Genomic DNA, 122,919 nt, shown 5'->3' on the forward strand with positions numbered 1-122,919 from the left:
CCATTTTAGACCTTTAGTCTTGACTGCCCTCTCCCACTCAGAACTACTGAATCCCTCTCAACATTCAAGAAGGCTCTCAAAACACATCTCTTTTGGACTCATTTCTCCCATGATATACTATGTGCTCAGTAAGTATGAACTATGTAATCCATCCATCAAATTTCAATAACTGCTTATCCTGAGTAGAGTTACAGTGATCCAGAGTAAATCCCAGAAGCACTGGGTGCAATGCTGGGGGGTACACCCCTGGACGGGCTGCCAGTCCATCGCAGGACTATACATCTATTTTGAGAAAAAAAAAAGAAGCTGAGATGTATGTCGCTTTGGAGAAAAGTGTCTAATTAATTAATTAATTAATTAATGTGAGTGTCGTGTAGTGATTTCACAGCTTTGATCACAATCTAGGGTTAATCACCCCACAAATACTGTCAGCCCTTTGCCAGCCCCTTAATATTCATAACATCGTTGTCAGGTGCAGTTTTTAATACAAAAAGATTAGATGCTCAAATGTTAATTGTTGTTTAAGCATTTATAAATCCTAAGCGATGACTAATATTTTTCTCTTTTATTTTTAATACAGTCTTGGCAGCCCTTTGTTTATACTGATTTCGTTTATGATGGTTTCACTGCAGCTGATGTGTGAACTGATGTGGTCTTGTTGCAGTATTCATTTAATGAATTGTTTAATTTCAGTCATGGCCAAATGAGTAATCTGAGGAAGTATTCAGACATATTTAATGGTGCTGGTGTTGAGGAATACCTGTTATAATGAAGACATCAGAAAATTGTCGCAGATGGCTAATTATCTAGCTTCCTTTAATTTAATAATTTGTGCTATTAAAATGAATTAATATTGACATGTGAGGGACTGAGAATAATTAATACATGACTAAGAATGATGACATACATATGATAAATTACTAAGAATGATGTCATACACATTTATTGGGGTTTATTGTAATTATTGATTGACTGGAGTCAGGCAATATACTTTTTTTGCATTCTAGGTATGGGGAAAAAATGACATTTTTGCTTATTTGCAATGATTACTTAATATTTTGCTGCTACCACACTTACAACGTATACTAATTGTATGCAAGGTCTGTTGGAGCGAAAACCAGTGCACACGCACAGAGGGCTTTTGGGGCCAGGAATCGGAACTGCTGCCCTAAGACATTAAAGTGATTTGCTGCTTGGAGACGTCCCAGTTTTCGCCAGACTGCATTTTACACTATTTCACCATGTTCTATCTGATCTGCCTTTGTTCTAGGACAGCCCGGTTTCTCCCAATGGACCCTGTATTTCCTCCGAGTCCCCCACACAGGAGACCCAGAGGAACTTCTTGAGGGAGATGAAGTACCCAATGTTACGCCAGGGTTACATCCCCATCCCCGTTACACACGAAAATGTGGAACACCGGCAACAGCAGCAGCAGGCACAGCCGCAGCACCCCTGCTACACGTATGGCCAGCCAGCGGCCATGCAGAGGGGCCGACCCGAGGTTCACACCCCCTCCATGAGCGCCACCCACCCCTGTCGGCCACGGTCCCCCGTCCGGATCCCCGTGGAAGCATGTATGAGCGATCCGCACTGCAGCCCAGGTTTATCCTGCTCCCAGGTCACGCAGGGGCCTGAGGTGAGGAAGTTCAGCCACAGGAAATGGACAAGAAGGAGGATTGCTTTTCATTCGGTCTTTTCTCTAATTTGTCTTTAACGATGTTTTTTTTCCTCCTCCAAAAGACCCACCATCAAGGCCATCAGCAGCACCCCTCCCAAGGTGCGGGCGTTCACTCGGCCCCATCCAGCCAGCCTCCGCGACCCAGCAGCACGGGCCTCCAGCCGGGCTACATCTCCATCCCCGTCATCCACGAGGGGGGAGGAGGACACTCTCAGCCCCAGGCCCACCACAGCCAGCGCTTCCCTCACGCGGAGTACCAGCCTGCCTTCCACCGCATGCAGCCAGACGAATGGGTGTCCCACGGCGCCCCCGTGCAGCCCCCACGTGAGCGGCCCACCCGAGAGGCCTCGCCCATCCCCTCCCACATTCGCCCGCAGTCGCCAGTCAGGGCACAGGTCATGGTAGACCGGCACCCCGCACCCCAGGTGAGCAGTGCTCTTCTCTTTAGAGGCTGAAATACATAAATAGTTCACGAATATAACAGCACTCCGGTGATTTTGAATGTACAAACTCGGCTTTTTGCTTGTCATTAATGAAAGATTTCATATTCCATGTAATTGTTGCTCTTGGTAAAAATCAATGCTTAAGAATCTCAGCCGATTTCATTCACACCGGTGCGATTCAATAACGGGCAGGGGGTCGTTTTTTTGAATTTTTTTTTTTTTTTTCCCTAACTCATTTTTCTTTGCAAATGTATTGCAGCACAGAGCACTGAAATAGCTGTGCTTCATCCGTTCAGGTTCAACACCATGTTGTCCACCAGGAGCCGTGTCCCAGAATGCAACAGGAGGAGCTCGTCAGCCCCACGTCCCTTCAGATGCCCACGTTTCCTCAGGCTTTGCACAGAGATGCTGATATGCAACAGCAGCAGCAGCAGCCCGAGAGACAGGAGAAGACGGAGGTCAAAGTGCAGGTCCCCGCAAAACCCGAAGCCCAGGACACGACGGTGACCCAAGAAGGGCTTTCGCCCCAAAAGTTAGAAGAGCCGCCGCCACCACCACCAGCACCAACGTGCCCAAGCCATCCAGGACTGGCCATGGTGCAGCGCATCGTGGAGAGGGTGGACAGACTGGAGCATGAGGTTAAGTTCTTCACCGGGAAGAAGAATGACAAGAGGTACCTGATGCTGGAAGAGTTCCTCACGAAAGAGCTGCTAGCGCTCGACTCTGTGGACCCGGAGGGCCGGGCAGACGTGCGGCAGGCCAGGCGAGACGGCGTGCGCAAGGTCCAAAACATCCTGGAGGAACTGGAGCTGAGGGGAGAAGAGGCCGCTCAGCTCTCCGCGGAGAACGGCGCGGGAGACGGCACACATCCCGAAAAAGGAGATTACAGGAGCGTCGGGCAAGGAGAGATGACGGCGGAGAAGGAGGTTTCCTAACAACGCACAAGTGATGTTCTGCCAAAGGAGAAGAGGACAGGAATCCTAGGCGGGGAAAATGCTGCTCCATATTTCCTCTCACCTCCGAATTTCTGCACTTTCGAATAAACGTACAAACTGCATGCGATAAGGACTTTCAAAACGTTGTGTCGAGCCATCTTAGTCGGATTTGAATAAACTGTCCGTTTATTGTGGGGGGCGGGGGGTGGTGCGAGTTGCCATTTTTACCATGAAGTGTCTTGTAGCAGGATCATTGTGATGACAAAAAAGGGTTCTCTTTTCCAAAAAGATTAAAAAAAAGAGGTTGTTAATCGAAAGCCAATATTTTTAATTTTGGTTTAATTTTTATGGTTGTATTTTTTTAAATATTATATTATAATGAAGATGACAGTCTGCCCTTAATTGCATATTTCACTATGAACTTTGTGGAGTGATTATTGTGAACAGATGACTATATTATGTTTTGTTTCTTTGACATTAGAGAGAAGAGCATCCGCAATGATATGGTTATTTACATTTTAGTTCTGCCAAAGTGCTTTTATGGTTTTTTGTTTTTATTTCCTGTTTGAGAGCGTTTGCTTTGGTTATTACACGTATTTCCGTCCAATTAAAGATCCTGTATGCCTTGCTTGCCTCCGACTCAACAGTTTCCTGCATTGAGTTTTATTATTAGTGTGTGTGTGTGTGTGTGTGTGTGTGTGTGTGTGTGTGTGTGTGTGTGTGTGAGAGAGAGAGAGAGCGAGAGACTTGGGACTTTGCCTTTTACTGTTATGATAGGCTAGTATTTGTTGTGTTGTTTCTGCAGAGATTAAAAATACTCTACCTTAACCTCTTCTTGCAAGTGTGTATAAATAGTTCCAGAAAGATGCCTTTACATCATAATATTTGCGCACTACATAATTAATCATCCATTCTGAAAAAAGTAAATTAAAATATATGGTGTGCTTGTGTAGGAACAGTTGCCCTCCTCTTACTGTTGTTAAAACATAGAGCAAAATCATTGAGAGACATTACCAGGTAATTTGGTGGGAAAATTGTATCCTGATATCATGGATATGCAGTAATAGGTAGTTCTCTACTTATTACCGCTATGTTAACTCAAGATGTACATATCAGGTTCATACAGCCGTGAACCATTTCGTCACGGAGAAGTTTCGAGTTTAATACCAGATCTGAGCACTAGCTAGAGGTGATGAAGACTGATTTGTCCTACGTCAAATCTGTAATTCCTCCGAGGGCTGAAGATTCATCATTCAGTCACCAGTTCGGTGTCATGGTGAGGGGTTGGGTTTGCTATATATATATGTGTGTGTGTGTGTGTGTGTGTGTGTGTGTGTATAATATATATATATATATTATACTGTATATGTAAAATATCGGTCAGCTGTCTGATGGGGGAACTGGTCCTCTGCAAAAAGTCCAGGACTAAGAAACAGGCAGTAAACGTGGGACAATGAATCACTATATTTTTTAAAATGATTTTTTTTCTTTTTCTTTGGTGAATGAGTGTTTCTTCAGTCATCATTGCTTCACTTTTGTCTGAGAAGCAGACACTCCTAAGGTAGTTTTTTTTTTTTTCGTTTTGTTTTTCATTTCGTTCTCTTTCTGCACACCGCTCCTGTCCGTCACCCTAAAGACCACACTTATTTATGTCCCGGAGTGGTATCCAACCCCCTGCCACCTTACTATAAATACTCCTCCCTGTCAACATACCCATAACATGGAGAACATTTATGCAAATGAAAGCAATGTCAATATTACTGTAACTACTCTATATTGTTTATTATTCAAATGTTTATTTATTGGTATGATGTGTATATACAGAGAACTATATAATAAAGGATATGTTATATGGTAGAATACTGCAGTAGTTTGCTTTGTTTTACTAATATGACGATACTATGTTGTATGGACAAAATCTGGAAGCACACAGTTCGTAGTAAGTTGTTTCTCATATTTATTTTGGAAATATGTTCGCACAATTAAATATCAATTTAAACTGCTATGCTCCGTTTTCAGAGCTACACAGGAAAAAAATGGACTGAATATTATATTTGGTTTAGTAGAGTGTACATAATATGTTCTGGAGTACAGCATATCACTGCGGTTTGCTGAAGGAAGTCTTCATGCAGAGTGGTTGCCAGGAATGAATAGATTTTCTCCACTGAGTGAAAAGGACCTGTGAATGATCCCCTTAAATGTCATCGTCTTACTCCGGCAGCAAATGGAAAACAGACGTCTTTCCCGTCAATTTTAAAAAGAAATGTGAAAAGTGTTGTGTTATTGTTCTATTTAAGGAGGAAGCCTGGTGACAACATTCACGGTCCTACTTAGGCATTATTACATCAGGAAAGCTGAGTCACGGGGCAAAGTAGGGTGATGACTAATAGGTGTTTATGTTAACCGGAGCGGATAAAGTGAACACATGCCATTTGTGCAAAGAGAGGCAGAAACACAGCATTGAATGCTTATAATAAGTGTGATAATGCAACATAAAAGCTGTGTATTTGCTGAATTATTTTTCTGTTCCGTGTTTCGGGTTTCCTGGAGACCCCAGCGATGATCAAGGTACATGTTGCGACTTCATGCCAGAGTACGTGAGTCAGTCTTCTTGCTGCCGCTTAAACAATTATTTGCTCCTTGCCGTTTTCCCCGCTGCCTCAGTGACCGAGACGTGCCATCTCGCTGCTCTTCACCTGCCCTTTTTTTGTTGTTATTTCATAAATAGCTGTGAGTAACACCTGCTTCCAGCTGATGGAGCCATTTGGTGGAGGTTTGGCTGCTCCCCAAATCAGAATCAGACTCAGATGGTCTCCCTCAGCCCACTTTTGCGTGCTCCTCTTGACTTGATTCGCACCATACCGTCCCCACATACTCATTTGTGGGCTCTGAGTTTTATTTACAGAACAGCTGACTACAAAATACTTGGAAAGGCCTTTAAAACCCTCCTCTGACTCATAGTCATCAACAGCCTTTCTTCTAAGGCCATCGTGGAGCTCTTCTGACCTTACCATGATGTCAGCACACCCCTCACTGGCTAAGACCAAAGCAGACCACCTCTTTCTCATACATTTATATAAGGGAGTGCCCTCCGGGTTCCTCTAATAATGTTTTAGTCATTTGCACCTTTTTTGGTGCACCTGATTCTAATTCTAGGACTCTAGAAATAGGATTTGATTTGATCTAAGATTTGATTCAACGATAAATGTAGAGGTATACTAACTTTTTTTGCATCAGAGATGTGCATTACTGTTGATTTAAACGGCACAACTGAGTGCAAAATATGATTTAAGAAGAAAAAAATCCTTTATCTAGCAGTAATGTTCAAATGATGATCAAATATCCAAATATGCAGATATATTGAAAAACATATTTTCAGAGGATGTACTTACTTTTTCACACTACAGTAGTTAAATTTATTACTGTACTTACATTTAATTCACTGCTTATTATGGATTATGGTCTCCCAACAAGAAACAACCATTACTATGTAGGTAGTTGCTTAATATCATTGCTTGATATGTGTAAAAGTGGTGTAGCTACCAAGAAAGTGTTGAGCAAATGATCTCTGCTGTTTTCAGTTCTTTCCATATACTGTAGAAGGGCTAACTATAGATTTCACTGTGCACTTACATTTACATTTACATATTTAGCAGACGCTTTTCTCCAAAGCGACTTCCAACGAACTCTCTGTAGTGTTATCAGCCCACACACCTCATTCACCATGACTTACACTGATAGATACACTACTTACAATGGGTCACTCATTCATACATCAGTGGAACACACTCTCTCTCTCTCTCACTCACACACTATGGGGGAACATGATCAACATGTCTCTGGACTGTGGGAGGAAACCAGAGCACCCGGAGGAAACCCACACAGACAAACGGAGAACACGCAAACTCCACACACTTGAAATTTACTGCTTTTTATTTACTTTTGTTCTCTCTAAAATACAATCATTCACGTATGTAAATGTCTTTTAATCGATTTCCCTTTTCACCGAAAAGAATTGAACATTACTTACTTCAAACCCGAGAAAAGTCACCTACGATGACCACCGAGAATGTGTCAGCATCATCTCCACTGAGTCACTGCATTAGGCAAATTCCCTCTAAGACACAAAGCTTGCGCATCTCATCAGAATATGGTGAATCTTGTGAAGGCATATTATTCATAACTGCATCTTTTCTCCATAGTCCATGAAAATTTTGGCAGCAGCTCAATAAGCCCGCCTGTGCAAAGTGGAGGGTAAAGCGGAAGGGAAGCAAGTGAAGGTGGACTTCAATGACAGGCTGTAGGCTGATTTCATGCCGTGCGTTGTGTGGTACATGCAGTAGCTGCTAACATTCACACAATGCTGTTAATTAAGCCATTTTGCTTGTTCGGGAGGCGTGGGGGTGGCAGCCCGGGTGGATGTTCAACTTAACGGATGCTCATCAGAATGAGCCCATTGTGCTCCTGCTCCGACAGAGCAGAAGTGGAAATGACATGCTTTCAGTTTCAGGAGAAGGCAATGGATCGCTGTCATTAGCCTCCTGAGATCTAGGCCCATATTTGGAAACCTGCTGCAAAATCCTGAGGGTTGACAAGTCTTACTGAACTTGATATGTAGCCAGAGCAGGTTTTGTTTTTCACTCGACCGATAGAAAAGACCCAACAGAAGTTGAAGAAACGATGACTCATTGGATGCCTAAACCACACCGATCAAGGGGAATACCTGGAACAATATTTCTGAGGGACAGAATTCGTACAGAATAATGTTTTTTTTTAATAATTAATATTGCTCCAAGGACAAATATTATACGTGATAATGATAAAGCTGGGCCATTTTGTTAATACTATGTTCAACAACAATCTTGGCAGCAACCTCAACCTCGACTTTGAGTACGACCTCCATCAACAACCCTGACCTCAGCGACGATGACGATTCTGTCCACATCTCCTTGTCCTGTTCCTGTCAGTGGAGCATTTTGACCTGCTCCACTCTGCTAAATAAAACCTGCACTTGGACCCACGCAAATTCTGTGTGTTCTAAAAGCAGGGGGCCTCACCTTAGCCAGGTGTGCCTCTGGTTCGAGTACTTTGTATTATACTATAAAGCTAAAAAATGTTACTGTGATGATTCTACAAATATTTTTTACATGCCATTTTTTACCTTTCTTCCCAAACTGTGAGAACGTGAAATGGACTGGGGCTCATTTGTGCTCTCAGAAAGTCTGATGACATTCGGGGGTTTTTGGTAACGCTGATACTTTCAGAGCAGATAAAAAAAAAAAAAAAAATATATATAAATGTAAATAAACAGATTGTTCAATATTGTACACTTCCCATCCTTCTCCAGTTCTTCATTGTTCTACCTTATTCCGAATACCTATGAAATTAAATAAAGCAGGAATAAATCAGGTGACTTATCTCTAAATTGTACTGCTCCTATGCAGACATGTATGCCGTAGTTCCTTGTAGTTCCAAGGATGATGTAAAAGGGTGTGTTTGTTATCTTTCACTGAATGCCTAGGGGAGGCACCAATCATGCATTCCATAAGGATTATTTCATTCAAACACACTCATGTTTCTCCGTTTAATTTTGATATTTAAAATTTTATGCCAATGCTAAATGTGTAGCCTCTGGTGAATAATGTATTTGTTCACAAAGGTATGTAAATTACTATGCAAACTACTGTGAAGATTATAGAGTACCCAGCTGCTCAAATATATGCAAACTGAGGTTTAGAAGTGTTAAAGAAATATCCGTTTTCGTATATCATCATGGAAATTAATTTACACTCATCCTCAATTATTCTGTCTCTCAATATGTCTTTTCACATTTCCACTCTGAGATTATTAATACCAATTGTCATTAATAGGTCTGGTTTGTCATTTGGAAACTGTGCCAAGCGCTGTGTGGCGCATTCTTGTGCTTTAATTTTCTTACTATTTATTTATGTGACATATAGCGTATACTTTCTCAAGTCAGTCCATGCACAGTACCACTTACGTCACTAATTAATTAACGCGCAAAAAACCATTAATTGTAATTAATTAATTATACACGATAGAATTGAATGAATACCAGGGAGAATGTGCTTATGGGGATCCTGACATCATCATTATTTTATCTTATTAATTTATTTTTTTGTACTAGTATAAAATTCACAGTTTTTACATCCGAAATGTGAATGTACAACTCAAAGGTAAAATGAGGAGCCTCGTGCTCAGTGGACGACTTTCTTACATACAGGCTCGTGTTTCATTTACAAACACGCGCCCGATTCAGGGAAACATTTTCCTACACAGAACCCCGAACATCATGCGTTTACACCGTTTTCATTTCTGCCGTTTGTCAGCGTCGGACGCTCTCCCCTTCAGCATCATTAGGGGTCACGGCAAATTGCGTAACCTTTCTGTCGTGTGACGTCACCGAAGTCACGTGACCTCACCTGACGCTTGACTTTAAAACGAAGACGAGGTTCAGGGACTGTGACGTCACAGTCGTCACACGATCACAGTCGCCCGAAAATCAATTTGTAAAAACAGAGGAGTAAAAAGACGTATTGCATATAGAGAACGTCACGTCTTTAACTTTGTTCCTTTTTCTCGGATTGTCATCACAGGACACTCTTCCCTGCAGCGTCTCGTGGGTCAACTCGAGCGGCGATCGCTTTAAAGACCATGACGTCACTACGTGTCACGTGACGCTCACCACCACGCCCCTCCTTCCTCCCTCCCTCCTCCTGCCCGGACCTGCAGGAAATGGGTTCTGCGTGTCTGTAGCGAAGGGCTGTCAGGAAATCGACGGCGCGGCATCTCAGCACGAGTCGGAGCGCATAGTCTGTTCTTCTCGGTCCTTTAAAATGTGCGGAACGCTTTTCGAACGTGTTCGTCGCTCGCTCTGTGCGAGGTGGCCACCCCGCTGCTGAAAACTGACAGAGAGTAGTGCTTACATTTCTGTATATATAAATTACCGATAGAGATCGCATAGGTAGGTGGCTAGCGGCATGGAGGGCTGAGACGGAGCCTCCGGGTCCCGTTCTCACATGCGGACTCGTGTGCGCTCGGAATGGAGCTCTTTCAAGCCAAAGACCACTACATCCTCCAGAGCGGGGACAAGGCTCTGTGGTGGAGCCGCAGGGATGGAGCCGTGGAGGTCCGACCCGGTAAGACCGGTTCGAGGAGCCTGTTTTTTCCTCAGTGTTTGTCGTGGCACGAAAGCTGCAGCCTGCAGCGTCGCGGCTGGGAACGAACGGAACGGGGATGAGTGACACGGATCAACTTTACTTTGTCGCCCTGTTTCTGCTGGTGGGCTTACTTGGGGGGCTTGACAACTCCGTGCTGTGTGTTTGTGTATCGTGTGTGTGTGTGTGTGTGTGTGTGTGAGAGAGAGAGAGAGAGAGAGAGAGTGTGTGTGTGATGCGCCGCTGTCGCTCGCTGTCCTACTTTCGCGGGCTACTGTCCTGCGCGCGTGGTCGGGCGCGCGCGCGTCCCCGTCTCTCGACGGAACGGTGACGGGAGGCGGCGAGAGACGCCGAGAGAATGAAACATTCATTGTGACACTGAAACACTTGAGAAACTGAATTGGCGAAACACATATTGGGACACAGCGACAGCGAAGCGCTGAAAATTGAGAGAAATACATTCAAATATTGGAGCGCTGAGGCTGACGCCGGAAAACTGACAGGAACATTCAAACATTCATTGAACGCAAAAAAAGAAGGGAAAAAAAAACTGACAGCAACTTCACAGTCGTCAAACGATAAACACACACCCAAGTACTGAAACAATAACAAACACTGGAAAAAAAGAAACGACTGAAACGCTGAAATATTAACAAAGATTCAAATATTCATTGAATGAAGCACTGAAGGAGCAGTATTAAAACAATGTTTAAAATATTACAGGAGGAGAATGAAACACTGAGGAAAAGAAACACGCAGACTAAGCTGTGCCAGTTACTTTCCTCAGAGACGTGTTCATGCTATATATTATGTATTATTGTTTTGGGGCCTAATATCTCTATTTTTCTTCTTTTATTAGCCTGTGAGTGAGGAGGAGTGCCGAGTGGCAGCTTAGTGGAATTTGTCAGACTTTTCCAGAAAGTGGGATGAAGTAGCGAATTCATCCTCTTTCTATATTGTTTGTATAAACAACTGTGTGTGTACAGTTCCATCCTTAACGTCTGAAATGACTTTTGTTTTTGAGTTGGGAAAGCAATATTACAGCATTCTTCAGTACTGCACTCTACACCCTGCTTTCTTTTCCCTTGTTGCCTTAACAGTATTCCTCTCCTTCTTACCTGAAGGAAATAAATTAATACCATTAATACTCATGAACTGCTTTTCAAATTTGTTTTTTGTGAAGCACATTTCCTGTAAATGTAATCGCCAGTATTTCCTCTGTGATTCGCATCTCTTGAATGAATAACTGAACATGCCAAATATGTAGTATTTAAGTGAAAATATTTTGTTCTGTAAGAACCGTATAGCTTTATTTCGTATTCGTAATTTGAACCATATGTTAGTCTGGGCCAAAAAAATGATTTTCACATAGAGGCCATGGATTCTTGTGGAAGGAGGTACCGCGCTGGCAGGAGGAAACAAATTCAATGTCGATTGTGACCGGGTGAAGGTTATTAAAATATACATATATAAATATATAAATGCTATGTCACCCCAGGGACCAGTCATCATTGTTATTGACCGCCCTTCAAAGCCGCACAGTTCATTTTGTTGCTCCAGTTTTTCTGAGGCTTTGGAACGGCTCTTCACTCAAAATCTTCCCCTTAGTCATTGCGCTGATGTGAATTTGCAGTGATGGGATGTAAAATGCACGTTAAACATTTTTCCTAAGCCTTTACATTCCTGTGCAGTGAATACTACTTTCCCAACAGATGGGTGGGGGGGGGTGGGGGTGGGAATTTGCTGTTCTTTTTATATGCATTTAATTTGTTTTGGCCGCAGCACTGGGGTACAATCATCCATAACTGCCCGCGTAATGAATTTTGGCACGATCAGACATGAACAATAGATTACTTTTCACACTTGGATGTGTGGGTGGGTCATATTACCTCTGTGCCTGTGAAATGTGTCATGGGGACCCAGGAAACAAAAGTCAACCACTTCTCAATAACTGAGCAAGTAAGAGACTGTTTCTCCCCCTCCCTGAAATGTCAGAATAAATGCCATGTAATCTCCTGGTATTAATTCCTCCTCCTCCAGCTCATAGTTTCAGTTGGTGCTGCTCCGTCTGGGTGGTCTGTGCTGCTTAAAGTCTGTTTTCACTCTTATTTTTCACTTGGTACAAAGTAGAGGACTTGTGGACACCCACTTATTATTATTTATTAATTTAGCTGATGCTTTCCGCCAAATCATCTTACGGTGCTAGGTTTGAACACTAAGGTGCCGTAAGTATTTTGGGTTAGGATTAGTTATTAATAACTAAACACACACACACATTTTCTGAACCGCCTGTCCCATACGGGGTCGCGGGGAACCGGAGCCTACCCGGCAACACAGGGCGTAAGGCCGGAGGGGGAGGGGACACACCGAGGATGGGACGCCAGTCCGTCGCAAGGCCCCCCAAGCGGGACTCGAACCCCAGACCTACTGGAGAGCAGGATCCGGTCCAACCCACCGCGCCACCGCACCCCCCCCAACTAAACTCTCATTATTTGTTAATTTTTCCCATACTGGAGCAGCTGGTAGTGTAGTGGTTAAAGCTACTGGCTTTGGACTCAAAGGTTGCAGGTTTGAGCCTCACCTCCAGCTGTAGTACCCTTGAGCAAGATACTTACCCTGAATTGCTCCTGTAAAATAGCCCAGCTGTGTAAATGGGTAAATAACTAAGTAGCTTAACAGTGTAAGTCGCTTTGGAGAAAAGCATCATCTAAATGAATAAACTTGATGTAATTGAAGTACCTTGATCAAGGGTACTACAGCAGCGTTTTGTATTTACTTTCAAGGCCATCATTACCAATGTGTTTCAGCTTTGTAGCACATTGCTGTGGTTCTCTTTTACCTTTCAGCACTTTACTGTTATTGCAAGGCACATCTGTGAGGTTTTTTTTAAAACATGGCAGGTGTAAGCTTAAATGTGTGTGTACAGTTGTATTAGTTATTAGCGAAATGAAACCGCTTCCTTGGTTTTCTGTTCCTCTTTGTGGTTTGTGTGACATTGGTGTCCTTGGTGTAGGCAGTACCGTAGGCAGTCCCTTCGCTTCCTTGTGATGGAACCCGGGCCCTTCACCCTCCGTCCCCTGGAAGACACGATGGGGTTTGCATTTCACGGTCCCCATTGTGCTTTCTGCTGCTCAGCCCATGCCGACGTGGACGAAACACTGCCTGCTTTTAATAATTGATTCGCGATTGTGGTGGGAAGGCGGCTTCTTCCCCGGTGACATATGTCACTGTCCTCAGTCTGTCCTACTCGTACCTGTGCAGGTGACTGGTCATACCGTCAATTGACAGCAGCACATTGCTGACAGCCGGTGAGCCAGAATCTGTTTGACATGTCAGTCAGGTGGAAAATATAAATATTTGTATTCTCTATAAGCTGAAATGGTGATTTTTATTTTTTTTAATCCCCCCCTCAACCATAAACCTTTTCATAATCATCAGTGGTGTGAAGCATTTTAACTGAAATGACTTGGATGTTTGAAATGCTGCAGAAGAGCTGCTCAGACATGTCTGAGAATGTTTGTCAATGGGGGCAGCTGGTAGCGTAGTAGTTAGTTGCTTTCTTTGGACCCAGGGGTTACAGGTTTGAATCCCACTTCCAGCTGTAGTACCTTAAACAAGGTACTTACTGTAGTATTGTTGCAGTAAAATTACCCAGCTGTATAAATGGGTAAATAATTGTAAGTAGCTCATCGTTGAGTCGCTTCGGAGAAAAGCGTCGGTTGCGTGAATGAAATGTAAACGTTTGCTCATTTCCTGATCACACTTGTAAAAATAAAACACATAGTCAAAAAAAAATAGTTTCCAGCAAGATGTACTTAAACTTTTGACTGGAGCAGTACAGCAGCAGCAGGAGGGGTTTGAACTTACAGCCTTCGGGTTTTGGTCCCTTTTCCATAACGGCCGCATCACCTGCCGCCTCTTAAATCAGTTGTATACGTTGACGTTGAGTTTGCGTTCTCTTTTTTTGGGTTGGAACTGGTGACTTTTGGCTCATGCATTTATTTACTTGCTCTCAGTGTACAAAATTGTCTCTGGAATTACTTTGAGTCTTAGGTCATTTTGGGATTAAAACTGTATTTAATCCGCTTCTAATATTTCATTTATTTAGGACACAGTATTTCCCACAATGAAGTTTTTGTACTTTTTTTCAACTTTTTTGGGCTTTTTTTTTCCTCCCACAGCTCAAACCAATTAGTGCTGCTGATACATAAAGTAAGTTATTTATAAGGCTGTTATACAACATCTTCAGCTGCTCCAGACTCCAGCTGCTTTTGAGTCGTACGCTATCGGGCACAGTTTTATTTCAACTTTAAGTATAAAGTCAGACAAACTTTCAATATGGAGTAATTTTTTAACGAATTCTGTAGTCCCGATGGGGGCCAAACGGGTGGATAACGTGTGTATGGAGTGTTTTATGTGAAGCATGCGTTTTAGACAATTGTCGAGAACTGGGAAAAATAAAATTCACTGTAGTAAAGGGGAGAAAAAATGATGCGAGAAGTACGGTGTAACAAGGAACAAAGCAGTATGGCAATAATGTTATTCGAAAAGTTATTTGCAAAAAGCTTACAGATAACCATTAACTGCCGTGTCGCCAGTATTTGCAGATAGCAGACACTCCCAAACTCTCCACGACCGCTGAACTGTATGTTTATATTATTAATATTTATGTTATATAAAGCTCATTTATATGTCACTCGCAGAGTAGTTTTTATGCATTTGTCTGTAAGCCTGAACCACTTTTATAAGAAAGGGCTCTGTGTTTTCAGGTCTGGGGGGAAGGTCACCGTTGCACATAATCAGATTAGTAAAGTGTGGCGAGGGCTTTCATTTCGGCGTGGGGCCGAACTCCCAAGGAAGGCTTCACTGAAGGAAAGAAGGGAATTTGAATGTGAAAAGCCCAGCTCGCTCGGAACGACAGTAATGGCTGCTGGGAAAACTGCCTCGTGTAGCTGAGGGGTTATGGGTTCACATCTTGCCTGCTGAAAATAGATGAGTTGGCTTTAAACGGTTGTTACGTGTGGTGGAGCGGGGTGCCTGAACAGGTAGTTGGTGCGCAGTTCCCATCTTATTCCATGTGGGCTTCTTCCAGCCGCTCTGGTTTCCTCCCACAGTCCAAAGACACGTTTCGGTTGAACTGGTGGCTCCGAACGGCCCTTGGCGTCTGGTGTATAAGCAGGTGTGAGTGGTTGTCGGCCGTTTAATGTAGCGTATCCAATATTGTGGGTCACCCTGGAGAAAGGTTTCGAAGACTGAATAATTATGATAATAATAATACTTATACGTTGGTTTGGGGAAAGGTGTCTTAAATGATTCGATCTAAATGTAGAGTGGAAAAGTTCATGGTGTATGGTTCCAGGGAATGTCATTTTGTGTCCTGGAGGAGGATACGTGTGTGAGATATCGGTCTTGGATGGTAAAGGGGTGGTAGATGAGGTACCAGGATATCGATGTAAAGTTTTGATCCCATTATTTCAGATGTTCTCTACAGCCACGTGGAAAATACATTGTACAATTGCATTCAATTCAGCCCGAACAGTCAGCTGGCATACCTTATGTGTCCTCTTGGAGTCCATCGATGTCTTTCTCAGAGGCGTCTCGGGCAAGGTGTACCCTGCTTCTCAGCCTGCGCTTCCAGGATAGGCTCTGCACCACGGGCACCCTGCGTTGCACAACTTTGGATGGCTGGATTGTAGTGCAAACTACAGCTATCTTCCTGTCTGCTGTCCAGCGCAAGTGTGGCATAGCTTGACTTTTTAATTCGCAACCTTCCTGTGTTTGTCTGTTGTCCCCCTGCTGCTGTAACCAGAGTGGGGCGGGACGGGTGTGGAAGCGAATGAGCGATTCCTCGGCCTGGACTGGCCCGGCCCGGCCGTCCCCATGCAGGAGCGCAACGGGCCTGAACTGGGTTGGGTTTCGCCGCTGCTCCATTATTTATTCGCGGAAGTTTTCCGCTCTGCGCCGCTGCACCGGCGGGGTCCTCCCATCGGTTCGTTAGAGCCTCTGAAAAAGGAACGGTTTCCATTATTTGGAAGGCTGCCTTAAGATCTTTACGGGGTTCATTAACCATCAATAGCCAGTTTTCCTTCATGTTAGCCTATGGTGTGATACGCTTCTGAGACATTTTCATCCGCTATCAGTAATTGTTTGTCCCATGCAGGGTCGTGCTGGTCCGGAGCCAATCCTGAAGCGTAGGGTGTGAGGAAAGGTACACCGCGAATGGCATGCCAGTTCATCACAGGGTTCCTTTGACACCTTTTAAAATATTTTGATTGAAATGTGTAGTACAGTATCCAGCGACCACTTCCAAAGTCTTTGTTTGGTTGCCGTGACGATTATTCAGCCGCCAGGTACTCCTCTAAGCCGTTCTTTGGACAAGCTTCACACACACAGGAGGTGCAGCTCTTTGATTTTTTTTTCCCCGCTGCTTCCTGCTACGACGACATCATACCTTCCGCTGTTTGTCTGCTGTAGGGCTGTAGTGCGAAAGTGCCTGGGGTCAGGACACCGTGGAAGCCAGGCTGAGAATACGCACACCTAGCCGAGGCCAAAATAACAAATCGATCTGCGCCCCGTGGGTTTTATTTAAGGTCGTTCGTCTTGCAGTGCGAGGTGGGAAGGGGCCGCGAGCAGGAGCGACAGCAATGCCGAACCTGCATTAAGATGCGCCGCATCTCATCTCGTCCTTTGGGTTTGGGAGCGGGAATGATGTCGAAGCAGATGCTAAACTGCGATTCGAAGTGACGGCCCTCTCTCTGTCTTCCTGTATTGTAGCCACAGACCTGCTGCTGGCCTGGAATCCAATATGCTTGGGTCTGGCGGAAGGCGTTATTGGAAAGATGCAGCTTCATGCTGGTAAGTTGTGTTCAGCATTAACCTTATTATTTATTTCTTTGTTTTTTCTTGTTGCAAGTTCTGCTTCCTGGCATATTGTAATGTGTTGTTTCATTTCCGAAATGTACACACGCGCACGTTTGCTGAAGCCGCTTATCCCAAGTGGGGTCCCGGTGAGCCAGAGCCTAACCTGGCAACACAGGGCGTAAGGCTGGAGGGGGAGGGGGCACACCCAGGATGGGACGCCAGTCCATCACAGGGCATCCCAAGTGGGATTCGAACCCTAGACCCGCCAGAGAGCAGGACCCAGTCAAGCCCGCCGCGCAACCGCGCCCCTTCTGAAATGTAATTTTGCTGAAATATGTGCTCGGCGAAAACACTAATAAAAATACAAGAGTCAAATAGGTGCTTCCCAGCAGTTCTCTTTAGGACATAATGGTCTTTATTGGCTGGACCCTGTCCCTCCTGCCATTTGGACATTTCATGTTCTTTGGTTGTTTAGGCTTTTAAATAAAGTGATGTTGTTATCGACATTGATTCATTTAGCTGATACTTTTCTCCAAAGTGGCTCATACGTTACTTAGAATTATTTACCCATTTATAGAGCTGGGTAATTTTACTGGAGCAATTTTAGGCTAAGTACCTTGCTCAGGGGAACTACAGCCAGAGCTGAGATTTGAACCTGTGACCTTTGTGTCCAAAGGCTCCAGCTGTAACCAGTACACTACCAGCTGTCTGTTAATACTCATTAATTCATATTTAGCAGATACCCTATGTCCAAAATGCCTTACAATGCTAGATACACTATACCACGAAACTTAAAATCGTTTGCCTGTTTCTGCGGCAGAGCAGTGTAACACATGCACTCACGCAGATTACGGGCAGTTCGGGGTGCCCAGTTCACTTGAAAGGCACGTCTTTGGACTGTGGGAGGAAACAAGAGCCCCTGGAGGAAACCATGTGAACATGGGGCAAAGGTGCAAATTCTGTGCAGAGTGAGCTAGATTCACACTCCCATCTCACCCGACAGCCCGGTAGCTGTGAGGCCCCAGCACTACCTGCTGTGCCACCATGCTGCCCATTTTATACACTGGAAATTGTACTGGAGCGGTTGGAGATGTTCTCAAGCCACGCGTACCCCGAGGAACTCGAACCAGCAGCGTTCCTTCCTGACCTGCTGATGAGATGTAGGTCTTTGGAAGGGAACCAGAGACAGTTTTTGTGTCTTTAAGGCTCTCGGAGAGGCAGTGCCCATGTCAGCCATGATTAGCAGCTGCTCTTAATTTAGCCCGATGACTCGCCTGTGGTTGTATGAAATGTGTTTTCACACTTCAGCATCTCTGCATCGGAGAAATGCTGAGATGGGTGAGGGCGCATGCGTGACTCCCTGGTAGCGGCGGTAACAGCTCGCCGATGAACTTGCGTCCGGATGGAAACGATAGCCCCGGCAGGCGCACGTGCCATTGCGTGAAAGCGTCCTTATCGCTACAGGTCAATATTTGTTCCGCTTAACAGCAGGCGCCACCCGTGCGTGCTTCCAAGATGCTGCTGCAGAATTGCAAATTTATTCTACCGCTGCCGATTAGTAACTTCCAGAAGCTGCTGGGTAGGATGGAAAACAATTGTTGGGTCTGTCTGTAAATGCTCGGGAGGGGGCAGCTGTAGTCTTGGAGTACAGTTCAGCAGGTTTTGTAGGAAGCCTTTTAATGACTTTCTGATGTATATCTCACTTGCTATTTATTATCAGTGAAGGTGTTAAAAGTTTAGAGCAGAGACATATAGAAACTAGCAGAGACTGTGACCCTCAGGATTTTCCCACATTGCTTTACAGCTTTTTTTTTTGTGTGTTGTGGAGCAGCTGGGAGGTCATAGGTTGAAATCCCACCTGCAGCTGTGGAATCCGTGAGTAAGGTACTTACCCTAAATTGCTCTAGTAAAATTACCCAGCCGGAGCCTAACCTGGCAACACAGGGCGCAGGGCTGGAGGGGGAGGGGACGCACCCAGGACGGGACGCCAGTCCACCGCAAGGCACCCCAAGCAGGACTCGAACCCCAGACCCACCAGAGAGCAGGCCCTGGCCAAACCCGCTGTGTCACCACAACCCCCGTCCGATAAATAAATAAATGCCAATGAAATCTGTTGGTTATTATTATTATTATTATTATTATTATTATTACTATTATAGAGCATCCCTGTGGTTATGAGCTAAGTGTACTGTTTTTCATGTTCTTTCGTTGCTTAACTTTTAATCTAAATTGATATTATTACCATAATCATCAGCAAGAAAAATATTTTTTCAGACAATTCAGTTAGCCCTCCCCAAAACTGAATCAGATGTAGATTTGCTATGATTTCAGTGCACCTTACACTTTTATTTTTAAATAAAAATACTGTCCAATGCAACGCATGCTTTGACGTGTGGTTATGAGATCTTAGTCTAGTTTTACTGAGGTAGTTGTTTCTGCGGTGTTTGCTGGGACGAGTGTGCTCTCCTTTCACTGGGGAAGACCTTTTTTGTCTGGCTAGGGGATGTGAAGTGTTGACACGAAAACCTTAATCGGAGTATAACGAAAGCTTGTCCATTTATTGGTAATTGATCGTTCGCCTCCGGTGTTTTGTTGAGCTTATCTAATGGAAACGCATGTTTGACCTGTTGCACGTTAGGTTTTACTCATGTCTTACCACAGAGAGGTTGTTTCTGAACAGCTGGAGTATTAAATGACTGCGTTCTTGCCTTGACGAATGCATGGAGCTCTGCGTCTGACTCCTCTCACCCTGGACAGATCTCCCGTTGGACCTGGTGCTGATCCGGCAGAAGGCGCTGGTCGGCAAGCTTCCGGGGGGGCATGAGGTCTACAAGATCACCAAGATCGCCGTGATCCCCCTCTCGGAGGATGAGCCGCAGGACCTGGAGCTGGAGGTGAGCGTGCTGCGGTACGGGTGGGTTGGGACCCGTGGGAAAAGGCCAGCTTGTTCCCTTCCACTCCACCTCCACAGCCTGTTCAAAGCGCTTTTTTTTTTTTTTTAAAATTTATTCCATCGTGCTCTTTGTGTACCGCATGACTGTAATTAATAGGTGCTGAACATTCCGAGCTTGACCCGGGCTTCTCAGGGTTTGAGTTTAGTGAATATAGGCAATGAGCAGTTTGTGCAGGATTCGTAGACGGGCTTCCGGGGCTCCGAGAATTGCAGGATTACTTTGAAAATGAGTCTGTTTAACTGAATGAAAGTGAACATAACAGGCATGAGTAACATGTTGATATCAGGCAACTTTTGCTGTGATTATATATTTGAAGTTGAATACTTTTTCTTCTCAGCCAACGCACGGGTTCCGTACGTCTCGAGATAATCAGCTGCGTTTCTATCAGTGACCTTTACCTATCTTTCACTTTAGTTAGTAAAGTGGCTCAAAAGTGTAACTTGCTGTCCTTCCTGGGCGCTTGGTGTCGATCTGCTTTAATTTTCCCCACAGCAGTGAGATGCACTTTCGATTTCCACTGCCTCTCTGAATACTGGAAGTATCTCGGCGATGCTCTGAAATTTTCAATGACATTTGGTGCCTTCATTGCAGGATGCCATTAGTAAATTAAACATCTTCGAGGCATGGTAAGCGTGTTATGCTGAGAATAGCAGTTTGCTATAAATTAATGTTCTCGTTAGCGTAATTGTTAATATTAATGATGACAGAAGAAATGGGTGAGTTGCATATTGATGTTTTTGATGCTATTAATCGTAGATGTAGTCTAGAACAACACACTGCGTGCTTTTTCATTATTATATACGTCACCCTATATAAATATTCATGATGCAATTTCTATGTTTCAGACATATGTTGCAGTGCTTCTCAAATTAAAATGCAATTGACGATTCAAAGCACAAACTGGCATGCTATTGCAGCACATTGGTTTTGAATAGGCAGTTAACAGCACACATCAGATAACCATATACTTTTGCACACCATGGTATTCCTGGTTGACCTCAAACCTTACTATCTCTTCATGCTCTTTTCACACTCATATACGGCCATCGTAAGCTCCTCTGCAGGAAGGGAGTGTGTCCTGCTCGAAAAAGCGAATGTGGCCGAGACGCCGTGGCCCTCGACGTGTTTGGGAAATGGGCGTATGGAATATGTCCAGGTTGCATTGCACCCTGGGAGAATGACATCTCCCTTGGGTCCTTTGCAGGCAGCGTACGTGACGTGAGACAAAAAGGGGAAGTTCACAAGGAAAGCCGCCGGGACCCGGCTTCTGTGCTACCAGCACTCGACACCTGTTTGAAATGCTTTGCGTACCACAGCAGTGTGAGGAAGATAAGCAAAATAGGCAGCGCAGCAGTACAATGTCCCTAAATGTTCTTTGTCGTGATCCGGGCCTCCGTTGTACTTCTTCCCAAGTTCCAGCAATAAAGTGGAGCCACGTCATTTGAGGAGCGCAACGACAAATCGAAAATGATTTCACTTTTGTCGCCTTTAAAATCGCCACGTCTCAACTTGCCCAGGTGGCGTAGTGGTTAGAGCTGCCGCCTCACGATCGAAACACCCAGGTTCGAATCCCTGCTACGACCGTGGAGCAAGGGTTCTTACCCTTTAATTGATACAGTAAGAATTAGCCTTTGGTAAATGATCATGAGTTCCTTAGTACCCAACGTTGTAAATCGCTTTAGAGAAAAGCATCAGAAGAATGAAGAAAAAAAGTAATAATGGTGATTTCATGGACTTTGTGGAGAGAAACCTGTGACCATGGTGTTTGTCTCCATCCTGGCTGGATGTACCTGCATCGATTGCCAGCGCTAAATGGTTGCAGGCCTGACCAGCTACGCAAGCGAAAAATTGCAGAAGCCACAGCTTAAAACCCTCTTAAGAGACAAAGGTCTTGTCCAGGATTCGAACACACTCCTTGGCAGACGTCCCAGTTGTCTTGTAGAGGTATTTTCCAAGCGGAGGGAAATGGTCCTCTCTCTCACGGCCCAACGGGCAACACTTTCCCTCACGAACGAAAGAGCAGCTCCGCTCCGTTTCCGGAGCGCTTTGCGTCCGTTTCGTAACGTCACCTTTTATGCAGATGGGATTATTTACCTCGGAGGACATACCGGCCCACGTTGGCTCGAAACGGAGGACGCTTCACCGTAAACCGGCGGGTGGCTTCACCCTGCGTGAAATTGGCGTCGTGCCTCGCCAACTGTGGCACAACATCGAGAAGGTTCCCTTGTCAGAGTGGCCCCGTGCGTCACGGGGTGGAGAGCTGTTATGGAAAAGTTTCTTCCTGGCGTGTCGGCGGCGGCGGCGCTCCACTCTTACTTCCTGCGGCACTGAATGAGCGTTTGCATATCTGCCCACGAATGCATTTACGTGTGTGTGTGTGTGTGTGTGTGTGTGTGTGTGTGTGTGTGTACAGAAATGCATTAGTTCATTTATCAGATGCTTTTCTCTAATGTATATCTATATACATATATATACACACATGCAGTTCTTCTATATATATATATATATAATGAACAATTTTGTTGATAGTTAAAGAAAATGTTGTGATGTTACAACAGTATACGTAAAATACAGTAGCGAACGGAGAAACTAATACAGGAGTGAACAAATGTCACATATAGACAGATGTAAACAGTACACACACACACACACACACACACACTGTCTGCAACTGTTTGTTCCAAGTGGGGTCGCGGCGAACCGGAGCCTAACCCGGCAACACAGGGTGGAAGGCCGGAAGGGGAGGGAACACACCCAGGATGGGATGCCAGTCTGTCACAAGGCACCCCAAGCGGGATTCAAACCCCAGACCCACCGGAGAGCAGAACCCAGTCAAGCCCACTGCGCCCCCTAACAGTACAGATAGAACATTTGAAATAAATAAAATAAATGCATAATAAATAAAAGACTCGGTAGCACTTGGACAGTAAGAGCTCGGTACTGATCAGACACAGTGGGGACTCATTCTGGAGCCCAATGGACAGTGTCAGAAATGACATTGCTGTCCGTGATGGATAGGGTTTGTTCAGAGTCCTCCTCTCTACTACTTCATGCAGAGCGTCCAGCCCAACCTGTATCGAATCGTCAGACTCAGGAAATCACCCCCCGCCCCCAGTCCTTGGTATCAGTTCCTCTTCCTCCTGCTATATTGTCCAGGGAGAGGAAGGGAAGGCCTGGGGCCTGTCAGTCTGCGTCGCCACATCATTAGATGTCATCTGGAGGTCTGCACTGGCGTGACAGCAATGCACAAGTGGCCTGGGACTATTTTGGGCCTCGTCAGAGCGCCGCTCAGTGTATTTGGTCTAATATTGTCATTGCTCTGATAGGCAGCCGCTAATTGGAAACGACAAGGAGGCGACGCAAAGCAACTGTAGAAACCGATGCCTTGAACATGAAGCACTGCTGTGTCCCGCCTTGTGGACTGTAATGTAAATGAAGGAGGCAGGAAGAGGGGAGGGTCATAACTTCTGGGGGGGGTTTGAACCATTAAATCTCATTTTGTTTCAGGCCTGAACAATTTTTAGAATTCCTAGACTATATATCGACTTGGAATAAAGATCATGTGTTTTATCACGATCATAAACCTTTTAGGTACCCCAGCTGTAATTATTTTCATTGTCCAAAACCAAAGGGTGTGTACTGTCGGTCAGACACTGACTCAGTAATATATAATGTTGCAATTTTGAAACGTTTCTCTGCTCGGCAGTTGCTCGACAGTTTTGCGGTACAAAATGCCATTTAATATTTGTGTGTTTCATACCTAGGCAATGCGTGGCAAGGTCAAATCGTGAGTACCTGTTATGTTATTAAATAGGAGACGGTGCAGCGCTCTGTGCCAGTAAGATTTGTGACAAAAACTATAAATGGACTCTGATATAGTGCTTGTCCTTTTTGCAGCACTGTGACAGGTCTAGGCTGGATATAGGCACTTTGTTGAGTACACAAGGATACAGTTAGTTATAAAATGAAGCAAGGCCTCACGTTCTGCAAGTATACTCCTTCTAAAATATGAACATTATTCACGTTTATCAGACACTGAATACAATTTTTAAAAATGAAAAATAATTAAAAAATAAAAAAATCCTGGAGGCTGGGAAGGGTACACACTGGACTGGACTGCAGTCCATCGCAAGGCAGTCACACATGTACACCGACACACACACACACAAAGGACAATTTAAAGTTGTCACTTAACCCCCTGAACCCACAGGAACACAAGAAGATCTGCGGACACACAGACTAAGCCAGGGCTGGATGGGCTGGATTTGAACCCACAACCCTGCACCTTTCGTTCCGAGGCACCGGTTTTACCCACTGTGTCACTGCCCTGGATTTTCTCACATTTACATATTTATATTTTTCAGCCGTTTATACGAGGATAATCCCGAAACATCTGCCGTTAAAATACCTTTTTATTCCCACCCTACGTGTAGTTTGTGCCCTTTTCCGAACACGATCTGTGCCGTTCTCACAAAGTGCGCTGTTTTTCAGCTGTGCAAGAAGCATCACTTCGGGATCAACAAGCCGGAGAAAATTTCTCAGTCTCCGGACGATTCCAAGTTCTTGCTGAAGACTCTGAGTCAGATCAAGTCAAACGTTGCTGTACCGATCAAGAAAAAGGTAACTCCCTCTTAACGATCTGCACCATTTAGCATTTTCTTAAATTCTCTGAATTTGTTCTGTATCCAAACTATATACATATTTATTAATGAATATATTTCTTAGTATATTTCCATGCAGAGCATAAAACTAATATTTGTATTCATGTTACTAAATAATTTACTGTATTCATGCAATATTAAATAATGAAAATATTTCCAAATCCCTTAGAAACCCTACACACCCATCCCTCATTTTACAAAGTTATCTACAGTATTTTGATTTAAGGTGAAAATTCTTGCCCCGGGCGCTCCATAATTTTAAAAGAGGAAAGTTGGTTCCTGATCCAAAGAAGCAGTTCAGTTTTTTTTTTTTTTTTTTTTTCTTTTTTTTTTTCTCCCCCCCCCCATGTGAAAATGTTGACATCAGTGAGGGTTTGACGAGAACTCATGTAGTTAAGGCTGTACAGAAACTTCTGTCTCACCTTACATACCCTTGTCACAGTTTTCCTGGGAGATGTGTGTTTCATGAATAGTCACACTGTTATTATCTGAAAATCACGTTACGATCTGTTTGTTTTAGTTCGCCAACAAAAGCAGTGTGGGTTTGCTGTGCTCCTCTTCCAGCGATCTTTTATATTTTAATAAATATTATAGTATTCCCTTATCTGACCAGGACTATTACATGTTTTTTTTTTTAATGTCTCTTTTGATAGGCTTATCTTGAGTATTTTTAGTTTTTTTTAAACGTGGTAGCGTTTTTTTGGTTAATGCATGTTTGGTGGTGGCGCACGCAGCTCCGTGGCACAGGAAACGGGCAAGGGCACATCCTGCCACGCCCCCAGCAGAGGGCCTCTCCCGAGTTAGTCAGCGCGGGCTCCGCTTACCCGAACAAGACGGAGGAATGCGAGAGCGAGCAGAGGAGCCGAAGCCCTTTCTTCACGGCTCCCCTTTGTTTTCCTTTTACAGGGCCGCCCACTGGAAACAACAGCATTCTTGTTTAATGTGTTTATTGTGAGCCCCCCCCACCCATTCTGGCACAAAATCAATAATCGCCAGTTGCCTTGTAAACTCTGTCGTGAAACCCCATCCCAACCACGGTGAGAAGCACCGATGGTACATTGCATGTGTAATACACTCCTGTTATCTGTGAGCCAGTGGCGGTGGTTCGCTGTGCCTTCCGTTCCCTCTAACTCCCTCTGAACCTGCGAGACGTCTCGGACCCATCGGAGGCGCGTCTCGGTTTCGGGTGCATGGGGCATCGGTTACATGCCACGTTTTACAACGATACATATGTGTGCGCGCTGCCCCTTGTCTTTTTTTTTTTTTTTTTTTTTTTCTCCTTTTATTGGCGCAGCAACAGGGGGGCGCGGTGGCGCAGTGGGTTAAACCGGGTCCTGCTCTCCGGTGGGTCCAGGGTTCGAGTCCCGCTTGGGGTGCCTTGCGGCGGACTGGCATCCCGTCCTGGGTGTGTCCCCTCCCCCTCCAGCCTTACGCCCAGTGTTGCCGGGTTGGGCTCTGGCTCCCTGGGACCCCGTATGGGATAAGCGGTTCAGACAATGTGTGGAGCAGCAACAGCGCTGGGTCACGGTGGCACAGAGAGAGAGACGAAGGTGCCGACGGAGTCATACGGGGAAACAAAATCGAGGATGGAGAAGTACGGTGTTTCTCAGAGCTGACATTGTCCAAATGTGTTGTGCGAAAGGGCGACAGACCTCCGAGTTGTCATCCAGCTCAAGTTATGGTTTTATCATAAAGAGAATTTGGAGAAACACAACTATAGAGCATAACTGCAACATGCTGACAGGAGTTATAAACACGTAGCAAAATAAGCCTGATGCTGGACGTAGAAAAATTTAAGTGCAATTATGAGTAGACTAATTTTCCATTTGGTACAATATTTCAGCATATTAATATCCTCTACCCTGTAATTGCATTAAGATCCCAAGTAATCATTTTAACTGGGAGCTGTTTTGCTTTACAACAGTTAGGTCTGTGCTGTTGTCACACAACGAGGACATGCGGCCCAGTGAGGTAGGAAGCGGAGAGAGATAAATGAGGGAAAGATGGACAGAGAGGAAGGGAGAGACATGAGAACGAGAGCCAGACTATAGACAAACGCCACGACAGCAACATCCCTGGAGGACCAGTCGGCCACTTACTATGTTTGCATTTCGTTGTTTTCAGTCTTAACAGGCAGCTCTACGTTTGGTGTCACAACACGACCGTTCCTGGAAATGCCAAAGCAGCAGCATCACGTTGTTATCATATCGCAAACTGTCATGGGGGTGATAGAATGCTGTGGGAGATGGTGTTTGTGCCTCGGAGCTCCTGGCTGCGGGTTCGGTTGTGGGTTTGAGTCCAGCTCAATACGCGGAGGTGGGGTTGCGTGGGTTTCCTCCATGCTGGTTTACTCCCAAAGTCCAAAGACATGTTTGGGGTGGACTGGTGACTGGGGAAACGTGGGTTCGTGGAGTTTGCATGCTCTCCCCACGTCTGCGTGGGTTTCCTCCGGGTGCTCTGGTTTCCTCCCACAGTCCAAAGACATGCTGTTCAGATTCACCCATAGTATGAGAGTGACAGAGAGAGTGTGTCTTCCACTGATGTATGGATGAGTGACCCATTGTAAGTAGTGTATCTAGCAGTGTAAGTCACTGCGGTGAATAAGGTGTGTGGGCTGATGGCACTACATAAGAGTTCATTGGAAGTCGCTTTGGATAAAAACATCTGCTAAATAAATAAATGTAAGTGTGATTGCCCCGTGACAGACTGACATCTCTTCTAGGGTGGACCCTGTCTCACACCCTGTGTTTTTAGGATTGGCTCCAGTCCACCCTGACTCTGTAGCAGACAAACGGTTCTTGATGATGGACGGGTAGAAGATGACATGTTGTTAAGGCTCTGTTGGACAGGTCTCCCTTCAGGGGACGCTATACTCTCTGAAGTGTGCTCAGCTCGATCCCGGAGAGGTCAACATGAAGGGTTCCCTCATTTTGCAGGTAAAGGAAAATAAAGAGAAGGAGCGCCTGGAGAAGCGACTGCTGGATGAGCTCTTCAAGATATTCGTGGACTCGGACTCCTTCTACTACAGCTTGACCTACGACCTCACCAACACCGTTCAGCGGCAGTGTGACACCGAGAAATCCGGCCTCCCCCTGTGGCAACGGGTATGAAAGCCTATGCCCCCAGATAAATGTCGCATTAGTATTCATACATTTATCTGGCTGAAACCGCTTTTTGCCACTCAAGCGGCGAGTAGAGGTTCAGAGGTGTGTTCACCACCAGCTTTTCTCCGCTTCCTTAAGGTGGACGATCGTTTCTTCTGGAACAAACACATGATCCAGGAGGTCATTGACCTTCAGGTAAGTTTGAGAGAAACTTTGATTGTTCTTTTAATAGAAATCCCACTCGTATATCTTTTACATTGTGTGTATTTTCTGCACTTGAGCTTTTAAAACAGAGGGCTCTTATAACACCGGTCATTGGCTGTTATCAGTCACATTCTGTCATTGTAATTATTATTAATTCCCATAAGATCTTGCGCTTTAGAAGAGCTTTTCTTAAGTGCGTTGAAAGTGTTGCGGCACGTTGGCGCGATTTGTCTCAGCGTTTTTATTTTTAAAGCCCACAATTGGTTCAGCGGCGCAGAAGATAAAATGCTAATTATAGCTGAGATGAATATACAGAGGCAAATTATATTCATTTACTATCCCACTCACATCTGATCCTCATTTTCAGAATTGTTCTGTCGCGCACGGGGGTCTGTGAGCTGGAGCTTGTCCCAGTGCAGGGCATGAACGAGTCTAATTATATAACGCTGATTTCCATCCAGAAAAAGTCACCTAATCGTGACAGTCCCCCCCACCTCCCCTCCTCAGTCCTCCAAAGTCACCTAATCTCGTCATCAGTCCTGACCCACTCATCACTCACAGATCCTCAGTATTATGCATTTATCACTCTGCCTACATACATATGGTAATTTTACTTCTTTGAAGGCCGCAGGCTGCAGTACAGTTTCAGATATACTTGAAAAGGCAATAAATGCAGGCACACGATAGTTTTATGAATCCGATCATTTTAAATAGATTAGTTATTATTCATTTGATGTGAGTGTAACCCCGCCCCCGCGCCAAGGGGATGACTAAAAACCAGTAGCAGCTTTTTATGATAACTTAATGCTCCCATATCAAATCTCATTTAACGTCAGGACTCATTGCCGTTCTTCTGAACATATAAACCCCAGGTGGTACCGTTATTTTGTTAGGTGGATAGCTTCTTGTTTGTTTCAAATCTCCACTCTGGTTCTAGTTCTTGTTTTTCTTTTTGTCTTTGTGTTTCTTCTAAACGCCTTCTGTGTTGGACTGTGGGTTCCGCAGACGCCCTTGACCGTGTGCTAAATGACGCCCTCCCCAGAAGGCCAGGTCGCTCGCCGGCCAGATCGTTCGGCTGTCGGAACACGGGGTTCATCCTTTGAGCTTTCCGGAAGGACGGTTTAAAGACAACCCGTGTCCGTGTCCTGCTCTTCTGGGCCACGGGCCCCTTTAACACAATGATTTTCTTGGCTGTGACCCTTGAGGTGCCTTCCTGCAGTATCCTAGAGCAGGTTGTTCAGTTGGAATTACGGATCTAAAACACCCACCTAGTGTAGTGTAAACAGATGTATGGTACCACTGAAAAAATTTGAGCACGCTTGCTGGGAACTATTTATTATTTATCTATTTAATAAATAATTACAATATTTTACATCCAGGTCATTAGAGTTCTCCTTAACTTCCTTCTTTGTGAGATCATTGACATCTTTGAGGTGTTTTTTTGGTGATATCTTGCTGAAGAACGAAGGCCTGCTAATTACCTGTAACCCTGATGGAGCGACACACCTCCGAAGTGTGCAATGACTGCCACGCTCTTGGAGATTGCCATGGACTTGGTAAAGAGCACCAGCTCTATGACCAACAAAGCTCAAACTCAAGACCATGACACTGCTCCTCCATGCTGGACAGCTGGAACCAGAGAGACACATCTCATGTACCCTCTCCCTTTGTGTCCCACTAGTATAGTCGCCTGTTGGGCACGGATATTTCGCATGTTGGCGTGTTCTTCCATAACAGCAGCTCCCGCTCCACAAAGGTCCAGTTTCTGTGTTTTCTTGGCTGGTTTTTAGCAGGTGTGCTCAGACTTTTGAGTAGTACTGTACTGGTACTGCAAAAGCGATGTAGTTGTAAACGAATGAGCCATGAGAAGCGCACATGATGCAGTGTAAATGATACTGGTCGTCTTAGCAGTTCTTGCATGTGAAACAAATTCAGTGGGTCATGGTAAAAATTCATTCCTGGAGAAAACAATTATGCAAAAGGCAATTTCGCTCATCTGAACAAGGACTTCTTATTTTTTCATAAGGAATTGTAGAATAATGCACGCACACACACACTGTCTGAACCGCTTGTCCCATACGGGGTCGTGGCGAGTTGGAGCCTAACCCGGCAACACAGGGCGTAGGACCGGAGGGGGAGAGGACACACCCAGGACGGGACGCCAGTCCGTCGCAAGACACCCCAAGCAGGGCTTGAACCCCAGACCCACCGGAGAGCAGGACCCGGTCCAACCCACTGCGCCACCGTGCCCCCCTATAGAATAATGTATAGACCTTTATGCAGATACTCGTGTGATGTTTACTGGTTCATATGGGGGTAAGTGGCAAATGGGCTGTACTCTAGGATCATGTGTCTGCATCCAAAGCTCTCCTTCTGTTGGTGTAACGCACTGTTGGTATTGTTCTCTGACACGTGCGTCGCTTTGGAGAGAAGCGGCTGCTAAATTAATAAATGTCAATGAAATTGTGGGCCCCTGACATGGATGAACGGTCGACTTGTACATCTCAGTATCATTTGGGGGTTAATGGACGCCACGGTGGCACAGCGAGTAGAGCTGCTGTCTCGCAGCGCCTGGGTGGTGTCAGAGAACGTGGGTTCGATCCCTGCTCGCTCTGTCTGGAATCTGCATGTTCTCCCTTTGTCTGTGTGGGTTTCCTCTGGATGCTCTGGTTTCCTCCCACAGTCCAAAGACATGCTGTTCAGGTTCCCCCATTGTGTGTGTGTGTGTGTGTGTGCGCGTGCGCGTGGCCCAGTGTAAGTAGTGTATCTAGCAGTGTAAGTCACCTTGGTGAATAAGGTGTGTGGGGTCATAACACCACATAGAGTTCATTGGAAGTCACTTTGGAGAAAAGTGTTGGCTAAATAAATAAGTGTAAAATGTAATGGAAACCAGCACAGTGTCCAAACATGAGCCGTAGTCTTTAAATATTGTTCGTCTGTGCTGTTTTTGGGTTCTGCTCGTGAGCCGCCTTTCCAGCGCAGGTCAGAGCCGGTTTAGCTCACAAATGAAAGTCTTGCCCTTTTCGCTGGCGAACTAAGTGTTCCTCTTTCAGCTCGAAAGAAGCTTTTTCATGCCTTCATGGGTAAATGGGTACATTTATTAGTCTGAATGAGTTTAATGATCTTTACTTGCTCATACGTTGGAATTTGGCTACGTCTCATTGACCAAGATTCAAACCAGTGGGACACCAGTTTTATTTTATTACCATGGAACAATTTTTTGTTACTGTGGGGTTTCTGTTTTCTGAAGAATTATTTCAGAGTAAAAGATATTGAAACTCTCTGTTGGACAAAAAAAAAAGAAAAACAGGAAAGAAAGTGTTGCACATACACTTCAGCGTAAAGGAAGTGAGACCTACTTTATATTCTGCGGTTCTACTTAAGGATGAGTGATGTCACCGGACACCGATGCTGAAGCAGTGTGGTTAGGAGGGGTGGACCAGGTTCCCTCTAAGCAACGTGAGACACTGATAAACTCTTAACTTAATATTTTGTGTAAGGCCATCACTTTTGAAGGGGGTCCCCCTTGTGGTGGTTTGTTTTTCCCTCTACAAAACATCTGAGTGCTTGCTGTTGTTTCTGTGTGTGGGTTTAATAAATAACAGTAAAATATGTGTTTTACCTGTCAGGTGAGGTTCAGTTTCTTTACCGTTAGGACTTGTTGCCACGATGGCACAGGATAGTGGTGGCGGCTCCCAGCTCTGAGGCTGCGGTTTCAGATGTGGATTTGAATCTTCATCAGCCTATACGGAGTTAACGTATCACCCCCCTCCGTTCGTGGTCTGGTTTCCTCCCACATTCCAAAGAGGTGGGAAGAAGACAATAGTACACTACTTTTGTACCTTCCCTTACCTTGAAAACCTTGCAAGTGGTCGCCAGGTGTTGACTTTGACGCAGTGACGCTTACCTTTAGCATTTGGTGGGCATTGGCTGTTGGTCAGATGTGTAAAGCTGTAGACTCTTGTGGAGGTGCTATTTTAAACCACAGTGCTGAGAACCTATTGCCTTCTGCTACTTGTGTTGCGGACGTTTGGCGAGTCGCAGAAAGGTGTTTAGGAAGGTGCACTTGCCGGCAGACTGTGAATGGCACACACTCCTGCCTTGCTCTGGCTCTCCATTTCTTCCCCGGCATTTTGTGTAGAAAGCTGTTTCGGGACCGACCTGTTCGTTTGTTGTTCCCATCCAGGTGCCACAGGTGGACTTCTGGGTGATTCCCATCGTCCAGGGTTTCGTTCAGGTGGAGGAGCTCATAGTGAACTACAATGAGGCCTCTGATGAGGAGAGGAGCAGCCCGGACACACCCCCGCACGAGGTCACGTGCGTCGACGACATTCACCCCCGCTTCACCGTGGCCCTCATCTCCCGCCGTAGCCGGCATCGGCCAGGTACGTTGTGGAGGTCACCAACGGGGGTCGTGACACGTGCTCTTAGACTTGCGAAGTGCTAATGACTCAAGTAACTGCAATCCTAAGAGGGTTAAATAAAAATAACCGAAAATAATGACTCAAAATACCCTTCGTTTTAATAGCTCAAAGTAAAGATAGAGACCCAAAAATACGGTTCGATCTCGACAAATTGGAAAGGATTTGTGTTGTATTGATAGCCTATTTTATTTATTTCTTTCCTAGCAATCTGCCATTTTTGTCCTTTTCCCTTGTCCAAGGTATGCGGTACAAGCGGCGTGGGGTGGACAAAAGCGGCCACGTAGCCAACTACGTGGAGACGGAACAACTGATCCACGTTCACAACCACACGCTGTCTTTTGTTCAAGCCCGCGGTTCAGTGCCCGTCTTCTGGAGCCAGGCCGGTTACCGCTACAATCCGCGGCCTCGCCTCGACAAAGGCAAGCGCTGGACTTACAACGATTTACCTTTTTACACAGCAGGGTAATATGTCCTGGAACGCATTGGGGTAAAAATCCTACAGCAATAGGTGATTAGAACCTGTGATTTCTCAGCTGCAGGTTGTGGCTCTAACCGACGCGCTACTGGCAGCCTGTTTTGAAAAACTACAAATGCAGGAAGAAACAAACAGACCATTGGCTGAGTTATCATTCTTTATACCCTGCTAAGAACTAGAGCTGTGTGAGATGCCATCGTTTTCTGGGTTGGAGGTTTGGACATGGGTTCAAAACCCACAGTCCAAAGACATGTTTCAGGTGAATTGGTGACTCTTATTAGCCCACAGGGTGACAGTGAGTGAGTGAATTAGACTGGAACCCCATCCAGGCTGTACCCTGCCTCCTACCCTGTGGTTCTGGAATATCCTCCACAGCCCCCCAACCCTGCATTTTGACAAGCAGTTATTGATAATGGGTGTATGGATGAATTAAAAAACAGCTTTACTGGTGATACTGTAACTGTTTATTCATGCTAAATACCCTCATTTGCCGACGTTCGGTAACCAATGTAACCTTGTATGCTTTTTTTTTTTGCCCTTTCCATAAGAAAACATACAGGTGATTAATATATGTTGGTGACTAATATACGTATAAGTTATTACAGTTACTTACTTTCGCTTTTTGTCTGGACGAAATGTGTCGTCGTAGCCTTTGAGCATTTGGAGGGCTAGTGTGTAGCGATGCGGTACAGAGACATCCTCCAATATTCTGTCACACTTTCTGCGGCAGGTGAGAAAGAAACGGTCCCGTACTTCACAGCACACTTTGAAGAGCAGCTCAGGATTTACAAGAAGCAGGTGAGAAAGGCCAAACTGGATGCTTTATTCCTCCAAAGTACTTGGAGCCTTTCCTGGAAGTGTGTGATGTACAGCGTGTACGTTCCTCTCAGACCGTTCGGCACGTAGGAGACGCAGTCTGTCGACATGTGCCCATATTTACGGAGAGGTGATTTTTGGTGTAAAGGTCGTTTTCGATGCGATAACTCCAAAGCCTTGGCTCTTTAGTGGCCGCTGGTCACAGTGACGGGGGCTTCGCCATCAAATGCGCGCAGTTTAAAGAAAAATGTGCCAAGTTGAAGGGTTTCCTCGTTTTGTTTCTCTAGAGATGTCAGCATTCAGACCCAATTTGTGTTTCCTTGAAGGTGATCATTAACCTGGTGGACCAAACGGGAAGGGAGAAGTTGATTGGGGACGCCTATCTCAAGCAAGTCCTGCTGTTCAACAATCCCAGCTTGACTTACGTTTCTTTCGACTTCCACGAGCACTGGTAAGGACGGCATCGAAAACTATGTGTTCGAGCAAGATTTGCGTAAGCAGCGAACTGTAGACGTCTGTGTTCGGTGTTTCCACCCCCCTATTAACCCCTGTTATTGTGCAGTATTGTGATTTATGTGCGGTTTCATAAGTTACATTAGTCTCCCGCTCATTTTATTGTATTAACCGCTAATCTGATAATGTTGATCCGTAATCATTGCTGATCACCCGTGACTGGCGCTTTGGAACACGAACCCCTGCAGTCGTGGGATGAAGTTTGAGAATGTACAGACTCTCACGGATGCCATCAGCGACATCATCATGGACATGAAGTGGGCCTGGTGAGTGTGTGACTCTCTGTACCAGGGCTCAAACACAACACTAGGGTTCACCAGTCTTATGATATTAATCTTAGTCGGGGTTGTACATTAATATCGCTGAGCCTGCCTTTAGGTGTCTGTCAGTGTGAGAGCTTGGTGAATGTGATCAGTGTTGTTGCTTGAAGTGCTGTGTTAAAACGAAAAGTCTGAGGTGCTAAATGAATCTTATGCTCACAGCACTCTTAGCTGTAATGGTTTTATTTATTTACATATAAATGATTTAGCTGACGTGGGGGTGCGGTGGCGCAGTGGGTTGGACCGGCTCCTGCTCTCTGGTGGGTCTGGGGTTCGAGTCCCGCTTGGGGTGCCTTGTGACGGACTGCCATCCCGTCCTGGGTGTGTCCCCTCCCCCTCCAGCCTTATGCCCTGAGTTGCCGGGTTAGGCTGCGGTTCCCCGCGACCCCGTATGGGACAGGCGGTTCAGAAAGTGTGTGTGTGTGTGTGTGTGTGTGTGTGTGTGTGTGATTTAGGTGACACAATTTATCCTTATACATTATCTTATTCCCATACATACTTTTCTTCATAATGTAGAAGGTTGAGGTGCTTAATTGTAACAAGGATGTATTTTTATAGCTAGGTCATTTTTATTTGAGGAATGTAGGGTTAAGTACCACGCTTAAGGGTGTAACAGCAGGCGGTGGGATCTGGGCCTGCGCTATTGAAGTGCAAGGTGGCAGCTTGAAATGCTACACTGCTGTTGTATCATGTTTTACCGGTAATGAGACTTTCACTTATTAATAGAATTATTTATAGGTGTATTTGCATAGGGAAGAAGACGTGAGAAAATAATCTTTTGGGATGTACCACAGGTGGGCTGGGCTGTACCATACGTTAAGGTTTTTGGCCTTTGTACAAAGTATGTTGTATGCAGACGGTATTGGATTTACATGGTGTACTATTCATGTACCTTCTGACAGGGTGGACCAGGCAGGAGTCATCTGCCAGCAGCAGGGCATCTTCAGAGTCAACTGCATGGACTGCCTGGACAGGACGAACGTGGTTCAGGCTGCCATCGCCCGTGTCGTCATGGAACAACAAGTCAGTTTATCATCCAGCTCTTCTACATCAGCGCTGGATAACAAAAGACTAATGAGGATGATCCGTTTCAGCTCATTATTTCCCCACATTCTCTGAGCTTAATTCATTTTGGCATTTTGGGGGGGCGGTAAGACTGGAAAGAGATTCAATTAAAGGTGACTAGAGGCAAAATAAATTTTTCCCCCCTAAGTTTAGTAAATTGAGTTTCCTCCCAAAATGATAATTACTGTTAACTGTTGGTTCACACTGATGGGAGGACCAGTCGTCCGTCCCCTCCCCCGCTCTGTGTATTCCCAACTGAGACAGTTTTCTCTACACGACCACAACGCTTCTGTTTGACTCTTGTTTATGCTTCTCTTCTCCTCCAACCCAGCTGAAGAAACTGGGTGTGATGCCCCCCGAGCAGCCCCTGCCGCTTAAGTGCTACAGGATGTACCAGGTCATGTGGGCCAACAACGGGGACACCATCAGCCGGCAATATGCGGGCACTGCTGCCTTGAAGGTGACCGCCACAACCTCTCCTTTTACCCCTCACTGGCCATCCCGCTTCTCCATTTTAAGGTGTTCTGCTGATGGGGTGAAAGCTAACACAGATGTACCATTATTTTCAGTATAGGTATTGAAGTATGTACAATAAAATTGTGGATTTTTTGGGGGAGCGAAAAATAAAACCGTTATTATTTGAGTTTTCAAGCTACTCAGAAATACAAGTCCATTTTACGCTCACCTGCAGCATTTGATTTTATGTTTCCTACAAATTAAAATGAAAATTACCATTTGACCATAAGCCATACCAAATCTTGTTTGTCTTTCTGTACCGAGAGCAGCACATCGTTGGCTGTCTGGGGGGGGCAGAAATTTAATACGTTTCAATATGATTGTGATGACATACTGTATGTAAGAACTTGCTGTGCATCATTTATTGTAATAACGTAACATTACACAAGTATTATTTCACATTCCAAAATATACCAAATATATGTACTGCATCCTGAAGACAAGTCTTTTACTATATTTGTAATATAATGTACAATACCTGTGTTACTTGGAATCAGATCGCAACAGGAGCCACATGACCCTGTGGACAGCGTCAGCACTTACTTCAGCTTATGTGAATGGGCAAGAGCTGATCTTAATGTTTTTGTTTCAGATTTGTAAACAATAGAATTTTTTTAAAAATATTAAACCAGCATCATTACCTAGGGTTTTAATTGTGAACACTGTTATGGGATTTCACGGTTTTTCATATTTAGCAAGAATTTACCAAAAAACTAAACTAAAAAGCTTTTTTTTTTTTTCCTAATACATTCCTTTTTTTTTTTTTTTTTAAGGGGGATTTTACCAGAACAGGGGAGAGAAAACTAGCTGGGGTGATGAAAGATGGCGTGAACTCGGCCAATCGATACTATCTGAACCGCTTCCGGGATGCATACAGGCAAGCGGTTATAGGTGAGGATTCCTCTGCTCTACCTGGAGGCCACACCTGTCCATCTGTGGGTCTCTAAGCTCAGCGCCAGCATCTAAACTCTCCTGTGGGTCTGTATTTAGTCCCGGCCTCCAGCGTGGAGCGACATGTATCGTCTTAGACGGAGACTGATGTAATCTGTGTTTATTCCCACTGGGCTCTTTGTCCTGCTGTACAGATACAGGCATCAGATCAACAGTATCTTTTGCTGGTACAGCTGTACTGTAGTAGTATAGTATATGCATCAAATCTCAGACTTCTCAACTAACAGTAATAATTTCTCAATTACATAAAGTATTGTGAATTCATGTTCAAAAACGAACTGTGAATGAAAGCCTTCTTGTTATTTATTGCTGTTGCTTAACAGGCAGTGTGTTTATCCAGAGCTTGATAAGTTAGTTATCCTGTGTTCTTAACCACTATGCTATGTGATACCACGCTTTTACTGTGCTCTGTTGTGTGTGTCCCTGTGCAGACCTGATGATGGGCATCCCGGTGACGGAAGACCTCTACTCCATCTTCACCAAGGAGAAGGAGCACGAAGAGAAGGAGAAGGAGAGGCAGCGGGGCCAGCAGGAGCAGGTCAGCCTCCTGCTCCAGACGTACATGCAGCTGTTGCTGCCGGACGATGAGAAGTTTCATGGGGGTTGGGCTCTCATCGACTGCGACCCCAGGTGAGCACACAGCTCCGCTAGGTCCCTCATTGTGTAAGGCAGGTCCTTGCTGTATAACTGGGTAAGTAATTGTAAGCAGCTGAATGCTGCAAGTTACTTGAGAGAAAAATGTCAAGTAAATGTTGCTGAATCTGTTAGTTTAGTGTTGCTTGTAACTAAATGCTCTATGTAAACCTAGATACCATGCATAATGTCTTTAAAACTTTGTTTTCCCTTGTTATTGCATAGTTATTGGATGTCTGTGTGCATAAATAGAATGGATGAAAGGCATGATGAATATCAACTCTTTTGCCCCGTCTTGCCTTGTAGCCTGATTGATGCCACCCACAAAGATGTCGACGTTCTCTTGCTGCTGTCTAACTGCGCTTATTATGTGGCCTAGTAAGTGCTTTGGAAACGAGGAAACTTGAACTGTATCATGTTACTTGCAGTAAATGTGGTTCCAGCTTTGTATTTTTACCATGGTGTAAAATTTTGTTGCAGGAGTTAAATGTGCTAAGACAATATATTTATATATTGAGTTTTAATATATAACAATATGTCTTTATAACTGTACAAACTCAGTGTTTTTCCTTCTGAACAAATAGTCACTTCAGTGTTTGTTGAGTATTTTGAAACTTAAAGCTTCAACATTGTGAACAACTGGAGCATTCGGTTGAAGGCTGCATTGATTTCTAATTTATTTCCAATTCAGAAGATACTAAAACCAACTTTGCCATTAGTAATGTTTTTATTTTCTAACAGCTATGACGATGAGGCTGATAAGGTGAACCAGTACCAGCGACTCAGTTTGGAGGGGTTGGAAAAGATCGAAATAGGTGAGGTTTTTTTTGTGTATAAATCATTGAAGGGTCTTGATGACTGAAGGGGCAGAAAGTGAAATTCAGAGACAATATTATATTGCCTTGGCTTCTTAGTCTTTTTAGTAGCTACTGTTTGCATCAGTGTGTTTTTTTCTTAATTGATAGGAAGTAGAAAATACACAACTACTGTAAAACTTTACAAATGTAAAGGATTACTTTTGCTCTAAAGTCGTTTATTGATGCAGATTCTTACCTGAGTGATCCTGCTCTCTTTTGCTCTCTTTTGTACCTTCTGTACCCTTTTTTAGCTCGTTCACTCGTTGAATTAGGAAGCCACATTATGCCTAATCAGATGCAGCCAGTTTTTACTGCCAGATCTTATGAATATTATAATTATTTTTAAACATGAGCTTGTCTTCTGGTATAGAGTTTCTGCTAAGAGGGGTGCGATTTGCTATTTTTAGGGCCAGAGCCGACTCTTTTTGGGAAGCCCAAGTTCTGCTGCATGAGGCTTCACTACAGGAACGGTGAGACGAGTGGCTATTTCCACACGCTGCGAGCGCTCACACGAAACCCTGAGGATGATGGCAAAGGTATGCAGTCCAAAATAACTTTGCAGAAAGTACAGAACCTGCAAGAAATTCTGATGTGTTTTGGCACTTCTGGTACAGGTGCAATGTGGGGAGAGAAAAAAAACAATATATATATATATATATATATATAAAACTTAACCACTAATATTTAATAAAAGGAACAGAACTAACATTTCATAAAAATCAACTACTTCTTACGAGAGAACTTAACCTAATGTGCTGCGTAACTAACCAGTACAGTTGTGCAAAGATGAAAACTGTAAAGACGAATCCTGAGTGCTGGTTTTGTTTTTCCGCTTAGATACTTTACAGTGCATTGCTGAGATGCTTCGCATTACCAAACAGGCCATGGGCCTTGACCTGCAGGTGTTAGAGAAGAAACTGGAGAGGTAGGTCGTTAAGATTTGTTTGCCATCAGTATGGGTTTTGGGCAATGCTGTCAATGTCTTTCTGTGAACTTATATACACACACAGACATTTACATACACACACAATTTTTTTTTTTTATGTAACATGGGACCTGTCATATTGTTTTCTAAGGATTCACAGAGCTGAAATAACACGTGTACCATTTCATTTGTATTTCATTTCCAAAGGAAGTATGAAATTGTTGCAAGTGTACTGCACTGATATTGAAAAAATTTCTGCATTTCAGGAAGCACAGTAAACCTCATGAGGATATCATCGGCATAGGGAGTAGGACCTCAGACCAGGTGCTAGGCAGCTCTGGTCTTACTCAAGGCAAAAACTTCCTCATGAACAAGTTCTCCTCGCTAAACCAGAAGGTGAAGCAGACCAAAACCACCGTTAACATCGCTAACTTCAAACCCCTTGGGCGCTTAGGGACCTTCTCCAAGCCAGATGTGAAGGTCAACTTCTTGAAGCCAAACATGAAGGTCAATTTATGGAAGTCTGATAGTAGCCTGGAGACCACCGATGGCAACCCTGCAACTGGGGGTCTCAAGGAGCACACAGACACTTCTGACCTAGAGATCTCTTCAGACTCTGATTCCTGCCATTCCGATGACCACCCTCATTCCGGGTCTCTGGAGAACGTGGACTACGTCCTCCCCAGTTGTGGCATTGTAGCCTCTGCCCCTCGCCTGGCCAGCCGCTCCCAGTCCATTGGCAGCGTGGAGCTCACCATTCCTTCCGTCATCCGGGTCACCAACTGTGACGCCAAGAAAGGGGACCAGGCCAAGGCTGCTGAGGATGACCAGTCTCCGGAACTGGCTTCCGAAGCAGAGGAGGCCATCCTCATTGACTTTGGGACGCCTATAGAAGCATACTGCCATCAGTTTGTCCAAGATGCACAGTGTAAAGTCCCAAAGATACCAGAGGAGGTGGTTGGTGTTTCTCAGCCTGTCTCCCAGGAAACCTGTAGCAATAAAGCCCCTGTGGATGCAGGGGAACAGCTGGGTACCAGGGAGCAGCAGCAGCTCTCCAGGCCGTCCCAACTAGACGTTCAGCCTCCCACCTCCAATGCAAACCTCCTCGCTGTCCAGGCACCTTCCTCAGCGGCCTCTTGCTCTTCGTTGAAGAGCCTGGGTTCTCAGGGGGAGGGGAGCACCGGGCCATCCCCGGCCGATGGTGCCGCCAGCCGCGTGGTGTCTCCTTTTGCCAAGATCAAAAGTTCCATGGTTCAGGTGGCCAGCCTGACTCAAGCAGGACTGACTCAAGGGATCAACTTTGCGGTGGCGAAGGTGCAGAAGAGCCCCGAGCCAGAGGCCGTGAACGAAACTCAGCAAAACGAACTGAAAGCAATGTTTACACAGTGCCAGACCAGGATCATCCAGATCTAGCGGTCTCAGTTTGGCCTCTCGAAAGACTTCTAGTAGTTTGCAACTTCTAGCTACGTAGCAGTAGGAAAAAAAGCTTGCACAAGAGTCACGTTGACACAACCTGTAGCTAATGATTCTGAAATTCCCTTGTTGGTTACCCGATGTTTACAGCCAGTGTCGTGCAGCATATACCCAAGCTTGACGTAACAGTGCCCTTAATCTCAATGATATTTTGTCTCTTGACTCGTGAAATACTCCATTTGTGTTGCATGTCAAGATATTGGTAGAAACATTAGGCAGGTCAAAGCAAGTAAGTTTTAAAGTGCATGTTGGTAACATTTAATGTGAGAAAGCTCTAACTTAGTAACCTTAAATGTGCATTATACCTATTGGCGTCCACTAATTTTAGTTATAGCTCTGTTTACCAATAGTAGACATTAGGGAAACCCCACCAAATCTTCTGTAGCCTTCACCAGGTGGTAACTCCAGCTCTTAGAGATTAAAAATGTACAGAATGGCATTAAGCAACTAGAATGTTGTCAGTGTCATGCTTATTGTTATTAAAGCAGTTAGTAAGCATTAGTTATGACAAGTTGACGGAAATAATTGAATCAGTCAGCAGTTTGCCTCTTAATTTCGACAATACATTCCCCAACTGTTTGCCCTTTGGTGGATTGATGTTTACATTATGTACTGTTTAGAGGGTGTCATCCTGCTGGTATTGAGGTTACTGTATGTTGTCTTGTTCAATCTCCACTTTAAGAACTCAGTTTCTGTCTTTTGACTCAGGATTTCTGAGCTGTAGAAGCAGGTTGTCGGTCCGATTTCCAGAAGAGCAGCCTTTGTTGTATGCTTGACAAAGGTGCTTAAACCGAATTTCTCCAGCGAGTACCCATAAGTTACGCTTGTATCTACCGTCACCTTGGATAAAGACTATTGGATAGACAGATAATGTAACAAAGCTGGAGATGAAAAGTTATGGAGAGCAATTGTGACTAAATTCCATAAATCTGTTACATCTTTTCTGACATTCTAGATGGTCCATGTTCTTAAGGGAGGGTAATCCATTGATAATTTAAACTGTTTTCTCCCATCTTGTAGAAGTTAAATGGAAATGTACTGTTGTATTCTATGGAAATTTACCATCTATTTGGTAGAATACCATGCTGCTCATGGATCACAAGAATGTCGTCTTCATGCTCAGTTATCACGTACGCATATTTACGGCATCATACAGCTTCTGAAGTCTTACATGTTCTTCAGGTCTCGCAAGTGGAGTCATTCAATAGGAAAATATTAGAACTTATCCAAGGAGCATATGCTCACTGTATAAATGCACTGTGTTGTGTAGTAAATATATTCCAGATGCTCAAGTCAAAGCCTTAAAAAAAAAAAATGCTTCAGAAATACAGTATATATCGGTCAGAGAAGCTGTTGTTCATATTTCTTTTGTGTGGACACATCTTGTGTACAAGTGTCTTGGTATAAACTGACATTTTTATTTAAGCTTCACTAAAATTCCCGGTTGTGGGACAGTGAAAAAAGTATAAACTGACGGTCAACAGGTGACGCTTTTAGTGACACGGTAGTGGCTCAGCTAAATTAAGTGCTAAAATGCTTGTAACTGGGTACTTCATGCTCATATCATGTGGCACTGCCAAATTTCTACAGCAGCGGCTGGAAGTGCAATAAAGAGGCAAGCTGCTTGGATTTCCGGTTCCCAGTGGTAGGTTGAATTCTGTGCTGGCAGGGAGTGCAAGCCCTGGACTAGGGTAGCTTTCCGTCTTGAAATGAAATTATCTTGAACAGAACGAGGTACGTAATAAAGACAAAATGAACTGAAAGATGTTTTAAGTGCTCTCTCTCCAGATTTTAATGTACAGAGTTTTTCCACTTCTTGGGTTTTCTTCTTCCTTGTTGTTCTCTGTAATTGCACTTTTTTTGTTTACTCCATTTGTTACACCATTGGGCGGGACAAAAAAGGTCTCAGATTCGGCACCGAGCGCTTTTGAAACCCTCGTCTCTATGTTGAATCTGTTGACTGAAAGCTGGGATTTGTAACGGTGACCAACCGTGTGCTGAAGAGAACGCCGAACTGTCGTTGCGCTGGACCATTCTGCTCTACATGAGTGTACAGCTACCTTACTTGGACAGTTGGCTCGTGTCTCTTGCGGCACACAGCTGTTGCAGAATTTGAGCGTCTTATCCATTGCCTTTCCTCTTTCCACCTCTTGTTGATACTTTCTCCTTCATGGCAGAATTTGACAAGAAACCTCATGTCTCAAACTTCCATTTTTATGAAACATTCTATTTATTCTTTTATCACTGTACCATGCTCTCACGGAGTATTCAATGTTAACGGCAACTAAATATTGACGATAAGTGTGAACTGCTGTATTTTAAGATGTGAGGGATGTATATGGGATATTTTATTAGTAAAACTAAGATTCTCTTGTTTGCTGTGGCTTATTTTCTTGTATTGCTTTTGCTTGTTGTAGGATTTTGCTGCCTTCATAACATCTTATTGCATTCTTAAGAACCAAACTTCAGATTTTGGTCAGTTAAGCATTCCTTCACACTGCCTGAACGTAATACCTTCTCAGCTGTTTATGCTGAAGATTAACTGCATTTGGTATACTGGTGGTCACTTTCATGTTAAACTGAACATGTTGTAGGAAAGAAAAACCAATGTAAGCTGTAACAATCCAGTTAAGGGTTTGGGTGCTCAGAACTGCCTGGCATGTACGAAAATTAACAAGCTTACCAAAATAGTTATTTCTTGTAATTTGACAGATGCATGGCTTCATCAATGTCATGCAGTTGTTAATAAAGAATCCAGATGTCGACACAAGTCAAGTGGACATCAAGCTGACTCATAAGTCACATCCAAACCACTCAAATATATGCATGTTCATTATGGACTTGTATGATTTTAAACATGCCATGCTTGCATTCTCAATCGACAAGCAGATGGTGTTGGTAAGTTGTATGAATTAAGATGGTTTTCTATTAAAGCATTAACATTTTACTCTACAAGGACCCTTGTTTGAAGAAAAAGTTATCCCTTTACTTAGAAAATGATGTAGACATTGTAGAAATTATTTGGACTTTATTCATGAAAATCATGTATTCAAATGAATAAATTTCCAGTGTAAAGAACAGCAGGTCAATAAGCCACAAACACTTGGTCACATTGCCCTTAGTGGAAAGTAAGTTTGGTACCAAACTAAAACCTGCAAATTGTCTTTCAGTAACATTTTAAAAAGTTATTTACTTAGAATTCTGTGGAATACAAAAAAAAAATGTAAATGACTAGGATGAATCATCTGTATTATCAAAAAGCTGTGCACGTATTCAAGACATTTCAGTGGAGTATAAGGCACGAACATGGTAAAGTATCAATATAATTAAGATTATCATTTGTCTTTGAGTATGTGGCAGTTAATTTGTCAAAATGGAATGCCGAAAAGCTCAACCACCTGAAAAATCAATACATTAAAGTACCAGTACAATTTTAATATGAAATACAATTTATTGGTTAAGCAGAAAATTCCATTGCTTGATTTTGTGAAAGTATGAAAAGTGGTTCACTAATTTTACGAGCCCCCCCAATATTGGATCTGTTGAGATGTTACAAAGAGCTACGGCTCGTTGCCGTTAACGCATTTCTGCTGCTCTGTCCTATTGGTCCGCAGTGTCTCTAGGTGTTTGGCTCTCATCCAGCGGTCTCGTGACAGTGTGGTGTGTCCCACGCTGAGTGACAGCAGCCTGCAAGAGACAGTCACTTTGCAGCAAAGCGGGAACAGCATGGTGTGCAGTTTGCTTGAGGCCTACGATTGGCTTTAGTCCACACACTTCGCAGCAGAGATAAGCTAAATACTCTGTACTGTGGCATACAGTATATCACGATCACCTGTGTACTTCTATCAGTTCCCGAGGCAGTCACTCATGTAATGTGTGCCAGCAGGAACTGTGGTACTGGGGATACTGGTTGTTCTTTGACCTTCATCATATCTCCATCTATAACTCTGTTACAAAATGCACATTTGTTTGTGCTAAATTAATGTAAATGCATTAGTTTTTCAACAGCTCTCCCCACACCAATTCTTAAATGTCATTTCACATTTAATAGCAGTAGAAAGTGGCCTGTGACAGACTGGTGTTCCTTCCAGGGTGTACCCTGCCTTACAAAATCTAGGAAAGGCTCCAAACCATTGTGACCCTGCCCTAGAGAAGTGATTAATGGATGAATAGATAATGAACACAACCCACCTGGCAACTACCAGCAATCTGTGAAGGTCCTCTGCTGAGATGCTTTGGGGGTCATCCTTGCGCATTTCAACAAAGTCATCTTCAACAGCCTAGAAGGACATTTTTATTAAAACCCATTATAAAGCCTTTTAACCTGTGCTAGTGAGATTTTTACACCAATACTTTAACTGTGAACTATGAAAGGACAAACTGATATCTAGAGCTTCATAGAAAGCATGGTTCATGAATTGGGGGTGTCAAGAATTTGGTGTCTAGCCCTGACCTTGGTGACCTCCTCTGAGATGCTGTAGTCTAGGGTACGAAGGAGGCTCAAGTAGATGCGGAACTTATTGAGGAGAGAAGGTGACAGTGACACCTGGATGGTGCTGATATATTGCTCCAAGTTGGGTGGGGCCAGCTGGGGCTGGAGGCGCACGTGGCAGTCACACTGTGGGGGGGAGTGGGGGGTGCAGGGCAGACAGGGTGTTAAGAACTTCAGGTTAAAATATGGAAGAGAAAAAAAAAAAAAATTCAAATCAATATGATTTGCCATGACAGCTTTGCACATTAATGACTGTGACCAACTTTTTTAAAAAAAAATATATTAAAAAACAGGGTAGCAGGTGGTATAGCAGTTACAGTTTTATTACCTTTGAGCAAGATACCCTCGATTTCTTCAGTCAAAAAACCCAGCTGTACATAGGTAAAATTCTAAGGAGCTTAGTTTACAAACCTAATGCTGTAAGTAGCTTTGGAGAAGCATCAGATAGGTGAATAAATAAGAGCTTTATCCACTCTTGATCCCTGAAACCCAGCTTAGGCAAGAGCAAAATGACTATCCAACCAGCAGATAGCTTTATCTCACATCAATCAGTGGCTACAGGCAAATCTGGGTCGCCATGTATTGGACGCATCCAGCATGTTTTAACGAGAATTGGCAGCCGAAACGCCACCCGCGAAATGGAAAGAGGTGTCCCTGTGCCTTCTCCATTTCCCACGTCACCCAAAGCCTTTGTCCTCACCGGCAGGAGTGACTTTCCTTCTGACGCAATCAGCACGTTAATATTGCACGGGAATTCCATCTGGTGGTAGTTGAAGTCGTAATCAACCTTCTGCCAAGATATCAGGTTCCCCAACGCGGTGATGTTCCGCACTCCTGTAGCGGGGAAAAGAGTGCCGCATCGTTCAGCCATGCATTCCGAGCTGTCAGATGGTCCATTTAAGGCAAGACTGACGCCAGCAAAAAGTACAGCTGCTGGCTTACTGTCTGGTGGGTACTGGTGGGCGTGCAGCTGAGAGATGGGAAGGAGAACTACATCTGACTGTGACAAAGCAGAAGCACTGAAAGGGACATGTACCAGCTGACAGGTGTTTAAGGGTCCCCTTCTGCTCGGTCACACAAATGACGACGCAAAATAAGAGAGCTGTAGATCAGCTACATCTCTCACAAACTCATTTGACTCATTTTGGGAAGCAGGGGATGAATTTATGACTGCTGGCACCTGGAAGCAGTAGAGGCTTTGGCTTTCACTCCCTGAGGGGCCGCCGTGTTAGCGCTCACCTGTGGAGTCCAGCTGGCCTTGCTCCAGCTGTGTCTCGTCCAGGAAGAGGGAGGTGTTGGGTGCCAGCTGCAGGACACCACTCAGTAGCCGGTTGGCCGTGTAGTCCTTTCGTGGTACCAGCCGCAAGTTGTTCATGTTGTGGAGGCTCATACCAAGGCGAAACGACTATAAGGAGGTAAAACAGGGAAAATCTTGTAGATTACAACAAAACCCCATGTATGTACGTGGGCGGCATGTAGTGTATAGATTAGAAAAAACTGGGCTCAAATCCCAACTCCTGCTCTTGTACCCTTCATTACTTACCCTGAGCTGAAAAAGTAAAGTTTACCCAGCTGTATAAAAGAGTAAATCACTGTATGTCACTTGTACACAATTCTAACACTAAGTCACTGCACAGAAAGATATCACCTCAATGAATAAGTCTAATGTGTATGTATCTTATTACCCTTTAATCCTTCTTAAATTTTCCATTTGCTCACTACTCTCTAATAAAAATCCTACAACGGAAAGATGCATTTGCTTTGCTTGCCACAAGTATTCTGAATTTAACTGTATGATTCATGCATTTAATTGTAGAAATTAATGTGTGCAGTTTCGCTCACCGAGGGAATGAGCTGTTGGATGACTCTGTAGAGCTGCTCTGTGTAGGTGGAGTTGTGAGGACAGCCACTCAAGTTTAGAGTGAACTTTCCCAAGGGCAGAACATCTCGTCTTGCGTACCTTCAGGAAACAAGCTCCTCATCAATATTCTGTGCTGCTGTTCGCAGGCTCATTTGTATACAATGAGGTATCTGCTAACAAATATGCTTTTACTTAAGATTACTTGTTTTTATTTACTTATTTAGTGAAGGAGCCCATTTAAAAAGGTGGATTTTTTTGTACTTTTGTACTCGGTCATTTGAGAGCAGATGTGAAGTGACCACACACCACGTCGGCCAGGACTTACACAGTGGAAATTAGATGCAAGATAAGGTACTCTGCTGCTAGAGCATCACCCAGCAGCACGTGTGTGAGATACCCCAGGAGCTCTCCCCTCACAGACACCACATCATTCAGGAAGCCGGAGGACGCTGGGGAAGGAGGGGAGATGGTCGTTCAGACCAGGTAAGAGGACAAAGCACGGTATCCATTTACCATAAGCTGATCGACACCATTACTGTTGACTTGCTAAGTTGCTGGGTTTTTATTTCTTTTAAATCTTGGCAGTGCTGTGCCTGGGACGCCAGTGCTTGGTGCAAATGTCTTATGGAGATAAGCATGTCCTTTTAGGTACACTGACCTTCAGAGGCGGCAGGGGGCAGTAAGGGGTTGTTGTGTTGTAGTCTGTGGGCGTAAAGCATGTGGAGGCGGGGTACGAGGGAGGCGGGTGGACAGTGGACCCTCTGCTCCTCTACGCTTTCTGTGCAGTCCATGGGATCCACCAGCGAGCTGTCTCTAGACACACAACGCACAAACATTTTTAATGCCATTACTTTTGCATGTTAACATAAAAAATATGAGCACGTTGAAAAACAGTCTTACTTGTCTTCGCTGATTACACTTAAGACCGGGTCTACAGACAGGATGCCGTACACCTCCAGGATGTCGTTGACTTTAAACAACTCCCACTCTTCGTAGACCTGTCGATGAGAGGCCTTGTTACTGGGGGAGAGCAAGTCAAAGCCGGAGATTCTCTTTCTGTCCACCAGCTACTCAGGACAGTGTTCATTAAACAGCTTACCAATCACTGTAGATAAACAGAGATGTGCTTCAAGTAACAAACAGCACAAAGGTGGCCTCGACTGACGACGACCTGTACTTAAGATGACCATCTTCTTAATCGTATTACATTATTTTCCAGTCCTGACATTTGTCTAACATCTAACAACAACTGCTCAACAAGAACTTTGACTGGCCATGCTGCTGCAAAGCACCACATTTCTAGTTTACTCGATGTACACATCAGCCGTTGTATTTTATTTGCAAAAACATTGTTTTATTTACAGAAAGTTTTACATTTAGCAGATGTTTTCCTCCAAAGTGACATCATCATGTTTCTGATTTCATTCCATTTAGTTTTTTTTTTTTTTAAAAATAGGCTTACAAAGCAAAAATGTGAGGATTCTGGTGGTGCAAAACAGGAAAAAGCAAAAGACAGAGGTAGAAATTTAAGTAAAAACAATAACACAACATGAAAATATAATACTGTGCATTAATCCATTTTAGTATTATTTTAACATGAATGTGTGACATTATGAAGCAGCCCCTTGGCACACACGGAGTCTGAACTTTTCGCGGGATGATGTACCTTTACGAGACAGGCGGGGCCCTTCTCCCCAGGCAGGGGAAAGTTGAGGTCAAGGGGGGAAGAACAGCCTGAGGCAGCATTTGAGAGGCTGGAGGGGGCCTCTGTTTCCAGGCGCTTGGGGTCTCCACTGCCATGGATGTCTGTTGTACCCTGTGGTCCTTGGGATCAAAAAGAAGCGGCTGCCTTCAGTGAAAACGTTTTTCAGAGAAATGCCTTCTAACATTTTACAGTGAACCGCAGCAGCAGGTGGTGTAGTGGTCACTCCTTCTGTAGTAAATCATTAGGGTTTATACACTAAGCTACTCACAAGCAGTGCAAGTTGCCTTGGAACTAAATCATCATCATAAATACATGTAATTGTTTACGATTTTCTCTAATTCTGTTTATCCACAATAGCTGGATATTTTACTGAAGCAGTTCAGTTAAAATACCTCCTCAAAGGTACAACAGGAGGGTCCCTAGGGAGACAATGTGACAACCATGCAGTGTCACCCCTGTGCCATTGCGGAGGAGAGCCGTGGATCCGTACCTGCCAGCTGTTCCTTCTGCTTGTGTGGCTGCGTCTCCATATCCTCGTCTTCCTCGTAGCTTCGCTTGTGGCGACATGGTGCGTACGAGGTAGAGGGCACCACGCGGGCTGGGTTGGAGCAAGAATAGCTGTGAACCACCACTGTCAAGGACAAAAACCATGCAGCACACCTGAAGACACAAGGATGAGCTTTGGCCACGTGGCAAAAAACACAAATATTCTGCCGTTTCCCTGTCTCGCACTAAACAGCGGAGTGCAGGGAATCTACGCGACCGTGACTAGACACTTTTGCTGAGCGAAAGCATAACCGCCAGAGCGCTCAAAAGCAAACACGCAGAATGAGACCCGATTCCCTGTACCTACACTTTACAACTACAGCAATTAGCATCGGTCACATTCTGTGGTTTGTCTGCACAGCTGCTGCTTTTGGGTAAAACCAGTACTGGATATGCAATTCCAGTTGATCTGATGCGATTATGGAGAGCTGCACTTCAACATGAGGTCATTGGTAGAGGTGTTTCATTAACGAAAAGGATATTTCTTTGACCCAAGGGGACTCTCCAGGGATAGGCACACAGTAGAAGGTCTGTCTCTCCAGAGTCACAGCGTTTTTGGTGTTCAAGTCCACTTGATGCTGAAATTGAGTTTGGATATCACGGGAAGAGGACATAGAATTTCTTTTTTTTTTTTTTTTTTAATATTATAAAATGAAATATACCTTTGGGCAGAATGACTCTGGGTTGTAAGATTTAATACATCACATTTAATATCCTTCCTTAATCCCTGTAAACTAGATCATATATGTTCAACATTCAGAGAAATAATCTTCCTTTGGTGATGTGGTGAATGCAGCCCAAGCAAAGACATGTGAGCATCAATTTGCTTTGACTCCTAAACTGCCATTTCTCCTAAAGGGAGAGAGACTCTCCTATACACCACTGCCATCTACTGTACCGGGGTAAAATGGGTATCCATGTAACAAACAGAAGTGTCACCCATGCACTTTAATCATTTCTTTAAAACACCTCAAATAAACTGCTCCCTTATAATAACTAATCTACAACTAGCTAAATAAATACATGCAAAAGTAAATGCAAATATTTAAAAAAATATGATGGACTGGAGCATGTGCTAAATAAGCATTTGTTTTACACAGTAAAATAAGAACAGTGTACTTACTCCACATTCTGCCACATCTTTATACTTTCCAGACCTTAAGACCTGTAAACATTTACATCATAACAGTCAGAGACTTGACTCTAGGACATTTTTCATCACCTTTGTTTGCAGTACCCCACTGTACCTCAGCAGGTATATATTTAAAAAAAAAAAAAAAAAAAAAAAAACAGCCCAAGTATAATTAAATGCTGTAAACATACATTTTAACTATGGCATTCAGCTTAGCCTTAACTAAACTTCAGCATAAACACACTAAGGTGTAAGATGTACGATTGCACTCTGTATGGTCTTACTTTAGACTTGGACGATGGGTCAACTGTTTCATACACCCCCATGTAAAACTCTGGATCAAACATGTCCTGAATGAAACAGCGGAATTTCACCAGGCTGTTGGCCTTCAGGTAGTGCACAGGGACGTCATTCAGCGAGGGAACCTGAACAACAAAAAGAGAAACTCGCATCAACTATAACCACACACACACACACACACACGTGGTCAATAAAGGCATACGGCCTGTGCACTTCCAGTCTGACAAACAACACAAGTATCACTGCAAATGCTGAAAACCTTACTGATTTTCATCATACTTGTATGGTAACAATAAAGGTGAATTGACAACCTACCGGAACACTACAACGTACAGATTGTGTTTTTATTCTAGGTTTCTATATACCTTTAGAATTAGATTTAAAAATCTAAAGATATTTAAGTGACTGACTGAAGACTCTAGTTTACATTGGACAAAGTAGTTCTGCAGAGTATATCGTACAGACAATATCAGAGTGGCAAAGATGGCACATCACAGCTAAACTGGGGTAATAACACTAATCTGACTCCAGTTATAAGGATTTCACTGTGCAGTAGTCCCCTTTGAAAAGGCAGTCAGGCCAGCAGGAATTTGCCACCTCTCTGACATGCAGCCAAAGCACGCCGAATGTGTTTAACGTGACGTACCCAGCTGGCCGCCTCATTGTCTTTGAGCTTCTCTTTGAAATACTCCAGCACTTTTGTTTCCCAGTCTGGGCTGCAGTTGCTCTGAGCTGCGGGGAAAACACACCACATTCAGAAAAATGTAAATGTCAGAATAAAGAGAAAAATTTTGTACTTTAAAACACTGACAGAACAGTGGGGGGAGCTGTCATAAACACTAATTTGAAAGGCTGCAATTGCCTTCATGTCAGAGACGAGAGAAAATGTAAGATGTAAACGGACACCTAAACTGCGCTATACACACAAACGCGTTTTCGACATTATATACTGATCTTTTATTCTATCAATCAGTGCCTGACAACAGTGGAATCTGATGTTATGAGGGATGACTGTGAGAAAAACATTATTATTAAGCACTATTATGTCTAAATCATTTAATGTCGCTTCATGTGCAAACCAAACCTGTGAGATCTATTTATTTAGCAGATCTCACAGGTTTGGTTTGCACATGAAGCGACATTAAATGATTTAGCCATTTATAGAACTGGGTACTTTTTTTTTTTTTTTTTACAGTTATATTTATTCATTTAGCTGATGCTTTTCTCCAAAGCGACTTACACACAGTTAAGGTATTTACAATTATTTACCCATTTAAACAGCTGGGTAAATTTTACTGGAGCAAGTTAGGGTAATACCTAGCTCAAGTTATCAAGGGTACTAAAATTGGAGGTGAGGCTTGAACCTGTGAAATTTAGGTCTTAGAAACAACAGCTCCAACCAACACCAACAGATGTCCCCAGCTCAGGCAAGGTAAACTTAAAGTACCTTGTGGAGCCTGTGCCAACGTGTGGGCTCCAAGCATTGATAGAGAGACCATACATTTATATAGCTCAGTTCAGCATCACCGGCTTCGTGAAGAAGCACATTCACACTTGACGCGTGCAACTGTTTACCACCAACCCCAGGCGTGCGCACGTGGACATTTAAAGGCGCGGGTTTATCACTCCGAGCGCGTGAAAGTACAAAAGCGAGCGGCCGGACAGGGAACTTCCTCACCGCTTTTCACCTGCTGAACCAAACTCGACTCGCTCGGCCGAAACAACAAGTCCGCTCACCTTCTAAACACTCGTAACTGCCAGCGAACGGCGTCCTTACGGCAGCAGGTGAAGAGCTCGGCGCGCGGATACTCGCTCAGCTCGGTTTAGGACGTGACGGAACCACCAGAACCTAACCGGGCATGATTTTTTAGCAACAAACACTATTCAGTAATTTGACAAAAAATATCTTACCAAAAATATCTTCTACAATGCCCAAGGGGTTGTTGATCCAGTCGTGAACGGTAGGCATTATTTCTCTTATTTATAATGCAAAAACAATTAGTTTTTTAATAACAGTAGGGGGGGGGGACTTGCGAACTTGTTCGAGGAAGATCCAGTTCATGAAATCACTGAGTACAATTCACAATGGCGGGAAAAATGCGTCACCGCGCGCTGACCTCTGTGCGTCATACGTCACTACGTGTAGCGTCATGCGTTATATTGTAAAGCGACGGTGATGCGCTTCTCCTGTCTTATAAAGTATGAACCGTATACGCTCGTAGAAATCGGAATTGCAGCAGTCGCAATGTTGTATGGACAATAAAATCTTGCAAGATAATTACAGAATTAATGGTATTTGTTCAGTGATTGCGTCAGGTTGAAATGCTTAGGTATTCATAGAGAAATGACTCACCTGAGAGCTCACATTTTTTTAAGATGTAATAAATATAGTTGTGTTGGCTGTATGTATTTAAGTCGTATACTGGATTTCCGATTTAATGCTGACTAAAATAGTGACAGTGGTAGACAAGAGTGTGGGGAATCAATGAAGACCCAAAAATTCTGCAGTTGACACGCGTACACAGTCCTTCGTGTTGAAAACGCAGAACTTTCTTTCCGAACATGACCCCGCTTTCTAGAAGGCATGATTTTAGATAGCATTACGTGCATCTTGTAATACTGCTGTAAATTAACCTTGGTGAATAAGGTGTGTGGCCTGATGTCACATTGTAAGTCGCTTTGGACAAAAGTGTCTGCTAAGTGGATAAATGTAAATAAAAACACTGCGATATGTTTTGTTTATATTTTCGTAAAACTACTTCCGGCTTGGCTCGACGACCCTTAGCGTTCGACCTTTGACCCTTTCCGGATCCGGTCCTGTGGAGCTCCGCTTCCAGCTGGTCGGCATACGTGTAATTCGTGTGCGAAAATGGCCGAGAAAAAGTCCAACCCCGGCACGAATCTGCTCTTCTCCACAGCTCCCGAGTTCAACCTGACGCTGCCATTCATCCCCGTGAGCCAAGCCACGGGCCCGGCGGTGCTGTCGGGAGGTGAGGCGGACCCGGGCCGGTGGGCTCCAGCCCAGCTCCACTTACTAGTTTTTATAACAAGACAGCGTCGGGTGCCAGATCCGATCGGTTCGCTAGGGAATATCATCGTGCTTTTTTCTCTAGAAAGTACAGTGAGCTTGTCATCGGTTTTATTTGTTCGTCTAGTTTGCTGCTAAACACGGGCAAGAATCCACCCTTTAACCAGACGTTGTCGAATACATTGATCACAGACAGTCACTGACACGTCGATACATTCAGATTCATTGGAATCAGTGACACACTGACTGTGTACATCATGGAATCAGTGGTGGCACATTGATACATATTTGGATACCTGGATTCAGTGACACACTGATACATGATTTGTGTCCTGTTTGGAATCACTGACACATCGATACATTTTGATACACTGGTCACACTGGTATGTTTGTACATTGAGATGACTGATGCATTTTGTGTACACTGGAATCACTGACACACTGACATTTGGATACACTGGAATAACTGAGACGTTGATGCATTGGTTAAACACATTGATATTTGGTTCATATGGAGGAATGACACTAACTGCACTTAAGAATCACATGTCCGCATCTAGTGTCTCTTCCTGCTACTGTACGTACAGATTGTGTTTTCTATGAGATGTGCATCGTTTTGGAGAGAAGTGTCTGCTTAATGAATACATGTAAAAGTACATTTGAATGCATTAGTATCAGTGGTATGTTGATATCACTGATATATTGCCATATATTGAAATCACTGGCGGGTGAATGTATTCAGATGCATTGAAATCTGTGACACATTGATACATTTGGTCATGTTGAAATGGGACATGTATTGAACTGGCTGGCAAAAATAACTGTCTCTTAAACTAGTTTCCTAGTTCAATTCAGTGTCTTTACCTAAAACTGGCATGAAATGTTAATGATGATTTTCATCTCAAATGCAGGGCGTTATTGAGAAAATTTTAGTTACTCTTCCATATGAAAAAGGGATGTCAGCTGGTTTACAAGACTGATCCAGTTAATCATCACAAATACTAGCTCTCCGTGTAAATACTTATTAAATATTTCTTTATTTGAGAATATGAAGTGACAGTAGTGGAATGATTTTCAGACCCAGTAGGTCCTGGACAGAAAGGCCTTTAGTGAAATTCTTCATAAACCTACCATCTGTGATTATGCTTGTTCTTCACTTTGCAAATATTAGCACAAGCAAAATATTTCACTCAGGAAAGTATATTTTTATTGAGAAATATGTAACTTGTAGAAATATAAAGCTGAAGGTGATTTGTATGCTTACGTTTGACAGTTTGATCATTCCTTTTGTTGGTATTTATCCATTTGGAAGTTTGAATTTAATTGCTTTGGAGATTTGAATATAATTGGACCAATCTTTTTTTTTTTTTTTTTTTTTACATTTATGTATAATAAAATTTTCAAGAAATAATGTGTAATATTCCGGTAGTATGCTTTTTCTGTACTTTTCCACAGTCTAGTATAAAAGAACTATTTTAATTTTAGGAATTCAGATATCCCCAACCACATTCTGTTTCACATTTCAATTGAAACAATGCAAATTTTAGATTTTTAAAATGAAATTTTTTTTTTTTTTTTCCTCCCCTCTCTGCTCCATAGATGATTCAACAGATGTGGGAGAAGAGGACAGCTTTCTTGGACAGAGTTCTGGGAATTCCTCGCAGCCCGCCACATTCAACTACTTCTCAAGTCCAACGAACAGCAATGATCCGTTCGCCTCTATCGGACACCAGACTCTCCCCCCTCCAGCAGCTGCAATTGGGCCCACAACTTCGGCACCAGCCTGCTTCTCCACCGAGCCGAGCATTTACCCCAGTGCTTCAGTTCCTCAGTCCATCCCTGTTTCACAATTAGGAAATTCTGCTTTTCAAAATCCTCAGGCACGATACACTCCACCACCGAATGCTATGGCCCCACCTCCTCAGCAGGCTCAGCAGCAGGCCTACAATCCCTATCGCCACACCCCACTGAGCAGTCGAGCTAATCCTTATCTGACTCCTCCTGAGATCCAGCAGCATCCTGTGCAGCCGCCGCCAGTGGCCTTTTCCCAGAGCCCACCTACTGCCCTTCCTCCTCAGTCATTCCAGACTGTAGCAGCTCCTTATTCACAAGTAAGTTTGTGTCTTTCTTATAACGTTGTTTGCTGCTTTTGTCACGTGTTTCTTTTTGTGGTGCTTTTAATGTTTCTTGAAAATATCAAAAGATTCAACTGGCTTTCTGTAAAATTTCAGTTGAAACACAGTGACAAAATGTCAGTGACACAGTGATAGTGAAAACATCCTCAACATACTTTGTGCTACTACATAGTATGACTTTTCCATGTTATTGCTAACAGAATGTGCATCTGGTAGTTTCCTGTTTGAAATCCCAAAGTAGGAAGTCTGATCCTATCAGTCTTAATTTTTTTTTGTTTGAGTGCATGTGTATGAGTTGAATTGAAGATGAAATGAGAAATGTGTTAAACTCAAGACTAGACCTGTGAATTCTTCTTTGTTTTCCTAGGCTCCTCCTACACAAGGACAGTCACCACCCCTCCCGTCCAGCACGTCAGGCCCTGTGGTTCCAGCCACACCCATGATGCCATATTCCTATAATGTGTATGAGCCAGTTCACCCTCACTGGTTCTTCTGCAAGCAAGTGGAGTCAAAGAAGATATGGATGCCTTTCAGCATCCTTGATTCCATGCAGCTGGAAGAAACCTTCAACTCTGGTGAGCATCTAATCTGTTTTCAGTAGGTTTCTAGGAGCATTAGTTAATTTTTTCATGTTTTATAACCTAATAACTTTTCGTTACCTACATCTGTCCAATACTTGAAAATCATACTTGAAATCCCATAAGACTGTGTGGCGCCACAGTTCTTGTAAGACTGGGAATATGAGTGTCCTTTGCAGCTCCTAAGCTGTAGGATCAGATGAGAATTTGAATCCAGCTCAGCTTATGTTAAGTTTGCATTTTCTTCCTGTGTTCAGTGGAGTCCCCCCCCCCAACAGTCCAAAGACATGTTTCAGGTGAATTGGTAACTTTTAGTTGCCCATACTGTGTCTCCTGTATATGAGAGTAAATGAATGTGTATATGGTTGCCTTTTGATGGACTTGTATGCTGTCCGAGGTGTATCCTGACTCATGCCCCATGCTTCTGGGCCTCAACAACCCTGAACAGCACAAGCAGTTACTGAGGATGGGTGGATGTAAGGGTTCTAGCTTTTCTTGTTGCTCTGTATCAGTCCAACCAGACCCTGAGAATGTAGTGGTGTGTACGGATGGAGGACGGTATGATGTGCACCTTTACGACCGCCTAAGGACTGCTGTGTACTGGGAGGAGGAGCCCTCTGAGGTGCGAAGGTGTACCTGGTTCTACAAGGGAGACACGGACAGCCGTTTCATTCCCTACTCGGAGGAATTCAGTGATAAACTTGAGGTTTGTGCTGCAACATTCTCTGTTTTGAACACAGATTTTATTTCTGGGCCATGATGGAGTCTCGTTTCAGAAGGTTTCTTGCAACTCGCTTGGTCAGTTTATTAGCACTTATTTAACATGCTTAGTTTGCAGAGCAGGATATAAATTATAGCACATTTAACTGAGTGCAGAAGCAAGGATTTTGTATGTCGTTTCTGTTTATTTTAGAAAGTCAGAATTACCGATGACCCCAGTGTATTGCATCTCATCATCTTTATCGTTTCTTCTTCTGGGAGTCATGATCAATTTGTTACAGGGCTTCTCAGGCTATATAAAAGAGTGTACTACTAAAATCTCATCACAGTATTTTGAGATTTTTTTTTTTGGTCAACGAGGAATGGTGGTTTTAAAGCAAGCAATAACGGAACAAAATTATTACTCTTGCCTAGGGAGAATATAAGAAAGCTGTGTCCTCCAACCAGTGGCATCGAAGACTGGAATTTCCTACTGGGGAAACTATTGTCATGCACAACCCTAAGGTAATGTTACAGTCTTTAACGACAAAAAGAAAAGGGTACGTGAGATGTTGTACTGCTTGTGAGGGAAATGGGAAGTTAGTAGATTGAGGGCAGTTGTGAACAGGTAAGCACAAATATTGTTTCAGAAATGAAGTCTGCCTTCTCATGTTTCAGATCGTCTTTTCTGCTACAGGTTATCGTCCAGTTCCAGCCCTCGGCGGTGCCTGACGAGTGGGGAACAACGCAGGATGGCCAGACGAGGCCCAGGGTGGTGAAAAGGGGAATCGATGATGACCACGATGACATTCCTGATGGTAATTCGTGAATCATAATCACAAGACTTGCTGGATGATCTTTGCCAAGGTTCAGTCTCCGTGTGATCGCAAGCTACCGTTAAACTACAATGTATTGTTGCTGTTTTTTAACACAAAAAGTACCTGGTATGCTTTAAATAGGATGTTGGGGTAGTTTTGACGTTTTCAAAGTCTCACTTTCTGGATTTTAGTGCCTGGAAGGCAACTGGCATTGTAGGATTGTTCACAGCAAGTGTGAAGCTGTCAGGATAATGTCTTGTGCTCATCGCCCAGGAGAGTTTCCTCAGGTGGACCACCTGGTCTTCATGGTTCATGGCATCGGACCCGTATGTGACCTACGCTTCAGATCCATGGTGGAATGCGGTACGGGATTGTTATGTGGGCACCTTTTACTACCACTGTGTGTCACCTGTAGCCTGCTGTACAACAGGGGTTGGGACATATGGAGGCATATGTAGGAGATCCAATTCAAATGAGTAAAAATTCACATCTTTCTGAAAGTGAAATGAATTCCCCATGTCTCAGAGTTTTAAATCCTCAAGATGTTATAATTGAAGATGAGAAGGGGCTGAATATTACGCCCCCCCGCTGCATATAACAATAGTGATCTGTCTTCCACAGTGGACGACTTCCGCAACGTCTCCCTAAAGCTGCTCCGGAGCCACTTCCAGAAGGCCCAGGATGAGCGGCGGATTAGCCGCGTGGAGTTCCTTCCTGTGCAGTGGCACACAGCCCTGCACGGTGACGCCACTGGAGTAGACAGGCAAGGAAAATCCACCTGTAGAAATTTACATCAGGACAAGACTTCCATTTCATATCCTGCAACTGCGGTAGACCACCATTTCAATGAATCTGGGGACTAGAGTTCAAAACTTGCTGCTCACAGGGGCAATAAAAGCAATAAATGAATCCAGGAACAGCATCTAGTTTCAACTTTTCTGAGATTCATTATGTGTGGTGGGGGCGCGGTGGCACAGCGGGTTTGGCTGGGGCCTGCTGTGTGGTGAATCTAGGGTTCGAGTCCTGCTTGGGGTGCCTTGTGGCAGACTGGCATCCTGTCCAGTGTGTATCCCTCTCCCCCTCCAGCCTTGCGTTTTGTGTTGCTGGGTTAGGCTCCGGTTCACCACGACCCCGCTCGGGACAAATGGTTGTAGACATCGTGTGTGTGTGTGTGTGTGTGTGTGTGTGTGTGTGTGTGTGTGTGTGTGTGTGCGCGTGCGTCATATTATGTGTGGTACTAGAGTAAATTGTGCTAATCAATGCCATGTAATTTAAATTCAATTTAGTTTTAGATTTAATATTTATTTAGAATCACCCTGTGGTGACTAACTTATTTCTGTATCGACAGGTAGTACAGAAGTACAGATTTCATGCTTTAGTACTATCTAAATATGGAAATGAGTAACTTTTTTTTTTTTTTTTGGGTAACATTTTTTAATAAAATATTGAGATTTTTATCCATTCGAATTGGCTTATCTAAAGGGCATGAAATATTTGTGTATATGGTATACTTTATTACAAATGAGATTGGGGTGACTGACCTTGTCTGTTTCTCTTTATTGCAGGAGGATTAAAAAGATAACCCTGCCCAGTACAGGGCGCCTCCGTCACTTCACCAACGAGACCCTCTTGGACGTGCTTTTCTACAACAGTCCCACATACTGCCAGACCATTGTGGACAAGGTGGCCATGGAGGTCAACCGCCTGCACACCCTTTTTCTGAAGAGGAACCCCACTTTCAAGGGTGGAGTCTCTGTGGCGGGCCACAGCTTAGGTACACCCAGGGGACGCACGATCTGATGAAATGAATCCACTAGGATGACACCATGCCGAAAGTTCATACAGTAGCCGGAAGTTCAGGTTTTAGACTGCACTAACATATCCTGTACTCTGTTTTTTATTTCCAGGCTCTCTCATTCTTTTCGATTTGCTGTCCAATCAGAAACTCAGCCTTCCACAACAGGTTCCTATAATTCTTAATGGCAAAAATCCAGTAGATATTAAACAGGTATAGTGTGCTGCTTATACCACACCCTCCCTGGTTTCTCAGCTTTTTTTTGTTTTGGTGTTATTTATGTTATAAATTTCTGAAGTTTGGGAAGGCATGTTTTGATCACACTCACTCTGTGCAAAGGTTGCCAGCCCACTGTTGCAGACAGAGGACACCAAGAGCCAAGCAGCTGTGGAAGATGAACCTGCAGAGGAAGGAGAAGAGTTTCCTGACCTTTCTGCTGTGCTGGAACATCTGAGTCTCTCAGAGTACCTTCATACCTTTGAACAGGAGAAGATTGACATGGAGTCCCTTGTAAGAAAAGTGTAGTTTTTACTCTGGGAGTTTGAATCAATGGCCATATGAGGAGTTGTTGTTAAAATGTCTATGAACTTGTATCTGGTGGGTTAAGAACTTGTAAGACTAGAGTTAGTTTATGAACATGGCAGGAACCTGAATGGTGTTAGTTTAAGTCACAGTAACCCTGAAAAAGGTACTTGAAGTGAATCATTACAGTGCAGATGTTAAAGTGAATAGGTAGGTAAAATTGGTCGTCTTGGATAAAACTATTAATGTTGCAATATGGAAAAGTAAGGATTGGGTTGAAATGAACCAGAAACATAATTGAAGAAAGGTGTCATTGTAGGGCAGTTGCCTTCTCGTACCTTCTGCTCATGCAGTGTCTTTTGTCTTATTGTGAAAAGCTCATGTGCACTGTGGAGGACCTTAAAGAAATGGGAATTCCTCTTGGGCCACGGAAAAAAATTGCCAAGTTTGTGAAGGAACGGGCCAACAAACAGGTGTGTCTCCAACATGGTTGTAGTGTTTTATGCTGTTTTCTTCTTTGAATTCCTGAGGACATGAGATTCCTCTGCTCTTCCCCCAGGCATCGAGGCAGGCGGCAGCTGAGCGGAAGGCCGCTCTGGAGGCCGAGAATAAGGCCAGGTTGGAGGCAGAAGCTGCACAGGCCCAGTCAGCAAAGGCCCTTCCAGACTCAGCGCCCAAGAGGCTCCCAGTTGGAGGCATGGTCTCCTCCATGCATGTGGACTACAACTACTTTGAAGTTGGTACAGGACAGGTACATTCCAGCTCACCACCGACACAAAGTCTGCAGTCATTGTTTTTCTCTTGGTCATGTGGGTGAAATCAAGACCCAAGAATGTGTTTAAACTGTTGTTTACTTTATTGCTAATATGGCATCTTTATTCAACATGACTTCAAGTATTTGACCCATTTATATAGCTGAGTATTTACTGGAGCAGTTTTGGTATTTACCTTGCTCAGGGTGCTAAAGCAGTAACGAGGAGTGAGACTTAAACCAGCTTCCTTCGGGTTCTTATAGATCCATGACCTTAATTGCTATGAGATTAGTGAGAAGCAAGATGAGCTAGATGATTAGAAGAAAGTAGGTGCTATCTCTGCGTGTAACTAGCGAGCTGGAAATACATCTGTGCTTTGTATTGTGTAGATAATCTATTTCCATTGAAACTGTGGCTGGTGCAGACATGCATTGAATTAGAGATAATGGCAAGTTAACATGATTCTAAATAATTAAAAATAATAGTAGTACCAATACTATAATTATAAAATAGTGATGATTATTCTTAACAATAATAAATACCTGGGTGGCTGTCATCTCTGCCAGGTGTCTGTGGTGTATCACGCTCTGGACTTTGAGCCTGTGAACTTCTTCGCTCTGGGTTCCCCCATCGGGATGTTCCTGACAGTTCGCGGGCTGGAGCGGATTGAAGAAACCTACCAGCTGCCTACCTGCAAGGGCTTCTTCAACATCTACCACCCAGTGAGTTGTGCATCACCCTCATCACAGCAGCACCAGATCTGTGGAGTTGCCTGAAAGTTTTCCGCTTGCCATTCCGATAACAGATGACTGACTTATTGTATAACAACTGACTTGACGATGTGTTCAAGTGCTAACGCAGAAACAGAACCAACTTGCTAATCATCCCCTGGTGTCACTCCAATATAGTTTAGTTTCTGCTCTTTTTTTTTATTTCTCCCCCACACCACAGTCAATGTTGAATCTAGCAAATTTTACTGAATGTTCTGGCTTTAATAAATGACCTTATACGGTAGCACAAAATATAGTTTTCTCTACTGCTCTATTAAGCAAGGTGTGTGTACCTGTCAAGATGATGTTTATACAATTATATTTCTTACACCGCATGCAGTATGAAAACGGCTTGTCTTCGTGACTGTTAATCACTGGTGATACATTTTTGTAAGATGTGGTTTGTCCTCCTGTTTCAGCTGGACCCTGTAGCTTACAGGATCGAGCCCATGATTGTTCCAGACATAGAGCTGAAGCCAGTCCTCATTCCTCACCATAAGGGACGGAAAAGGCTCCATCTTGGTACTGAATCATATAGTGCTTTATTGTATTCTAATTGAGTTTATTTTTATGAGTTTTTGATCATTTGTTTTTAAAAGCCTGCTATCCTTGGTGCTGAAATATTAGATTATCATCAACTTCAATTATCTAGTACTTTCATGAGTGACATTAAGGCACTATATATAGGCCTGTTGTTCACATTTAAATAACGAATTCAGTAACAAAACTTATGAAAACAACTTGGAACTAGAAAAACATATAAAAGGCAATTGTTGTTTTAGTTCGAAAGACTTTTGCTAAAAAGAGCAGATAGAACTGTGACTGCAGAGCCTCTTTGCTTTGGCAGAACTGAAAGAAGGCCTGAGCCGAATGGGCTCGGACCTGAAGCAGGGGTTCATCAGCTCGCTGAAGGCAGCCTGGCAGACACTCAACGACTTTGCCCGTGCCCACACCGCTTCCACCCAGCTGCAAGCTGAACTCGAGATGGTGGCCAATCAGATAAAGGAGGAAGAGGAGAAGCAGGACAGTGACGGTTAGACCCATGGCCCAGCTCTTCTTATTAACATGCAGCATGTTGTTTCTATGCATGATTGAACACAGTTGTAGCCAAAATGCAGATCTTTCTTTCACTATCCTTGGAGAACTGCTTACAAAACTTATAAAGATGATACAAGGTGATTAGGCTACATTAGTTTAGTAACTTCCTGTTTACACACACAAACACACACACACACACACAGAGGCACAGGGTCCAACAATGCACCATCTAATTTTGGCGTAGCTAACAAGCTGGTCGAGAGCCCAGACTCAGCAAAGGAGGAAGATCCAGTGGTGAAGATCGGGATGCTGAATGGTGGAAACCGCATTGACTACGTCCTACAGGAGAAGCCCATTGAGAGCTTCAACGAGTACCTGTTTGCCCTTCAGAGCCACCTGTGTTACTGGTATGAGGGCTTTCGTTTCGACTTCAACTGTCATACGCAAATATCACACTGCAGTTCATAAGCAGTTAGACCATGTCAAAGGCCAGTTTTTGCTTGTTTCAAATTTTAACAATTTGCTGTTTATTGTTCAGCTACGTATGCTATAATTATGCCTCAGTGTGATTTTGTATTCCTTTGTTTACAGGGAATCTGAAGATACTGCTCTGCTGATTTTAAAGGAGATCTACAAAACCATGGGGGTCCTTCCGGAGCAGACTGTGCACTGATGCAGTTCATTGATGCAATCAAACCCAGCCCACTTGACAAGAACTTTTTTAGCGTTGTCTTTTGCCTTTAGATTGTGCAAAGGCTGGGTTTTGTCACTTAATATGCATTTTCTTTTCGATTTAATTTTCTTTCTTGTAGCCTCAATGTGACTAATACGGTGGTTTCAGACGTAACCCCTAGGAGGCCTCGTGTTTGGTTTTCAGTTCCACTTATTCCCTTGTATTAATTGGATAACTTGGATTATATGTACTAGTCACACATATACATGAATATGGCATCAAAGTGCGGTATTCCGAAGTACTACTCAAAACATATTATCTTTAAATATACTGAATTGTTGCTAAAAACTGAAATAGCCAAATAATGTGACTGAATAATTTAGGGAGCAATCTGGACCATAAAACTGCAAACAGAAGGCCTGCCAGGAATTGGGTTTGGCACCTGTGATTTAATAAAATTGTATTTTTGCCAATATGTCTTAAATTAAGAGATAAGACACCTGCTGAATTCCAAATAGTACAACTATACTCCACTTTGAAATTGATTTTTTTTTTTTGAATATATATATATATATATATATATATATATATATAGTGTAAATTATACTGAGTGTGAAGTTTTGGGAAAAATTGCCTGTATGCTATAACTGAAAACCTAACATTGACATAAATATTTGATACAAATCTCATAAATCTGAAATGCAGTCTTTTCAGGGCCCAAATTTGGTCTGGCAGGGTAAGAAAATGGTAAGGAATATGTTGGCCATTTACAGTTTAAACTGGTTTGTACAGGTGAGTCTTGTGGCATTAAAATGCTGTTCAGATAAGGCATTTCTTGAATTTGTGATATTCTTTTGTAAGATTTCTGACGAACATTTTAAATTTGATTTAATACAGCAACACTGTTGACTACTTTATGCCAGAATGGATTTTCAAGTTAGAACATTTTCTTATTACTCATCCAATGATCAAATACAGTGGCAGTTTACATGATTGCAGTGCCATTAAAATATTTCCATTTTAACCATTAAAATCCTTTGCAAGAAGTATTGTAGGGGGAGAAGAAAAGTTTAGGAAGTTTCTGTGTAAATGTGACACATGACCCTTCTTTTGCTATTTGTGATCAGATGGTCTTTTCAGCGGTGACAGCAGAAAATCTTATAATACAAAATATGTGACACATTCCTGCCTTAAAAGACACACTGATTTATTAAAGGTCATCATTTGTCTTTGCACTTGTATGTGAACTGGCTGTGAAATGAGGAATTAAAAGCAACTGGAAAACTAGTACTGCAATATTAGTACACTGTAAGTCTCTCTCGTCCCTCCCTCCTTAAGTAATCAAAATTGTCACAAAATGCAATGTGTCAAACATGCGTATAGCGGCAAAGAAAGCTAAAGTATTAAAATGCATTGCAATGGAATATGATGCAAGTCCTTGGCAGCCACCAATAACTGGGCGGCATGTTGGCACAGCGATTAGCGCTGTTGTCTCACAGCGCCTGGATGGTGTGAGATCAGTGGGTTCAATCCCTGCTCAGTCTGTGTGGAGTTTGCATGTTCTTCCTGTGTCTGCATGGGTTTCCTCCCATAGTCCAAAGACATGCTGTTCAGGTTCACCCATTTTGTGTGTGTGTGTGTGTGTGTGTGTTTTCCACTAATGTGTGGATGAGTGATCCATTGTAAGTAGTGTATCTAGCAGTGTAAGTCACCTTGGTGAATAAGGTGTGTGGGCTGATAACACTACCTAGAGTTCATTGGAAGTCACTTTGGAGAAAAGCATCTGGTAAATAAATAAATGTAAATGTAATAAAGCTGTTCACATGACTGGCTGTGTGTCTGGCAGAACAAAGGGAGGAGAGAAGGAGAATGTCCCCAACACCCTTTATTTATACCTTCCTGAGTAGTAGGAGGGTACGCGAAGCTGTTGCTCATGGTAAAGTCCCTCACTGTCATCCTTTAGCAGGCACCATTTCTATAAATAACACCAATAAAAGTGCAAGTTTCAAATGTCCTCAACGTTCCTCTGATGGACTTAGGGTTAAAGTTAGGGCTAGAGTTAGGTTGAGGAAAATTATGGGCTTCGTATACACAATTGTGTTTCGGTTGCTCTGGCAACACTGTGTCCTCCTCCAGGTTGTAACATGTCTGTTTTGTTTTAAGTGTGTTTGTGTGTGGTGGAGTTATGCCGGTTAAACACGTGTTGCTGGGAGGTATGTAAAAGAGTTGTCTATGTGTGGGTTTGTGTATGGGGTTTCTGGCTGTGGGAGAAAGGTGGACCAAGATTCCCATGTGTTGTTAGAGGATTTTTTTGTTTATTTGCTTTGGGGTTATGTCTCGACCTTGTGGGTCTAGTGTGGAATTTACATTTACATTTAGACGTATTAATTTAGCAGATGCTTTTCTCCAAAGCGACGTACATCTCGTAGAAAATACAATGTGTGCTCTGCCTTAGCAGAAAGAGACATACCTGCAGATGTGTGATTAAGCACAATGTTTCCTTCACCATAAGCACCAACGTTCATCACACAAGTAGCTGCATGAAACTTTACCAGAATATCGCCAATTCCTAATCACCTTCCTAGTAGTTTTTTTTTTTTTTTAAATTGAGATACAGATAAACATTCACGTTACATTGCAGAAGTGGCTCTGTAAAGGATTGATCTGAGCATGATCAGGAACATTTATACCTTACATGAACTTAACAGATCATGGGTGAAGTGAGTCTGGAAGAGATGAGTTTTATGACCCTTTTTAAATATGGACAAAGGGTCAGCAGATCTGAGTGAGAGGGAGAAGTTGTTCCACCACAACAGAGCTAGAACCAAGAACCTCCGTGCTTTACCTTTTGTGCATATGACCACCAAGCGGGCAGATGTGGAAGAGTGTAGCAGTTTGGTTGGCGTGTAGCAAATGATCAAGTACTGTGGATATCTGGGAACAGTTCTATTGATGCATTTGTAGGTCACAACCAAGGTCTTAAATTTGATCCGGGCAACTATGTGCAGAGAAACAAGTAGAGGAGCGAACGCTTTGGCAAGTCAAACACAACTCAGGATACAGCATTCTGTATTAGCTGTAGAGGTTTGATAGCAGCAGCAGGAAGGCCACATGAGAGAGTTGCAGTAGTCCAGACGGGATGTTGCCGTGGCCTGGACAAGTAGTTGGGCAGAATCAGTTGTGAGCTAAGGACACATCCTGTGGATATTACGCAGGATGTATCTGCAGGTCCTAGCTGTAGCTACAATGTGCTGAGAAAAGGATAGACTTGAGTCGATTGTCACTCACTGACTCTTAGCCGAGGAGGTAGGCAAAATACAGGTGGGGTGGAGATGTCTGTGGTGAGTGTGCAGTGATGTGGTTGGGGTTTATGTATCAAGGGAAGATATATTCTGGGTCAGGGTTGGGCTTTGGAGGGGATATATTTTTAAGCTGAGAGTGTATGAATTGTGTGTGGTCGGGGGATAGGGTTAGGATGAGGGCTGGGGCAAGGGATAGGGTTGCGTTAGGACTAGAATTAGGGTTATGGTTTGCATTAGGGTTAGGGCTAGTGTTAGGGTTGGGTTTGGTTTGCATTAGGGTTAGGGCTCGAGTTAGAGTTTGGCTAGGGTTAGGACTGGCGTTAGGGTTGGGTTAGGGTTTGCATTAGGGTTAGGGCTGGAGTTAAGGTTGGGTTAGGGTTTGCATTAGGGTTAGGGCTAGAGTTAAGGTTGGGTTAGGGTTTACATTAGGGTTAGGGTTAGAGTTTGGATTGGGCTAGGGTTTGCATGAGGGTTAGAGCTGGCGTTAGGGTTGGGTTAGAGTTTGCATTAGGATTGGGGCTGGTGTTAGGGTTGGTTAGGGTTTGCATTAGGGTTAGGATTAGAGTTAGGGTTGGACTAGGGTTTGCATTAGGGTTAGGGCTAGGGTTTGCATTAGGGTTATAGCTGGCGTTAGGGTTGGGTTAGGGTTTGCATTAGGGTTAGGGTTAGACTTATGGTTAGGCTAGGGTTTGCATTAGGGTTAGAGCTGGCGTCAAGGTTTGCATTAGGGTTAGAGCTGATGTTAGGGTTGGGTTAGGGTTTGCATTAGGGTTCGGGCAAGAGTTAGGGTTGAGCTAGGGTTTGCATTAGGGTTAGAGCTGGCTTTAGGGTTGGGTTAGGGTTTGCATTAGGGGTTAGGGTTAGAGGTAGGGTTGGGCTATGGTTTGCATTAGGGTTAGGGTTAGAGTTAGGGTTGGACTAGGGTTTGCATTAGGGTTATAGCTGGCGTTAGGGTAGGGTTAGGGTTTGCATTAGGGTTAGGGTTAGACTTAGGGTTAGGCTAGGGTTTGCATTAGGGTTAGAGCTGGTGTTAGGGTTGGGTTAGGGTTTGCATTAGGGTTAGGTCTAGAGTTAGGGTTTGGCTAGTGTTTGCATTAGGGTTAGAGCTGGTGTTAGGGTTGGGTTAGGGTTTGCATTAGGGTTCGGGCAAGAGTTAGGGTTGAGCTAGGGTTTGCATTAGGGTTAGAGCTGACGTTAGGGTTGGGTTAGGGTTTGCATTAGGGTTCGGGCAAGAGTTAGGGTTGAGCTAGGGTTTGCATTAGGGTTAGAGCTGACGTTAGGGTTGGGTTAGGGTTTGCATTAGGGTTCGGGCAAGAGTTAGGGTTGAGCTAGGGTTTGCATTAGGGTTAGAGCTGACGTTAGGGTTGGGTTAGGGTTTGCATTAGGGTTCGGGCAAGAGTTAGGGTTGAGCTAGGGTTTGCATTACGGTTAGAGCTGGTGTTAGGGTTGGGCTAGGGTTTGCATTACGGTTATAGCTGGCGTTAGGATTGGGTTAGGGTTTGCATTAGGGTTAGGGTTAGACAGGGTTAGGCTAGGGTTTGCATTAGGGTTAGGGCTGGCGTTAGGGTTAGGCTAGTGTTTGCATTAGGGTTAGAGGTGGTGTTAGGGTCGGGTTAGGGTTTGCATTAGGGTTCGGGCAAGAGTTAGGGTTGAGCTAGGCTTTGCATTAGGGTTAGAGCTGACGTTAGGGTTGGGTTAAGGTTTGCATTAGGGTTAGGGCTAGAGTTAGGGTTGGGCTAGGGTTTGCAATAGGGTTAGAGCTGGCGTCAAGGTTTGCATTAGGGTTAGAGCTGATGTTAGGGTTGGGTTAGGGTTTGCATTAGGGTTCGGGCAAGAGTTAGGGTTGAGCTATGGTTTGCATTAGGGTTAGAGCTGGCTTTAGGGTTGGGTTAGGGTTTGCATTAGGGGTTAGGGTTAGAGGTAGGGTTGGGCTATGGTTTGCATTAGGGTTAGGGTTAGAGTTAGGGTTGGACTAGGGTTTGCATTAGGGTTATAGCTGGCGTTAGGGTAGGGTTAGGGTTTGCATTAGGGTTAGGGTTAGACTTAGGGTTAGGCTAGGGTTTGCATTAGGGTTAGAGCTGGTGTTAGGGTTGGGTTAGGGTTTGCATTAGGGTTAGGTCTAGAGTTAGGGTTTGGCTAGTGTTTGCATTAGGGTTAGAGCTGGTGTTAGGGTTGGGTTAGGGTTTGCATTAGGGTTCGGGCAAGAGTTAGGGTTGAGCTAGGGTTTGCATTAGGGTTAGAGCTGACGTTAGGGTTGGGTTAGGGTTTGCATTAGGGTTCGGGCAAGAGTTAGGGTTGAGCTAGGGTTTGCATTAGGGTTAGAGCTGACGTTAGGGTTGGGTTAGGGTTTGCATTAGGGTTCGGGCAAGAGTTAGGGTTGAGCTAGGGTTTGCATTAGGGTTAGAGCTGACGTTAGGGTTGGGTTAGGGTTTGCATTAGGGTTCGGGCTAGAGTTAGGGTTGAGCTACGGTTTGCATTAGGGTTAGGGTTTGCATTAGGGTTTATTTATATAATTACACTGTACAAGTTTTATTATAGATTCTGAAAATTTTCTGGTTATTGATATTACCTTTTTATTTGTTTTTGTTGACAACTGAACACACAAGTGGATCAATTGCCATATGTTTAAAATCCCTTATTGGTGTTTGTAGTTTCATATAAATTATTTCTTTTTCAATTCCGTCCCAACACTAGCGTTTATTTGATTTTCTACTGTTCCAGCACTGTTTATACTCACTTTGAACATAGAAGTTGAAACTGAGATCTTTTGATTTTTTTTGTTGAAGTTGTTTAAAAATTTTCACTTATGGAAGATTGTATTCCTGGAATATCTTTCACTGATACTTCAGCTGTTGCAAAACTATGTAAATTTTTACATTGACATGAATATAAAGAAGTTCTTAAGTCTTAAAGGTAATATTTTATACTTATTGTATTTTGTATGGGGGGCGTGGTTGCGCAGTGGGTTGGACCGCAGTCCTGCTCTCCAGTGGGTCTGGGGTTTGAGTCCCGCTTGGGGTGCCTTGCGATGGACTGGCGTCCCGTCCTGGGTGTGTCCTCTCCCCTTCCGGCCCTACGCCCTGTATTACCGGGTAGGCTCCGGTTCCCCGCGACCCTGTATGGGACAAGCGGTTCTGAAAATGTGTGTGTGTGTGTGTGTGTGTGTGTGTGTGTATTTTGTATTTTCTTGTTGCACAGCCGTGTCTGGTTTATTCTGAAACTTGGATACACAAAATTGGTCAGTTCTGGTCTGAAATTTAGGATTTTTCTAATACCTTCATCTATGACCTTTATTTTTATATCAAGTGCTTTCTCTAAACAGTTTTACATCTGAAGTTTATAAGTGGTTTCTCTGCAGCCGTGGGTCTCTTTTGGTGTTTTAAATTCAGTTGAATGAACACAATTGTAAAGCGCTGCAATGTTTCCAGTGTTTCAAGCATTTTGTGGGAGTTCATAGGCTTTTGGAGACAATTATATTTTTGAAAACTTAAAACAGTATCATCGTATGACTCCCATGTGTACATATAGATATATATACTTCCCAAATTAGTTATTTGCATGAGGAAAAAGTGTAGAGAAATATCAAATTATGCAATAGAGCTACAAGGCCATTTTCTTCTATTTAGGTTTTTGGGGTCTGAGTGCAAATATTGTGAAATTAAGATTTTTTTTGTTGAAACTACACACACACACACACACACATTTTCAGAACCGCTCATCCCATACGGGGTCACGGGGGAACCGGAGCCTACCCGGTAACACAGGGCGTAAGGCCAAAGGGGTAGGGGACACACCCAGGACGGGACGCCAGTCCGTCGCAAGACACCCCAAGCGGGACTCGAACCCCAGACCCACCGGAGAGCAGGACTGCGGTCCAACCCACTGCGCCACCGCACCCCCTTTGTTGAAACTAGTCCTTGTATTTTCCCCTTATGGGTATCTGTTATGCTTTAATTGAAGCTTCCAAAGACCACTTCTGCGATGCTGCACATCTTCGGAGTGCTGCAAAAGGGCTGAGAGACGACACACAAGGCATGATTGCATACGTCCTTCAGTCTCTGCTCTGCTTCCTAGCAAAGCTCAGAAGAGCCTCAGAACCCTATTGCGTACTTACAAGGCTTTCAAGGGTTTAGCTCCTACTTATTTTTCAAAACATATTAGTATGTATAAGCCACAAAGGTCTTTGATCACAGGATGTCGGGTGTCTTATGATTCCTGGAATAACTCCAGCTCCCCTTGCTTAGCTTACTGTGAATGAAGCTGCCAAGTGCTGCTCTCTCCAGCTGTCTGAGCGGGTCTCGGTGCTGCCGTCTATCACATCGTACAAAACATTTACCTGCTCTCCCAAGCAACGTCCCCAGGTGCCAGCACACCTGGAATAACCTTCACCGTTACATTGCTTGTCCCTGTACCGCTGTAAATGACCAGGTTGATCTGACAGCACTTGTCTGGTGAAGTACTTGGCCATTCCGGAACACGCCTGTTAAACACTATAATTTAGTAATAATGATACAGCACCCGGGAAGCCAGGAAGGGTAGGAAGCCAGTTGGACTTGGACCCCAATGATTTTTCTCTCCTGTAATCCTGTTAGTTTTTTTTTCTCCCTCCCCTACAACCGCTGACGGTGCAACTTGGTTTTTACTCCTATTATTCATTGCATATCTTTGATTTACACACATGTCTTGAGCACAGGGTGGCACAGTGGGTTGGACCACAGTCCTGCTCTCCGGTGGGTCTGGGGTTCAAGACCCGCTTGGGGTGCCTTGCGGTGGACTGGCGTCCCGTCCTGGGTGTGTCCCCTCCCCCCTCCGGCCTTACGCCCTGTGTTGCCGGGTAGGCTCCGGTTCCCCCGCGACCCCGTGTGGGACAAGCGGTTCTGAAAATGTGTGTGTGTCGAGCACTTTGAGTAACTTTTGTCCCTCTTTTAATCATACAAGTTTGACACCCTCGTAAAGTGTAGCATTTTAATTTGCGAAAATGAAGGCAGGATGCAGTTTAGTCCAAGCAACTTTTACAAAGAATAAAAAGGTACAATTCAGTCTGGACCATTTTGTTAAAAAAAAAAAAAATGAAGAAAACAGCCATTGTGAGGTGCCAGGAATGACCTATTAGAATGTGCTGTGACCACTGAAATTTAAAACATTTTTAAAGTTTAAAATAAAAGAAACCCACCCTTCTCTCACATCGAGTCAGCGACTGGTTGAGACAGCAATGCCGAAACAGCAAATTCACACTGCAAGGGCCAATCAAGCAACGAGGCACCAAGTGTCAGTCCACAGTACAGGGGTGCAGCAGAACTGTCTTAACTTCTGCAGTGCTGTGTGAGTATTATGTTAACACACATATTGGCTGCGTTTGACAGGTTTGAGCTTTAACTGCCAAGAACAGTGTACTAGTTACTACAGTATTCGTACATTCAGGCTATTTTTAATTGTCTGTGCACGTGATCTAGTTTTAATTACATTAAACCCTCGTTTTGCATTGTGCAAGTCCTCAAATTACACAGAAAGGTCCCTTTTTGTCATTGCACTTTTAAGCAATAGCAACACATGGCTTTACAAACTACAGCTAGAATTTGTGTTTAAAAAAAACACTACACTACAGTGTAGATCTTCTGGAAGACAAACCTCAGACAAGTTCTTACAAGCAAGTCTGATTTACGTACATCGTATCGGGTGTAAAATTATTCTGAAACAAGTGGACGTAGGTGTCAAGTTTCCCTTTCCCTCCTCCAAAGAGCGGGGCCAAATCTGCTGCTGACGTGCTCGCTCTACGTTACAGAACGATGCGGTCAAGTGGGCCGCGGCCCCGACCGCTCAGAGGTACAGTCCCAGAGCTTCTCCAGAGGCTGCTTTACTCCTCAGGCTTCCTCTGAACATTGAAAGCCTGTTTGCGAAGGTGGCTCTCGATCTCTTCGCGGAACACCAGCATGCCTAGATGCGAGTGCGAGGCTTCGTTCATCGCCTTGGACTGGATGCACATGCGGTACTGCTCAGGGGTCAGCTCATCGGCACACTGCTTTTCATGCCACAGGTGGAAGAGACCCGAGACGGGCGTGCGCACCACTATGAGCTCGCTGCGCAGGTACTTCCTGTACAGGTGAACGTCCTCCACCCCCCAGCCTTTCACCTCCAGGTCAAAACCTCCTGAGCAGGGCAAGAAGATGGCAAAGGTGACAAGGGAAAGCAGACTTGACTTGGTGATCTCCGGCACATTAAGTAATCGTTATAACTTAATTTTACACATTTCATTCTATGAAATGCTCTCTTTAATAAAATGTATTTGTGGAACATATGGACAGGCCTCTATCCAATACAGCATATAAGATGAAGTGGATTTATTCTGCTGTTCAACTGACTAGATTAAAGAATCTAAGTTAAATTCAACAACCAAAATGAACAGTAGACAACCTTTCTCCACTGTAAATATTGGCATTGACACTGATATTTCCCTCCTCTCTCTCGATGTGGAAGAGGAACTATGGCGGAAAGACCAGAAGGCCCAACGACTGTTGACGGCGAGCAAGGCGGACAGTTGTCCTGACCGAGACCCTTCCCATGTGGAGTTATAGCCGTGTCTCAAAGCATACAGCAGTTTTAAATGTTCAGTAAATTGTGACATTATTAGGGCAAACTTACCAATGTTGAGAAAATCTGATCGATATTGACAGGTCATCCCAAAGCCAAAGTCCCTCCAGAAACCAGTATCCTTTTTATGAATCTGAATAGACAAAATAGATTCCATTGTCACACTTTGCTCAGTGCCCTTGATCCTTTCCCACCAGTCTACCAATGCAAGACTAACGATCAATTCAGTTTGGACATAAATACAACTACTAATTATTTTTCATGTCACTTACAAGCTGGTGTTCGATGGGGGGAGTAAGCTCCATATTGCCATAAACTATGGCAGGATTATACAGGCTGAACAACACTGGATAAAACACTCTTTTGTCTGAGAAAAGACAAACACTGATAAGTTTATGGAGGAAAAAAAAAAGTTTGTGGAGTCATTTCATTAAAGTGAAAATTAGACCAAATATAAAAGCCTCTCTCTGAACTGTTGAGATAATATAAAGCATCTCCTTATATATACTAATTTAAAATATATTAAAAAGTAAAACACCAAGTGTAATGGCAGTATTTTAAACTATTGCTCTTTTCCACAATTAGATCAGGAGAAGCACACACTGAAATCCAGCGTGACAAGAACCGCCAGGAGAAACGTACTCGGAGAAGCATTAAGGCGGCAGGTGTTGAGGAACTCGGCTGTGAAGTAAACATCAACGTCGCAAAAAAACATGAGCACGTCGCCCTTTTTCCACGCATGGGCCCCAATGTCCAAGCCCCTGCCCCTGGAAAACTCCTCGTCCACAGGGATCAGAGTGTAGTTGGAGAAACTATCCTCCCTGTGAATAAAAGCCCAGCAATAAGGCAATAGGGACACGGGGCAGGAATGATGCATTCCAAAATGTATAGCTAAGATGTAAAAATAAGATTTAAAATGACCAAATACTAACATTAACAAACAAATCAAAACATCTAATATATAACAAATATAAACAAACGGTATACTAATAAAAGATATTATAGTGCAAAGTACGAAAGTAAAAATTAAAGGTATTTTATTGGAATGAATGTTGACATTTCCAAGCATGTTTTAAAAGGCACTGCTAAACTGGATATACCGACCTGGACAATTTGTCCAAAGAGGACCTGACCTGCAGGAGTCCTTCCTGTCCAAAGTAGACCACCGTAAGGTGTACTCGCCTGTCTTGCTGAACGCAGACTTCCCTGCAGGAAACACTGACGGAATTAAACACCAGGCACAAACGTGGGCGATCAGAAGGCCAACTCATCTATAAACACAGCACCTCAGTGGGGGGGGGGTCTAAGTAACCAGTAGCTGTCCATGGGTCCTGGGCATCGCGGTGTGACACACTGGGCCCTATGTGGGGTGTTTCTATAGCTACAGATTCACTTTGGACAGCTGGTGCAGTATTAGAGTTACCCACAACACTAACTGCAGACCACAAAATATGTTCCGGGTGTGGAAGGATTAAGCAGAGACCAGCAAACCTCGAGGATGCTGAGGCCCCACCTGAAGTTGTGCAGAAACTGCACAAAGGCCTCAGTCCTCCCCGAAAGCGGCACGATGAGGTTGATGACGACTCCGGCCGTCTCCACCGACGTGCTCCTCACTTTCATGAGGGGCCCGAAGGGACGGAACAGGGTGACGTGCCGGAAGTCGGTGGCCTCCTCCTTACTGAAGAAGAGCTCGTAGAGAGTGCCTTTGTCTCGCTCGGTGCGGTACAGCCCTGGAAGGAGGGAGAGACGGAGAGGATGGAGATCGCACACCAGCCAGGAAAGAGGGCAGAACTGACAAACCAACCCTCTTCTTTAAATGATGGATTTAAAACAGCCAGAGCTCAAATGCAGGAGAAAGAAACGTTGAGCAGCAATTACTCCCCCACCCCCCTCGCCGTGCAAATGAACAATTCCTTCTTTGTAATCCTACTGGATGAAACAATATCATTTAGGCAAATAAAATTACAAGCAAGCCTTAACCAGGAGCAGGCAAATTCATTTTAATTACAACCGTCACATATCACAATTTTTTTATTTTTTTTTTGTTAAAATGCAACCAAACAGTCTTTATAGGCAACAATCATACCAAGCTGATCTGCTCAAGTACCTCCGCTTAGGCCAATATGTGTCTTGTACATTAAAGCATCAACAGGAAAAGTGAACATCACAGGCTTCTTAAAGCACTATAACTTATAGCTGGAAGCTTTACACTTGTGCTGCATCTACTGTGAACACAACCTTGCGGTGATTTCACGTACACAGAACATTTACATTCCACTGTTGTAAAATGTTCCAGCATAAACCACTATGTATTTATGATATAAGGAGATAAAGGCTGGGATCTTTCAGTGTGATGAGGACCCACATTGCAAATAATTTCACTTGCAGCACAGAAAAATGTCAAGCGGTCATACTTAGATTGGGAACGTAGATGTTTATATTCGCTTTCATATAACACGTTTATATTTGGGTGCGTTGTGTATTTCCGCAGCGACTGTTTCGAGCGGGCGGGGCTAACCACGAAAATGCAGCTTAAACCGGTCATTTCAAAGGTCAAAGTTGACAATAAACTAAAGGCTTCGCAGAAGTAAAGGGCAAAGCTGCCGAAAATGTATTAATGCCACTTTAAAGAAGCTTGGGCCTGTTCCAGCTCTAATAAATACATTTGGCAGACGTAAATGGCTCTTTGTTCCCTTCTTTTCTCAGGAGGGCAACGACAGAAGCCGGCCTGCCGTCTGCACGACCAGCGAAATGCACCCGTACAAGTTAATGGAAAGCAGCTGACCTGGACAATCGGTAATGATAAAGAATAAATAATAATAAATGCAACCGTAAAAGCACATTTTTCGAGCTTGGAGAATAAAGCCTACATTCAAGAATGTCGCGGCACTAAAAGCTTTTAGTATCTGTACAATTGAATTGTGCTCTAGATGCCACTCATATTTCCACAAGTTCAGCGGGTTCTACGGCGCTGAAGGAGAGCTGACATCTCGTGAAATACAAACTTCTCGCCGAGACGCACGCAAGCGGTCCCTGAGCCCTGCGACTTACAGGGAGTACGAGACCAAAGTAGTTGCGTTCCTAGTTCTGCGGGAACGTTACTAGTCAACGCTCAGCGTTTAGAATTTAATAATAAAAAATTAAATTCCGAGCCATTAAATCACAAAAGACTCTGAAGATCTCACTCGTACAGCAGTACTGACGCGGTGAACCGATATAATAAAGGAGTCATGTCTACGCAGTCTCTGAAGAGTGTTGTGCCAGACATACAGCTATAATAAGTATTTTTTCCTTTAAGACCAGCAGATGGCGTAGTGGTTAAAGCTGTCGTCGTGCAATCAAAAGGACCCCCCCCACTCAAACCCCTGCTCCTGACGTAGTACCCACGAGCAAGGTACACACCCTGAATTGATACAGCTGTATAAATGGCTAAATCCTTGTAAGCAGCTTATTCTATAAACCCAACAATATAAGTCGCTTTGGAGAAAAGGGCTATTATTATTATTATTAAAGCACAAAACAAAGCCCGTGTCCTCTTTTTAACTCATTGGTGGGACATGTACCTACCTTCAACAAAGTCATTCTCTGTATATGTCTGCTTCTGCAAGGGCATGTCTTCGTCCTCCTGTCCGTCATCATCGTCGGGGTTATTGATCACATCCAGCGCGGCCTCGATAACCTCCGTCAGCTCATCTCTGCGATCCCTGCGGACAGGCTTCTCCTCCGGGTGCCGGGTCAGGCCCATCTCCAGCTGGTAGACCTTGGTGGCGGTGAAGCTCTCGAAGGGCACCAGGGCGTACTCGCTTGGGAGTCGCGCCCCGGTACTCACCTCCGCCTTGTCGATCTGGGAGTGGAGGAACTCGAGGAGGTCGCCGGGCTCCTGATCGCGGGCTTCCATTCTGCCCTGGCCCGTGGAGTCCTTCTTCTCCTGCAGCACCTTCAGCTTGGCCCCCATCTCCTGGAGCTCCTGCTTGAGTTGGGCGATCTGACGCTTGAGGCTGGAGACGCGGCTCTGGTGGCGCTCCTCCTGCTCCTGCAGCAGGGCCTGGTAGTGCTCCTTCGCGTAGGGCTCCCCTCCGAACCCCGCCAGCGCCGAGCTAGCGTCCGCCGTGGGGCCGCATTCCAGTAGGTACACGAAGAGCATGAGCGCCAGCAGCAGGAAGACCCCGAGGAGCAGCCATCGCGCCCGGCCTTGCAGCAGCAGGCCTCGTCTGGGCATGATGGGAGGCTCTCATGGGTCACAAAGCACCATCCCTCTTCGCCGAGCTGGAGGCTGTCAGCCACACGTAAAAACCAATAGCTCCGGAGACGCCTGGCCGCAAAGAGAAAAAAATCATGTCGACTGGGACTTCCTGCAACGAGAACGCATTCAGAAAGTCTTTCAAATAAAACCACGCACGCCGACGATTTCGGACAAAATTAAATCGGTGCACGTTTTAAGGCAAACGCAAAGCTTCCGGAAAGAGAGCTCACCTGACCAGGAGGAAACCGCTCGTCTTGCTCTCGTCGCCACCCACTCTCGCGTTCAGCCGGAGCGAAGAGGTTGCGCGCCGAGAGACGCCTTGCTCATTGTCAGTCCCGCAAGTGCCGTGCTGCTCCGGTCACCTAGCAACCGCAACACTGTGGTAAAGCCCCATTTTCCCAGTCAGAACATGAAGGCCCGACCTGAAAGGGAAAGGGAGGGGATATGACTTTCATGCCAAATTTAAGACCCAACTTGAAGGCAACTTTGTGAGTTAAGGAATTCCTAAAATCTGCATGTTTCCAAACGTCCACACAGAGAGCAAAGAGAATTTCACCTCCGCACTCTGGTGGAGCGACTGCTTGTCAAATTTTACTGGCAAAAGGATGGAGGGGGAAGGGAAATGCAAGATTGAGAAACGAAGTGAGTAAAGACAATGTAGTAAAAAAAAAAAAGCTCAAAAGCAGTCTCGCTGGCCAGCAACGTAGCCGTCGGAGCTGTCAGCTTGCGGTCAAAGGACATGGGTTCAAAACCCCACTCCTGCTGCAGTACCATCAATCGAGGTCCCGCACCGATACTGTAAAAATGACCCAGCTCAGTCTTGATTTTGTTTAACCTCCCTCGATGTCACTGCCTGTCGTCCCATGCAGCTCACAACAGCGACAGAACTCACTTGATCTGCTTTTAAAGAAACTCCACACACACACACACACACACACCTAGTTGTGAGCTCCACGCTCGAATCTCGCTACCTAGGGGCGTTTTCTGGACGTGTGTGAAAGGCATGCCGAAGCTGATGTGTTTCACATTTCAGCCAGTGATGTGTGTGTGTGGGGGGTCTTAGAATGGGGGAGGGAAAAAAAAAAAAACCACACTTCCTATACCAATAGAAGAACTTGCTACACAAACTGCTTTGACAGCAGCAATAAAAAGAGACACACACACACACGCACACCTACCCTTTGCCTTGGTGTGTCTGTTTTTTGTTTGTTGCTCCACAAGAGAGACAAAAAAAAAAAAAAAAAAAAAAACACAGGATGCCCTTAATGAGCACTTCCCAGCAATGCAGATTTTGCCCATCGTGTTCCCCTTTCCAAGCCGACACGACTCTTATATTACAGCTTTACTACCCAGCAGCTGTGGGAAGAACAGCCACTTCTGCTTCTGGTTTGGCTTTCACACTTTCCAGCGTTATTTAAATGTTTACTACGTTTTACACGTCGTCGTCCCCCGGGGGGAGAAGAGAAAAAAAAAAAAAAAAAAAAAAAAGTCCAACATTTACAAGCCAAAATATAAAACCTGACACATGTGAAGATGAAACGTCAGTCGTGTTTTAACGGCAGAGAAACACACACACACACACACACACACACACGTGCGCGCGGCGGGTAGCGCTGGTGCCACGCAGCCACTGCCACTTGGCTCCGGGTTCGAAAGCCGCGGATCACTCGTCACGTCACGTGTGTCTGTCTTTGGAACCTCCACACACAAAAAAAAAAAAAAAAGTTTGCAGACATGCACACTGAGCCTCGGGTCCGCTGAGTGTCAGAGAAAAACGAAGCTGATAATAATAATAATTAAAATATCACAAAAACAGAAGAGAAAGGCTCCAAGCGGCGGACTCAACATCGCCGGCAAAGATCCGCACTCTGCCCTGATGATTATTCTCGTTTTTACCCCACGTTACTCAGTTATTCCCATGGCATGTTTGCACAAACGGCGGGTTTTCATATTAAAAAAAAAGGAAAAAAGAGGAACCCGAGAGTGCGCGTGGTCGTTCGTGCGACCGAGGAACGCCGGGACCGCGCCGGCCAATTAATCACACATTTTATAAAAATAGCGTTTTCAGAAGCTTGTGATACAAAGGCGCGTTTCTCAGCCACTTACCCCCTTCTGCCAATTCACACTGTGACCGTCGGCTACGCAGCTTTTCCGTCAGCGGGAACGAGAGAGCGACGGAGACCAACTGAGCCGGAGCTCGGAGAGCAAACGGTCGAGATCCACTTCCGGTCTCTTTGTAGGGGAAACAAGTCACAGAAGCGTTTTCTTAAAGGTGTAGTCGCGCGTCACTCAGTCGAGACCTTTCTTAAAGGTGTAGGGATACAGCACACCGAGAACCCTTTTCTTAAAGGTGTAGGCATGCAGCACACTGAGAACCCCTTTCTTAAAGGTGTAGGCACACAGCACATGGAGAACCCCTTTCTTAAAGGTGTAGGCACACAGCACACCGAGAACCCCTTTTCTTAAAGGTGTAGGCACACAGAACACCGAGAACCCCACACTGAGAACCCCTTTCTTAAAGGTGTAGGCACACAGCACACCGAGAACCCCTTTTCTTAAAGGTGTAGGCATACAGAAAAGTGTGGGGTTAAGTTAATGTGCTTCTAAATAAAGCTTTTTGCACGGTAATGCTTTCATTGGGCTATTAATATCACTTTTACTCAAACCGAGAACGGTGTTAAGAACCCTTCCAGTAGTTTGAAAAATTCTCCAGTTGTGTTCCTTTCTTTTAAAAAAGCATATGTTTTACCGGCACTAACAAAAGAAACAATGACTCGATGCACCTGAAAGGACTCAGTGAACCTAAAATTCCGAGTGCTTTCAACCAACATGAAACAAAGCCAGGGATTAAACAGAAACACATTTAAAGTATTAATAAATTAATTTTTTTCTTTGAAAATGAAGGATATTGCAAATTGTTATTTTTCTTTTCTTTTTCTGTGCTATGGGACATCTGGATTTTTAGGTTATAAGAATTGAGACAATTCCTTTCAAGCTGCCCACTTCATTTACATGCCCAGCATACATTTTAATGAAGCGTTCTAATAAAAGACAGGATTCATACCTTTGGGTACCTTTGCCATCACATCATTTTTGAAGCGGCCCCTGGCAACACATGTTCTATGTACAGAAATTTATATTATATTGTGACTTTTTACCCTGTAAAACATGGCACAGAAGGCAAGGTGTTGCCATTACACTAATGAATGCGAGCTCACGTGTATGTGGAATAAAAAAAGCAGGGAAAGAGGTAGAAGAGCAGCTCGAAGGTCCGTGTCAAACCCACCTCCCAGGACCATTGACGAAAATATTGCAATCGGCTCACTTTTCTCCAAAGTAATTCAAATTGTTAATCTTCCTGCAAATACTTAACTATTTATAGAGTTGGGCAATTTTAAGGTAAATAAATTGCTCAAGGCTATGACAGTAGGAGGTGTAATTTGAACCTGCAGTCTCTGAGCTCAAAGGCAGCCACTCTAATCACTATACTAGCTGAATTACTATGGTACAAAAAATTCCCAGCTATTAAATATCTCCAAGTGGCTTGTGGTTGTATAAACCTATCGCTATATGTAGCCTTGGTTAAAGAAGTCAGCAAAACACACACACACGCACACAAGCTGAAACCACTCGCCCCAAGCAGGGTCGCAGTGAGCCGGAGCCTAACCCAGTAATATAGGGCGTAAGGCTGGAGAGGGAGACAACACCAAGGATGGGACACCAGTCCACTGCAAGGCACCCCAAGCAGGACTTGAACCCCAGACCCACCAGAGAGCAGGACCCCAGCCAAGCCCGCTGTGCCACCGCACCCCCCCCTCAGCAAAGTGACGGTTGATAATATAATAAATTTGAAGCTTTGATATTCCGTTTATTAGCTGTAGGTGCAGAAGTCATGCTGACATCCAGCTGCAAGCTTCCTGCTCTGGCCTAATGTTGAGTCAGCAAGCTGCAGTAACAGCAACCACCTTCCCCCAAAATATCTTTTTTTTTTTCTTTTTTTTCTTTTTTTCTTTTTTTTTTGCAGTTGCAGATTGTTCACCTTTAGCTATTGGTGCAGCACAGCTGGAGCACGAACCCTAGAAATGTAGCTCTGTGCTTCACATCTACATTTATTCATTTAGCTGACGCTTTTCTCCAAAGTGACTTGCAATGTTAAATACCATTATTTGCCTGTTTAAACAGCTGGTTAATTTCACTGGAGTAAATGAGAGTAAGTACCTTGCTCAAGGGTACTGCAGCTGGAGGTGAGATTTTAACCTGTAACTTTTGGTTCAAAAGCAGCAGCTCTAACCACTACCAGCTGTCCTTGCTTTGAAGTGCACACGGATCACAGTTTTCATTAAAATGACCGAAAGGTAAATCAAAATTAAAAAAAAAGCCATCTTCTGGGCTAGCAACTCCAACTCCATCTCCAACTATGTTTACTTTTTCACCAAGAAAAACTGTTTGTGCTCCTGCCTGCACACAGGAATGCAGCTGTGTATGATCAAGCTTGCTGATATACACCACATCATCACAAAAGTAAACAGAATATGACCCATCTTCCTGGGTAAGGGGCTCCAGTTGCCTCTACTGCAAGCCACAAAACATGTGTTCATGCATGAGGCTCTCTAACATTTGCACACCTGACCTTTATGCAGCTGCTCGTGTTAATCTACATTGGTTCATATGGTGGAATGCGACAAATTACCTGTACTTTAGAATCACGAGTCTGCATCTTAGTCTCTGTTGTGGTGGAACGACCTCCCCCTCTCACTCAGAACTGCTGAATCTCTGTCCACATTTAAAAAGGGTCTCAAATCTTACCTCTTCCAGACTCAATTCACCCATAATCTCTTAAATTCATGTAAGGTGTAAATGTTTATCCACTACAAGTTTGAGATCATAACTGTTAAACAACGAAAAACCTTCACACAGCTACTCCTATGAAGTAAAGTAAATGTTTATTTATATCTCAAAAAAAATTACTAGGAAGGTGGTCAGGAATCGTGGATATTCTGATAAAGTTTTATGCAGCTACTCATGTGATGAACATTGGTTCATATAGTGGAAAGAAATTAACTGTACTTAACAATCACACGTCTACAACTATGTCTCTCTTTCTGCTAATATAATAAACACATTGTATTTTCTATGAGATGTACGCCGCTTTGGAGAAAAGTGTCCGCTAAATGAATACATGTAAATGTAATATAAATATAGTGATAATCCAAGCCAGGTGAGCCAAGGCTACATCCTGTGTCCACAGGATGCACACGAGAGTGATATTTGTTTAAATAAGGATATAATGACGGGGCGGCAGGTATCACAATGGATAGGGCTTTTTGTACAATGAAAGGGCCCAGTTTCACATCCCTGCCTTATTTACCCTGAAATGACACAGCAAAAAACACCTAGCTGTATAAAAGGAATAATCTTTGCAAGCGACTGCAAATGTAACATCGTGTGTTGCTTTGGAGAAAAGTATCAATTAAATAAAAAAAAACGTAAATACACAAACACACATTTTCAGAACCGCTTGTCCCATACGGGGTCACGGGGAACCGGAGCCAACCCGGTAACACAGGGCGTAAGGCCGGAGGGGGAGGGAACACACCCAGGACGGGACGCCAGTCCGTCACAAGGCACCCCAAGCGGGACTCGAACCCCAGACCCACCGGAAAGCAGGACCGTGGTCCAACCCACTGCACCACCGCACCCCGAGCAAAAACGTAAATATAATTATGCAATTTTTATGCTCGTGAAATATTCAACATCTTAAAAAATTTTCATTTTGTACATACATTCAGCTTGATCGCTGGATACCGGTACAAAGAATAAGCTAATATTTCAGACTCATATTTGCATGAAAGTGTTACATGCGGTTCCAGCTTGTACCATTAAAATCCAGGCTGTTACAATAATTTAATTTCACACTGTTTTTAGAGGGTGATTCAAGAGCTCTTCAAATAAAAGTTTTTATTCTTATAGTGTGTGAGTGACAGAGAGAGTGTGTTTCACTGATGCGTGGATGAGTGACCCAGTGTAAGTAGTGTATCTAGCAGTGTAAGTCACCTTGGTGAATAAGGTGTGTGGGCTGGTAACACTACGTAGAGTTCATTGGAAGTCGCTTTTGAGAAAAGCTTCTGCTAAATAAATAAATGTAAACGTAAATCTTAGTGAATGGTACAGTAAGTTCCATCCCGTGTGAACTCTCGGTGATGCTTTGCTCTTCGTGTATTTATTTTGTTCTCAGATTCTGGATGGCTTTTTTTTTTTTTTTTTTTGGTTGAGCTCTGATGATAGTTTGCTGACTCATTCAGTTTTTCCGAAACTACCAGTTTCATTTGTGGGTTTTGTGAGCCGCAGCCTGTCCCTGAGGCTTCCTTCCCAGCATGCCATCAGAGCAATTTTACTCACCCGTAGGGCCATTCGGAGGTAAGAACAGAGAAAGAAAGATGTGAAGTTCCCTCCCGAGCTCAAAGTAGGCCTTGAAGCCAGGGCCTGTGTCTATGAGACTGAGAGGTGGTCAGATCGAACCCGGGACAGTCAGTTAAGAACACTGCAGCTCATTATTAAAGAGCTTTGCGTTTATTTCATTTTTGAAGCTCTGATGTTTTTCCAGCTTTGACAGATGACATGCAGTCATTTAATGTCTCTGAAATTAAAGTATACATACCATTTATACACAGTACAGTACAAAAGTCTGAGCACACTTTCAATGAAACTAGTTTTATTTTTCCACAAGGCAATTGGTTAAAATGTCTGATGGAGAAATAAGGCTGTGTCTTCCCACCTCTCCTCTACCAGTTCTCGAGATGGAGGTCACTTCTGTGTTGCTTTTCCCAGTTTCCCCATGTGTACTCAAACTTTTGACTTGTGCTGTATGTGTTCACATAGTAAATGAATGATATACAGACAAGTCGCTTCAAATATGTATCCACTGAGGAAAGTATTTCACCTCTTTTGGCTTTTGCTAAATGAACCATGGGCCTTGCAGTTCAGGTTTGAAGGGTGTGAATGGCATAATAGAGGAAAATAAAATTATATGAGCACTTAACATTCTGACAACAATTGGAACAGACACTCAGCATGCCATGAATCATCCTGTCAGAATTGTAAAAAAAAAACCTTGACGTGTCTTACTGATAAAATGCAAGAGGAAATTTTGCTCATAAAGAATACGAATGGGAGATGAGATGAGGTGGGACATGATGAGATGAGATGAGATGAGATGGAAATCAGAGATACTGGGATCCTCATTCTCTGTGAAAATATTCAAGGCAAGATGTGATGCTATTCCACTGGAATTTAAAATAAAATGATTGCACACATAGGTACACAGGTAAGACAGTAACAAAAGCACCACAAGTGTGAATAAAAGCTCATCGACTGGCCAAAAATCCACCGCAACCAGCCAAGAATCAGCTCATCTTACAAAACCAATAGAATTTAACAGCACATTTTTTCCCGGCTTTATACTGAATAAGACATTTGTTTCATATTTATGAAAGCAGAATAAAAAGTGAAAGAAACGATTATTAGTCTAAGAGGTCAGGTTTATTAAGGATGCCGTGGACCACACAAGCCTTTCAAGATTTTATTGATTGAAACATAATCATGTTTGAACAACATAATGAATAATTACACCAGCTTGTTTCTTCTAATAATTTCCAGTAACCCCGAAAGCCATTACAAGGTACTAAAAACTCAGGTGTTTAGGGTAAATCCTCAACTTGACATACAATGTGCTAGTAGACATTTTTTTCCTGCCCTCACCATGGATGCTTGACAGTGATTGTGTTAAGAAAACAATTTCTTCTACTCACACGGCTGTCTATTGCAAATTCTTGGAAAACATGATTAAAACTAAAGGAAAATGGCACTTAGAAGAACAGTCTTGTCGAGACACTTTGCTGATTCTTAGACTGAGCACTTTGCATCAACTCCCTGTCCATCGGGATGCGAATGTATACAAGAAAGGATGGTAAAGAAGTCCCCTTTAATTCCTGAAGTGAACAAACGTTCCTCTGAACCATACACTGATAACTGGAGGCTATCGCAAAAGCAGCACAGGCATGAGAAAGTACACTGAAATTGAAATACCACAGTCATGCAAAGGTACAACATGGCCTCGAGGTAATGACTAATCACACTGGCGCGCTGCTTCAAGCCAGACATACTTAATTCTAACCATTATTTGCAGCTGACAGCCTTATGTTATCCTAGCGGCTTCCACTTGGAATGCCCGTGCTACAGAAATGAAAGGGGAATCGGCTTTAGCACCACAGGGTATATACACAGTTATGTATAAATATACACATTTACACATTGTGAGACTTAGCGCATGTTTCGATTTGGTTTAGCTATCGAGCTTGTCCATTAATTTAGCCGCTGAAGGCGAAACCATCCAGTTTGCATAAACGCTATCATTGGCATATCTTGTAAAGACTGGGTTAGTGCCATCAAGTCTGTTGAGCAGTACCGGGCTCTCCTCAGGCCAGGTCGGGTATGACATGCCTAAAAACGAAAACAGATCATTTTTCCTGCACTTAGGAATCACAGCTGGAGAGTGCAGACAGTAAGGCTCTCAAAGGAAACCCTGGCTTTGGTGTTGCTCACAGACAAAAGCTCAATGATCCAGTCTTGTTTTTGCATAATTCCATTGTCGGTTTTATGTTTCAAACCCCCTGTGCTGGCAAAAAAAAAAAAAAAAATGTTGTACAGTATTTTAAAGCTTTCGTTTTCCAGTGTGGTACAAATGTGACATGAACTATTATCATCATTATTTTTTTTTTTTAGAAAAAGAACAAGCATCTTGCATCACTTTTTAACCTTTTTCAGCACGTGGGGTACATACAACAACCAGTGTTGCTGGCATAATAAAAATTATTAAATTAAATTAAATTATTTCTTCATGCAAATCAAACAGAAAGAGAATTGGAATTTTGTTCGTTTTCTTTATACAAAATACATTATTCCCCATGGCAAGCTGTTCCCTCTCTAAGAAAAAGGATTTGCAAAGGGCACATTCTTCATAATTATTTTCTTTGGTTAACTGACAGGCACTATAAGTTGCCAAGGCAGGGGAGTCGCTCCAGGGTCAAATCCCCACTTTGATTATCTACTCAGCTTTCAAAAACACTGGGAGACATTTACCACTACCATCTACAATACATGCGGGATCATGACCTACACGGAAAACATTTAATGGCTAAGAGATAACAGTTGTCATAAATTCTCTGCTGAAAATGCTTGGGTTAACAGCAGGTAGATTGCAGATGGGTATCAAGACCCTCCGTGATTTGGTGTCCTCACATGTTACCAAAGCTCGAGTTTAATTGAAAAGCCTTACTGTTACCCACATCATTTCTGTTAAATGTCAGTACCAAAAACAGCAACAAATTAAATCACCCATCACCAAAAGATCACAAATGATTCATCTGGGACCTGTTGCAAATGTGAACTTTTAAAAATGTCTTTAAAAAGGAAGAATCCCTCCACTGAAATCAAAATGTGTGCTTTCATTTCTCATCAAAAGTTCAAATTTCACTGTAAAATTTTTCATTCGTAATTACAGCCATCTGTGAAATGTTCTGATACAAAAAATTGGGTACTCTTATTAACTGAACTTAGCTGACATCAGAAGCAGGCCCAAATTAAAGCCCAAAGCATGGAACTTCTTCCACTTAATCAGCAATGGATTAAATCATTGTTTAAAATATGACATTTTCAGAGATTTCCATCAAGCATGCCATGAACACAGCCACAGACTTCCTACAGAAAGTCATTCACGAATGCAGAGATAGAAAGAGAAGCACTGATCTCCAGTGAGTTAGAATCGAGTAAATGCATGGGAAATTCTACCATAGAGCTTGTTCTCAATCCACGTGGAGGGAAGGGTGCGAGGGAGGGGAGCATTATTACAGTCCACAAGAGGAGTGTCCTCTTCTGAGAGCGTGTCATCATACAGCAGGGCATCTGCAGGCGTGGAGGCTGCGAGGTCCAGGTAATCCTGCCATCACAAGAGCAGAGTAGAACCCTTTACCTCCCACTGCTCAATGTGTCAGATGTACATTTGATCAATATATGCAAATGTTTTTGTAGAATGAAGTGAAATGCAGCAGAACTGATTTATCTCCCAAATGGTAAGAGGTATTTCTTTACACAATTTTAAATATAAAAAGTTTGCAAACAGAACTGTGTGCTGGCCTGTGCGTATGAGAGGAAACATCTTTTCTTACTCTGCTCTTCACCATCATCTTTTCCAACTCTTTGCTGATCTCTGAGAATGTTGGTCGCTTGTCTGGCTCCTGCTTCCAGCAGCGGAGCATCAGGTTATACCTGTACAAGTGCAAATCCAATCAAACAAACAAAATATGAGCACCGAAGAACTTTATTCCAGGAGGAGGATTAAAATACAGTCACGTAGTGGCAAGTTAACTCAAAAACTGGAGGGAGATTGACAGATTTTTTCCTATAATGCAAACCACCATTACTTGGTTCAAAGTAAACAGCAAAGCTACTTAAATTATCTGATTTACTTGGGAAAGATAAATAAATATATACAGCCATCCCTCGATTTACTAAGTAAATCTGTTTCTGAATTCAGTGTGGATATCAAAATTTCGGACACTGAAAGTCTCTCTCCCATTATTTTAAATGGGGAAAAATAATGATGAATTCTTAGTGCAACCAAAAATTTTCCCAAATATCATGAGAACACCGTAAAATACCAGTATAACAATCAATACATGATTTCAGCAAAATATAAAACATTTACTGCTCCAGCGTATTTCCCACTTTCCCTTTTCTTTAATTGAGCAGTTCTCTGTGGAGAAATGTCCACTGAGCATGTATTGTTTATTGTGAACAACTTCCTAAAACTGCACTGCTGCTAAAATTCACATACATTCCCAAAAAAACCATGAGCTAAAATTTTCCTGTTTATCACTCTGCTGTCTCTGCAGTGATGTAATGACATAACACACCCAATGTCTGACAGACACAGATGTGAAATTTCACAAACTTTCCATAGTGCCCCACTCTTAATGGTTTAAATGGTGCAATTTCCAATTTTTTACATGCTTTTGATGAATTTCCCTACACAGATTTTTTTCTTGCATGAGCTGAAAATGGTGTATCAAAAGACAAGAGCCGTTACACCGAAATTTTGGATAAAGAGATTCTCAATTGACAGATACTTGTATATTGTTTTCATTAGTGTTAAGAACATAACAGACGTGTAAAAGATGGAACAAATTCTACACAATATATGTAAGCTTGAGTGTTTGACAGTATGGTAGGACATATGAAGGGTGAAGAAACACACATTTCTTCAGCGCAGTTCTCCGGCTTCTCCATCCGGTACCCAGTCTTGAGAAGGTTGAAGAGGCGCTCTGGGGCGATGCCTGGGTAAGGGTTTCCTCCAAGTGTCACTATCTCCCAAAGCAGCACCCCAAATGACCAGCTGAAGTGTGGAAGAAAAGACATTCTCATTGTTTCTCAGCTACTTGGTGAAAACCATTAGCATCAGTCTCATTTACATAGGCATAAAATGTTTTTAATAATTTTTAACAATTCAATATAATGAGTGTTTCTTATTATAATTCAGTTAAACAGAAAACAAAACTGTCATTTATTTATTTAGAAAAACTCAGATGTTTTCTACACTGTATATTTAAGTGTTATCATTTGCACGAGTATATACTAAAATTTGAACAAATTATTACATCAGCATCTGGATGGACGTTTGCACACTAAGGTTACTTACACATCACTTTGTGTGGTATAAATGTGGTCAAACAATGACTCAATGGCCATCCATTTCACAGGGATTCGGCCCTAAATAAAAGAACAACAGACATTATGACCTTGCACACTGTCACTTTAAGAAGGGAAACTTCAAAAATACAGACTTCCCCTGCATAACAAGAGTAATTTATTCTACAAAGTAAATTCCTGTAAAATAAAATTAATTACAATTAGGATAAAAAAAAAGGAACAATAAGGTATGCTTTGCCAAACATGGAAAGTCCTCATCTTACCTTTGAAACAAAGAGAGAATGTAATTCCAAACCAAGTCCTGGATATCAGAACTGTTCTGGACACCTTTACATCCCAACTTAAGACCACATGTTCACTTTGCCACATTTTCAAAGTTGAGTGTTTGCATTCCAGATGAAACACCGAGGAGTAGTACCTTGCTCCTCTTCACGTAGGAGTCTTCCTCATACACATCCCGGGATAATCCAAAATCAGAAATCTTCATCTTCCGACCCTCTGCTACCAGAACGTTCCTGGCTGCCAGATCACGATGAACAAGCTACGCAAAAGTGAAAAACAATATGAAAGCATCAACAGTTTTGATGTAGACAACCACTACATGGATACAGAAACACACACACACACACACACACACATTTTCAGAACCGCTTGTCCCATACGGGGTCACGGGGAACCGGAGCCTACCCGGCAACACAGGGCGTAAGGCCAGAGGGGGAGGGGACACACCCAGGACGGGACGCCAGTCCGTCGCAAGGCACCCCAAGGGGGACTCGAACCCCAGACCCACCGGAGAGCAGGACTGTGGTCCAACCCACTGCGCCACCGCACCCCCTCCGGATACAGAAACAAAATAAGCAAAATAGCAGATTCCTTAAATTATAAGCAAACTAAGGGCAATTAACAGACCAGTTGGAAATTCCGGTTATGGAAAGTAGACGTTAACCTTGAGTTCTGTGGCACATAAAGTACATTTCTACTGAATACAGACATTGTGGTGCAGTCAGAATTGAGTTCTTTCCAGGAGATAATAACCACGAGGTGGAAAAACATTTCTGGACAGTCCATGTATACCTTCATTTCAGCCAGATACTGCATGCCCCTGGAGATCTGCCAAGCGAAGGAGATTAGGTCGCCCATGGTGAGCACCCTCTCATCGGGGTTCTCCAGGTAGCTGGAGTTGCGGTTGCTGTCATTGCCCATGTAGCTGGGACCTATTTTCCGGCTCTCCCGCAGAAAGTTTCGCAGGGACCCATACTTTGCATACTCAACAATCAAGTACAATGGACCTGGCGAAAGGAACATAACACGTTAAAGCTTTTATTGAGTCTTGCCATAGATAGGATCAGGTACTTGGATATGTATTTTGCCAGACTCCAGTCCCAACCTTTTGGCTCATTGGAGATTCAGACTCATAAAACCCCAGCACTCTGACAGTTTTGTAGGGCTTTGATGAATGTTGTCCGCCCTGGTTATACATGTGTCCTTGATTAAATGCATTAGCAATGAGCTTTGCCACCCACTATATCCTCCCACTACAGATTTACTACCTCTACAAAGTGGTGAGATTCACCCGGTTTACAATCTGTGAACCGAAGGGTGTTTTTTCCTTTCATGTACAAAATCCATCCAATTACAGCCAAAGTAAAGTAGCTCTTTTTCTGGAGGTGTGCAACACCCAGGTATGTTCATGTCTATGCAGTCCTCTGAAGCCAGCTGACAAGTGTCTCCCCACCATTATTAGAGATGATAGAAGATGAGCTCTTCTGATTTACATAATAGTTGAATAGCTGGCAACATGCCATTTATTACAGTAGTTACATTATTAAAAGATGGAGCACAAGGGTGCCTTTCATTTGAGATGAAGCTAAAGTGAAAAGGGACTGAAAGAAAAACCTTGCAGTAGTAAACTACAGCTTACTAAATGTACATACATAGTTAGAATTTCGTTATCCTTTCCAGGCCTGTCCACTTACAGACTTTACTTATGAACATATCACAAGTAAACCTAGATCAACCGCACTGCAGCTACAGTCCTTGTGTTTCACATACATTAATGATAACTGCAGTGTACTTTTTAAATCATGCAGCCTTGTTCCTGAAGTACAGGGGGTCCCCGACTTATGATGGGATTTCATTCCACGAAACCCATCGTAAGTCGAAAATATCGTAAGCCAAAAAAACATTCAATACACCTAATGCACACCTCTGCGCGACAGACTGGGACGTGCGGATCGCTGTCACTCCCCAGCATCGCGAGAGAGTGTTGCACTGCATATCGGGAAAATTGAAAATTCGAAGTACGGTTTCTACTGAATGTCTATCACCAGCTCACCATCATAAAGTTGAACCATCGCAAGTCGGGGACCACCTGTATATTACCAAATACATGGCCCAATATTCTCCGCAGTTAGGAAAAAAATGCCTCTTTTAGTCGGTAAACATTCCAAAGTTCTCTTTTAAAATAGTTTTTTTTAATGTATCAGTTCAAGCATGTCCCATGTCGTATATAAAAGAAATCTTCCATGTTTATATTTGCCTATGAAGGCATTATCTAAATAACAGTTGTATAAGGGGGTAATGTACAATTCATGTGTATGTTTGGTAGTCAAGCAAAGGCAAAGTTATAATGCAATATAAGCACAATCTGACACAGGTTATTATCAAATGATGCGTTCAGTCCCTTTTTCAGGAACTGCATTTTGTCTGTGAATTTGAGACATCGCTATCAGGTGAACTACTACAGCAAAGGCGAGGCTTGTATTTGTAAAGTGTACTTTCATTGTAAATCACTGCAGGTTAAATGGGCCCACTGATGTCACTTGACGTGCTATTGGGGGAAAAAAAGTGTTGCAGATTGTCATAATGGCCCCAGGGGTTGTGGTCCACTGGGTTGCTGCAGCTTGGAAAGTAGAGGATGGAAGCCTTACCGTCTTGGCTGCAAGCGCCGTACATTTTAATGACGTGGGGGTGGTTGACCTGCTTCAGCAAGGTGAACTCGGAGAGAAGGTCCCGGAGCTCGCTCTGAGAGGCATTTTCTGTTTTGAAACGGGGGGGGGGGGGGGGGCACCAGTTCTACGTGAGATGCTTTTTTATAAAATGTGCCCCAAATATTCACAGTGAAAAATAAGCAAAGCTCAATATTACATCTACATTTACTTATTTAGAAGATGCTTTTCTCAAAAGCGACTTCCAATGAGCTCTATGTAGTGTTATCAGCCCACACACCTTATTCACCAAGGTGACTTACACTGCTAGATACACTACTTACACTGGGTCACTCATCCATGCATCAGTGGAACACACTCTCTCTGACACTCACACACTATGGGTGAACCTGAACAGCATGTCTTTAGACTGTGGGAGGAAACCAGAGCACCCGGAGGAAACCCATGCAGAGACAGGGAGAACATGCAAACTCCCCACAGACTAAGCGGAGATTGAACCCATGTCCTCTCGCACCACCCAGGCGCTGTGCCACCATGCCCCCCTTTTCATAGAGGTATTCAGGATTAGTACTTTCACAAAGGATTAGGGTTAGGGTTATGTGTAGTGAGGAAAGGGTTAGGGTTAAAATTACGGTTAGATACAGCAGGGAAAGGGACTCAAATCAACAAAATTCAGGTTGCAAGTCTAGGTGCCGAACTGCTGTTGTACCTGACATCCATTCATGCTGGGATTCCTACATTATATGCAGTCTAAACCTCAGGTGTACGAGAATTCGTCTTACCTTTAAGCATTTTTACAGCAACTGTGGTGTATCCGGCTTTACCCTTCAGCCGGAAGGCCGTGGCCTTGACAACCTTGCCAAACTCCCCTTCTCCCAGGGTTTTACCAAGAACCAAGTTCTTTCGTGGGAACTCCCATTTGGGATCCTCCTGCAAGCATTATTCCAACAAATATAAAGACAATAAACAAACACGTTTGCTTATTCCACGCTCAGTTGTGTGTGACTAGTTAACTTTTCTTTCCAGTGTTTCTATACTGCAGTCTTTGTCTCCCAAAACAACTGACTAAAAGGTGAAACACGTTGTATATGTGAACTCCAACTCTTCTTTGCCCAGGCAAACCCAAGTAGGTACTGATGTTTTTGAAAGAACACACACTTACACACTTTCCGAAGATAATGAAGAGGAATTGCATTCACTTACTCACTTACTTTCATTAACCACTTGTCCCTGTCATGACTGCAGCAGCCTGGACCTTATCCAGGAGTCACTGGGCATTAGTCCATTGCAAGGTAGCCACACACACACACACACACACACACACGCACATAAACAGTCATGCACTCTGGGCAATTTAGAGTCAGTAATCATTCTGAAATGCTTTTCTTTGGATTGTGGGCAGAAACCAGAGCACCCAGAAGGAAATCCACAAAAATACAGGGCCGACATGCAACAAAGGGGAATTACTCACTGGTATTTTGAAGGTGTCGATGGCGACCTGGTTCTCCATGGAGTCAAGTGAAGGCCGGCGCACATTATTGGCAGAGTAGCTGATGGGGTAGGATTGGGCAGGGCGGCGGAAGGTCATCTCGGCCGAGGCAATAGGAGGTTTGGGGGATTTCTTGTGGCAGCGATGAATGAAGTAGGAGGACAGCAGCACAGAGATGATAAAGGATAGCAGGACTGCCGATGCGATGATTGTCTTGCAGACATCGTCACACATGGGCTCTGAAAGAGATTGACAGGGTAACTGACCACCTTGATAAACAGTCTAGGCATAAATAAAGCATAATTACAGACTTTTTAAATTGCTTTTGGTCATGATGTTCATGATGTGGCCGAGGAACGTGATGAAAGTTTACACACACACACACACTTTCAGAACCGCTTGTCCCTTACGGGGTCACGGGGAACCGGAGCCTACCCGGCAACACAGGGCGTAAGGCCAGAGGGGGAAGGGGACACACCCAGGACGGGACGCCAGTCCGCCGCAAGGCACCCCAAGCGGGACTTGAACCCCAGAGCCCCCGGAGAGCAAGACTGCGGTCCAACCCACTGCGCCACCGCACCCCCTATGAAAGTTTACTGACCTACAAAATTGTCGTTTTCACAGAAGCACTTGTCAGTGCAGTAGCAGGTTCCAAAGCCGGCACCTATCCCCTGCAGAAGACCTTTCTCGTGGCCTCCAATGATGGGTTTAGCTGTATGTACAGGACACACACATACACACATTTGTATCACATCTCTGTCTGTCAGTGAACCCTATACCCTAGTAAAAAGGAACAAAAGAAAAAACCGTTGAAAAAACAACTGTTCATGAAAACAAAGTTTAAACTTTGAACTCCAATTGTCATTCATGAAAACAAAGCTGCACAAACACAACAAAAGAACATATTATGTGCCGTTTAAAATCAAAAGTCAGACAAATGTTGCGAAGCACTTTTGGATTAAAAATGGGAAACTTCTTACTTGTGCAGTCCTGGGGACATATAGACATATCTTTTCTTTCAATGACATCACAATGTCCATCTGGACATGTCCGGAGGTCAGGAGAGCAGGTTGAGTAATTTTTTGATACTCCTGGGGTGCAAACAGGAATATTTTATGAAGAAAAAAAAAACATCTGACACACTGGTATCAAAGCTGGACTGAACAACAAAGCCTTTGGTATCTCTGGATTCAATAAAACAGGAAAAAGGGCCCTCAGAAATATTAAATCTGAAACAACAATGGCATTGGCATCATATTGTTTCATACAGATTATCCAATCCTCAAATCAAATCTAATCAAAGCATCATACACTGCTGAAGTGCTTACACTGACATACCCATTTGTACAGCTGGGAAATCTACTTTATGCTACTGTACACGCTACTTGCTGCCACAATATTAGAGACTAACAAGCTAACAGTCGAATAATTCATTTTAAACTCAATTTAATAGTTGAGTGGTTATGGTAAAATGACAATAAAGTGATTTGATTTGATATGATTTACAGGCAAAAAAAAAATACACATTGTACAGCTGGAGGAAGTGTAAAGAAAGAAGGTGACAAAGTAGTCAGGGGATCAATATTACAGATATGTGGTTGCAAGTTCAAGTCCCAGAACAAACCGAAGATTTTGAACCTTTTCCATTGCCTTGTCTCCACTGGCATCTCCCCGTAGGCGCCCCGAGGCCCCCGCAAGTTTCACACGGCCAGCGCCGCCTATGCTTGGCACAGGAGAGCGGACAATCATCCTCCAGGCTCTGCTTTTTCACTGGAAGTCAGCATAGGGGAAACGAAGATGAATGTAGACCTGGAAACCCCGGTGGGGCCATTTCTATTCAGTGACCAATAAGTGCAGGAGAGACATGGAGTACACTGTTTTTGGGTTTGGTTTTGATCCTAAGTGGTTTTCTTGATGGTCTAATGGTGAAATGTTCTCTAGGATCACAAATACAACAGAGGATTACTAATGGAACCACAGAAATGTGACCTGGTGCAAAATTACAGTTAAAAATTACAGTTGTAATGGCATGCATAATGCCTATCAATAATAGCAATTAAGGCAATTCATTATATCTGAATGTTAGAAGATGGTGATCCCTAATTAGAAAATTCATAGCACCAAGTCATAGGTTTGGTTTGTTCATCTGGTGGATGGCAAATATACACAACAGCTCAATGAGTTGGAGTAGTCTGAGGGCCACCCTGATTAACATTTGCAGAACTTCCCTTCTGCTTCATCGTATTAACACAGCTCACCAGATAAGGTATGAACCCCAAGCCAAGGCAAAAACCTGCTGCAAATTCCCAAACGTGACTAGTCAAACACACACTAAAGCATGGTATGAACCAGACCGAACAAAATAGCCCGTTTTGCCTGTAAGAGTGGAAAAGACCTACGGTTGCCATTGAACTGGATGACAAGCTCTGTCTTGGCCTGGAGTTGTGTTTTCTTCTCCTGGGCCTCAAGCGTGAAGTGCAGCTTCCGGCACTCCGGCTGTTGCAATGGCTCAGTGTGGATGATGTAGAGCACTGCCGAGATGTCTGAGGAGCTTGGAGTGATGCCTACAGCAGTGTAGCAAGATCTTTCCAACGCAGAAGAGTTCTTCTCAGCTGGCACCAGCCGATAGACGACGCTGATGCCATGGAACTTCAGACAGTTGTCCACACAGACCCTGCCAATCTGAGGGAGGGTCAGATAACTATGATGAGATGCTTCCAGAAAGTAATTAGAGGAAAGACCAGACAGTTCACACTGCAGTGTGGTGTAATGAAAACACAGATAAATACATTTATTCATTTAGCTGTGTGTTTGTCCAAGATGACTTACAGTATTAGGTTTGTGCTCTTACAGGGATCTACCCATTGTTATCACTGGGTAATTTTTACTGGAACAATTCAGGGTAAGTATCTTGCTCAAGGGTATTACAGCAAGGAGTGGGGATTGGAACCCAAGTCCTTTGATGAGAAGGTGATCACTCTAATCAGGGGCGTATCTAAAGGGGTGGCACATGCCCCCCCGATGCCCCCTCTAACGCCATTGGGCTAGAGTACTGTCAATCTGATAATGTGCAATGCCATTGGATTAGAGTACTATCAATCGCTGCCTGATTTGCAATGTGGAATCACAGTACCACATTTTTCGAATAGGAGGAGAGACATGACTTGGCCGTAGACCACGTCTCTGTCCATGGTATGAACACACTCAATTATATATTTTTAAATATGTGAACGCTGGTGTGGTCGTCCTCTGCCTTAATTATACGCATAGGTGAACTGCAGATAACAGCAACAGCAGCAGTGAGTGATGTAGCCTACCGATGGCGGAAGGCTACTGAAGCCTCGATAGCCCCAGTAAAGATGACCCTTGCGGATAACGGTTCAAAAGCTCCCAAGAGTACCATTATAATATTACATAGCTAGTTAGTTATCTTAGCTAACGTAACTTCGGCAGACTTCCCGTGCCCCCCCCCCCCCGACTGGTTTTTGCCCCCCGTGCTACCTCATTTAAAAAATCCTGGAATCACCCCTGACTCTAGTAACTATGCTGTCTGCTGCCCCTTGACAAAGACTTCAATCTACTGACCAAGGGCAAACAGACTGGTACCTGTGCAAAGGCAGTAGATTGGCGGGATACGGTGAACAGTGAAGTGGCGCTGGGGAAGTGAATGGAGACAGGACGGAGGGTGATGTTGAAATGAAGCATCAGCGTGGCCTTGGGCCCAGGAAATGTAGTGTCATTAACTAGGTAGTCCAGTTGGAAGAAACGCTTCTCTGTTGCCAAAATATTCGTCTTCAGAATCACTTCTGGAAAGCAAAGGAGCAACGAAACATAGCTATAGTCTTGTTAATTGCAGAACAGACTTGGTGCAAAATAAATAAAAAACATGTTAACAACAAACCCTACAGTGCAAAACAGACTAATGTAAATCGTAATATGAACAGCTCACGTGAAATGGATAGAAAAGCTGACATCAATAAAGAGCGTTCATCACTCATAGCCTTGTTATCGCAGATTAACAAACATTAGCTTTAGAAATAATGTGAAAAAAGAGCATTTAAATGCATGAGTGAATGAATGAAAGAAGAGAAAAAGGAGGAATACAAATTAGAAGTGAAGTTACAGTGGGACTACTGCAATATGTAGCCTGGTCATTTCAGTTATTTTACTTACGGTATTTGTGAACGGTTCCACGGATATTGCCAAAAATGAGCTTCTCTTCAGTAAAAGAATGGTAAATGGAAAATCTTTCCTTAATCCAACTGTCGTTTGTCATCAGCCTTCCTTCAAATTTGTTATGAGTTTGGTCTTTTGGGTATATTGGCGTTGTGTCTTTGTCGTAAACCAACAGATTGCCAAAAACAGCACCCTGAAATGAGATTCCACTTAGTTTGCGTGTTAGACTAAACAGCAATATCTGTTTATTATGGAAAGCACCTTCTTCATAGCAAATAAATGTTATCAACAAACACTCTGGTGAAACATGATAAGTACATAAATAAAAATGTGTGCTACAGGAGAATCTGTTTCCAGTCAAGTATTTCTTCAGAGTTGAACTTCCATTGAACTCATTTCTACAATCCTAAATTCAAAGAGTATTTCTTCTACATTCGACATGCAAAATCTGAAAAGTTTTGACATTTAAAAAATACGGCAGCATTTCGACTCGATAATAGGAATAAACACTTGCCCTGCTGTATAAGATCTGCTTATAAGATTTCAGTTTTACGAGAAAATAAAATTTGTACTTCTCATTTATAAATTACAAATAGTTTTTATAAAATTTGAATTCTACACTATTTCCCACAAGAATCATTGTAGGGGCAAAACAAACTTTTACTCCAAAAGCACTGATTTAAATGGTACTTCAGGTTCCGATTCATGAAAATTCAACCTGTGATCAGATTTCCATGACACATTACAGTTCTAAATCAGGGTTAGGGTGAACTTTTGGAAAACTCCAAAAGTTCTGTCTATAAAAACTTATTAGTCCATAAAATTCTGTATAAACAGAATCTTAAGATCTCATATTAACTAATACACAGCAGCTGTTACAGTGTATATGTGATGTGCTTACAATTAAATAAGGCAAAAAAAGAGCCACAAAGGGATGTAACAAATACAAAAAACCATCGCACCTTCATGCGATTGAACTCGATTACAATCTCTTCTGTGTCAGTTCCATTCACATATGGTGGGCTGTCATCTTCATCATAGATGTTCACCACTAGTGGAACAAAATATCTGTGGAGCTTCGATTCTGTCGTCACTGTGCAGACTAAATCGAAGCTGTACACTTCCTTCTCCTCACGATCCAATCGACTGGTCACCACCAACTCAGACGTGTTCCCGTTGACCATGAATGGAGCCGGGACCTCTGTCACTGAAAGTAACACATCCACATAAAGTAAAAAGTGGTTTGGCCCTTTGTTAAAGAGCTATTTAAGCAAATATAATTGCTGACACCCTCATGTAATGCTTGAGCCCAAGAGGCTTTGGTTCTACCTATGCAGTGGTCACCTGGTTCAAACCATAGTACTGCCAATATTTAATTCATTTTACATTTATTCATTTAGTTGACACATTTCTTCCAAGTGACTTACAATCTACCCACAAAATGTACCCATTTACAAGATGAGTAGTTTTATTGCAGCAATTTAGGGTAAGTACCTTGCCCTAGGGAACTACAGTAGTAGGTGAGATTCAGACCATCAACTTTCAGATCCAAAACGAGCTGCAGTTTGAACAGCTCAGCCTTAAACACGCTGCAGCTCAATATTTACTTTTGTTAATGTACTGTATTTGTATGGTTTTGCACTGTAGTGAGAACAGAAATACATAGTGCACAGTTTGATAGTCATATAGGTGGCACGGTGGCACGGTGAGTAGCGCTGTTGTCTCACAGTGCCTGGGTGGTGCAAAAGGGCATGGGTTTGATCCCCGCTCAGTTTGTGTAGAGTTTGTATGTTCTACTCATGTCTGCGTGGGTTTCCTCCCACCATCCAAAGACCTGCTGTTCAGGTTCCCTCATAGTGTGTGAGTGACAGAGAGAGTGTGTTCCACTGATGTATGGATGAGTGACTCATTGTAAGTATTGTATCTAGCAGTGTAAGTCACCTTAGTGACTAAGGTGTCTGGGCTGATAACACTACCTAGAGTTCATTGGAAATTGCTTTGGAGAAAAGTGTCTGCTAGATATTAAATATAAATGTTTAGTCAGGTGATGACATTGGACTGTAGAGGATACCTGAATCAATATTGTAGGTGATGGTGAAATTGGGACAGAGGTCTTTATGTGTGAGGCGCTGGAGCTGAAGGAAAGGCCCCGGTGGGCGGTTCTCCATGATGTGGGGGATGAACTCCTTTTCAGGGTAGCAAATCCTACTCAGTTTTGTCTCATTGCAGGTTGGCACTGTGGCGCTGATGAAGGAGATTAAGATGGGCACACTGAGGCTCCCCCCACAGCCACTGGAGCCGTGGGTCCTGGGGACCGCCTCTGCCGTCAGAGTCAGAAGTTTCACCGTTTCCGAGGTGCTCTTTACTGCTGATGTTAAAAAGAACCAGAGAGGTTGCAGGTTGGGAGTAAAATCGGTAGACCTTCAAACCACATAACTCGACATACAGTATTGGCAGGAAATATGGAAACGTGAACACAAGGAATATGCAAACATTATATGTCATTCAAATTCCAAAAAATAAAGTGTATCATTTGAAAAAAGAGAAAAAGGAATTGAAATTCAATTAATCACCAACATTATTCACACCGTCTGCTGCTAGTTATTCAAACTTTGACATATTTTTTAGTAGAAAAACTTTTTTTTAACACAATCGACCCAATAAATAAATCTTTCAACCTCTAAATACATTCATACCTTTGACAGCAGTAACTGAAATTTACTGAACAATATATTCATCTCAACAAGTATAAAATGTAGCAATGGATTATTTTTATCATTAAGAATAATTATTCATTCATTCGTCCATTACAAGGGGGCAGGTTTGGCCAGTGTCTGCTGTGTGGTGGGTCTGGGGTTCAAGCCCCCCTTGGCCTGTCTTGTGGTGGACTAGCGTCCCGTTCTGGGTGTGTCCCCTCCCGTTTCAGCCTTGTGCCGAGTGTTGCCGGGTAGGCTCCGGCTTGCCGAAACCCCACTTAAGACAAGCGGTTGTGGACATTGTAAAAAAAAAATATTGCATCCATTATGAATCATTGCAGGCCAGTGCAGGGTCACAGTGGTCCAGAGCCTATCCCAGAAGTATGGGGTCTGAGGCAGGGAACATCATGGATGCGAATGCATGCAGGGCAGCCACTAATTCACACATGCACAGACTTTTACCCACATGAAATGCATTTGTTTGGGCTCTCTTTTCTATTTAACAGACAGAAACACATCTGTGTTGAACAATCATATTTTTTTATAAGGGAAACACAAATGAAAGCGTTATTTTGGCTGGCTGTTCCGAAGAGGAGCCCCGCATTTTTCAGTTTTCATGGTTTGAAAACAAATCCAGCCAAAGCAAATATTGGATAATAAAGGCAGTCATAGTGATATTTTTGGAGGGAAACTGTTTCAGTTTAAACTGATGCATTTGCTCACTTAGCTGATACTTTTTTCCAAGGCAACTTAACAACTTAACAGTGAAGTTCTCTCAAAAATAAGGAGACAAACCTGTGTTTATTTAGCTGACTCTTTTCTCCAAAGTAACTCACAATGTTAAGCTACCTACAATTACTTAACCATTTATCCAGATTGGTAATTTTACTAGAGCAATTCAGGATCAGTACCTTACTCAAGGGTACAACAGCTGGAGGTTGGATTTGAACCTGCAACCTTTGAGCAGCCCACATTCACACTGTTAGCACTTACACCTAGAGCAGACCTGCAGACATTCTACTTACTCAGCCCAGAGAAGTCGCTCCAGTCCAAGGTTTTGTTCATGGACAGGATCCCCGTGTTCTCATCCAGTGTGAACCAGGAGGAGTAGTGCTGGGGTTTCAGCATGTTGCTCCAGCAGAGGAAGAAGCGGGGCCTCTCCTGCTCGGTGTCGGCCATCGCGTGGAGCTGAAGCACGGGGCTTCCCGCCTGCTGGCCCACGTACACGCTCTCCATGTAGACCCTCTGGGGAAAGTAGAGAGCCACCGATCCTGCCATGGAGCGAGAACGCAATCAGCAATGCACCGTTTACATAATCTTGTAGCAGCAAAGTAATCTCATTATTGTCCGTGAAGACCAGCCTGAAGTATTACATTTGTCTGCAGCCAGGCAATTATTTAGCGGTTTCCTTCTATCTATTTAAACTACTTACAGAGGTTCCAACTGTATTATGTTCAAGGAATGTTATCCATTTTTATATGCACTTTTTCCTAGGCAAATTGATGTACTTTGCCGCAAGGATACCTCTGCAACAGTGTGATCCATGTGGTTTTCCTAATCCAAGTTGCCAGTTGCATTTATAAATGTTAACTTAATGTTCGCATAATCTATTTCTAATCTTGATGTATACAGCCAGCAAAATACACAGATAAATAAATAAAAAAATAAATAAATAAGTGAAATATTTCATGAACAATACAAAAAAGGAATATACACAAAAGGTGAAAAACCAAGTAATTTATGCCATTATTTACCGCGGCATTTAAGAAGGCCACTTCTACCACAGATTCAGAGCCAGCAGTCAGAGAATGGGGAGGTTACATTTAGCATGGAATGTGTCCGAGTGGGGGGTGCGGTGGCGCAGTGGGTTGGACCGCAGTCCTGCTGTCCGGTGGGTCTGGGGTTCGAGTCCCGCTTGGGGTGCCTTGCGGCGGACTGGCGTCCCGTCCTGGGTGTGTCCCCTTCCCCCTCTGGCCTTACGCCCTGTGTTGCCGGGTAGGCTCCGGTTCCCTGTGACCCCGTAAGGGACGAGCGGTTCTGAAAATGTGTGTGTGTGTGTGTGTGTGTGTGTGTGTGTGTGTGTGTGTGTGTGTGTGTGTGTGTGTGTGTGTGTGTGTGTCCGAGTGGATCCTGGATGAGTTAGAAATTGAGAACGCATATGGGTCCAACTAGCATCTATTACTCCTTTATACACAAGGCCCACCAGTGTCACGCAAAACATAGGGGCTTGGGACGGCTGGACTCAAGTGCAGCATCGTTCGTTGGGAGACGAGGGATGAGGCAAGTTCACGGTGTCGGGGACAGGCAAAGGGTCGGTCGATCAGTAGTCAGGGTCAGAGCGAAGATCCATGGGCGAGGTCAGGGGACTTAGCGAAGGGTCGGTCGAACGGCGAACAGGACAGGAACGAGGATCCATGGACGTGGTCGGGAAACGAAGTGAAGAGTCAGAAACTGGAGGACGTGAATGAAGAGCTAGCGATGCTTGTGAACGAAGAGTCACGAGAAAGGGCGGTTGTCCCTGACGAGATTCTGCAAAGGTCTGGGAGCTGCGGAGTGTCTTTTAAAGGGTAGGTGCTGAACTGGAGTCAGGTGCTGTCAACTGAGTTGTGGGCGTGGATGTGACAACAAGAGTATGGCCATGGGTGAGTCGAGATGTCTTAAAGATGGGTCAAGGTATAAACAATACTCATGTGAGTACAGTATGTGTGGTTTATTCTGTGGTTTATATGAGAACATTGCCTAAGTTATTCCAGCTAATCTAGTGTATTAGGTCAAAAACTATGCAGATATCAAGTGAGTTTGATTCAAATTACTAGTTTGACATTAAGAAAACCTGACGAGACTGAGATCCTTTGGGTAGTTTTTTTACCTAATAAACTAGATTAGCTGGAATAACTTAGGCAATGTTCTCATAAAGACCACAGAATAAACTACACATACTGCACTCACACATATGAAGCATAGGTGAATACACAGCCAGTGTACCTTGTGGTCTTAGGCTGGGTATGTAACCAGTATAACTTTAAGGTTGGATAACCCACACAGAACCAAACTGCTGGGTCCAACAGGATGTGGTGGTGTGCCGAAAGGAGGAGAAGGATTTAAGTGGAAAAAACCATAAAATTAGTTTATATTATTTGGGGGTTACATTCAACAATCAAAGACACACACACATTTTCTGAACCGCTTGTCCCATACAGGGTCGCAGGGAACCAGAGCCAAACCCAGCAACTCAGGGCGTAAGGCTGGAGGAGGAGGGGACACACCCAGGACGGGACATCAGTCCGTCGCAAGGCACCCCAAGCGGGACTCGAACCCCAGACCCACCAGAGAGCAGGACCCGGTCCAACCCACTGCACCACCGTGCCCCCCCACAATCAAAGACAATAACTGGCAAATAAGTTCATGGAATTAGCACTCAGAGATTTATTATAATGTTATTCAGGATGAAGACTTCTTGGTTTATTGGCCAAGAATAGACAATGGCCACTGAAGTCCACAAAGGCATAGGGAAAGGGGGTCACTATTAGGTCCGCAGTAAAAGTAACTTACATTTACATTTACATTTATTCATTTAGCAGATGCTTTTGTCCAAAGAGACGTACATCTCAGCAAATGTACAACTTATGCATTACATTAAGAGGAGACAAAACTGCAGACATGAAAGTCTCAGGCAAACCTAGTTTATCTACCACTTGCTGCACCGAGGCTCATCGTTTGAGTAGGCGCATAAGACACAGGATAGACAAATCCTGATACCCTCCCACCATTTTTTTAAAAAAATATTATAAGATACACAAATGAGCCAGTATGATGCCAGAGTAGTGGCTGAATAAAGGTTGTATCTGGGGATGCTTCTGGAATTACGATGCGTGAACAGTTACACCGTAAATGAGCTGGAGAGATCTTGGGCGAAGTGGATCTGGAAAAGGTGGGTTTTCAGACCCTTCTTGAAAACAGACAGAGTTTCCGCAGTTCTGAGTGACAGGGGAAGGTCATTCCATCACAACGGGCGCAGAACCGAGAACCTCCGAGCTTTACCTTTCGTGCGCGGGACCATCAAGCGAGCAGAAGTAGATGAGCGAAGGGGCCTGGCTGGGATGTACCGGTTGATCAAGTCAGGTAAATAGTCGGGAGCAGTTCTATTGATGCATTTGTAGACAATAACCAGGGTCTTAAATTTGATCCAGTCAGCTATAGGAAGCCGGTGCAAAGAAATGAGTAGAGGAGATACATGGGAACGCTTTCGCAAATCAAGCACAACTCGTGCAGCAGTATTCTGTAGAAGCTACAGAGGTTTGATGGCATTAGCAGGAAGGCCACACAGGAGAGAGTTGCAGTAGTCCACACAGGAAGTCACCATGGCCTGGACAAGTAGTTGGTTGGTTTAGGAGAAAACTGTGACTGACATCTGACATCAGTCAATGAAACATACAGTATAATCCAGCTGTCAGTGTGGAGATGTGACTTGATTGGTTTGAAGGACAGGAAATTAAAAAACATCAAAAAAAAAAATTCTGGAGTAACAAGAAGAGGGACACAGAAATGCAAAACTACATTTTTCCTTTTGAATTTACCCAAGAAAAATTAAAACAGGAAAAAGTCTCAAGGCCAAAAACATTGGAAAGTACAATATTTCTTTCTCCTTAAGAACAACTAACAGAGTAAATGAAACTCATTAGTACACACCTCTGATAATAATGAAGAGCAATAATTCATTTCAGCACATCCCCTACACACCAGATATAAGATACACACACACATACACACAAAATATTGTGTTAAAAATTAATAAGCATGGTTAACATCTGTGACTGAAGGTTCACTTTTCAAACATATACCTCTATGCCAGACCTCCAACATGGTATTAGTTGTTTAAGAGTGGCTTGGACAGCTGGTAGCCCAGTGGTTAGAACTGCTGCCTTTGGATCTAAAGGTTGCAGGTTTTATTCCCCACCCCTGGCTGTAGTACCCTTGAGCAAGGTACTTACCCCAAAAATTACTCCAGTAAAATTACCCAGCTGTATAAATGGGTAAATAATTGTAAGCTTGTAATCATTGTAAGTCACTTTGGAGAAAGGCATCAGCTAAATAAATAAATGTAAATGTTAAGCTTGCTCCCTTAGAATTAGGTTTATTTTCTTATTTTTGGCTATAATAGGTATAGTTTTGAAACCCATTATGAAACTAGGTTATTGTGCCTGTATATACACATTTAAATTATGTCTGTTATAGAAACCCTACTTAAATCCCAGTATTATTCTACTGCCATAAATAAACAAGAAAAACAAAAAGCAACACAAAGAGATGAGAAAGCAGACATATAATTGTTTGTAAGAGCCCAACCACTCATCGCACTCACTGAAACATCATCTCATGTCTGCCTCGCCTCTTTCAATCGACTGACAATATGTTCAATAAAATATGGTTTCTGTCTCCCCTTGGGTTCACCTTGGGAAGCTTAATTACTGAGGATAACGTAATACGGCGTGGAAATGAATCATTACCTGTGCCGGCCAGAGGCCGATCCATCAGACGCCATAACGAGTGTGTGTTTTACTGGAAAATGGAGATGCGTATGCACGCACACGCTGTAATCATATCCTTATTGTGCTCCTATCCAGCAGCAGCGGGTGGCCATTTAGGGAGAGCACTAATGTTGTTAGTAGGACAACGAAACAAGATTTTCTGTTTCTGTTGGCACAGTTGTGGCTTTGGCTCTTGTTTCAGACACTGATTTAATTTGGCAGCACTTGGATGACAAGAGGCCGTCCGGCTCCAAACAGCTACACACCGGCCTTCCTCGGGGTTTTGCTGTATCTGCTTGCAAGAGGGAAGATTCTTCATTAAAAACCGTGCTTATTTCACAAAAAGGCAAAAACAGGCAGCAAAGGTAGTTCTAGAAAATTCTGTGAAATATCCACTGCGATCCACCGTGGGACTGCGATCGCAGATGTTCTGCCGACCTGACAAAGGTACAAGCAGCATTAGAAAGTACGAACACCTGACTCAGCACGACACACTGCCACACTGGGATCGGAGACATTTTGAGAAGCAGAAGAATATCAAATCAAATCAATACAGCATATGAACTGAAATGTATATATATATATTTATATATATAATTTTTTTAAATGTATTATATATATATATATATAATTGATATTTATATATATCAGATATAAATCATAAGAAGTCACTGGGACACTAGGGTTCTGTGAAAACAGGGAATGCTCCCACAACACACACACTGAATACACCAGTAGAGGGAGACCTACACCTCTCACATGGTACCCTTGGCCCTTGCAACCAAGCCAACAAACAACTTTTACCATCAGGCATCAGGCTATTACATACAGCTATAACAAGCCTTCACACTCAGAGGTGCATCTACTTATTGCATTTGCCTAAACAATTAAATACTCAACATTCCAATGGGTGGAGTAGATTGCAAGTCATTATATGTGTGTGTGTGTGTGTGTGTGTGTGTGTGTGTGTGTGTGACATAATGAGAAACTCGCTGTACTCAGCTGTAAATGAGACCTTTTTGATAGAATACTCAGGTTACAGTTCCACAGTTTTCACCCATTTACAGTATATCTAGATTTGTCTGAAATAATTTTAGCCTAAATACCTTTCACAAGGAGGCAGTAACAAGTAAATTATTTACTAGAATGAGTAAATCTTACTGGATTATAAGGAGAAAGAGTCAAGGATTTTTCAAAAATTTTCTAGAAGGTTCTACAAGGTCTGATAATAATACTGTATATACCTTGAGAGATATCAAATCACACACACACACACACACACACACACACACACACATTTTCAGAACCGCTTGTCCCATATGGGGTCACAGGGCACCGGAGCCTACCCGGTAACACAGGGCGTAAGGCCAGAGGGGGAGGGGACACACCCAGGACGGGACGCCAGTCCGTCGCAAGGCACCCCAAGCGGGACTCGAACCCCAGACCCACCGGAGAGCATGACTGTGGTCCAACCCACTGCGCCACCGCACCCCCATAATGATATCAAATCACAGAATTAAAAAAAAAAAAATGTAAAAAAAAACTAATTTCATAGCCATTGAAATGGTTGTGTGCACCTCTGCATATGTTTTACAGAAGATCTGGGTAGGAATCGATCTGACCTCAGTCAAGGGTCAGAGAGTAATTTGGTAATGTCCGATCACGCCGTGGAGAACCAAAGTCCTCAGCTGGAATCACTACACTGTACACTACTGGGTTAGTTTACATCATCCAAAACTCAATTTACTTCCAGGAAGAAAGCCAACGAAGAGTAAGTAGCTTAAGAAAAAAGCTAATTAAGTGAGTGAATCAAAGGAGATGCAACTTGGACCAAGTCATTCCCAAACTTTCTTACTGTATTTTAGAAAAGCAACATTTTCACATCTGCCACATTATGATTCAGCAGTAAAACAAGTGCCCAAAAGTCTCTTTCGCTCTCTCTCTCGCTCTCTATATATATATATATATATATATATATGTAAAAAAATTCAGTAAATCAGCCATACTTATTTTGAAATTTTAAAAACAGAGAGATTATTCAGTGCAAACAGACCAATGCATTTTGAACATATTTACTACTTTTGCCTGCCATGGAGACAGCATTCACGTCACTGCAAGCCTCTCCCAAATTAAACATCTTCTCGTAGACTTCTACATTATTATTACCCTGGAACTTTTACCCTTGGCTGATTATATTTTTAAAAGTCTAATATGGAAATTATATCATGAAAACTTAATGGATCCATCTGGCCATTTCACACAATTAATTTTAAGTGTAAGGGCTTCAAATGCAAAAGACAAAAAAAAAAAAAAAAAAAAAAAACTCTTGTCTTGTAATTTAAAGCAATTTAAGGGGAAAAAGGACATTTTGATGTGTAAGTCTTTAAAAACGTAGGTCTTTAAACTCCCTTCTTGACCTGATTAAAAAAAGTACTCCAGGCCTTTTTTGCTTACCTACAAGTCTGGATGATTAAAACTTGAAGGATTGCTATGTTCCCTCGAATGAAGTCAGCTGCCCTAGACGTCAGACAATTGGCCCATGGTCCAGTTAGTAGTGGCCATAAACCTGAACCACGGGGTCGATAGGAAAAGCAGAGCAGCTGCCCTTTGAACTCCGGGGCACCATAGCAGGACTCTGCTCCGAGCAGCGATCCATCGGAAAGTCAAGTATTCGCCAGCTGGCCAATCAATACCAATACCAATCGACAATAATCCTCCGTATTTATACTCCGAAGGGAAGCATTGATTAGACTGAAGAGCCTACAGCCCTGCACATCTGATTTTAAATCAAGGCTAACTTGACACGATCTATGTGAGACTGCAATAGGTAAATTAGAAAAAAGCGTACGACTCGCTTAATAGGTGAGCTTGGAGAACCCAATGTATGACATGTCGGTGGTGAAGAGACACAGCATCTGCTGTTTTATTGAGGCTCAGGCACCTTCTTGAAAGACACAATAATTTTGTAAACTACTCTAATCATGCATATTTAACTAATATTTAGACCCCTTAATGGGCAGAGATAAATGTATTAATTTAGTAGTTTTAGTCTCTTTACTCTGATTCTTACAGTCGGTACACAGTATTTCTCTGTATTATTTTATCTCATTATTTGATGCTTTTGCTTCATGATGACTGCTGACAGGGTTAGATTTGAGACTGATAGTATAATTAACACAAAAACAAATTATAGCTCCTGCTCGGAACAAAACGTTTCAGGATTTCAGTTTTTGAGGAAAAACTGCACTTATGTACCAAACTACGGCGCTTTGCAAAATTACATGTAAAATTGAAAGTCATATTTCATCATAATTATGTTTATTCCCCAGAATGATTGAGTTAATCCATCACTTCTGGAGACTGGCGCACAGTCCTGCACAGATATATCCGCAAATTAAGTTTATGAGACCTGCTGTATAAATCACAGCCTACCGAGATCAGTAGAGTTTCTGTTAGGCAAGTTATGTGATTCGTTCTGGGCTTTTAGAGGTCAGTTTATACCTGCAAATTAAACAGGGCATCAACCAAGGTAGCAGTAAAGATCTGCATGCAGTTTTCTTTCATGAGCTTTTAAGAATTTAAATAGCAAGCTGGCTATGTAGGTAGAAAGATAATAAAAAGGGGTGTGGTCTTTGTGTGGTTTTTTCCATTCTATTATCTTAACCCGTAACGCATTCCAGTTTATGAAGCGCCACTTTGAACTGAGCCATATCTTGCTGTTTCCTGTCTCATTGTATATGTGTGTTAAGAATCCCTTACGATTATGAATGCTTCCCAGCATCCTGGAGAATGCTGAGCCATACCACAAACAGCCCTGATGATGGAACAAAGTTGATTAGTCATTCGATATGAGGATCATACTGATGTCATTTCGGATCAAGGTGATGTTGCGTTGCATTATCGGTGAATCCCATTTCTTAGTGACGGAAGAGCCAAATTACCAATGCTACGGAAAAGGTCTACATGCTCAGAAGTAATTCAGGTGCCTTTTTAATTCGCATCCTTGCCTTTTTGAGGAAAAATGTCCATTTTACTCTGCTACTGAACAAACACATACCCAAATCTCAACACTATGTGAAATGCTGATGTGTCTCCCTGGAGCGCGACTAGGTGTGAAGTGGCAAAGGGAGGGAAGGTTTATTTTCAACATACAACAGACAGTGCAGCAACAGCAACTTTAACCCATAAAGTGTGTTATGAAACTGCAGCAACACTTAGTCTCCACTGTTTTCCCTTAATCCACTTCAGTCCTTTGGCCACACCTGGTCCTTGCTCTGACTCAGGTGTGCCCAACAATCCAGGAGGTGGGTATGATCTGCCCTTTGCTTGCCAAATGCTACTTTTCATCATTTGTCTTAGTTAAATTTATGTTAAGACAGATTTACTGTTACAATTTTATACAGCTGCATATCTTTATGTTCAGGTTAACTGTTTGCTCAAGGGTACTACAGTAGGTCTCCTCTTTGTACCTGAACATACAACCTTCAGGCTCCCTCTGTGTCCTAAACCATCATGTTATCCAGACTTGGCAATGTGAAATAATTGCATCCAATGTCATCATGCCCTGTGTATCTTATTTCGCAAATATTCTTATTACAGCAGATAAATAATAAATCCTTAGTCATGAAACTGCTTTAATTTAACTCTAGTTGGAGGAGAAAGGGGCAGGAATAGTGCCTGAATATCTAAACTTAACAACAGTCAGATGATAACAACCAAGTGGTAATCTCAGTTAAAATGTCATAAGGTTAAAACAGTTCTGGAATACTTTTTACCCTCCAAGTACAATCAGAATCCCCTACTATTTCAGTTGTGGTATGTCCTATATTCCATATTAAGTATTGGAAATATAAAAAAACTTTCCAGATACGATTCAATGAAAGAGAAAGTCATATATCCTCACTGGCCTTCTGGGTTTCCTATTTCCATGTAGCATGTGGTCCAGAGTAATATAAGCAATGTATAATATACAGAATAATAACAATACAAATGCTCTGGGAAATTATTTTAAGAAGTACAGATGCAACCCTAACCTTCTGAGATGTACGTCGCTTACTCATCTGCTAAATTAATAAGTGTAAATGTAAGCATAAACCCTAACCCTAATCTAAGAAGGTTGGAAAGTTCTTAGCTATAACTTAATAATTAAACCGCTTCCATTCTTCCCTTGCCTTGCAAACCATGTGAATGGTGGCTATGAGTCGGAGTCGGCTTGATGATACATCCAGCATCATCATCATCATAGCCTACTAATAAGCTTACCTTACCATGACTCTGAAACATTACAGTTCTGAAAAATATCTGTTGTCAGTCTGGCAACTTCTAACTTACAAAAATAACTTGAGGGTATAATAAATACTTCAGAAAGAGACATTTGTTGGAAAACTGATGCTAATTATCACTTACAGGTGTTTCAAGCCCAAGCTCTTCACATCATGGCCTTTACATCATCTATTAAAACTACAAGTTTAGAATACAAATTTGTAACTCAAAAGTTTCTGGGAGGCTCATAAGTGACCTTGCTGTTTTACCCTTAAGAATGTTCTACTGTATTGTTCCTCTTACAACCTAAGTGAGTTCATAAAATTTTAAGTTTGCTTTTGAGTTGCTTTCCATAAACCATTTATAAACAATGAACTAGAAATAGAAAAACAAACTTTACTGAAGCTCAAAAAATCCACATTCACTGAGACTGACCATTCAGTTGTATTAATTTTAACTAAATTCATTTAATCATTTCTTATTTTATGGTATTTTGCAAATCCAAGGTAGAAACTTGACCTGACACTGATATTAAATCATTACAAAAAAAAAAGAAAAAAAAAAACTTTGTTACACCAGCAGAGCAGAACTTATATAACAGCAGACTGTAAAGAGAACCTTCTAGCAATATCAAAAAATGCTCAAATTTTGAAAGTTTTTTCTCTTTGTCACCATAAAAGGATCAGTCATACAATCAGTATCATGCCTCACTGACCACTAGAAAATAACATGTCAGGATCCACGAAAAAAATAGCTTTTAACGCCCCTGGGACATGATTTCAATCAATGTCTCCTTGTCTTTACACAAAAGCAAATTAGGTTGCGATGATGCATGTAATGGAAACATGACCCTTAAATCGCATGAACAGCAGGAGCACAGTGGTCGACTGGATGATCATGAGCACAGGAGTTACCGCCTTGTCTCAAAAAGTTTAGGTGAACCGGTAAACTGGGACAAACAACAGCCGCTGTACTATTATAATGTTGATTATGAACCTGACAGAACTGTTCCAGTTCCACAAAAGTCAACATTGTGTAGACATGATGCAGACTGATCTGATGACTGGTCTGTTGGACCCAATTTAAACTTGAAGCATTTATGTAGTTTCCAGTAGACAGAATGAAATATTTTACTATAGGCTGAAATGATAGTTGTAATATATAGTTCAAAGGAGGTTTTGTGTAGAAAATCAAAATTTTTCAATACACCAGATCCTCAACTTATGAATGCAGCTGGGACTGGAGGGTTGTTCATAACTCATTTTGTTTGTACCTCCAGATTCAATTTTGTATTATCCTAAGTCAAGATACATAAAAACACAATAATACAGCTTTCCTGCCATATACACACACATTTTCGGAACCTCTTGTCCCATACGGGGTCACGGAGCCTACCCGGCAACACAGGGCGCAAGGGACACACCCAGGACAGGATGCCAGTCCGTCGCAAGGCACCCCAAGCGGGGCTCGAACCCCAGACCCACTGGAGAGCAGGACCCGGTCCAACCCACTGTGCCACCGCGCCCCCCACTCCTGCCATATATTCGTGTTTTATATTCTTTAGAAACCTTGGATGTAGAGAACCAGTCAAAAGTTTGAGTACATTTGGGCAACTTGAGCAGTATTTGTATAAGAGCAACTGGACAGAAGAGTGAAAGCAAAGCAACCCACAAGTGTCCAAGACCTCTGGGAACTGCTACAAAAGAGCTGGGAAGGCATGAAAACTCGTTTCCTGATCAGACTTGTTATCCAAATGCCTTGTGAAAAGAGACTACTTTCGAGAAAGTGAACTTTTCACTGGTACTGCAACTGTAATAAATTTAAAAAAATTGAAGCATTATTTTTTTCAATATATTTATTAACTCTGCACTACAGTAAACTAAATACTAATTCAAATTACTAAAATATGTGGGAATATGTTATATTCACAAACAGCTATCACTCATAAATACCAGAAAGAAGGAAGGCTGTCCTACACTCTTACTCTTTGTGTCTATTTTATTTCCATTTATCCATTGAGTAAGTAAACATAGGCCATTCACTCTCCTACAAACAGAAATAAGAGAGCAAATAAAAATAAATACATAAATAAAATAAGAAAATGCACAATACAATTATTAAAAAAACTAAACTTGTAAGAAAGAAAAATGTTTTAAGTCATTTTGTGATATGAAGAAAACGTATATTTTCTCCCAATACATTCCCTAACTTATATGTTATCAGTCAATATCCAAAATTATGTGCCAGTGATGACTGTTACTGTCATATCTGAGAACTGAAGAGGCCACTGCTGACGTGCTCCTTTCCACATATTCCGGAATAATGGTTTAGAGGAAGGCTTATCGGAAAAGAAGCACTAACCTCACACACACACACACACATGCACACACACACACAAACACAGTCACAAGCATACAATAAATGAGCACAAAGGGCATGGCATGTGTTATCTGAAAGTCAACAATAGATGCATGGGTGAAGGTACAGGTGGAGACAGATATCGCTGTAATAAAGAAACGATACAAACATCCCGAACAGGAAGCAGAAGCATGTGCCATAAGGCCTAAATGTCAACTTTGTTTAGAAAGTGTATTCACTGAAAATGTAATTCATACATGCATGAAAATACACACACACACACACACACACACACACACACACCATACGGGGTCACGGGGAACTGGAGCCTACCCGGCAACACAGGGCACAAGGCCAGAAGGGGAAGCGGACACACCCAGGACAGGACACCAGTCCACCGCAAGGCACCCCAAGCGGGACTCAAACCCCAGACCCACCGGAGAGCAGGACTGTGGTCCAACCCACTGCGCCACCACACCCCCTGCATGAAAATATATATATATATTTAGTTTTTAATATTTTTTTTAAATCTGTGAGATTTTATTTGATATTTACTTATATTTTATTTTCTTGTTAAACGTTCTCATCTTAAATTTGACACAGCTTTGAATTTTCATTGTTTGTGGATGTTCCATTTCCCTTTACACTAAAGGAACAAGGGCTGGGCACTGAAGTGTTATATGTTGAAAGCAGCAATGTACAAATATCACCCAAAAAGATTTTGAAAAGCACTTGTTACTTTAGCAGAAAATATGGACATTTCAAGTGGAAACACTTGGGAAATAAGGTGGAATTCACTCAATTTCCAATTATGCTAAAATAAACACAGTGACAGCAATAGAGGGAATTTAAGACGATTTATAATGTCGCCATAACTAAACAGACATTAACTCATAAGCAGATATAAATAAAATGTATGAAGCATTGAACCAAACACAGTATGTCAAGAAACAGGTGAGAGTTATTAGGCTGTTCCTGCTGGAACTTGATGATGTCTGATTAATTCAAGAGAAAGTTCTAGAAAAAAAACTGTCTTGCAATGGTTAATGCACCTCCTTTGAGACCCAGTGTGGATCAAAAGTTTGACAGATCATTTTAAGGTTTTAGATCCTAGGTCGTACCGCAAGGGCCACGGACAGGGTTACAAGGTAATAAATGAGTCTCCATTTCTAACATTTTACACATTTCTTTAGTGTCGTTTATTATGATAACATATGAAATGTAAGACATACTCATATAATATTCATGCATTTTAAGTCCACCATTGATCCCACTGCTTCATTGTGGCAGCAGTAATTTCTAAAATCAGTCAAAAAATCTATTTTTTCAATACAAAACAGTGCATAAGTATGAAGAAAAGTAACAACACCCTGACACATTTTAAACAAAGCAAACTCATAATTACGTGTTAAGGTCTTAATTACTGCATCAATGCGCTTTGTCTCTGGTGACAAATGCTCACTGATTGGCATTAAATTGGATTTTCAGTAGAGCACAAGCTCGTGTCTCGTCTTTAACGAAATATTTTGGCAATTAATTCATTTTCGAGCTCTGAACAATTTGCAAAGCGAAAGGATAATTATGGTACTCCTAATGAATCACACCACAACCCACACAGCACAAGTAGCTACTGAGGAGGGGCCATTTACTTCCTACGAATCACACGTTACCTTTAGAATTATTATTATATGTTTCACTGCTTGATGATTTGAAAAACCAAAATCAAATGCACTGGTATATTTAATATGCTAATATTAATATGCCTGTATTGATACCCATGTATTTGGAACACCCACCCAGGATGTGCCCCCTTCAGCCTTGCGCCCTATGTTGCCAGGTTAGGCTCCGGTTCGCCGCGACCCCATTCAGGATAAGCGGTTGTGAACATTGTGTGTGTGTGTGTGTGTATTTGGAACACATGCTTCAACATACACTTATACCTCTGATTCCTAAACACAGAACATATTGACATAATCTGCAGCTTTCCTTTAGAGAATAACAGAAAAGGCAATATGCACAAATGCCACAACACCACTGACATGTACAACTGAGATCCTGAAAGGCATTCTACAAAAAAAAAAAAAAAATCTGTTTCACACCAAAGCTTTTATTGTGTGGCTGATGCAGACATCATCATGTTTTGTCCTCATAATATCTGCAAGATCCCTGCTAGATGTGTACAGAACTGTGCAAAGAGCTCAGTAACACAAAGGTAACAGAACTGTACAAAAATCAGAATGGCAAGACATAATAATAATAATAATAATAATAATAATAATAGTAATAATAATAATATGTTCTTTGCTTGCAGTTATGGTGCCTTGGCTTGCTTCCTAGACATCCACATATGCACAGTATGTGTATATATACAGAATATGTATATATACATAGTCACAGGCATGCTGGTGTGTAGCTTACTATTCACACAAATATACATACACGTGGACATATATATATAGTTCTGTGTCTCTATATGTCTGTGTGATTGAAAAATAACTGACTGTAGGGTTGCGAGACACTTCACGTGACACCGTCTCCTGTTTCACAGACAGCACATTTAGCCACAAGGAATCTGAGTAGTTAACTTGGCTCGAAATTTCAAGAAAATATCGTAATTATCAATATTTTTGGAATTGATTTATTTTTTTTTTTTCTAAATCAGGAACAAAGGAGGCCATACCAGTGTTGCCTACAGCTGTCTAACTAGCAGAACCGTTCAGACCTTAATGAGAAGTTCTCAGCAAGACTCGGCTCAGAAAGTATTTCCGTTTTTTTTTTTTTTTTTTTTTTAAGTGTTGCATAAGATGGCATATACATATATAGCTGTGTATAAAGAGCCTAAAGTCTACGCTATCTATAATTCAGATAACGCCAGTGTATGCAAGTGGACGGCCGACGCTTAGCAGGTGAACCGAGACGCAACGTCTCGCCACTCAGCCACACACACTCGAGAGCATTTGCTGTACAGAATATGATGGACCTACTGCTTACGCTGCCTGTTTCCACCGGTTCCAGCGTATTCACATGCTGCAGAATTCAAGATGTCAAACATCATTTTACGAGCTAAAATATGAGCAGCATTAGATGGAAAATGGATTAACGGTTTCATCCCTATTAAATATCAATGTTGGGGAACCATTCTGAAGGACAAGAGGGGGTAGGGAGAGTGGGAAGAGAGAGCAAGGGAGAGGGACATGTTTGTTAATGGACATACAAGGATAATGGTGCTCTAATTCAATTGTTCAGTTTATGCTGTTCGGAGAAAAAAAACGGGTCTTTGAAAGAGGGACAAGTGGGTCTACTAAAGCAAACACAGTTGCATTCTGCCAATGAAAAAAACACATGCTTTTATGACTATATTTCCATCTTTGGGTGTCTCGCACTTTATAAATCAGTAGGAAATAGCAGAAGCACTCGGTCAGCATATTTATTGGATTTGGAGTCTATTTCAGTCACCCTTTTTGAAAAACAAATTCGGGCCGTAATGCGGTAAACTTAGTGTTTTCTCTGCAATCTAATCCATTTTAAGAAACGCAAATCCCCCCCCCCCGCCCCCCAAACTAAGTGCCATAAGTGTTTTTCGAGTCAGTCCAAACAAGCATCAGTGGAGATTTAAACAGAAGCGCCCATAACAACATAAGTACTGTTCACTTTTTCACGGACGCAGATAGCCTTCCCGTAGCCTTTAATGAGACTTTTTTCCCCAGTTCCATCCATTGTGAGGACTGCGTGTCCCTCTCATTTAACTGACAGCTCTTTTTCCTCGGAGGACAAACACTCCCGTGTTTGTTCAGTGCGCCGCACACCTGCTGCACACCTGTCCACCTTTTGTCTGATGAAAAGACAAAAAAAAAAAAAAGAAAACCCATGGAGATTTCGCACATTTATTTAACAAGGAAACAAGGGACAAACCAGTGTCTCCAACGACTCTACATTGTGTAAGATGCGCCCGTTCTTAATTACCACCGACACCCCACCATTTCCACGGGAGATGGAATAAATCAGAACGAAATGGTGCTCAAGCCTCACGCCTTTAATCACTGCATTCATTTATTGTCCCGGGGTTCCTTTTCCTCCTCCTGCAAACCACTCTTGCCAACAGTTACTTGGACATAACGGTCCCGGATTAGACAGCCATGACTGAAAAACAAGCAGTGCTGCTGGTCTTTTTTTTGATGGCTACGCACACAAAGAGAAGACATTCTTCACAGCGTTTAGGCATTAATTTAAGTAATAAATAAATAAATCACGAACCAAATAAATCATTAACCTATACCATCGACGGGCCTGTAATTACGAAGCTGCTCCACACACACAATCTTGGAAAGTAAAAGAGCCACATATCCACATCACAATCATTTTCTTCCAGATCAGTTGAAACTGCATGCATGATAGTTTCTCCCACAAGATTTTTCTGCATTTTCTTTAAAATGTGTCTGAACAGCACACAAAGGCCAGAGGATATGCTTAGTTCTACATTATTTAAGCAAAGCAATTCAGGGGTTATAATATAATATTTCCACACTGCTTTGTTAACAACAACAAAGTTACAATGAGTTTCATTCTAATTTGGATTAAACCGATACAGTGGCTCACACCCATGCAATTTAATAAAATATTTAATACAATCTCAAATGAAGCATCATTATTTAATTATAGGTAGAAAAAAAGTTCTAAAAACTGTAAACAGTTCAGAGCAGTTGTAGAGGTATTCCAACAACAGAGAACATGACCAAAACCTCGAGCATTTAGACAATACATATTTAAAGGTTTCCAAGCAATGCTCTTAGTGATGGATATAATAACATGCTGAATTTCTACTAGCCGCGCTGCGCATCATAAACTCCTCGACTGTGACTGAATCTTTATATATAGGCAGTATGTTGGTACAGTTGCGCACTCGGGGTTTAAGGGATTATGATATTAGGATATGGCCCTATGCATTCTGCAAGACATGTGCGGCAATATGTTCGGAGGCAAAGTGTTATCCGAGTTATGAGCAATATATTTAGCTCACTGTAAGCCTCGCGCATTTGTAAGAAGCGGACGAAGGGCGACGCGGGGGAATAAATCAGTGTAAACCACACCCTGAGAGCCTTCCTTTCGGGAACCGAGATTGTCACAGGGCACGCGGCTCCGTTGAGTCACGGCTGTCTGAAGTCATGTCTCAAGTCGTGTCCGCGGAGGTGCGATCGCCCTTGTTTTCCACGACCCTTTATCCCTGCGGTTCAACTTCAGTTCACCGCGCAACTCGCGTATATGTTCAGACGCGCGCGCGCGCGCAAATTTGGTGCAAAGGCTTCACTCCACGGTCGCGCGGGATGGCTGATGAGGTTTCCCCGTCGGGAGCAGCGAAGGAATCGATACCTCAACCCGCGGCTTTAGAAATCGCGCTCGAGAAAGTTGGCGCGCGACCGCGCGGACGCGTGGTTTTGTCACGAGCGACTTTTTTACTTCGGCGTCGGGAATCTGACGCGTTTTCTCCGCACAGAACATCGCAGGGAGCGTGATGGGACACGCTCGGCGCTTTACTAAGTATTAACATTGATTTATTATTGTTTCCATTTCATTTTAAAACCAGTCTAGCCAGTGCAGTGGCGAAGAGCGGCTTTGGGACGATCGGATCCGCACAACGTGCGGCCGAGTTCACCCACTCATCCCACACTCATCATGATCCCACACAGAGGAACTTGAGCATCTTCAACGTCGCGTCTACATGGAGCACGCGGCAGCGTGACACACCACAGATCACCAGGCTTCAGCACCTGGCGAACGCACACAGAGCGCGAACTTGACACCGTTACCCGCGACGCACGCGCTCGATCCCGTATTTAACGCAACGGGTTCCGACTCAATTCGCGGAATTATACGCGGTGTTCAACTTGACGCCGCAAAGTTTGTCCGCTTAGTGCGCGCAGCACGTCCGGCTGAAGCCTCATTTGATCCCAGTGATTTAAGCAACTCGTAAGACAACGTGGAAGCGGAGGGACGCGGAGCCGCGCGCTCCGGAGAGCCTCGAACGCAACTTGCGGCTCCGAAGCGAACACACACGAACACACACACACACACACATACACACACAAAAGGCAGCCTTACCTTCACAAAAGAGCAGGAACACGAAAGTGATGTCCCTTAGCAAGAGCCCAGCTGCTGACCCCATCCTCGTTATTCATATGATGTAGATTTCACAGTGTGCTGGGAGGAATGGAGTCTGTTGCATGGGACAGTCCGGTGTTTGAGGTTTCGGGGAAAGTGGTGTGAGGATCTGCGGAAGCTTCTGATCTGGGGAAGGGGGGAGGGGGGTTAAAACAGTCCTCAGTGGAGATGTCCCATTGCCACTGTGTGATGCTCCAGCTGGGAGATCAGGAGGCTGATTCAGGAGGCTGATCCAGGAGGCTGATCCAGGAAGGTGTCCAGGAAGGTTCTCCAGGAGAGTGCTATAGCAGGGTGCTCTCTGTAGGGATGCTTGCTGTGGTGCTGCTCACTGCAGCTTAAGGAGTAGCTGCCCGGCCGACTGGGGCTCTGCAGGGATGGGGGGAGGAGGAGGAGGTCCGGCTCAGTCCTCACGCACCACCACCACCTCCTTGCATATTCAGCGCCTGATGGTGGAGCTCGGCACTAAACACTTACAGAAAGCTGATTATCTTAATGTGGAGATGTGGGGAGAAGGTGGAGAGCGTTCAATAGGTGGATGAAACACTCATTATACGTCATTATGTGTTGTTTTAATAAAAATGTGCAAGGGATGTGCAGATCATAGCGGCTTATGCTTTCCAGTGAGAGCAAAGAAATAGCTTTAGATGGAAAGAGTAACATCCTATTACCTATGAGAACCTTTTTTTTTTTAACTAATCAACATTCTTGTGATGAAATAAAGTTTAAACAGCATCTAGCCTATACATACTGACACATTTGCTTTCGCATTAGCTTAAACTTTCTTGGATGAAAGGGCTTGAAATGATCCCAGTAACAAAGTGCTGTTAACCATTTGTATGTTGAAAGAGGAAGATGAACATGAGCTGAACATTGTGATGTATCGGAAAGGGAATCATGTCATCATCCAAAATCTCAGATAATCTCAGAGGAAGAAAATTTTTAAAGTTCACAAAGAAGAAAACTAATTAATACATGATAGTTGAATAAACTGTAAACAAATTTAATACTATAAATGAACCCAAAATTGCTTAATAACAGGAAAGGAACATTCCAGGATTCCAGCCTTAACATGTAATGTCTCTTAAAAGTAAAAATTAATAAAAAAAATACCATGTGACAAAGACAAAGCTGTCACCCACCTCTTGATGGAGTAAATTCTGCACTAATGATGGTGAGACTGCTGCTGTAGAAAGAACTAGAAGCAATGCTGTGAAATGATTCACCATTTTCATTTTATTCTAGCATCGAGGAGGGGGCTGTTCTGCATTCTAATCAACATAATTTAAGCAAATAAAATAACCAAAATCGTTTCACAGACACCGTCTCAGACACCTCTCGTCAGCCGTGTCTCAGGTTTCTTGGTGTCACAAGATCATTTGGAAATGAAGTATTCTGAGACACATGGTCAATGTGAATCAATAAGGAGAAGGAAAGGCTTGTATACTTGCACTGTCATATGATTTTAATGCCTCACCCATCTGTTTTTCTTCTTCTCTGTATTTATTTTTCTATGAATTTTTAATAGGAGTTTAATATCTGAACCTGAAGGTCCTACTTTACTCTACACAAAGATGGGATGACTCAGCGACAACCTTAGAAGCAGAAAAAGAAATTCACTTTCCAAATGCTTATGGGCTACACCAAAGTGTATTCTTTGGTATCTTGGAATGCCTTGAGTGGAGTATAAGTTTATTAAAAATTCATTATCAATCTGTAATAAATCAGTTCATTTATATTTCAGTTCCCTCGATACATTTTTCGTCTTCTGTAAGACACCCCGTGTGCTAAAACATTCAGTAAATATAACAGCTCTATGGAGTACTTGGAATGAAGGTCTTGCTTTCATCGTGTGGAAAAAGTTGCATGTGTATTTACTGGAGAATGGACAGTTATTAGCAATAAAAAACTTCAACAATGTAAAACGCCTAAGAAGTCCTCCTTGTTATCATATCATTTTGTGACTGTCCAGTTTATTACAGTTTTTGTGATTTCTTCCAGTGTAAAGCAGACTTTGTGTATCTCTTTGCGTTGCCTACGGAAATGCATAAGCACATTAATTAAATTCTTCGTCATCAGTTATTATTTAATGCCATTCCGGTGCCTTATATAATAACTTTGTCAAAAAATAAAGTATGAAAGTAACTTTAAACTTTTTTAAATCATTATTTTAAAGTTATTTTTATGGAAATAATAACCACATTACGCAGTCATCATGAATTCACATCATGTCTATCCCTGTTGTCGCATAAAGCTGTGGACAGTCAGCAGGCAGTGTTATTACACAGTAGTGGAAATGGTTTTATACTTATATTTTAGCAAAATTCTGCTGTATGAAGCAATGCCTTATGCACTACTGCTTTTTTTTCCCCAAATTCAGTACTTTTAGACATATTGTGAGGTCGAGAGCAGCGTCCACCCTAGAACAAACAAAACCAACAGAACCTCAGGCTTCTGGTGAACAGATGGGATGAATTCTCTGTATTACTGAGAGTGCGAGCTGTCTGGTGATGGGTGCCGCTGGGCTCTGGAATCACTTGTTCTAATTTCGTAAGTACTACTTCAGAATAATTGATTTCACGC

General features: G+C 43.1%; 6 protein-coding genes across 9 annotated transcripts in view; 3 read left to right on the forward strand and 3 right to left on the reverse strand.

The window, feature by feature from the left end:
• Positions 1 to 3,695, forward strand: part of bag3 (BCL2 associated athanogene 3) — an 11,275-nt gene extending 7,580 nt beyond the window's left edge. The window contains exons 1-4 of one of the 2 annotated variants that reach the window (XM_018749613.1): positions 1 to 128; positions 1,271 to 1,636; positions 1,741 to 2,103; positions 2,418 to 3,695. The exon at positions 1 to 128 is cut by the window's left edge and continues 197 nt beyond it. In XM_018749613.1, coding sequence (XP_018605129.1) covers positions 120 to 128; positions 1,271 to 1,636; positions 1,741 to 2,103; positions 2,418 to 3,056 — 1,377 coding nt within the window. In that variant the 5' untranslated portion in view covers positions 1 to 119 and the 3' untranslated portion in view covers positions 3,057 to 3,695. The remainder of the gene's footprint in view (positions 129 to 1,270; positions 1,637 to 1,740; positions 2,104 to 2,417) is intronic. The other variant, XM_018749612.1, reaches the window with a different exon arrangement.
• A 6,092-nt stretch (positions 3,696 to 9,787) lies between these two features.
• Positions 9,788 to 43,347, forward strand: inpp5f (inositol polyphosphate-5-phosphatase F). The gene is made up of 20 exons (XM_018749591.2): positions 9,788 to 10,216; positions 17,009 to 17,089; positions 19,853 to 19,989; positions 24,541 to 24,669; positions 27,647 to 27,814; positions 27,953 to 28,009; positions 32,205 to 32,403; positions 32,682 to 32,861; positions 33,648 to 33,715; positions 34,060 to 34,184; positions 34,435 to 34,512; positions 35,469 to 35,589; positions 35,963 to 36,091; positions 36,921 to 37,038; positions 37,530 to 37,728; positions 38,038 to 38,109; positions 38,473 to 38,546; positions 38,996 to 39,124; positions 39,426 to 39,513; positions 39,780 to 43,347. Exons 1-20 carry the CDS (start codon positions 10,120 to 10,122, stop codon positions 40,924 to 40,926), a joined length of 3,396 nt encoding a protein of 1,131 aa, XP_018605107.1. The 5' UTR covers positions 9,788 to 10,119; the 3' UTR covers positions 40,927 to 43,347.
• A 650-nt stretch (positions 43,348 to 43,997) lies between these two features.
• Positions 43,998 to 53,116, reverse strand: mcmbp (minichromosome maintenance complex binding protein). Of its 2 annotated transcripts, none has more exons than XM_018749333.2 (16): positions 52,934 to 53,116; positions 51,669 to 51,754; positions 51,007 to 51,147; positions 50,714 to 50,755; positions 50,073 to 50,168; positions 49,535 to 49,664; positions 49,006 to 49,163; positions 48,240 to 48,337; positions 47,998 to 48,152; positions 47,665 to 47,788; positions 47,321 to 47,438; positions 46,718 to 46,883; positions 46,179 to 46,312; positions 45,440 to 45,649; positions 45,178 to 45,266; positions 43,998 to 44,673 (listed from the first exon to the last, which is right to left on the reverse strand). In XM_018749333.2, the coding sequence occupies exons 1-16, from the start codon at positions 52,989 to 52,991 to the stop codon at positions 44,547 to 44,549; spliced, it is 1,932 nt and encodes a 643-aa protein (XP_018604849.1). In that variant the 5' UTR covers positions 52,992 to 53,116; the 3' UTR covers positions 43,998 to 44,546. The 2 variants fall into 2 exon arrangements, with proteins under 2 accessions (XP_018604849.1, XP_018604850.1); XM_018749334.2 differs by having other exon boundaries at positions 44,547 to 44,673; positions 45,440 to 45,604.
• Positions 53,117 to 53,812: 696 nt separating this feature from the next.
• On the forward strand, positions 53,813 to 64,358 carry sec23ip (SEC23 interacting protein). The gene is made up of 18 exons (XM_018749225.2): positions 53,813 to 54,012; positions 55,650 to 56,161; positions 56,553 to 56,760; positions 57,276 to 57,469; positions 57,898 to 57,987; positions 58,160 to 58,280; positions 58,554 to 58,643; positions 58,902 to 59,043; positions 59,846 to 60,054; positions 60,188 to 60,288; positions 60,415 to 60,585; positions 60,975 to 61,070; positions 61,157 to 61,348; positions 61,916 to 62,071; positions 62,539 to 62,641; positions 62,967 to 63,152; positions 63,402 to 63,564; positions 63,749 to 64,358. The coding sequence occupies exons 1-18, from the start codon at positions 53,892 to 53,894 to the stop codon at positions 63,828 to 63,830; spliced, it is 2,937 nt and encodes a 978-aa protein (XP_018604741.1). The 5' UTR covers positions 53,813 to 53,891; the 3' UTR covers positions 63,831 to 64,358.
• A 7,732-nt stretch (positions 64,359 to 72,090) lies between these two features.
• On the reverse strand, positions 72,091 to 80,239 carry csgalnact2 (chondroitin sulfate N-acetylgalactosaminyltransferase 2). 2 transcript variants are annotated; one of them, XM_018749266.2, is made up of 9 exons: positions 80,070 to 80,239; positions 78,194 to 78,385; positions 77,288 to 78,032; positions 75,234 to 75,450; positions 74,825 to 74,926; positions 74,363 to 74,541; positions 73,993 to 74,087; positions 73,772 to 73,853; positions 72,091 to 73,279 (listed from the first exon to the last, which is right to left on the reverse strand). In XM_018749266.2, exons 3-9 carry the CDS (start codon positions 77,937 to 77,939, stop codon positions 72,987 to 72,989), a joined length of 1,620 nt encoding a protein of 539 aa, XP_018604782.1. In that variant the 5' UTR covers positions 77,940 to 78,032; positions 78,194 to 78,385; positions 80,070 to 80,239; the 3' UTR covers positions 72,091 to 72,986. The 2 variants fall into 2 exon arrangements, with proteins under 2 accessions (XP_018604782.1, XP_018604781.1); XM_018749265.2 differs by having other exon boundaries at positions 77,288 to 78,072.
• Positions 80,240 to 85,519: 5,280 nt separating this feature from the next.
• Positions 85,520 to 120,662, reverse strand: ret (ret proto-oncogene receptor tyrosine kinase). The gene is made up of 20 exons (XM_018749345.2): positions 120,280 to 120,662; positions 102,061 to 102,306; positions 100,411 to 100,707; positions 99,302 to 99,546; positions 98,337 to 98,532; positions 97,770 to 97,969; positions 96,563 to 96,845; positions 95,802 to 95,933; positions 95,144 to 95,254; positions 94,765 to 94,875; positions 94,146 to 94,402; positions 93,457 to 93,604; positions 92,657 to 92,764; positions 90,801 to 91,015; positions 90,145 to 90,267; positions 89,716 to 89,786; positions 89,275 to 89,412; positions 88,187 to 88,286; positions 87,810 to 87,957; positions 85,520 to 86,462 (listed from the first exon to the last, which is right to left on the reverse strand). The coding sequence occupies exons 1-20, from the start codon at positions 120,341 to 120,343 to the stop codon at positions 86,305 to 86,307; spliced, it is 3,351 nt and encodes a 1,116-aa protein (XP_018604861.1). The 5' UTR covers positions 120,344 to 120,662; the 3' UTR covers positions 85,520 to 86,304.
• Between the last annotated feature and the right edge of the window lie 2,257 nt (positions 120,663 to 122,919).

This window comes from Scleropages formosus, chromosome 4, assembly GCF_900964775.1.
Source record: "Scleropages formosus chromosome 4, fSclFor1.1, whole genome shotgun sequence".
Lineage (NCBI taxonomy): Eukaryota > Metazoa > Chordata > Actinopteri > Osteoglossiformes > Osteoglossidae > Scleropages > Scleropages formosus.

Coding starts and splice junctions, on each gene's coding strand:
- ret (XM_018749345.2), bottom strand. CDS start 120,343: ATGGGGTCAGCAGCTGGGCTCTTGCTAAGGGACATCACTTTCGTGTTC. Junction 96,846..97,769: donor AATCTACTGCCTTTGCACAG/GTACCAGTCTGT, acceptor ACCCTCCCTCAG/ATTGGCAGGGTCTGTGTGGA. Junction 87,958..88,186: donor AGATGATGGTGAAGAGCAGA/GTAAGAAAAGAT, acceptor TTGTGATGGCAG/GATTACCTGGACCTCGCAGC.
- csgalnact2 (XM_018749266.2), bottom strand. CDS start 77,939: ATGCCCAGACGAGGCCTGCTGCTGCAAGGCCGGGCGCGATGGCTGCTC. Junction 73,854..73,992: donor CCCCCATCGAACACCAGCTT/GTAAGTGACATG, acceptor TTGTCTATTCAG/ATTCATAAAAAGGATACTGG. Junction 73,280..73,771: donor ATCAGATTTTCTCAACATTG/GTAAGTTTGCCC, acceptor TGCCCTGCTCAG/GAGGTTTTGACCTGGAGGTG.
- inpp5f (XM_018749591.2), top strand. CDS start 10,120: ATGGAGCTCTTTCAAGCCAAAGACCACTACATCCTCCAGAGCGGGGAC. Junction 37,039..37,529: donor ATACAGGCAAGCGGTTATAG/GTGAGGATTCCT, acceptor GTCCCTGTGCAG/ACCTGATGATGGGCATCCCG. Junction 37,729..38,037: donor CTCATCGACTGCGACCCCAG/GTGAGCACACAG, acceptor CTTGCCTTGTAG/CCTGATTGATGCCACCCACA.
- mcmbp (XM_018749333.2), bottom strand. CDS start 52,991: ATGCCTACCGTTCACGACTGGATCAACAACCCCTTGGGCATTGTAGAA. Junction 51,148..51,668: donor ACAATGAGGCGGCCAGCTGG/GTACGTCACGTT, acceptor TTTGTTGTTCAG/GTTCCCTCGCTGAATGACGT. Junction 47,789..47,997: donor GCCCCCTGCCGCCTCTGAAG/GTCAGTGTACCT, acceptor CTCCTTCCCCAG/CGTCCTCCGGCTTCCTGAAT.
- sec23ip (XM_018749225.2), top strand. CDS start 53,892: ATGGCCGAGAAAAAGTCCAACCCCGGCACGAATCTGCTCTTCTCCACA. Junction 58,281..58,553: donor CCACGATGACATTCCTGATG/GTAATTCGTGAA, acceptor CTCATCGCCCAG/GAGAGTTTCCTCAGGTGGAC. Junction 62,642..62,966: donor ACGGAAAAGGCTCCATCTTG/GTACTGAATCAT, acceptor TTGCTTTGGCAG/AACTGAAAGAAGGCCTGAGC.